The following is a 133849-nucleotide window of genomic DNA, read 5'->3' on the forward strand; positions in this document are numbered from 1 at the left end:
AAGCAGTCAAAGCGGGCCACACAATGAAATTTTAATTAAGTCTGAGCTGCGACTCGCTTTGTGCTGATGCAGCCAAATGAAATGCCACTGATTATGTTTGTATGCCCGCTACCCATTCATTTTAATTGGGGAGGTGTGGCACACCCAAAGGTGAAACCTAAAAAAAATGATTATAATGCAAAACTATAGAAAGATAGAGGTATGTATAATAATTGTGGAGGTATTAATTTATCGAAAGTATATAGTATGTGCACTTTTCGACTGGTTCAACGGATTAATCATAGAACTATTTTATTTGACTTTATGGTTAGTCTATATGAAAATTATTTTAATTTAAGAGGTATTTTCATGTTTACCCGAAAGCAACATCGCGCTTGAATAGCTCGTAAACTGCTGGCACACACACATCTGTATTTGTTTGCGATTTTTCCATATGTATACTATAGTATGCATTTACTTTTCTACTTTTACCCGCCCTTTCCACTTTCTACTTTCCCCCATTTCGCCATGCATCCGTTTGCTGCTTTGTTCTACGTCTGAATGGCTACACAAATACAAAACGTCTGCACATTGTATCTTGTTTAGTATGAAACATAAATGCATTTGTGTAATTACACAACATACACAACTGTATCTAGAGGGCCTTGTTTTGGGATGTCTACTGGCTGCCTGGGCTGGTCTTAGCCCACTGGGAGGTTGGCTAAGAGACGTTGGCCAGGGGGGATGGGGGGAGGGGGAGGCGCGATGCAGGCTCCTCACTAATTGAAGTAAATGTGCTAAAGGCTTGCCGAAGTTATTCGCAATGGGAGCGTGCTTTAGCTAATGATTGTTAATGGATTCATTAGGAATCCCTATTTTTACTTCCAGCCAACTGGGGTAATTTAATATTAAAGGCGTTGCGAAAAGCGGAAGAAAGAAATCCTATTGAAAATGGGAATTAGGTTAGGTGAGCTTAAAGAGCAGGCAGTTTGCGATGAAAAACACTGATATGCAAATGAAAAATTTTACAAAAATTGTTTTGTTTTAAATAAAATATGAAACTATGTATGGAGTGCAATCATGCATTTTTAATTCATCTAATTCGCAGTCAATTACACTTATTTCTGATTCTTGTAATCCCTTCTTGGACTCAATAACGCAATCAGCTCGGTAAGAACTAAGTGCAACAATTGCTTTGCTAATCGAATAGTTAATTATGCCCAGCATGCAACAGGCCAAGTCGAAGGCGCTCCCATTTAGTTTTCATTACGTTAGTTTTGGGGTTGCACGTGATGGGCATGGATAAATGAAGACAAATAACTGGTTCAGAACCGAAACCTTCGTTCCTTCCGATTTGTATGCATAGACTGACCACACAGAACTGTAATACAATGGAAAAATTACTTGCTTACCTCTGGATCGCTGCGTTCGGCTTCCTGCTCCCTATTTAATTAAGCACTTAATTATTTAATGCGCTGATTGCGCAATATTTCAAACGACTCCTTGCTTAGCTCAGCTCAGCCAGAGTCCTTCGATTGTGCGATTATAAGGTGGACCCAAGTAGTGACAGATTAAATTAAGAACACCCAATATGAAAAATACGTATACAGCCTGTGAAAGTTTTCAAGCTGCTGCTGTATAAGGTCCACCCTAGAAAGGAAGCGTGTGTATGCAGGGAATTTGAGTGTGTTGAGGTGTCATAATTATCGCATTGGGTAGCCCAAATTTAATCAGATCACCGCACCATAGGTCAAGTCAAGGTGTGGCCCTGGTTTTCCACTTGATTGCGTTTCTCTAGACTGAAATTAAATGAAGCGGGCAATGAATTACACAGGCCAACATGCAATCAAGAAATGATATGCTTTATAAAACATGTTTCTTTAAGTACAATAAGTAAATCCTATTTCTTGTAGTAGTTGGCTACTTTTTCTATATTTCTATATATTATATCCTATATTACCATTTATTAAATATTTTTTATATTTAGTTAACAACGTTGTTAATGTTGTTAATAATGTTGTCCCTCGTTTTATTGCTTTTTTGTTTAATTACTACTTTGATTTGAAATAATAAAAACGCCATTACACTTGCCTCAAATTCCTATTTGACAACATATGTGCCTGAGTGCTACAGTAAAATTTTAATAAAGTCCACCGATGGTGGCTTGGATTTCATTTCATTTCCATATGCTAACTCTGTCACCGCCTGTCCCTCTAATTAAACTTTATGGAGGAGCCAGCATTTGTTCCTCACCAACGCCTTATTAAGCATTTTCATTATCCTGCACTTGACCAGCTCGGTCTCTTTTAATAATGCTCATTTGCCCCATTTTACTCAATTTGCAGAGCAAAACGAGTAAAATGAAATAGAAAGGGAAATGTATCTGGGGTTGAGTGAGCATAATTAAAGATACTTCATTCGGCACCATCAAGTGCAATGAACTAAGTGGATTAAGTGCATTTAGGAGGGCAAAAATGCAAAAAAAAAACAATAGAATGATGTGCTTATTGTTTTAATCGCATTGATTATTTGTAAATAAATGAATCTGGCCCTGTCCATGCATTCATTATTATGCAATCACCAGTTTTCAATTAATGGCTAAGACAACATGCCCCGCACGCCGAATCCCAATTCCATTAAAACACGAATCAATTTAATAGAGTTCTCACACCCCCTCCCCCCCTTCAAATACCCATTCTCTAGAGATAAAGCAAATATTGGTTCTCAACGCGATGCATGTGTATTCGTTGATACAAAACACAAAAAAAAAAAGGAACACGGCGAAACAAAATCAATCGAAAATGTTTGCTGCACTCAAATTAAAAACACAAACAAACCAATTCCAGGCTAGTGTGTAAGAGTGAATGTAAACAAAGTGGCAAATAAATTTGATTTGTATGCAACAAACGTGAGCAGAGCGAAATAAATACACTGAAAAGAAGAGCTCGAGCAGCACAATTTATGCGTTTCATGCATTTAAAATGGTAAAATATATGGTAAAAAACACATACATACAGTGCTCCCTTTGGCCCTGGCATACATACTCTCAGCCTTGTTGTGCGGCACAAAATTTGCGCTATTAATATTTGCATTCAACTGGCAACAGCCCAAGCAGCCAAGCACCCATTCCAATCGTATGGTGCAACTCCTCCTCCGCCTCTCAGCGCTCCTTGAAACTATCAACACATCTGCCAGCGGCATTGTCAGTTGACAATGGTCCTTTGGGGAGCTGGGGGGGGCAAGCATGCAGGGTGCAGGATGGAGGATGCAGGATTCCGGGGGCCAGTGGCTTGGCAATGGTGCGTATTATGGCTGCAGCTATGCGAGGGTTCCAGGGCAGCCGTACATGGGATTTCTCTATATTTAAAAAGGCTCAAGCGACACTTAACTTCTGCTCAAAGCACGTCCTCCCCAGCATGGGATGTACAGTGGGAAAATTTGCATAAAACGTACTAAAAAAATCTTGTGATTTTACTTTGGCTAGTGTGTTGCAATAATAAATTTTATTTGTTTACGCTTCAACTATAGTATACGAGTAAGATTTTAATAAGACATTTTAAAGGCTCCAAACTTGTACTGTCAGAAAAAAGGTTTTAAAGACATTGCTTGTCTTAAATATTGTGCAGCTTCTATGATAAATTAATTAATAATTTTCGAATAAGCCTGCAAGAAATACAAATTTCACATATATTATTTAACTCTCTGCTTAATTGTCATCTAAATATCCTGTGCATCCTGCATAAATACAATTCACTTGGGAAACTTTCAAGATTTTTATAAATAGCAGCAATTACATTTTAGTAAGAATCAAAAACGATAAGCCAATTTTGGTTAGATTTAAAATTTTCGTGGTTTTACTTAGACGTATCTTTCAAATGAAATTCCTGAGTGATATTTTTCGTGTCGCAAATTTGTGCCACATAGATGCAGTGTTCCAGGCATGGCCTTCGTCGTACCAGTCGAGAATTCCCCGTAGACTACGGATGCCTGAGCCATTTGATCCCAACTACTTGGATGAGCCGGAGGCATTCTCCGTTGGGCGATTCATCTTCAAGATCATTAAGATTAGTGCACTGCTGCTGATTTGGGCATTCTTCACCTACATTCTGGTCCAGAACGCCACCAAGCCGGACAAGAAATCGGTGGTCACGGTGCTGCCCAACGAGACGGTACTCCGCCGACTGTCCGAGCCCCATGATGCGACTAGGATAACGCTGAAGGGTTCCATCGATTTGCGGAAGCATAACAGCAAGACCAAGGATAAGCCCTATGTGGGTGTACGCGTGGAGTGGCGGGATTCGGAATTGAACACCACGTTCTGGCGCTCCGATATGTGGATTATCTATCTGCTCAAGCAGAGTAATGATTTCACGACGGCTGCCAAAACCTTTCAGATCTCGAAGGTTCATAATGCCAAGGCGGTGATTTCACTGGAGGGCCGAAACGAGGAGCCAGTGTCGCTATTGCTGGTGGTATCGGCATATCCCTTGATAACGAAAAATGGTGTCATCTATGCCGCCCTGCTGCTGATCGGTCTGTATATTCTGATCGTCTTTGAGCTCACGGATCGCACATTCGCTGCTCTGATGATGGCCACCACTGGGATAGCGATTCTCACGGCGCTGGGCAGTCGACCGACCCTGGAAACCATTATCTCCTGGATTGATTTCGAGACCCTGCTACTGCTGCTCGGTATGATGATACTGGTGGCCATCATGTCCGAGACGGGTGTATTCGACTGGATGGCTGTGGTGGCATACCGAATATCCAAGGGTAATCCCTGGCCAATGATCCTCTTGCTCTGCTCTATTACCGCCTTCGTATCCTGCATCCTCGATAATGTGACCATGCTGCTTCTGATGGCGCCCATTGCGATCCGTTTATGCGAGGCCATGGCCGTCCAGACACCACTGGTCCTCATGGCTGTGGTGATGTACTCCAATATCGGTGGCACCCTCACTCCGGTGGGTGATCCACCCAATGTGATCATTGCCACCAATACAGAGGTGGTCGCCAAAGGAGTGGATTTCCTCACTTTCACCATTCACATGTTGCCTGGAGTTTTAATGGCAGCAGCGACGGGTTATGGTGTCCTATATCTGACCATGAGGAAATCCCTGTTCAAACTGGATGATCGACAAATTGAGCTGGCAGCTGAGCGGGAGAACAGTAGACGACGATCGAGTGCGGATATTACGGCAAGGGCCGAAGAAATGCGAGGACGACAAAAGGGACGCCAGTTCCTGAAGCCCGTCGACAACTATTTTCAGACCCTGGCCCATTTGGAGGCACATCACCGCATCGAGGACAAGACGCTGCTGATCAAGTGCCTTATCACACTCGTATTTGTGGTCCTATGCTTCCTGTTTCACTCGCTGCCCTTTATGCCCGGTGCCACATTGGGTTGGGTGGCAATCTTAGCCGCCTTCTTGCTCCTCATTATGGCCAAGATGAACGACATCGAGGCGATTCTGGACCAGGTTGAGTGGTCAGCGCTGCTCTTTCTGGCCGCCTTATTCGTGCTCACTGAGGCGGTGGATCAACTGGGCTTCATTCGCTGGTTGTGTGACTGCACCGTCAAGGTGATCATGAGTGTCGATGAGGAACATCAGACGACAGTGGCCATCCTGATAATCATCTGGATGTCCGCCGTCCTGTCGGCCTTCGTTGGCAATGTGCCGGTGACCACGATGTTGCTCAGACTGAACATTGAGTTGCACCGCAACGAGGATATCAGCATTCCCCTAACGCCCCTCGTTTGGGCCTTGTCATACGGCGCCTGTTTTGGTGGCAATGGCACCCTGATCGGGGCATCGGCCAATATTATCGCAGCGGCCATTGCCAACCAGTATGGCTATAGGATCTCCTTTGTGCAGTTCTTCATCTATGGCTTTCCCATGATGCTGGTCACCATTTCCCTGGCAACGGTTTACCTCCTCATCGCGCACTCGCTATTCGCGTGGCACAAGACATAGTTTTCCAGGTTTCAACGCCTATTGTTGGCTATTTTCCAAGTTTCCCCACAGGTGTATTCAATTTCCCTCTGGATGCTATATGGCACATGGCTTATGCAAGAGTGTACAGTGATTCATGACACCCAATAAAGATTACTCTAGTTTTTAAGAAAAACCTAAAACCTAAGTGTATATGGATGGCTGAGTAGTAGTGAAGCATAATATATATTTAACTGAATAAAGAACAAAATCATTATAAAATCTTTAAATACAATTTATATGAATTTAGGAGAATTCTTCCTACTTTGCCCACTGTAATTTTTAATATAGCATACTTTGGTGCGCAACGACCCCGACGACTCGAGCTGCAATGGCAATGCGTAGCTTGGCTAAATTCTTCCGCTTAATCGCGCAATAATAGCTCAAGGGTGTTAAATATGCATAAACAGCGGCAACAACAAAAGGCAACAAAAACAACATTGGCAACAACAACTGCGATTACAACTGACTAGATCTGTGTGCTGCAACAACTGAGCCACATTCGCTGCAGGGTCCTTGTGGCTAAATATAAATCCGACTGGAAGGACTATCGGATTCAGCGCTCGAGAGATTTTAACTATAGCAAAATAATTGCTGGCAATTACATTCGTTTATGAAGTTAATTTAAAGATGCTCTTAGGACACGAAAAACACTCAATCTGGCGTATTTAAACGCATTTCCATGCTGAGCATAACAATTCGAATTTACTTATGACAAGCAACAAATTCTTGGAAGTAACGCAAACGCAAAAAACCTCGAGGGGAAAACCATGGGCAAACCGAAAACAGCAAAACATGCAATACCCCGATAAATCAACTAATTAAATATTCCAATTCGCAGGCAAATTATTTGATTTTTGCAAATTTAAACAACCCCTGTGCCCCCTTTTTTGCATTTTTGCCCTGATTTGATGTCGCAACTTGAATTAACGTCAGTAAATAATAACAGCAGCAGATATATATAAACATATATATTTACCAAAACACGCGACAGCCGGAAAAATGAGTGAAATAATATCAAATGAAATGAAATAAAATAAAACGTAATGTCTGATTGCGTTGGCGTTGCTGGCTTTACGAGGTTTGCTTGCCAATGGCAAACATGAAAGCAGCTTTGCATGCGAGTCGAACGCCAAACAAAAATCGAAACAACAAATTGAATGTAAGCCAAAGCAACAATATGTGGCAACAACAGTGGCACGAGCAATGGCAACGTAACGCTAATTACCTTAATTGCACTGGGCGTGTAGGAACACTTGATGAAGGCGACGAGGACAAAACTTTAACTTGGCCTCTAGCCTGTAGCCACTAACGTTACTTGCTCGGAACTCTGAGCACGGAATAGAGATGAGTCCGTGAGTGGAAGTGATGAATACTCTACCTAAAAAAAATAATACAAAAAATATACTAGTATACTTTTTATCCAACTTTAGTTAGGTTCCCAAGTAATTCAGATATCTTTTGAAATAACTTAAGAAAACATGATCACTTTGCCAACTCTGTTGCGGCCAGAAGAACACTCGTTACCAGGTTACGCGAAAGCGACACGTTGGCATCGCGTGCATACAACGTGTGCTGGGTAGTGCGATATAACGTATACGCCAGGGCGGCCAAATGTGCAGAAATGAAACATTAAATTACATTGGATTCTCGCTGCTCCCGAGCTGGCCTCTTAGCCCCCACTTATTGTGGCTGGCTGGTCGCCCATTGTCTCTCGCTTTTGACCCCTTTCTTTTTTTTTGGGTGCCAGGTGTGGTTTGCACGTAGATGGCGCACGTATGTGAAATTTTAAGCACTCCGCAGGAAACCGAAGGATAGTCAGACATACCGCCGGCGGTTTTGCTCTGAAGTGCGCTTTAATAGCCGGCTGTCTGCAGCTGCCGCAGCTGGGAGGAAATCGGAAAAGCGCAAATGCAACAGCAATGCCGTGGCTGCGGCATTTGAATGTGGCGTGTTGGCAGTCCAGAGTGCTGTTTAATAAAATGGTGGGGAGAACAGAAGTCATGGCACATTGGAGCTGCAACACGAACCGAAAGTGTAATTATGCAGATGTTTGAGGATCGGCCACACAAAATGATTTATGTATGTCTGCTTGGCACAAACGTCAACCCTAATTACATCTGCAGCGAACTGGTTACACCGAAGAATGCATAGAATTAACCTTACCTGCCGCCCCACAAACACACATACACACACATGAAAAGCCTGAGAAAATCGGCTTTCACCTGGACAATCATGAATTAAATCTGTAATCCCAGACATGGGGACACAAAAGTAATTAACTCAGCCTGACTTGTATGCCCAGGGCCATCATCAATTTCCCGACTTGTCACTCTGCGTCGGGAGTTGGTGTTAATTCTCGTCTAATTTGTAATTCACCTGTCCTCCCACACAACCAGAGCGGCAGTTAAAAATCCTTTAGGCCAACATAAAAATGCCATTAAGTCTGCCAGTGATTATCCTTGTTTTGTGGGCGTACCCATTGTTTGTTTGATTGGTGATGAGCATTATTAGGGATTAGTGAAAAGTGCAAGCTAGTGGTATCAAATTATTTCTACACAATCAGGCGCCTAATTCAGGTGACCTTATTTATAATGTATTCTACAATTAAAAGGGATAAATCCGTATAAAAATAGTTCATTAAGGGCAACACTTTGTCTTACTTAGGTATACTTTGATTTGAAAGTGGCAAGAAAACTACATCAGCTTACCACAAAAGCTTTTTCTGTAGTTGGCCCTAATCTCTTGCAATTATGATAAATATTTATCTTGAGTTTCTGCTCTTACCGCAATCCCATCACGATGCCATCTTTAGTACCAGACCCAAATATCCTTTGGTCACGCACTCCAATGGCCGGAGTCCGGACATAGTTTTCCGGACTAATAGGCAGACATTGGGCGATGGGTCAAGAACATATCTCAGCCGAGTTGTCCTTGGTATTATTGTTATTTTGATAGTCCCATTGCATTTTTTACATAGCTCTCTGAGGACGACATACATTGTTTACTGATGGTAATAATGATTACTTATTTCGAGGATTTCCTACTCGCTCCACAGTGTGCTGCCCGGTTTTATTGGCATTGTTAATATTTGCTTTGTTGGCATCCTTGGTTTATTTGCTCAGGATTTGCAAGGATACCACTCCACATCGCAGACACAGGCTCATTTAGTTTTATTGCGCATTTTGGATTGTGGCATTCGGAAAATTTAGCTGGATGCTTTAGTATTTTAAAGATGCTCCCTCAAGCTCCCGTAATATGCTAGCAATTTGATTCGGTTTATTCACTTGAGGTTTGCCAACCGAAAGCGGCAATTAAAATTTTCATCTTTATGCTGAGATTTCTGCCTATTTTCCTGGAAATATTTTATTAGGCCGCAAGCCATTGAAATGGGGCATCACAATGGAAATGTGTGCTAAGTAATAATTATGGTAGTGAAAAATGTATGAACATAATGGTTCTCAAAGGTGAAGAATAATATATACAATATTCTACTTATTTCAAGAACCAGGAAACTTTTGATTAATGAAATGGAGAATATGAAAATGAATGCCAAATAGGCAACCCAGAAACGAAAGTTTCCAAAATGTCAACGGAGGAAATTCATAAATCACAGAGATGTTCATTAATTCGCCGCTTGACAATTGGTCAATGCTCGCGATTTAAAATGCATTAAGGATACGGAAGCACACAGAAAAAATCAGTGAAAATAATACGACACAAAAAAAAACAAAGCTCTCAACGGCACAACAGAAATGATTAATGACAAATTATTTTATGAGGCCAAGGAAAATCATAAGACAGGCAGGTTGAGTACATCGCATTAAATGTATTTAAATTATTATTACACAGCCAAAGTGAATGGATGGGGCAAAGGACCATTTGATGTGCTGCGCAAATAAGAAAAGCAAATAAATCATGAATATTAAGCTGGTCGGCGGGGAACAAAAGTCAATTGGCCAAAGTTCATCTGATGGAAGTGGAAGTTGCTATGCCAGTTGAGAGCTCAACGGCTTAGAAAATGGCAATTTTCATTTCATTTGATTAGACGTCTGTCCCCAAACTCAAACTCAAGCTCCCCGAGGGACAAAAATGTTTATGCAATTGGATTCAATTTTTAGATCCAAGTCCAGGCAATTGAATGGTGCCAGTCAAACACACACACACACACATATTGAAACAAACGCTCCCTTTCAAAGGATAAGTCGATTTGTGTGTGTTTGTGTGGGCTGAAAAACCAACTCTGAGGGCATTTTTGGTTTTCGGTTATTAAATTCTGACCTATCTGTAAAATCCTTTCCTTGCACCAAGCAGAATTTATAGTATTTTTCATATTTCTCTGGCACACTTATTGAATTCAAACATTTTTCTGGTACGTGAGAGAAATAGCTTCGGCATTTGGATATCACATTTTTAATATCTGAACGTGAGTTCCTTGGAGAAGAAATGTGGCCAACCCATTCGATATAAATATTGAAGTTTTTAGGACAAAGTAGTTTTATTGCAGTTAGCTAATTTTCTGAGTGATTTATGATGTTACTGTAATAAAGTTAATACTTATAAGTATCTAACAAATATTTGTATACATTTGTCATAGCATAGATTATATTTAAGAAGACCCTTCTGTGTAATTATTGTGCAAAGCTTACTATGAAATAAATACAATGAAGATAAAAGCAATCACTAAGGCCAGCTTAAATGGTTCTGGAAGTAAGGCCCTCTTGATTCCACCTGTTTGTCAAGTAAATGCAACGAAAATCTTATGGTTAGCATAAAACACACAATCCCCAAGCCGCAAATGAAAGGCACAAAATCCAGGCAATACAGTGGCTCAGTCGAAAGCGGGGAAAAGTGGGGGTAAAATAAGAAACAGACGGAAAATGAAAATGGGGGGAAAATGGGGGGATGGCTGAGTGGAGGCGTCTCAAGCTTCGTAATTTCGTCCAAGTGGGTGAAACAAATGTTGAGATTGCAGGCCCGAAAATTTCGCAAAGAGAAAACCAAGCATACAACTTTCACCCACTTTCTACACACACCCCTTGACCCACAGCGACTTTTTCATATTTCCTGCTTCAGACGAAGTCGAGTGGGGCTTTAAAAACGAGGGAGCTGAGTGGCAAGGAGAAGCAAGCAAATGACAAGCCATAAAAATTGAGTATACGCATTGGTTGCTTAAAGGATCAAAGGATGCGCACACAAACACACAAACACCCAAGTATATATTTGCGTTGGTGTTGTGCGTGGGTGTGCTTGTGTTTGATGGCATTCGATTGGCATTTTCAATGTATGTAAGTGGCTGCGTGCGGGGTGAAAAGTTATTGCATCATAATTTCCCCCACTAAGCATTTATATTGCACATAATTACATCCACACATGCCCACGATGCCGTCTATAAAAGGGATAAAAGATGTAGGATATGACCACGCACACGCAAACAATGCAAATTGAGGGCACTATAAATGTAAAGGACTATCTCCGACAGAATTCTTTACCATGAAAAGGCTGAAATCACTGGAATATCAATGCTCTGCTAATCGGGTGAAGTGCTTCTATATAGTTGCATTTCAAAAGCATAAATCCCTTCTCCAAATTCATACATATTACAAATAACTATATATTATATATTGCAGCCAAACTTGTTTATGTATACACTTGTAAAAATGCCTTTCAATGCCTTAATTGAAAACGTTCAATTGAACATCCATATTTAATACGTTTAAATTAATATTTTGTAGATTCATATTTATATAAACAGTTCAAAAATAAGTCCTCTAATGATTGTTATTTTCCTTTTCTAATATTATTATACCTAAGAAATATAATTTTATTTTAAAAAGTAAGAAAAATATAGCTTCCGAAAAGCAAAAATAAATAATTGATGTAACTAACCAGTCACATAAACCGATTTTGTTGTAGATTACCCAAATATTTCCAGCTCTATTGGGGCAATATGAAGGAAATCGGATTTTTAATGGCGGTGGTTCCCCTCAGAAGGGCATTCAAATGGCATTGCAGACGGAATTCGCCGGGGAATAGGAATGGGTATGGGAATGGAAGGTGTGGCAATAAAAATGCGTGTTAATGTTTATGCCGCCGGCAAGCGAGGACAATTGTCCTGCGGAGCGCCAAGCCGAGCTTATGGCCGAAACCATTATGGACAACTGCAATGGCGATAATAACGCCTCGCTGATACTTCGCACCTGAGACCCAGTGCACCGCACCGCATTGCCTTTCCTTCCACACAGGTGGTTGGCGCCGCGCCCAGAAGTATGCTATTAAACCGGAAAAAACCGCCTCACAGGACCTCCAACGAAATGCTGCCAAAAAAAAAAAATAATAAAGGGAATAATAGCTACATGTGCGAGCGGCAAAGGGGTATTACAATTCGCTGACACAGCGGCCTGCAAATGTAACACAAATTTTGCGGTTTTGCGGCCTTCCCGGGAACAGCAATAATACTACTAGCTTGTAAGCTTGTTAGGTGTGAAATATGCTTTTGGCAGCGACGTTTTTGCTATTTTGTTTTGCTGCATATTAAATAAATAGCATTTTGTATGGAATGGTAAATCGATTGCGGCGAAATGACTGCACGGCATAAATCGTATTTATTGGCTGTGTATTTAAGGTGAACAGTTAAAAGATTATTTATTTTGTATAACATTTTTGATATTTGATTTTCAGTTTTTTTTTATTATTTTTCCCACCATCAATAATCCCTAGCAGTCATTTTATTTTATCCTTGTTGTACATAAATTTCCAAAGAAACTATTTAATAGCCGTTTAATTGTTTAGTTTTCAGCTTAAGGCATTTTCAAAATTTGATTGAGCAATACATTTAAACTCTATTTCCAGCCCCAGGACAAAATTAATTAAACGTTTGAAAAACATTGCAATTATAATAGCTTTAACGAAAATCTTACAACTCAGTCAAATGTAAAATATACTACGATTTCAATAAAAGTATCTGTCTTAGTATTGAAATAATCGTATTAATATATTTCACTGATGTATTTTACAAATTTCACAAAAACAATTAATAGTATTCAAACATGCTGCACTGATGCAGCTTGGAAAAAAATCACCCAAGTGGGGTTAAAATCATTCTTTTTTACAATCCAAAAACTGGTTATGAAAACTCTGAACCACTTTGAAGGGAAATCATCAAACGGATTTTTGAACTACAGTTTATATCGCCTGGCTTTTGGTTGCTTTGCGGCGACAACGAGAGGTGCTGGCATATGATAAATTGCGTCAACTGATAGTTGACAGGGATCGCTCATACGCACCGTTTTCCGGTACCTGTACCTGTAACGCTGCAGAACGTCAAAGTGAATGGTTTTTCCAGCTGCGTTTCGCTGGGCCTGGCTACATTAATTGACACGTGATAATTTAATTAACGTGGCAGCCCACGAGCCTGGCAACTAGAAAGATCCGAAAGCGTGTATATCGAAGATTCGGAGGAAGGATGGAGACCGGCTCCACTAATTGGGTCAGCTTCGGGGCTTGGAAAGGGGAAAAAGTCGGGCCCGGCGTGTGTTCATCCATTGTTTTCCCATCGGCCCAGGGCCATCGTCCTCGTCCCCGATGAACGGAATGGAGTGGAGTGTCTCTTAATTACGGTGTGCGCGTGTTGGCATAGAGGGATTTTCTTGTTAGCCTCTAACGCCAACCAAAGACCCCTCAAATGCCCGTAAAACACCGAGAACCTCCGCCACCACTCTCATTACCCACTTTGCATTGTTCGCCGCAAAGTATGCAACAATAATTGACAACGCGCAAAGCGGAAACAAAACGCAAACTAAACGAAAAGGGAGCTTTGAGGAGAAAGTCCTGGTTATTTGCCTCATTATTCAATGGAAAAATGCTGTTTATGATATTAATTATGATAGGAAACTTGTCCTCTTAGGTTCCTTTTGTTCGGCCATGGCTTTCTATTGAGGTATATTTTGTTAGCTTTGATTTGGCCCTCCGGGAAACGTAATAAAAAATATGGCTATACTATAATACCACAATATTTAATATAAATGTATTTAAATACTTAATAAGTTTATATTTTAAAAATCAAATGCAATTTTATGCCTTCCACGGTTTATTCATATGTGCATCGGTATGTCACTACTATACATATATATTTAATTCATCAATGCCCGCAATTTCATTTACTTTCAGATCCAACAGCCAAAATAAGATGAGCAAATGCGAAATATTTGGCACACTCAATTTACTTAGCAAGGGCATTAAAATTAAACCTGATTTGCCCTTTGAACGGCTCAATTTGGTGATGTTGCAGTTGGCTGCCTTGGTCGGGATTTAATTACAAGGACCAAAGCGGCTCCTGCAGCGCCAATGGCAATATAAATGGCAATGCTGAAAGCGGAGCGCTGGGCCCGCATCTAAGCGCATTAAGTATGCGCCGCGTGCGCCAATTAGATTGAGTCAGCTGCCTGGACTTACGGCCAGTATTGTGTGCACACCTCCTTTGCCATCTCCTTTCACTATTTTTATTTTTATTTTTGTCGTTTCCCATCCAATGCGCTTACAAACCAATTAACCTTTTGCAGTGTAATCGCTTCGGGTTTCATTATTAGCCGGTGCAAAAGGTGCGGATTTGCGAAGCACTTATTTGTCTCATTTTGCAGTGATGACCGCTTTAGACTAGCCCCTACCGTAAGCTGGCCATTAGCAAATCGCTCGAACTGCTACAACTCCTCGGGCATCGTCGGTGACTTACTTGTGGTCAAATCAAAAGCGAATCAATATCCTAGCAATCAATCCAGTTCCAATCAGAGAACTGCAGCAAGCCACCGGCACCCTAAGTGCACCCGGTAAACACCGGGTATTTCAGCACCCGGGTGTTTGTAGACACTCTATTTTCAGCAAAGACAAACACCCGGGTGTTTTGCCACCCGGGTGTCTTTTGCTACTTGCACAAAAACACCCGGGTGTCTGCTGTGCAACAAAGTTTAGGGTGAGTGACGCGCAAGCAACGATCGGCCGCAGGTACTTTTCTGTATGCATACAATTTGTATGGGTGGAAGCGAGACGGTCTCAGAAATGAAGGGTGAAAGGGAACACCCAAGAAAAAGGTCGAGCACATGTTTTTGCGTTTTGATGTCTCTAATATCTTAAGAAAAAACAATCTTATATATTATTAAATAATATTTATACATTATTAACACTATTCTATTTCTATTGTTTTTTCGCTTGTTTTTTTATTATACAATTTTATTTATTATAACATTTTTTTATTATTATTTTAAAATTATACATTTATAAAGTTAAATATGGGAAGCCGATATTAAAAATTTTAACAAAACATATAATATAATATATAAAAAAGAAAAGTCTATTTCGTGTTGTTAAAATTTCTTAAAAAGAATGCAAAAATTGGAGATTTTGGGTATAATATATTTCGTTTTTCAGGAATTATGCTACCACAGGCACTCGAGTGTCTACCAGACACCCGGGTGTTTGGCGAGACACCCGGGTGTTTCCGAGAAATAAATGAGTGTTTTTGCCACTCATCCCTTTTTGGGCACTTGCCTTTTTCTGCCTGTTTGCCTTCTCTACCCTTCGTTATGAGTGGCGAGTGTGATCGGTACCCGCTACCTAGAGTGCCGAATTGATTCGGGTGCGCGCACACCAGGGTGCCTGCAGACACCCGAATATTTTGAGCGGGTGTTTACAAGTACCCGCCGTGACCGGCGTGAGTGGCACCCGATACCCAAATTTGTTGAGTGTGATTAAGGTGGCAAAAAATGCCACCCTTGCAGTTCTCTGGTTCCAATCTCCATTCCCCCAAATAGAAGTGAGCGGTACTGCCAGAGCTCCTTTCAATTTGTATGAGCAATGGGCGTTATGAGACGATAAATGGTGGATAGTCATCAGAGACATTACTATTTTGCCATTTGTTCTTATCTAATTATTCTTTTGAGCCGGAAGTAATACGCTTTATGGAACACATACCTTCTTAAAAATTAATTTGGGATTACGAGTTGCTAAAATAATTTACCTCAAAGAAATCTAAAGCATTGGTCCACGCTTTTGATCCACATTCTGGAATAATTCCTATTCCAACTTTTTCTTTTTTTTTTAAATACACAACGAAGAATTATTATACAGTACGCATGGAATCGTCAATATAATTAATTATCAGAGCAAAGTGGGTGAAACGTAAAAATAACGTATAACTCATTGCATTTATCTTTGGTATTTAAATGAAATGTATGGAACGAAAACAAAATGAATAAAAAATAATTATTGAAGAAAATAAACTGAAAATGACATAACGCTTCTTTTGTGTTTGATTTGTGCAGTGTGGTGAGTGCCCTGACTAGATGAGGTGGGTATATTACCCACCGAGGAGTGTGTATCAACTAAGTGTGGAGGCTTATCGATAGTTCCGACCAAACAAGTATCTACTTCTCATCACTATAATGGTTGTCCTTTCTTGGATGTCAATTTAAATTTATATCTTGATATCGATAACATTGTTGTTCTTTTCAAAGCTTTTCTTCTCCGCAAAGGTTAGTTTATATAAAAATGTAGTTTTAAAGTTTATTAACGCAAAGAAACACAGGTTACAATGAGCTACAGCGATGGAAACGACAGCGATGGAAACGACAGCTTTAGCTCTGCGCTGGACAGCCTCCCGCTAAACATTTGTTTCCCTCTCAGAAAAGAAGAAATTAATAGCCTTGAGAAGCGAATGGATCGAATTGTTTTTATACAGCAGGCGGATACTACATACCACAGAGCACTTAAGGAGATAAAGGATCAGGAGAGCATATCGCTGCTGGTGGAGCCCAGTTTCTACGGACGACATCAGACCACGTCTGTTTTGGTGGTGGCCACGTTTAATGAAACGTACATTTTCGACATCCTAGCCCTTGCCTCGATATTCCCAGAACTGGCCAAGATTTTGGAGGCGGATCAGCCGCGCAAGGTGGTCCACTATAGCCACCGAATCGCCGATCATCTGCTGCATAGGCAACGCATCTCGTTGGGCGGAATCTTTGATACCTTTGTGGCTCTGTGCCTGGAGCGCCACGAAAGATTGCCTTTCTCCTTGTCGGAGGCCATATCTTTCGTGTTCAACCTATCCATGGATGAAATCCTCTGCGAGGAGGTGACTGGAGCCAGTGAATCGCGGCGGAACTTTACTGCTCGTCCACTGACCCACAGTCAAATGAGATACATGGCCAAGATGGTCCAGCTTCAGCACCTAATGCACCATCGCTTGAATTATAGTGACATCTTTTGCGCCGAGGTCCATCGCATATCCCTAGCGTTCAGCCACAGCTACTACGGCTTGCTGTCCTGCGATGTCGCCATTAACATGGCACCCGCCAGTCGCTTCGGTTTCCAACTCATAGATTCCTCCTTCTACAAAAGTGCCGACGAGGAGATAGAGGAGCGCACTATAAGCACGGAATAGTTCGACAGAAATGTCAAGCAATAACATGTGCTGAAATTAGTCGTATGTAGTGCATCTATCCTTTACTATTAGGCCAATTGATTTGCATGATATAATCCCTTATTTGGGGAGAGCACGACGAGTGGTTAACTTCAATTTTAATTATTTATTGTTCTAAAAAGTTTTGTTATCCAAACGAATCTGGAATTTGATATCCAAATACACATGGAAACATATCTTACTATACAGAAATCGAGGATATGTCTATTTAATAATATACAACATTAGGAGACAATAAACGTAGTATTCTCATTTAAATATTAATATGAATATTTGTATACATAAACTCCTTATAATATGAATACATTTAAAACAAGAAAGGCTGCTCAGCCTAAAAGAAAGCTAGCTTTATCGCTACGAAGCAAATGTACCCTAAAAAAACTAAATAACCAAATAATACTTTATGATCAAACAGCGAAACTATAATTTCTTGCTATTATTCTAGATTCGTTGAAAAGTATAAATCAGGTAGAAGGATGCGTTTCCGAAATATACACATATATTCTAGTTGGCAAGTCAATCTCGTTTTAATATGAACCCAATAACCATTATGAATTTCTATGAATCTTTTCACTTAAATGTACAAATTAATTTTATTAAAGTTTGAAAACAAAAATTACCCAATGAATCTTTAAGTGTACCGTTAAAGTAAATCGATAACGAAATAGGCCAGATCCATTAAGATCGATAGCCCGAAATCTGGTCACCTTAAAAGCAGTAACTGATCAGCTGTGCAAAGAAGCTCAAATAATTGTAGTAATAATAAATAATACAAGCTTATATAGAAGATTTGGAGGTTCTTGAACATGGGAAGAAAATGCAGAAAGACAAAGCAAACAAAGCCGCTTTTTCAAAATACTGTCAAACGTGAGCCAGACACTGGAGATTCAAACGAACTAAAGATAAAGAACGCAGAACATATAAATGATCGATTCCCGATTTCCGTAAAAGCGGAAGATACCACAGATTTATCTTATCCCCAGACTGGTTTATATGAGGGTAAGCTGAAAAACAGGAACAAAGAGTTTCAAATTGCTAGCCATCCCATCTTACAGTGGTTATGCTAGAGGCAAATAACCAAGCTAAGGATCAGTTCGCCCTGGAGGATCAGGATGAGAAAGAGCACAATACAGAAATCCAGGAGGAGATAAGCTATCAATTGGCTGGTCCGCCAAAACTGTGCTCAATATGCTGGAAAGCCTTTCCTAGCGAAGGGTTCTCCAAACATACCTGCATGGGCATCAACGCTGCCCAAGAGAAGGATGAGATCAGCTACCACTTGGCAGGCCCACCAAAAATGTGTTCTAAGTGCTTGGAGGCCTTTCCCATCGAAGAGTTTTCATCTCACACTTGCAGGGACATCCAAGCCGATCGATTCTCTTGCAAAATTTGTCCTCGAAAGTTCCGTTACAAGTCGTTGCTTGTCGTACACTTAAAGTAAGCATAGTATAAAATCGAATATAAATATATAAATAGATATAGGAACTATATTAAGGACTAGGTGACTTTACAAAATAGATAAAACTGGCTTGTTACACTTCACAGAAGCCACCTCAGACTGCAAAAGGGCGAAAGCATACCAGAACTGGAGTCAGCGAAACCCACCACCTCCAAGAGCGAGCATAACTTCGAGTTTAGCTACTCACCCACTCCACGGTGGAAGATATCTCGACGAAGAGCTGGAATGCTGAAGCGCAACGAAATGCGTGTGCATCAACAGCGCCTGTGCCTGTATTGCCCCATAGCTTTTTCAAACGAATCCCATCTGGAGAAGCACCTAAAGGATCACCATGCCGAGCGCTTTTATTCAAGCGAATTAATAACCCCAGATTTTGAAACTGATGGCTCAGAACGGATCTGTGTCAAGTTAGAGGACGAAGAAACTATATAAAGCATACATATTAATGTTAATGTATTAACGTACAAGGTTTTATCAAGGGGTATCCACATATCTGTATTTTATATATTAAGTAATCAACGAAATGTTCCACTTCCCTTTTAATTCAAGATGGGGAAATATCTGCTTAAAATGTGATTCCAATTTATTAACACTGCTAAGGAAATTAAATTCTAAATACATTTGGTGTTTATTTGCTTTGTTTAGTTGATAACACATAATATTAAAACTGATTCCCTACATTTTTTTATATACATATGACATTAATTGCGTCGAATTTTTAAGGCAAAACTACACATATCTGTAGGACAATCCCTTTGTGGGGCTTCCAGCGGGTAATGCACCTTTTCCCAATCGAGCTCGGTGGTTCAGTGGTTCCGACTACCTGTTGCAGCGGAACAGCGACAACCACTGCAGATGAATGGTCGCGTAGGAGTGAACTGAAGACGCGGCAGCGCCTGTTGCCAACAAACCAGACGACGCGTCGCCACAGAGCGACATGGAGCTGACCAGAGAGAGGAGGCCGCGGCAGAAAACGCCCGCGCCCGAAAGTATGCTACTGAGATGCTCAGGTGGCTATAGAATCTATAAGATAAATCGTAAGTGCTATCTATTCAGAGTATATGTCGTAATCATAGTATTGTAACTTGTAATTAATACACAATCTATGGACTTTTTCGAAAGGATTAGGAAACGGCTTCTTTGAGATTCTATATTTTACTTTAAAACGATATTTTTTGAGAGCCCAAAACGCCTTATAAATATACAACAAAGGAATAAAATAAAAGAAATGAAAATAAATTGTTTAGTGGTCTAGCCAGTGGAGTGCCTCTACAGATTCCCCTGTGCCTGCTGCAAGCGCATCAGTCGCCGCTGCCTCAGCCAGGGCAGCAGAAGACCACCTGGACGCTGGACGGGAAGTGGAGCGCGTGGGGCAAGGTCCATTGGGGCAGCAAGGGTCACGGCTTCGGGGATGATCTCATTACGTCGGAAACCACGGAAGGCAGGAGTGGGTCTGCGAGGCGCACGCTCCTCAGCCTGGCGATCCTTTCCTCGTTTCTCAGCCGGCACTTCCTCGTTTCGCATATTCAGGCTGAAGACATCTCCTGTGCGTGGATCGGAGGACAGATGACTGACAGTATCCTGGAGCACCCTGGGTATGCGCTCCACCACCTGCAGGGCATCGCGAAGTGGCCGAATCTCTCGCTCCGGTTCTTTGCGCGACTGCTCCTTGGACGCCTTGCTCTTCGGGCTCTTTCGGAACAAGGGACTCTTCTTGTTCTTCCGGGAAAGCTGCTCCTTCTTAAGGGGAGCGGGGCGAGTGAGTCGCGCCGCAGCCTGCTCCAGGAACCATGGTTCCCGACGAGCCGGCTCATCCAACTCAGTCTGACGCTTGAATGCCGATGGCTTGGCCGCTGCACGCTGCTGCTTTTGGGCTCTAGTGCCCAAGGGCGAGGGACGTACCAAGGAACCTGCAAAATCATTGAACCACTCCAGGTGCTCGACGGACCTCTTGTGCCTAATCTGTTCCGTAGCCTTGGATGGCGTTTCCAACGCATTAGCAGTACGTTGAATGACCGACTTGGCGGAGGGCTTATAGATGGTTATGTTTGAGCGACGATTCCGAGGCGGCTGATCCGAAGCGGAGGCGCTCCTGGCCACCAGATCCCGCTTCTGCTCGAACTGCTGGGCGTTGCGCACAAAGCGATTGCTGCTCGGTCCCTGGATGAGTATTTCGAATGGCATATTCAACGTCTTCGCATTCATCTGCATGGTGCGGATGCACTCGGTATCGGAGTGGTCGTCATTACACTCGCATAGGCACTCCTCGCCGCAGTAGAAACCCAAACAGCCGCAATGCTCACACAGCGCCTTGCAATTCTTCTCGAGTTTGGACTCCGTGAGGGGATTCACATTGCGACTAGATTTTGTGGAGGTGGCCACTGTTGACGGCGGTTTGGTCGTCGTGCTGCACACTACACTTGCTTGGAACTGAATAGCCGCCAGTAGAAGTATCACCGTATAGCCACAGAGGCTGCTCTTCCGTATCTTTTCCGTCATCATTGTGGGTGCTCCAGTTCAAACTGTGTGGCCATTTGCGATGCGCAACCGATTTTATAACGCTGACCAGGTGAAATCGTAGATGTTCGTGACTGACAGTTGATTCTAGCTTTCAGTTCGCCGGAATTTATGCTGACTTCGTGTGATCTTGAGACATTTACCAATTGGGTTCCCTAATTTAGTTCTTTGTGTTGCTTTTTTTTGGCACACTTCGGCGTGCGAAGGCCGAATTCCCGCACTTGAACTTGGCCCAGAACACACAAATCTTTGTTTACACCGTTTATTACAAAAGAAACCAAAACAACGATTTGCCACTGAAGTCATTAGCGGCGCTTGCCCTTTCCCTTCTTGCCACCGCCACCACCACCTCCGGATCCGGATGCATTCGACTGTTGCTGCGACTGCTGATGGTACGACTCGCCGGATTTGTTCTGTCGCGTCTTCAGCTGCGGTATCTTGCTGGCGATATGCTGCATGATGGACTCGCGCGTCGGGAAATCACCGTTGTACAAAGTGCCATCAACATTACGCAGCTGGACGCGCACACGACCACGGAACTCGAGCTCGCTGCTGTTCTCGCGAGAGTACTTCTTGTTCTCCATGAGGAACGGCAAGTTGGACACGGACAGCACGTCCCGGATCTCAATGTAGGTGGGATTGTCTACACAGTTCTCCTTGGGCAGCCGACGGCCCTCCTGGCGTGTCCTTTTGCTGTTGATGTATGCGGGATATATGCAAATCCATCTGTGATAACAACAATAAGAGTAACATGTGAGATCGAACTTTGTTTTTGTGGCCTGTGTCTGGTTCCTACCGCTCCATATCGCTGTGCTTCATGCTCGGATTCCAGTTGTTTATCACGGGAGCTGCTGCCGCCATTATTGCAGGGAATTCCTTGTTAGTTTATTGCAATTCGTGTGTAATTTACAAAAAGTGAGCTAGAAAGCTATTTTCCACGCAAGCAACCCAATTGAAATAGGGATGGCAAGTGCAGCACGTCGAGTAATCGATATTAGGCGAGAGAGCCAATACTGCGCATATTTTCTGGCTACTAAGTTACAGGTCAGTTATAGGCGATTTAAATTAAAATGAGATCAATTTAAAAAGTTCATAATTACAACGTGTTAATCTGCCTAAAATAATTTGTTGTATTTATTTAACAATTGGACGAGTTGGGTCAATTTTTAATTTTTGGCTACTTTCCGATTATATTACTTAGCTAGACTGCTCATCTTTTGGAATATCGATGATACCGCAAAACAAAAAGCCCTCCCCACCTTATCGATAGAAGCATCGATTTGCGACCGTCTCTAATATGCAGGCCGCGAAAGAACTTCAATAACAGTCTGTTTTTGGTCTTTCCGTGGTGTAATTGCCTTGAAGTCGTGCGGATAACGCGAAAACCAAGTGGAAGCGACGAGTTGACGAAACGGCGGCCAACAATTCTAGTCACGCGTGTCGCGAAGCCAAGCGGTAAACAAAAAGCACGCCCCACACCGCAGTGCACCCCCCGCCCTCCACCCCCGCGCAATCAAAACAACAAAAGCACACACGCAAGGCCACAGCGGAGCAGCAGCAACAACAACAACAATGGAAGAACTGAACAGCATATTACAGAAGACCAAAGATAAATCAACGCAAAAGGAGCAGGATGAGGTACTTATCCCACGGCTTAATCCTTCCGGACCCCATGATGAACTTTGACATTTGAAAGTGACACCCACCAACTAACCAGCTTTTTTGGCCTTCCTCCTTTTGCTTCTGCTTCTGCTTCTTTTCGTCCCACTTCATTTTCGGCTCTTATTTACATGTGGCCCACGCACGCAAACGCTATCCAGATTCTGCTGCAGCCCTTCACATACATACAACAGATTCCTGGCAAACAATTCCGCTCCGAGTTGGCCTTGGCCTTCAATCACTGGTTGCTCATACCGGGCGAAAAGTTGGCGCAGATCGGAGACATTGTGCAGATGCTGCACAATTCCAGTTTACTGTGAGTATATCAATTATATATAGTATACAGCTGCGGTCAGATTAATAGGCCCTAAGCTGCACGCCAATATATCAGCATGATACTACAGAACAATGCCGTTTTTTGATATAGAAGATTATACGATATATATACTTTCTAGGAAAAACCCAAAATAATGTGCTGACTAACTTGCATTACAATATAAACAAAATACTTTACTAAGAAATCAACATACTCTTGTAGACTCACTAAACACACGTGTCGTTTGGAATCCATATAAAATCTGTGCTAGTTTTATGAACGTATTTAAATACCTGTCGATTTATTGCCAGCCAACTAATCATGCTTGGCGTGCTTTACTTTTTCGTTTTGACCTTTGCCTTCCCTCTTTGTTTCTGCTCTCCATTATCTGGCTTTGTTTACGCTTTGTTTTTGTTTTTTTTGTGCCCCCCAAAACACCCGAACGTTTGACCCCCACCCCGTTTTAACCACTTCTCCTGCATGTTTTATCTCAATTCACACTTGCAGAGTCTGTATTTGTATACATTTGGCTTATTTGCTTTGGTTTAGATGGATTCCAGTTAAATGCCCAATCGAGCGTAAAGTTCTTTGGGCAAGTGATGAAAAGTAGAGACTCCACGCTCCAAAAAAAAAAGTATAGAAATGCTGCCATATGCTCGTTGGAGAAGTTCTTATCATCATCAGCAGTTCGTTTCCATATATAGCGCATATGCTGTATAGAAGTTTGCTTTATCATTTGGACGGTGAATCATCCTCACTCCCCTTTTACCCAATTGGATTTGACCATATGTATATTCTCGCACATTTTGTGGGTTATTTGGCCAGAGCGTTGTGCGCTGGCCTCAAATCAATTTCCAAATTTCATCATGAGCCCGCAGGTTTTTCTGTTTACAATTGAATTTCTTTGCACTCGAATGTGGAATACGAAATGGCATAAATTATTTAGATTTTTCTCCGGGCGACCTCCGTGGGGAAAAAGCGATGAACAAAATGGCTTGGCAACAAAACGTCGCAATTAAACTTTGAACTCAGCCAATTGAAGTGTCTGCCGCTTTTCAATTGAAGACAGTAAACCGACTCGAAGTGTCCAGGGATTTTCGCCTATCTTCAGGCAGCAGCAGTAGCAGCAGCTAAGGAAGTATTCATGTCGCTTTCGAGCTAATCCCGTCTTGCCTCCGGCCACCTGTCGCCGCCATCCATTCACAGGCAAACACTCCGAACTGGCCTTAATTCTGCTTAAAATCCCCAGCATTGTTCCTCGACAGCATTCTCATTGCCAGCAAGTGGCCTGCATGTTCTTGGTGTACTTGGTGTTCTTGGCGTTCCTGGTGTTTTTGCCTTTTTAGTAATGCATTTTCATATTGGCAAAAACCTAGTTCTACAACGACGCCAGCAGTCGCAGCAGTCAGTGGCCATAGTGCCCCGACCCGTCCACCCGTCCGTCTGTTCGTCATTCATGCACTTATGCCCATTGTCAGTTAGTCAGGCCGTCGCCAGTCGACAGGCATTGTCACAACTCTTGCCACGCAGCGGCAGCAGCAGCACGCCCACCCGACCATTTTTCCCATTTTCCCCATTTTCCTCATTTTCCCCAACACCATCCAGCCTCCTTTGCACCCTAGCCCCATTCCATCCTTTCCACATCCCGGCCCCTTTGTGCGTTGTCGCTTCAACGCCCACGCCTTCATGCCATGCCATGCCGTCCAATCCCGCCCCATACCATCCCTACCATCCAAACCATCCAAACCATATTCCCTACCAATGACTTTGCCAGCTTTGGCGGAGCGCAAACATTTTTTAATTACGCAAATGTTGGGCTGCCCAGCTCGTCTTACCCGCCGGGCATCGTAGTTATTGAAGCGATGGCGGCCTTTAAGCGAGGCTTAAATTTACACATCCATTATGAATGGAATGGAACGGAATGGGGGGCGCCACCGTATGTTTATAAATATGCATGTGGCTGGTTGGTGGACACATGGACTGGAGGCTCCCTTCGCTTGATACACGCTTCAATTGTGAAATTCTATTTAAAAACCCATAGTTTTCTATTCAGTACGTGTTCGTGTAGTGCAATTCGGTATTAATAGGTTTACAAAAACATCTGCTGATTAGTAAATTATCGGATATTAATACGAAGAACATATTTCCACTTGCTTGAGCAAATATTTCCACAGCCAAGTTGGTCATTTCGGCAACTAAACTGGTCAGAATTTTTGTTAAAGTTGCTTGTCAAAGTTGCTTGTTAGTTAGATATGTAAATCTGTATCTAGTGAATCTGTAGTATCTGTATTGAAGTAAATGATGTGCTTGAAATTATTTAAAGTTAGAATAGAAGTACATAACTGCCCCTTACACAATTAACTCACGGCTACTATATACATATGTGTTCTTGATACTAACTTACAGCATTGATGATATTGAAGACAATTCGATCCTTCGCAGAGGTGTGCCCGTGGCGCATTCCATTTACGGCGTGGCCAGCACCATAAATGCGGCCAACTACGCACTGTTCCTGGCGCTGGAGAAGGTGCAGCAGCTGGATCACCCGGAGGTACGGACGAAATCGAGGCACCAAACGACATTGTGAAGCTAAAAGTAATTCGCATTTCGCTTGCAGGCCACCAAGGTGTACACCGAACAGTTGCTGGAGCTGCACCGCGGACAGGGCATGGAGATCTATTGGCGCGACAGCTTCACGTGTCCCTCGGAGTCGGATTACAAGCTGATGACTGTGCGCAAGACTGGCGGCCTCTTCATGCTGGCCATTCGCCTGATGCAGCTGTTCAGCACCAACAAGGAGGACTATTCAAAGTTGACGGCTATATTGGGCCTGTACTTTCAGATACGCGACGATTACTGCAATCTGAGTCTGAAAGAGGTGAGTGAATGTGGATGGTGGCAATATGCATAAATCGGTTAATCATTGATGACACTTCTCTGTAGTACACGGAGAACAAGAGCTTCGCCGAGGACTTAACGGAGGGCAAGTTCGGCTTCCCAGTAATCCATGCGGTTCGCACCCAGAAGCAGGATAAACAGGTTTTACGTAAGTCCAACGCTTTGACCTCACCCAAAGGCTTTTCACCCATTAAGCTGGGACTTATTGTGCTATATCCACAGACATATTACGCCAGCGCACGCACGACATTGAGGTCAAGAAGTACTGCATCACCTTGCTGGAAAAGCTGGGCAGCTTTCAGTATACACGCAAGGTTCTGGAGACGCTCGACGCGGAGGCGCGTGCGGAGGTTAGTATTTAAGGACAAGTAAGGGCAACAGAAGTTGCTTGGAAGCCGATTCAGGATTCAATTTATGATGATTTCCCATCACTGGCCGCATGTATCACCAACTAATAAAACTCTCAACCCACACAGGTGGCTCGTCTGGGTAGCAATCCGTACATGGACCGCCTCCTCAACAAGCTGCTGTCGTGGAAGACGAGCGATAGCGCCAGCATCACGCAGTCGAACCAGATCAATCACAACAACGTCTCACGCAGCAGCCCCAACCAGAACACGCTCAATTGCAATTAGCAGCCAAAGAGGCAAAAGAGGGAGCAGTCGTGAATTGCGAACGGCAGTGCCTCTTTTGCCGCCAATCCGAGACAGCAGCAGGCCAGCAGCCAGCCGACGCCTGCGTGCCTCAGTGCGCCCCTGTTGCGTTTCCTGCACAAGCTGAAACTGAAGTTGAAGATATTCTGAGATTTATGTTACCCTTTGCCAACCGAAAAGCCCACAGAGAACCCTTTACTTTCAACCGAAACTAGAGCGATGAGAACGGAAATAGGTGGATAGGATTTGGATTGGAATGAGAAAACGATGGGGATGGATAACAAAACCAACAGCAGCCTTACAGAAAATTGTTAAGCCAAAAGTAAATTGATATAAGCCAAGCTTATCGGTGAGCTAGCAAAGAGCCATAGCACAGCTTTCCAAGAATTTGTTTATTTTTTTACTTATTACGTTTAATTTTAATTTAGTTTTGCTTTAAAGTTACGTAGTTAGTTGCGGGCCTACGATGGCAGTCGGCGGCTCGATTAGTTTCCCAGTTTTAGTTTTGCCCACCAAATGGAGTCACGCAAATCTCGCAGAGCATTACTGAATTATAGGATATGCCATATGCAATTTTTTAGCTCTTGTATTTCTAAGTGTGTTTCGTATTCGTAACTCGATTCTGCAAGCAATTTTCGATTTCTAAGTGTCATTTTATTAAATCTAACTCACTCGGAACTCAATGTGCACTTCCTTTATCGACGTTGTTCCATTTTAATTGTTATACAAATGCAATTCGTATACATATATTAATATAACATTAACGACAAATTGTTCATGCAAAATCAACACAAATGAAAGCAACTATATATTGAAATAATGATATTGATGCACTGCACAGCAGGTTTTTGCACATTGCACCACCTAAAAAATATATACATATATTATATATAAATATATATATTTTTATTGTAGTTATACACTTGAAAAAAACCGAAAAAAAGAAACAAAAATAACGGCAAGAGAAACCGGAAAAATAACAAGAGAAGTAACCAGATTGCTGAAGAGGAAATTGAAAACTATGCGAACATTTTACGGTAGGAACGACAACTAATAACCGAGAATTTACAGTGCACGCCCAGATGCAGCTAAACGCAAACGCACCTAACATTTTGCCCATATACTACTAATGAAAACATTGAAATATATGTATATGTATTTAAATAAATATTTATGCCAAGTTGTCAACTAATGGTTAAGTGTTGGGGATCATTTACAAATATTGTAGTTGCCGAGGAATATTAACTGCTCACCAAAAATTGTATATTCATTTAGAAAAAATAAATTTTTCAAAAACCCTTTTCTTAACCTTTCAAAAATAAGTTTTCTGTTTGAATTTTTGTATTTAAATATAAAACAATTTAACGTAGAATTACGTTACCGTATGCTTGGTATGTACATAAGTTAGTCATCATTTCTTATATATAAGCTTTGTTTTCAGGAGACTAAGAATCCTGCTCAATCATATCCATCAGCTGCAGAAACTCCTGGGAAGCGCCATCAACTTCGTTTTCCGCATCGCCGTACTCCTCATAATCATCGTCGTCCTGAAGAAGAATCAGATTTAAGTATTGGAATAAATGTCAGTAGAAGTTTTGCAACCTACCTCGAAACCAAAGCAGTTTTTGGCACTAATCTTGGAGTTGGCGCTCGGCTCGTGCTTGACCAACACCTCCTCGTCGCCATTAACCAGCTCAACGACCATAACCTCGCCGTCATCCCCTTGCCATTCCACGGTGAAGTCCGAGTTGTCCGGCTCCTCCTTGATATGGAACGTCTTGGTGCCCCGTTGGCTTCGGAGGCGCTGATTGATGATCATCGGTTGCTTTTCGGAGGCGGCAAGCCTTGCCTGTTTGTTGATAATAACAGGTGCGGGCTTAGTTCTCTGCCGGATCGGATCGCTGACTATGGTTTCCACATCTTCAGGCTCTTCACCCTCCGAGTTCTCTGGCTCGATTTCAGCTAGGTCATAGCTCTCTGGGTTGTCTTCCTCTTCGTTGTCCTCCTGGTCCTCATCCACATACTGATCCTTGATCAACGTGATGACAGTGCCATCCTTCTGGAGTCGCACATTTCTGCCCAACTTAAGGCGATGCCGCTTTTCGCGAGCATTTGCCGAATCGTCGTGAATCTCCATGTGTCTCATTAGATTACCCTTGTGGGTAAACTCCCGCGGACAGCTCGGGCACTTGTGCAGTTTCGCGCGCGGCGCTGGTGGCTGATACTCTTCGTTGTGTACGAGATTCATATGGCGACGCAGCAATTGACGCTGCCGGAAGGCCTGTGGGCACTGTTCGCAGTGGAACGGCTTTTCGTCCAGATGGATGAGCATGTGTGAGGCCAGGTGGCGTTGGGTGACCGAAGCGTAGCTGCAGAGCTTGCAGCTGTAGCACTTCTCGCCCTCGTGCGACTTTACGTGCAGCTTGTATTGATAGCGGTCGGGTAGCTGCTGGCCACAGCGCCGGCAAGTGATCGGCACATCAGAGGTGTGCATGTGCTTGATGTGAATGCGCAGGTCAGCCTTCCGCCCGCAAGTCGTCGGACAGAAGTTGCACTGAAAGACGGGCTTGTCGACCACGCTGTGGATGAGCTTGTGGGCCTTCAGGGAGTTGGACTGCGTGAATCGTGACTTGCAGATGTCGCATTGGTACTTCTTCTCGCCCGTGTGGATCACCATGTGTCGCTTCAGCTTGAACATGTCCTGCGAGGCGTAGGTGCAGTGCGGACATTGATATGGTCTCTCGCCCGTATGGCAGGTCATGTGGCGGCGCAGTTTGGTCAGTTCCACGCTGGCGTAGGTGCACTCCGTGCACTTGTGCGGTTTTTCCTTGGTGTGCTTGTAGCGCGTGTGACGGACCAGCTCTCCGCTGGTGGTGAAGGCGCTTTCGCAGAGCTTACACTTGTGCGGCTTCTTGCCCATGTGCGTGTTTACGTGATTTTGCAATCCCACGTTCGATCGGAAGGACCTCTCGCAGATGGAGCATTTGAAGGATGGCTCGACGTCATGACTCCGGGAGTGGCGCGTGATCAAAAACTTCTTGTTCGCCGTATACGGGCAGTGTGGGCATGAGTACTTATGTCCCGAAGCATTTGAGTTCTGGCTGGTAGAAGCTGGCTTCAGCTTCACCTCCTTGTTGCTTAGCACAAAATCTACGTCCTTCTTGTCCGCACTCTCATCCTCTGTCGCATTGTCCTCAAACTCGTACACCTCAGCCTCGTTTGGCGCCAGGGTAGCTGAGACAGCATCTACGGCAGCTTCGTCTACGGCGTAGTCCGACAATTCGGTCACCATTGTACTGATGTCGGGCTCATCTACCAGCTCCTCGAGCTCGCGCTCCAAATCGATCGGTTCGGGCTTCGGTATGACAGGATTCTTTCTCGGCCTGCCCCTGGGTGCCGGTACCTTGACCACTGGTGTCGGCGGGGGTGGCATAGCAGATTGCTTCGTCTTGGCTGCAGCTGCTCGGGCAGGACGAACGCTAATTGCCTTGGAGTCTGGGGCAGGTTTCGAAGTAGCCGCCTTGGGTGTCGATTTGGCTGGGCGCAAATTGATGGCTGAGAAAGAGTCGTATAAGTGATGAAATACACATACAGATATGGCAAAGAGTACTCACATTTATTGGTGGCTGTACTGACAACGGAACGTGTGCCTTTCCCAGGCTTGCCAGTCTGTTTGATCTTCTTTTGGAGCTCTTTTTGTTTCTTGGGCGTAGTCTTGATGTAGCAGTTGCCCTCGTCATCTATGAAGTACTTGTCCTCGTCGTCTTCCTCCTCCGCTTCCTCCAATTCAGCCAACTGCTCCAGGACCTCCGCATCCTCCTCCAGCGGTTTCGATCCGCCCGCCTCCTCATCATTTTCATCCAAGTCGATGGCCTCGGCACTAATGGCCTCCAAAATTGTGTTCACCACCTTCTCATCGCTGTTGCCTTCGATTTCCTTATGGAAATTGTTAAGGAAGGACTGCAGATCCTCAGGGTCCTCGTCCTTTTTTGTCCTCCTAGGCATTCCTATGGGCAAATTGGATTGTTTTAGTGGCGACCCACAGCGGATGACCGGGATCCCGAAGAGGGCGCTTATCGATTTCTCGCAGCGACCAATTGTAATCCCGCTTGATTCAATTTACCTACCGGCACTGAATGACCAACAAATAATAAGTTGAAAAGGACGCCGGTTGTCGTTATTGTTGTTAAATGTACAATTTAATTCGCGTCCACAAGAAACAGCTGCCCATTTCTAATAAAAGATGGCGACATATAGCATCAGTACGGCCAGCTATCGATAGTTCGATTGGTTTCGTATCTTGTCATCTCTATATATACTATCTTGAATTTTTGATAACAGAAAATATCTTAACATCAGCTAAAATAGTTTACTATCAAACATTAATACATTTTATGGCAAATTGAGCAACAACGAAAATGATTTGCCCGACCTCTTGCCTGTTCCCAAAAGCATCAAGTTCCCCAACACAAATACTAATCCTTTTATTTATTGCCCCAGATGACATCATATCAACATATGTATATGAATATATACATGTGCATTTCTCTTTACAATTAAAAAATCCCAGGTAGATTAGTGGATGAATCACATATACTGCTTGTAAACCGGATATTAGACTCGTTGCATTGAGGAAGTACCAATTTCAGCAGTATAAAACAAATCTTTATTCATAAAATATTATCAATATGTCAATTTGTGCTCCAATTTGAGTAAGATATGTCAATGATTATTTGCGTATAAAAATTTGTGCGCATATTTGGTTACATGTCTATAAAACTATCTTTCTTTTTTGTGGTTTAACAACAAGGCAAAATTTATCACAAGCTTTCGCCATTCAAGTCCCAATTCAAACATTTACACGGGACGAATGCTGAAGTAGCCGACACACTTTGGGCACCTTTGAAGTACACCCGGGAACGCATTTGGGTTGAGGGTGAGGAAGTACGCCCTGACGGCATCTATGATATCGGTAGTGTGATCCGCAATCACAGAATATGGCATGTCTCTATAGTTCCATAAAATCTGCCTCAAAATTCGATACAGAACAGACTCCGTTGATATATAGAACTTTAGCACCGAGGTCAGGTTTTCCAGCATGGTGTCCATGAAGGTTTGGGTCAGATTCATAATAAAGTCAAAGACTTCTGGTTCAAGGTTATTTGCCATGCCGTTGATTAGATGCTCAAAGCTTTCAGCATTGATCACGTGCTCAAAGATGATTGTTCCATATTTCTGCATTGCGAAAACAACACCGCTCACCACCACGGAGCTCATCTCTAAGATAAACACGCCGGCGGCATAAGTACTTGGTTCCGGTCGGGGATGGGATGTGGGCAGCGGTCCGATTAGTCGGGAAACCTGGTTAACGCCGTCCAGTTGCAGGCGACCTGACCCCGCATGGCTACCGGGAATGGGCTGACTTACTGTGCCTAGGACATTCGGTCCTTGGTTATGCTGTACACTGGCTCGCAGTTCCGCTCCCGTCGTCTGTACCTCGCCATTTAGCAAAAAGCCGGTGCCCTCGGATGCAAATGAGTATCGCACGCCCTCCTGATTCAAGTTTCTGTTGATCTTATAAAGATCATTAAACTCCTGAGGCGACATTTCGTTTACGTTGCGTATAATGTCCAGCTTCCCGCGAGTGTTGCCATTCATCCGAACGGTCTCCCTGGAAGCCTTGTCAAAGGCTCGTCTAATAGAAGAAAGTTAGTTTTGAAAAACTCTTGTTCAGGACAGAATGTATCTCATTGAACGTTATTCACCTCTGTCTATTAGAAAGATTTCTACGATAGTCGGCAATATTAGCATTGCTTGTCTCATTAATTATGGTAGAAGCCAATTTAAAGTTGTAGACACTGTGCGTGAGCAGCACCAACGATGCGGACAGTTGCAGAACATCCATTCCAGTAATGTCATCACCATCTTTTGCTTTCTGTGGGAAGCAGAGTTCATTAGCTTTGATGTTGCAGCTATGGGGATCTCAATGAGACTTGCCAATATCAGATCCAGCACACCGTTGGCCACTCCAGTGCCCGAAACCACGATCGAGGATATGTTCATGCCATTCACAGTCATTTGGGTGATCTATATCATAATTTTGGGGTAATGTTCAATGCTCTTACGGTGGGGGGCTAACGACTCACCGCTCCCACTTCGCGTCCGGCATTTGTGGCCGTTGTTAAGGCTGTGGTGGCGCCAGCCGCTCCCAATCCAACAGCGCCAGCAATCACGCCCAGCCAATGACCACGCGCCTCACGGTCCGTCACATTGATAGACTGCTCGTGTTGGCTGCGATCGACTAACCTGCTGCCAGAACGCGTTGTGGCGTATCCAGCACTGGCCAAACCTACTCCTCCCGCTATGGCCATCACCGGACCGGATACCGGCAGCGTTAGCAGGGCAGCTATAGGCACGCAGGCAGCAAGAAATCCTCCGACTGCCGAACCAGTATCCAGGTAGCCAAGCACCCTTCTGTTGGTGGTGCCCGCCGGCGTTATGTACTTATCCAGACGTACTTGATCGCTGACCAGGCGGTAAATACCCCTCTCTGGGGCCACCATCACTCCGGCGGGCAACTCGTTGCTTTCCACATACTGTTCCCAGTTTTGGTAGACCCGACCCAACTCATCGATAAATAGATTGCAGCAATTCGAGCTATCGCTGCTGGTGCCACTGCTGTCAGCTGAGGAATCAGAGAGTAATACAAAATGCTTATCTTATGGCATGAATAAAAAAAAAAACATATAGGTGCCAGGATTACTCACTGACGCAGCGACGGGCCCGAAAGACTGGGTGCACACTGAAAGCTCTGCAGTCCTCGGCGCGATTAACGTCCGTTTCGTCAGTTACCACCATTACGTAAATGATCGCCGTTAGCGATTGACGGTTGGTATATTTTCCTGGCAGACAAATGTAGGCAGTTAAGCAAACGAAAAAGTATGCTTTAAAATCAGAAAAACCCAACTCACGTTGCTCCCAAACGGCATCGAAAATGATCTGACGGGCCCGCTCATTATCTGCGTTTAACTTTAACCGGATTTTTTCATTTTCCCGAGTTTCAGTTCCAGTTCGCGGTGGCGGAGAATCACGAATCAGTTCACAGAGTTTTCTCTTCAGCACGTGAGCTTGTTCATGGGACAACCTAAAGGGGAATACGGAAAAACCCAACTCAAACACTTTAGCGAACATAAATTCTATTGCGCAGTACTTACAGATCCCAGATAATCTCTTCGGCGTAACCAAGTGACTCCGCAAAGTTTTGCTGCACTTCCCGTGCGGTGCGGTTAACTTGCGGGTTTGCCGTACTCTCTGCCATATTTATGACTTCACCTTTCCGTTGCCACAGCTGTGCTGCTAATGGAATGTTACCGGGAAATCACCAGCTTTTATGCGCCAACTTCGTTGTCTGCCACACTTATCCCGCGATCTCACTTAAAATACCAAAAAGGCAAGCCAGTAAAAAAGCCCTAAAGCGGTCATACCTTTAATTGGTTAAATAATAGCCCATTACCACTGTCACCATCTTCGCTAATTCTTAATGCTGTTAAAAAGCTAAAACAAAAGTGTAATGAGAAGATATTTTATTTGTATTCATAGCTGGCACACAGAAAAGCTCTCGTTGCTTATGGGTTACTTGAAATATTATAAAAAAAAAACACCCAAAACTATTTAAAAATATATATTTATTACAAATTTGCTGAAAGAAACTTTTATAACTTGTTAACCTAGGGCAAATCGTAATATATCAATAATCAAGTTCAAAAATTAGTATCGCCAGCCTTGGCATCCCTAAACTATGGATGCTGCAACCTACCTATCGATTACCGCGCAATCGAACCGGCTCCGCTCCAGCTACGTCTATCGGTTCCAGCACGAGCCAAACAACCCTACGTGTCAGTCTCATGCGTCGGTGTAAATACAGAGTTTTTTAAGTTCGCGGCTTGCCAATCTCGCGAAATCTTGCAGCAGCAGCAGCAACAGCTTCTGCCCAATTCGACTTCAACGCCCGCCGATCGCCGCGTGTCGATCGTAAATCCACGGGGCGGAGCGATTAAAGCGATAACTCCAACGCGACAGCAACATCAGCTGGAGCCGCCGGAGGAAAAGTGCAAGGGAAAGCGGCAGTGAAAGGAACGTAGCCAAGAGGCAGTGCCAGACAAAACATAAAACACAAAATACAAATTACATATAGTCGCTGCCGGAGATGGCGGGTCAAAAGTTCCAGTATGATGAGAGCGGCGGAACGTTCTACTACTTTGTGTTATCGTTCTTGGCGCTAATATTGATACCGACCACCATTTACTATTGGCCACGTAAAAAGAAAGAAGGTAAGTGCCGCTTCCCAGGCGATTTTAATCGCACTCTCTCCGCTCTTTTTTTTTTTTTTTGCTTTTATTTTAATTTTCCACCTGCAGCTGTGCGCGAGTGCGAGTGTGTGTGAGTGCTAGTAAGACATAGACATACATGTGATTACCCCGCTCTCGTTCTCTCCACCCACTCTCCTCCTGCCATCGAGCTCCGCGGCAAATGGACACGTTCCAATAAGTTATTCTAACAACGTCAGCTCATCGTCTTCGTATGGGTGAAAGCTGCGATTACCGCAAGTCGAGCTCTCTTCATTTCCCAATTGGGACAGCGCACTCTACGCTCCGGAAGCGTTTATGCGTAGCGAAAATCGAGATAACTCCACTATCATCGCGATCGATGGAGTGTTCAAGAGCGAGTTACCTTTGACTTATCGCGATCTTGCTGTTTTTCGTGCACGGGTCAAGCGTGTGCACTTTGCACACACACTCGCTGACCAATCGGGTACTCTCTTGAGATTTTCCTCTCGCGGGATTTTCATTTCTGTAACGCTGGCATTCCCGGTAAAAATACGAAAATGTAATATGCATACACCTCATCTAATTTTAAGAGTACTTTTAAAGTCACTCACTGTGTCTAAAGAAAAATGGTACTGCTTAAAATATAATTCTATTTAATTGAAATTTAAAGTCAATTATTTGATATTCCTATAGTAGCTAACCTCTAAAGATTATCGTATTATTGTAATATTATCAAATAACCTTTATAACACCTGTACTGACCCAATTTTCGTATACGCATGTACTTGTAGATAACAGCAAGCTCAAAGAGGAATGTCAGTGCGCCGACTGCCAGAAAAAGAAGACCATCTTGGCCAATGCTGAGCCGTACAGGGCTCTGACGTCATGGACCATCAAGCTGACCATTGTGCTCGGCTGGGCCCTGTTGCTCTTTCTCACGTACCGCGTCTCACAGTTCGACTACGAGATGGCCAGCTTCGATCCGTTCGAGATCCTGAATGTGCCGCCAACGTCATCGCAGGCCGAGATCAAGAAGGCCTACTATCGGCTGTCCAAGGTGCTGCATCCCGACAAGGAGACGGGTGACGAGAAGTCCTTCATGATGCTGAGCAAAGCGTACCAGGCGCTCACCGACGATGTGGCCAAGGAGAACTACGAGAAGTACGGTAATCCGGATGGACCGGGTGCCATGTCCTTTGGCATCGCCCTGCCCTCGTGGATTGTGGAGAAGGAGAACAGCGTTTGGGTTTTGGGACTGTACGGCCTGGTCTTCATGGTGGCCATGCCCTCGGCGGTGGGTGTTTGGTGGTACCGATCCATCCGCTTCAGTGGCGACAAGGTGCTGCTGGATACCACTCAGATGTACTTCTACTTTATCCACAAGACACCGCACATGCTGCTTAAGCGGGCACTTATGGTGCTGGCGGCCAGTTTGGAGTTTGACAAGCGCCACAACTCGCAAGTCCAGGAGCGCCAGTCGGACAACGACGAGGTGCCGGCGGTGAGTGCATTTTCTGGGCATTTCCCTACTTTGTGCGGTTACAAATGACACTCCCTTTTCCTATACAGCTCATTCGACAGCTGCCCAACCTGAATGAGAAGTGCAAGGAGCATCCGCTGTGCCGCATGTACTCCATCAAGGCCCGCGCCATCCTGCATGCCCATCTCAGTCGCATGCCCCTCAATCCGGAAACCCTGGAGCGTGATCGCCAGTTTGTGGTGAAGAAGTGTCCGTATTTGGTACAAGAAATGGTCTCCTGCGTCCACCAGCTGGTCATGATGGCCTATGCTCGACGTGTGCCCCGACTGCCCAGCATCGAAACGATTGAAAACTGCATGAAGATGTCACCGATGATTATCCAAGGCCTGTGGGAGTTCAAATCGCCACTGCTGCAGTTGCCCCACCTCACCGAGGACCATCTGTACTTCATGAACAAGAAGAGGCACGTCAAGAACCTGCAGCAATTCGCCCAACTCAAGCCGGAAGAGAGCCGTCAGCTGCTAAAAAACCTATCGGACTTTGAGTACGAGAACACGATGAAAGTGCTGGGCAAGATGCCGCTGATTGACTTCTCCATTCGTTGCGAGGTCATCGACGATGAGAACACCAATGTGGTAACCGCCGGGGCCATAGTTACGGTCACGGTTACGCTGGAGCGCAAGGACATGAAGACGCTCTTCGGGGACACAAAGGCACCTGAGAAGCAGGGCATCAAGGATGAGGCCAACGAAGAGGCTGCCGGTGATGAGGATGAGGCTGCTGCCGCTGCGCCGGTTAAGAAGGCTTCCGCCTGGGCAAAGCCACGTAAAGGTGGAAAGGGAAAGGGTGGTAAGAAACCAGCCCAGAACCAGAAAAACCAGAAGAAGGTGCCGGCAAAGGCTGCGACCACAGCTACGAACACGACATCCGAGGATCAAGCGGCGGCGGGTAATTCCGATGCCGAATCAGAGGCCGGAAATGCGGAAGGCAGCGATGTGGAATCAGCTGCTGGCAGTGGCAGCGAGGATGAGGAGAAGGGCAAGAACAACTCCTCGCTGGACGACGACGATGACGAGGAGTGGGAGCGACTGCAAGCTAAGCTTAACAAGAGGGAGCGACTCGAGGGCAAGTCTCGGCTGTCGCACACCGTCCACTGCCCCTACTTCCCCGAGGAGAAGCAGGAGTACTGGTGGACCTACATATGCGATCGCAAGTCCCGCACCCTGCTGACGGCGCCCTATCACGTGACCAATCTGGTTGAGAAGGAGGAGATCCAGCTAAAGTTCACTGCGCCGCGCTGGCCAGGCGTCTACACGTTCACCGTTTGCCTGAGATCGGGTGAGTTTCTGTTACAGATCCGGTTGAATTAGGCCAGCATTGAATTGTTACCTCTGTTTCAGACTCCTATTTGGGCATGGACCAGCAGCAGGAGCTTAAACTGGATGTGCAGAAGGCGCCCGCACCACCGACAGATCATCCTCAGTGGGATCTGAGCGAATCGGAGCCGGAGCACACCGACCAGCAGGAGAACCTCAGCGACTACACCACAGATACGTCCGATGAGGAGGACAGCGACTAGATCTAGATGGAAAGAGCGACGGACGGCTGGACGTCCCGAATCCGAAGAACCCCCAATCAACCTCAACCTCCACTCTTTTTTTGTGGGAGGGAAGAGAAGCCTCTTTGTTTTCCTTTTAGTAAATGAGTTTCGCGTGGCGGCGGATGCACACCAATGCGACCCTTCCTTCGCATTTTTACTAGTTTTGTAATGGAAAAGACCCCGAACTAGTGCGTAAATAACTATAACTTCATTTTACCGTGTACTGTACTAAACATAATTATAATGTACTGTATATTTAATTATTTGGATACAAGAACTAAAAGTGAGACACGTAAATACAAAAGTCTATTGATATTACTAATCTTTTGTTGTGTTATAAACTGAAAAAAAAAACCCACGGGCTTGTTACGGCTTTCACTAATTTTGATGCTGAATCAACTTAAATTTACTGAACAATTGCTGAATTTTTAGTTAAACATTTTATTCATTTAAAAAAAAAGCATCACAATTACTTTAATTTAAACCATTCAAGTTATCCATAATTTTTTCTATAGTAAATGATATTAACATCGCTTAATCTTTAACGATTTTTAAGTTGACTGTTTTATTTTTGGTAAACATTAAGCAAATTTAATTGTTTGTAGCTTTTAGAAGTTTAATATATTTCGGAGCAACAGTAAATTCATTTTGTAATAAAGTAAAAACTTTTGTATCAATGCTACAGCATCGAATATTTAAGCAAAAACAGGTGAGAATTGCAACAAGCCCGAATAGTTTGTAAAAATCATAATATAAATTAAATCAAAGCTGGCGCTGCCTCTGCCAGCGTTAGCGTCGACGCCTACTGCGCAGCCGCTGCCCGCTCGCTGTCCAATAAGAGATCCGATTGGGAATCTGAAGTCTTCTTAGCTGCTGCTGGTGCTGCTGTTGTCGTTGGTAACTTCTTTCGTTTGTGTTATTGTAGACAGGAGCGAAAGGGTTAGAAATTGTAAATAAAAGTCAGAAAATGGCCTAAACTAGGGTTCATTACCCGTCACCAGATTCGTTATTAGTGGGTTCTTGTTTCTATTTACAAAACAGTTTCTTTAATTATTTGGCTAAATGTGCGAGTGCGAGTGTGTGTGTGTGAGTTTGTGCATTGGTATTGGTGATGCGGATGTCAGTGGGTTTCTGTTGTCGTTTAATCGATTTTGGTAGCGTTTGCTTATTCGTCTTCTTCGCTTTCTTCGTCGGAGGAATTCTCCTCAGCCGGTTTGCCTTCTTCATTTTCGGGCGTGGGTTCTGCCTCCGCTTCTGCTGCGGGTTTTTCCTTCTCGGTGGTTTCTTTTGCCTCCTCTTCGGTTTCATCTACAGATTGTTCTGCTGCACTTACTTCCTCGGGCTTTTCTTGGGTCTGATTTTCCTCTGATTTTGCTTCCTCTTCGTCTTTGGTACTGGCAACCTCAGATACTTCAGTACTTTCAACTTCATCGGACTCTTTGGTGTTGTCTGTTTCCTCCACTTTATCATCAACATCCACCGATTGTTCAGGCTTCTCACCTTCGGTACTCTCAACCTCTGACTTTGGAGCACTATCCGCCTCCGCGGGCTTTTCTGTTACACTTTCCTCAGATTTTTCCTGAACCTCCTCTGATTTATCATCCTCGTTGGCTTTGGTGCTCTCAGTTTCCTCAGCTTTTTCATCGCCGTCGTCCTTGGTACTTTCTGCATCTGATTTTTCAGCGGCATCGACATCCTCGGACTTTTCTTCATTGGTGGCCTCTGCCTCTAACTTTTCATCAGTATCAACATCCTCCGATGTTTCTGTGCTCTCATTTCCCTCTATGTTATCTTTAACATCCTCGGACTTTGCACCCTTATTATCTTTATCATCCTCGGACTTTTCATCCTCATCATCTGCAACATCCTCGGACTTTTTATCCTCATCATCTGCAACATCCTCGGATTTTACATCCTTATCATCTTTGGTACCCTCAACCTCTGATTCTTCCTTGGTATCCGCTTCCTCGGATTCTTCCTGCTTCTCACCTTCAGCTTCTTTACGGGGTAGAAATGTTGATTAGAGTCTAGGGAGAAACTTCCTACTTTACCTGCAGTTTCCTCCTCCTTTTTCTTATCCCCAGATTCTTCGGTTTCAGTCTTTTTGTGGGTGGTGGGATTAGGCGTGCGAATGTTTGTGGTTTGTTGATGGGTGGTTTTTGTATATTTTTTGGGAGGAGGAAAGTGGAAGTTGTATTTACATGAACTGATCTCTACAATCGCTGGGCTACTACGGTGCAAGATCATGCCTTTGTTAGCTCCTACAAGCTCTAAAACTCTAGAGTTATGGTTGGGCCATGCAGGATCTATCGAACTATTACCTTTTGCTCGGTACTATCTTGAGCGTCTTCAGCCTCGCCCTTTGAATTCTCCTTGTCCTCGCCGTCAACGTCTTCATTCTTTGGAGAATTACTCAATTGTTAGCAATGCTTTTACATTACGAAACTGTTTCGATAAAACCGGTCTTTAGCGCAACAACAGTGCTCAAGAATATTTTAGTACATCATCTTTCTGCGCTAACTAAAGACCAGCTTTGTAGAACCTCTTTATAGATATTTCGTAGTAGAAACGGCGTTGAGTAAGTTTAGTTGTCACATTCTCTTTGTTAAACTAGCCTTTGAGTTAATGATGTGGTGTTAGAGTTTAAGTGTGTTGCATAGTGTTAGAAAAACAAGCTTGCGGTTGGTTATAGTTCTTTAGTTAATACAAATATATTTCCTTTTATTACAGGGGCAGCGCTTTTTTATGTTTTAGCATTAACATAACGGCTGCACAATAAGTTTCAGCTCACTACACTAATCCAACTTAGGCTTAAGTGCTGGCGTGTATTCCGAGTCCTTACAGGTGTGTATAAATGGTACATACAAGTTGTTGGATGTAAGTTAATGAATATAAATATTTTGATTAAAATTGTCTTTTCTCCGGGGGCTAGCACAATCGAACGCCCTCGCTTAAATACGCTCATGAACTTAGCTTAAGAACCGCAGTCGTCATGGGAAGATATCCGATTTCTAGCTCTATAAAGTTGGGGGAATAGCTACCGATGAGGTCTAAAAAGTCTTTAAAAAACTAAGCCACTTGGGTTTAGTAAGATTATACAAATCTAAGATATCTCGTAGTTTAAAAAGTTAGGTTGTAAATTTCCTATAATTTCAAAGGGGTTTCAAGTTGATTGCACTTAATATTATGCAACAATCTTTATAACTACCCAAGACTCCCCGAACCCTATAGACATAGAAATCGCAGACGGGGGCTATAAATATGGATATAGAAAGTTGGTAGTGTCGGTGCTGTTAGGTAACATGGGGGGTTATATCTGCTGTTAACTGTGGGGCTTTAGTTTCAAGACGTTGCTGTTGTTAATTCTATTGCTCTGCTGCAGATGATCGCTGGCTGCGTTTGTTGCGTCGTAACAGTTAACGGAAAATACGTGAAAATAGCTCAAGTTCAAACCTCGGCCTTCTCCGCAGCCTCCTCCTCCTCCTTGACACCGCCATCGCCGGCCTCTGGTTTCTTCTCCTCCGCATCCGCAGCCGCCTCCGCTTCTGCCTCCTCCTTCTTGGCATCGCCGTTCTCCTGCTTCAGTTCGATTTGGGCGGTACTAACCGCCGTGGTGTCGGCGGGGGCCAGTTTGAGGAACACCTCCAGGGTGTCGATCTCGTTGGCCATGTCGAAGGCGTCGTAGTCGCCGCAGTACTCTTCGTCGTTGAAGAGCTGCGGAGGAAGCGGATGACGGGGCTCTGGGTCGCTGACCGTGCCGCCGTTGCTCGTCGATTTGTTCTGCATCAGCTCCTTCTCGGATTCCTTGCCGGGCTCCGTGATGTCCACCGTGTCGTACTTGATGTTCTTGCTGTCCAGAATCATCAGAACTCGCTGCTGGCGCTTCTTCACCTGGAAAAAAGATTTGGAGTGTCAGTGAGTGCACTTATTTGTACGAGTTGCTTTAAAGAAATTATATTAAAAATAAATTATCTCAACGATTTGTTCAGTGTAACTACCTTTAACAACACTGTTAATTACAGCGATGACAAATCGCTAATGAAATGTTACCGGCAAGCCCAAACGCACACAAGCACACGCAAAGCCAACTCCCCGGCAATATAAACATACGTACAAACAACGCGAGTACCTCACGATATGATAAAGCTAATTAAAATGGTTTGTTGCACCCCATCAGTTATCTTACGATAAGAATATGTATGTGTTTTCCTACGATTTTTTAAAGTGTACATAGGCAGGACAAAAACAAATTGTGAACCGTACAATGACCGTTATGTTTTTGTTCTTATTGGGAGAGGAATAACTTTGCCAATTGAACAAAGGCACCGAAAGAGAGAGGGGTAAGTGAATCACCATCACGCATGCACACACAGACACACGCACACACGCACCCACGCAACTGCGATCAATGGAAATCCCTCTCTTCCATGAACAATTTACAGTTCACAGTGGAATGAGCTTATATGGGCAATGAAATGTATGTTTGTTCTGCTTCTTGCCACCACTAACACTCGCACACAAGCACACTCACGAAAATACCCACTTGTTTTTCTTTGACTGTACAGACGTACAAACTTACATACCACACACTATATCATCATCATTGTCCAACGCACATACATACAAACACGAAACGCAGCAGAAGAAATAGAATTTGCAATGCGTTCGTCACCACTTTGGTTTTGTTCTTTTCCTTTTTATCTGTTTGCTGCTAATAACAGGGCCAAACATTCCAATAACATGACACTATTTCGGTCTTAAGCCCACCACGCCCACAAACTCACCTCCTTATTGCCGGACATGCCGCTGACGTAGACTTTCAATACCATTTTCGCAGATAACTGTGTCCTCGCACCGCAAATGAAATAATAATTTGCGACTAAAATCCGCTGGTTACTTTCACGGCGATTAAAAATATTTTTAGATCTTTTCTTTTCCTGCTTTCTTCCGTCCTGCGCCCCTACGTAATGTTTTTCCACTGGTGACGAAGGCACACGCACTGGGCAAGGTCGATGGTTTTATTGGTTGTAAAAACGGCGAAGACGCGGACACAAAATTGCCTGACAACGCTTATAAAAGTGCAAAAATATTTGATATCAGGAGTGGAAAATATTTCCTACTTTGTCGTTGAACCGAATGGTGTGACCGCGGTTTGATGGCTATAGAAAACCTTCCGGCTTATCAAATATACTAAATTTCCTTCTTTAAAATACTTTTACTGAAACGATTTAAAAAAATTATTTTTTTTATTAATACAGCTATAAGTTAATAATGCTCCCATGTAATATTCCAATTTTTTTAACATTTTAGAATGTATCAGCGACAGCTTTAAAATAAATTATATAAAATATTATTATGGAAGCTTTTTAAAGCACAGGTCCATCCAACATGTAGAACATCTAAGAGCATTTTTGATCCATTAAATAAGGCATACGAAATTAGTAGACTTTCATAAGTTACATAAAAGATAAAAGAACAGGTTTCTTTGTGTAAAAGAATAAATACACTTAAAATAAAATGTTTAAAAATAATTTGTTTTGGTAATTTTAAGTTTATTTTTGGTATATTATCGTACAACCGGATTGTATTTTTTGGTATATACTCATTAGCAGGGTGGCCAATCGTAACGGTCGCAGTGCGGTCACTCTGTTCACGTCCCGTCACGCAAGCATCGTCGTCCATTTTTGCCAAGAAGCGAGACGAAAATTTGTAAATTATAGCAAGCGAGTCGTAGAGGACGAACACCTATTGACAGTGCATTTCAGTGGCCTTTGGAATACTGCTCAAATAACCAGCAAGCAATAACATTACTAATATCTACCCAAAAACCTAAACTAAAAACTTAAATCGAAGTTGGAACGTAAATGTACGTGCGTATGTGCCAGCGGAGTAGTGGCACAATAAAAAAGTAAATAAAGCGCGTGTGAAGTGGTGCAGAAAGCGAATACACAGTCGGACGGCAAAACCGAGAAACGTATTAACGTAAGTGCGATGGTTGGAAAAGCTAATTCATTTTTTGTTCCACTGAAAAGCTGATAATGATATGCGATTCGACCATTTTTAAAATTTCATGAAATCAACATTCCAACTCACAACGGTGTGCGTGTGCGTGTCTCTGTGTGTGCAGGCGAGAGTGAGACAACTAGTGTGATCGCTTTGGCTGCTGCCGTTTCGGTTGCGTTTTTTTTTTAAACTAATCTCTGGCATTTGTCAAGTAAAAGAGTAAAACGTAAAACTCAAAAGCGCTTTAAACATGGCTCTAAAAATGTATTAATTGTGGGCAGAAACAGCAGTAGCAGACACATACACACGTGTTGCGGTTTATCGAGAGGGCAGTGTGCGTGTGTTAGTGCTGAAAACAGCTGGTACAGCTGCCGCTGCAGCGAAGAAGAAGAGGAGAAAGAAATGGGGAGAGAAAGAAGAACACGCTTATTATCCTGCGTAGTTTTCTTTTATCGGTGGTTGTTCTGCTATTAGGTTACAGTTTACACTTTTCTCTGTTTTCTTATTTTCCCTCTGCATTGCTATGCATTTTGTCGTTGTCGTTGTCGTGGTGGTTTTTTTTTGTATTGTCGGCCGTCCTTTAATTGCGCTGCGCTTCGTTTCATTGCTTTCCTTTGCTGTTCCTCCTTCTCTTCGGAGTTTCTGGATTCGTATTCCGATTCGGTTTCGCCCTTTTCCTGTGGCAACACCAGCTGCTAGCAGGGCATCGGTGCTGTCGGTGATATCCGGAAAAAGCTAGAACCCCCAATGAGGACAATTTCATTTTTAAAAGAAGTTTTTAAAAAGGTTTTGTCATTCCGTTTTAGAATTAGCCATGACACTATACGAATATAAAAATATGAATAATTGCTTACCAATTTGATTGAAAAATATAATTTAGACGTGTCGAATGTAAAATTGAGGGCAATAAACCAATTTTTTTTTGTTGACTTGACTTTGTTCACCTCTCTTTTGCCATGAAACGGCAGTCATCGAAGTCATTAAACTTTGGCTAACTTGGCATCTATAAGTTTTTACTGGCTTTTTACATATATTTTCTATGGATTTCATGGAAAAATAATTATACCCATTTGAAATCATTTTATTTTTGGCATGAGTAACTGTACTTTTTTATTCAATAATTAACTTGAAAAAAATGAGGAACAGCTTATAATTTCCAAAGTCCAACCTAGACAAAAGGCGGTGTATTTATAGCTTTAAAGCATCTGCTAGTTATCTTAACCCTTTGAATTATTTCCAAAATCAGGCCCCATAAGCGATAACATAAGAGAGCGTTCCATTGTTGCCCACTATGCAGATCTGGCGAGAAAAAGACCAAATCGTCAGCACTGGCGGCCATAAATCGCTGCACCATTTTCTTTTATCGGCTGCGTGTGCGTGAGTGCACGCCTGTGAATCCTGTTTTTTCCTTGAAACCAGTTTGTTGCCGTCTTTTCTCTGCCAGCAAGGTGTTCACTTCACCTTACTCATTCATTGTTTGTTTGGCCATTGCAGCCGACGCTTGATCATCCATCTGCAGCATCCATCATCCGGAATCGAGGCAATAATCAGCAGCTAGCGACAATCAAGCAAGCCATCTATTCATCAGAAGAGCACCGAGAAGTAGAACCTCAATCATAGCGATGGCCTGTGCAACCCTGAAACGCGCCCTAGACTGGGAGTCGATGAACCAGCGTCCTCCTAAGCGCCGGCGCTGCAATCCCTTTGGCCAGGCCGGGAACAACGCCGGTCCAGCGTCGCCGTCCCGTGACCGCGATGGTCCCAGCACCTCGGCTGGTCTGCCTCACACGCCCAGCAACCGATTCGCCAAGGACAACACCGAACCCAGTCCGTTCAGCGAGGCTTCGCTGGCCAAAATGTCTCCAGGTGAGTTAACAAGGTTGATGCTGGCAAGGGACGTCGGATCCCCCGCTAGTGGACATTACCTAAATGCACCTTTCTCCTTTCCGTATTACAGACAAAATGGCCGAGAGCTTGTGCAACGAGATCAAGAGACTGCACAAGCGCAAACAGCTGCCGATCACCTCGGCGGCTTTGGAGCGCATGCAGGATTCGGAGTCCAGCGGATCGGAGATGGGTCCGGAGAGTCCGCGTCGCCCGGACAGCCCACAGAACCTGATGCGCCACGGCGAGAAGGCCCTGTTCACGTTCAAGCAGGTGCAGCTCATTTGCGAGAGCATGATCAAGGAGCGCGAGAATCAGCTGAGGGAGCGCTACGAGTCCGTGCTGACCACCAAGCTGGCCGAACAGTATGATGCCTTCGTCAAGTTCACATATGATCAGATACAGCGTCGCTACGAGGCAGCGCCTAGCTGTGAGTTGAAACTAAGATACTTTATGGTTAAAATGCTAATTACCTTATCTTTACAGACCTGTCGTAAAGCTGTGTAGGCAGCTGGAGCCTCAGAAAAAAGAAATTAATAATTGCACTACGATCTTATGTGACGGTAGATCTACCGCGACAACAACAGCCCTCATAAACTAAAACAAACAACAAATAAGGAAACTAAAGCAAACGCAAAACAAACCAACAAAAAACCTAAAAAGCAAAAAACAGAAAAACAAACAAAAAAAAAAAACAAACTACAACATACATCGTGTTTAATATATTTTGAAATACACGCGAAGAAAGCAGTTATAGTTTATGCCTAGATTTACATATATATTGTATCGGTTAGCAGCAAAGGGATGAATTATTTAACAGCAAGCAGAAACCACAAAAGAATGAAACCAACAAAACTTGTTAAATTTATGTTTTTCACATAACGAAAATTCTAAATAAAATGACAAATATCTAATATGAAGAACTATAAGCACACCGCCACTGCAGACTTATATGGTGCATCCGTAGAGAACGATTCAATGAAACCTCAAACGTAGCTTCGTACATACATAACTGACCGACAGAATTGGCAAATATAATGTTAGGTACACATGTAGCATATAAGGTATGATGTAAAACGTATCAAACTACATATATTGTTTTTTGAAATAGTAATTTATGAGCGGAAGGCCACGAGCGAAGCAACAAAGATAACTCACAACTCATGAAGAACACTTTTCATAGTTTATTTTTGCATATTAGTTGTACACTAAGGCGAGAAACGAACGCTTGACTTTGCCTATTTTCTCGAGTATCGTTTGTTAATTGTTTCTTCCTTTGATGCGAATTATTGCAAAGTAATGTAAACACACAAAACAACTGAAATGTTTCGATTTGCTTTACACCATATGAAAATGAATACTGAAAAAAAAGGAGAACACAAACGTATAAAAGTTATTCATTAAGTCAAATTGAACGCTTTCTTATAATATACGCTTGACAGAAGATGTTTCATGTTCATTACAATTATTTTTTCACACCTTGAAGAATATATACAAGAATATATGATATATATATATTTTTCAATTACCGCAATCATACATACTTTATATTAGTAATTTAAACTTAAAATTAGTAAAGAAATGCCATTTTTATATTAAAACAAACAAAAATAAAATGATGAATTGTAGAAGCCCGCTGGTCTTTTCTTTTTAAAGCTTTTTATTCTGTTTGTAAAGCGAACTTTTAATTTCATCCGTTTGTAACCCACAATATTATTTATACCAACCCTTACTTTCCTAATAAAACTCAATTGGTTCAGGTTGTTCCAAATCCAGCTAATGGTAAATGATTAACAAGATTTTTTAATATAATTTACAAATCTAGCAAAACTTGGGCTTCTTTAAGGTGGGGAAAAGACTGAGCACAAATTAATTTTGTGCAAAACTTTCCATTTATGAATAAAATTAAATACTTCTTTACAGTGGTTTCTCCAGACTCTGAGAATATTCATTTTGATTTATTGATGTTTGTGCGTTCAACAGAAACTTTCCAAACTTAACACTAGTTAACTAAAAATACGCTTGATTCACATGCTTACAATTACATAATAATGCATTAAAAAGTCTTCAATAATAAATACAATTAGTTCAAAACTCAATTGAACGGAATGAGGAGGGTTATCTTATCATCATTATCAATTAAAAGCCGACGTGGAGCGTCTCCCGGCTACAAAAAAAACTTCGATATTCAAATTCCACAAGTAAACTAAGGAAAGACTCGACTCGACTCAGGGGGGATCTGACCCGGAAGGCACTACAAATGGTAGAATGCAGTCAATAATACAGGGGAGCTGTGAAAGGAAGGGGATCGATGGAAATTTCGAAATAAAAATATCAGTCGGTATGGTTGATTTCGGCATGTTTGCTTTTCGAAGAGCGACATCGATATACGAATGTGGAAGAGCGAATGACTGTGAGAATCAGAGATGCTTCTTTTCCTTCACCGGCGAATCCTTGGCGCTTTCCTGCCCCGCAGCAAACGTCGTTCGGGAGAAGGGGTCCACACTCGCATCCCTGAAGGTCTTCTTCTGGGTCTGCAAACCCTTTGCCGGCGCCGATGTTGCCGCTGTGGGTGTGGCCGCCGTGGCATGAGAGCTATTCAAATTCGTTTGACTCCCCTGACGACCCAATCCTCCGATCATGGACTGGTTAGGACTAAAGAAAGCGGCTGATGCTGTACCATTGCGCAAGCACTGATCAGATTCGCCCCCAAAAATGTGTGCCGATGAGTTGCCGGACAGCGGGGCATCCAGCCAGCAGCGCTTCACGGATATGGCCAATTGGTCCTTGGCCTTGAACATCTGTTCAATCATCCCATCGATAAGGGAGCCAAGTGAATCATATTCATTGGGCACCATTCCATCGACACTGCTCTCGAAGTAGCTAAACATGGGAAACCAAACACGCGTCCTTTTGGAGTCGCTTTGCATGAGAGCCTGTGAAACGAAGGAAATATTAGATAATAATTCAATATTTTAAGGAGAAATCCTTGAATGCTCACCCGGTTATTTGCTAGAGTATGATAATACAGAAACAGACGGGAGGTGATATAGAAGGCCACAAACACATCGATGGAGTAGTGCTCGTGGGCGGCCAGGATGAAGAATATGCCAAACATGTTGAGCAGCCAGGTCAGCGTGTGCAGGAAGTACAGATTTCGCGGCGTGTCTGAGAGATCAAAATAAGTCAGAGAATGCAAATTGCCAACAATAATAATAACTCACATTCTGTGATAAAGAAGTTGAGCAGGGTCAAGGCCACCGTGTGACCACTAAACATATAATCGCCGCAGGTCCTCACTCCCTGAATGGACATGCCCAGGCCGCTCCAGATGCGATAGGCCCGCGACATGCGGATGATTAAGGCGCCCACCATGTCCACATTGGGATCATCGATGGCAAAGTCCTTCTGGCTGCACTGCAGATGCGTTCCGGGCACGCTCAGCGATGTGATCAGCATGGTGACGCATCGCAGCAGGAAAACCGTGCCCGCCAGAGCGAAGAATCGCCTCAGAAGGACCAATCTGTACTTGTGGAAGATCAGCACGACCACCCAAATGGTGAACAGTAGCGAGCCGGTTATTTCGCACATATTGAAGGCCCACGGAATGTGCGGCACGTTGTCCAGGAAGATGTCCGGCAGCGGTGGATAGCGCTTCATATCCGGCACCCGCTCATGGACAATAACCATTGTTAACGAAGTTATCCAGGTGACAACGAACGAGTAGCCTGTTGATGGAGCAAAAAACTTGGTTACCATGCGGATTCAGACTGTGACTAACCTAGCTCTGCGCGTGGAAAAAATAATCATGGCATCGGCAATTTAGTCTGGAAACTCTAGGCTAGAACAAATTAAATCTTGAAAGTGTTGCATATACACTTTCTATATATTTCATTTCTAAAAAAATGTATATTATAAAGTTGAATCACAATGATGACTAAACACGATTTTCATCTTTGTATAACAATTTAGTGTATAATGCGCAAACCTTTTAACAAAGGAAAGAAACCTTTTCAGTTTATTATTGTTGGTAATGTAATTGACCCCATTCCGAAAGCGATAAAAGTGTAATATTTACTACCCAAAGAATTATCTTTCAGCAGCTTTATCTGCCAAAATATAGACTTATCTATTGAAGTGGCCATGACAAAAGAGAATAAACGCAGTTTGTAATGATGATAAAAACGCATTATCGAAATAAAAAGCCTCTGATAACAAATTAGCCTAGATAAGGCCATTGTTTTGTTTGGACTTTGTTCGCTTAAATATTCTATATATTCTTAAACGGAACATCAGTTTACAGACCTTTGAGTAACGCATATTAAAAAGCTAAACCTTATCAAAAACTAAATCAGTTTAACAATAATACGAATCAATATGCGCTTGGCTACAGTGTCTATGTTTTCTTTTGCCGCTAAGCTGTTGAAATTTCCACGTAAAGTAAGTCTGTCGTTTGAAGGGTATCATAAACAAATCGAAATTTGAAATTTAAGGCACGCAAAGTTACACAAAAGGCTCACAAAACCCGAGCGCAGAAATAATAAAACCAGTAAGTCAGAATGAGAGGCATATGAGTACACAAATAAATGCGAGCGGCGTCTCCACAAATAACCTCCAATGCTCGAAATAAATAATAATAGTAATGCGTCACTAGTGGTCAGAAACTATTTAATAATAGTTGCGAGTGACGTGTTTAGAACTCACAGCAAATGAACCCATGAACTCGAAGGTAAACTCGTTTACTTTTGTAGGATGGGCATAGTACAGCGAGTATAAGTGGGAATTCATGACGTATGGTCTGATTAAACATTTATAGCATGCGTGACATTGAACCTATTATTGTTGGCTTATCACTTAAGTCGTGATTATATTGGCTGATGAACTCCAGAAATATGTGTGCTAATAAAGCAACGTTTGTCACAAGGGAAGAGCCTATTTCTGGTTGTAGGAAAAGTTGCTGATTAATGCTGGCAAACATGACAAGAACTAATTGCAAGATATTTAAAAAGATCAAAGTGTATGTTTCTTCTTAGCTGGTTCGTTTGGATTACGAGCAAGAATATCAGAATGCTTATATAGTATATTTAAAGAGTGCCCAATACATTTCGCCAGTAAACTGAATCTGCGTAATTTATATGTCATAAGCACCATATGCATAAGCTTGCAATCTACGTATATGTATATATGTATACACAATAGTCATTCCCATGGGGAAACCTCTTACTTCTCGGTTATCGCAAGGAAAGTTTATGCCTGAATCGCGCTATAGAGAAAAGCTCTCGAGAATTGGCACACGACCGATAAGCCCGTAGAAGCAATCAATGGACAATTGACCTTCGTAATTGAAGGGGGGCAGGTTGTCGTCGGTGGGAACCGTGGACCACTCACCTAAGCTCATGGCGGTCTTGAAGTATTCCGGCGCCACATAGCGTCCGCCCATGCGCAAATAGGTATCGCAGTCGGACACATAGCTGGGGCACTCGACCTGCGGACAGGGGCACGTGGATGAGGAAGGTGGACCGCAGCCGGTGCCGGCCAGTGGCATGTAGACCGAGTTTCCGCCATGGCTCTCGATGCCCAGCATTACGGATTCCGCAGAGCTGTTCTTCACCAGCAGCTGTAGCTTGAGCACAGCCAGCCAGAATTTCTTGAGCTCCCCGAAGGTGAGTTTGTAGCCCAGTTTGTAGCGCATATCCCGTACATCTTCCTCGGTGAGCGAGAGCAGCACCTCCCCGTCGATGGCCTCCTGGCGCAGGCAGTCGAGCAGTGTTCTCGAAAAGTGCTCGGTGTAGGTGGCCCAACTGGTCACATTCTCGATCGACCAGTGGGCCACCAGCAGGGGATCCACGGGCTCCGGATCTGGCGATCCATTGGTCAGGTGCTTATCTGTACGGGTCACCTCATCCATTGTGACCAGTCCGCCGCCCTCGGAACGTGGCTGAGTCACCGGATCGCCAATTTCACCGTCGCACATCGCGCTTTCTTTTTTTCCGTTCGGTGTTCTTCTGGCTGTTTTCTTATGCGTTCAAATTTTGCGATTTATCCAATCCAAAACAATTGTGCGGCCGAACTCAGACGGAGTGCAACATTATTTCACTGCTGGCTGCTGCTGCGGCGCATAATTAACACCTCACTTATTGCGCGTCCAACGTTTGTTGATGTAAAAGCACATTTAATTTTTGGTTTGGTTACTTGTAAAATTCAGACTACTCAGTTGTTCCGTTCAGAGAGCGAGCGAGAGAGCAGAGCGAGTGAGCGACTATGCTGCGGGCGGGAGCGAGATAACAACGGCGAACAGCTGTTTGCGGCTATCGATAGTTGTTGGGCACGCCATCGTTATCGTTGGACAGTTACTGACACATTTTCTGCGTGTTCACAATGAAAATTTTTAGAGTTTCGTTCTGGAAAAAGTCACGAGGATTAAATGTCCTATCATTGGTGTTGCACCGTTTAATATTACTTAACAATTGAACCCTCTGAGGTGTTAGACGAGTAAAAATAATTCACAAATTTACGTTTGATTGAAGTAAATCCCTTTCGATACACACGCATCCGATACGAAGAAGTGGAAGAGTGGAAACGGCCTGCAAAGCAAAGATATCGAGGCGACAGCTTCGTTAGCATTTTGCGAGCGGCAAAGTGAATTAATTGTCCTCGTGCGAATGTCTAGACAGCAGTAATCCTTGAATAATATGAAGAAAGCCAAGCCGCTGCTGCACGACCATCTGATAACGATCCGAGTAAAGAAGGTACGTCCAAATCCCTAGTTCATCCCCACACACTTTCCCCCTTGCCAGCTGCCCGATAGCCGGTAAATTCCCATGTAAAGCAGGAACAAAAAAAAACACAAAAACCCTTCGCAGGGCGGCGAATTTGGGCAAGGGAAAACAAGGTTAGGTCCGCAGGCTACCCGCATCGTGTGCTAATTGCGCTCTACTTTCGATTCCAGTACCTCGAGGAGCACATCGGGGAAACCTACCTGGATGTGAAGCAGATGACCAGGGAGTTGATGCAAAAGTACCCGGAATATTCGCGTCGCAAATTCGGACCCTTCAGACAGCTGGTGCACCAAGGTAAACATTGGACTAAGGCGTATGTGTTTTATTAGCTATACACATGACAAACAATATTTATCTTGCAGCGTTCTCGATCATATCGGAAAGCTACAACTTGGACAAGGTAAGCAGTTCCGAGGAAGATTGCGTTAGCGAGGAATTCGAGGCGCCACCCACCAATAGTGTGATGAACAATATGATGAACAGCCTGTATAGTCAACCAAGAAAGCCGCTGGCGCCCAAGCCGATCAGCGAGCCGATCGATATATCCAGTGGTGATGACAACGACGATGACTCGAATACAAACACAACCAACGGAGATGGTGCTGCAGCTGCATCTGCATCTGCTGCTCCTCCAGCAGTTCAGGCCAACGCCTTAAAACGCCTGATGGAGGATGTGCCGGAGATCGCAGTGGCTCCAAAGAAAAGTGGGTTACGAATGCATGAGGCTGTGACTTAGTTTAATAACCTTCTCTATTAGCAGTTAAACCGAATACTATTCACATCCCCCAGACGGAGTCCGTGCCAAAACGTGAGTTATTTGAATAGCTTTAGAAAAATCTATTAAATCGTTTGTTTTAGTGCATGCAGGTGTGGGGCATCGGGCTAAGAATCATTTAGAGGACGCCGGTGCGCGTTCCAAAGACCACCGCAATGCACCTGGCTTATATCAGCAGTTGCACCAAAACCAAAATCGGGACCGCCCGAGAAAGTACAAAAAGGAGTTGGAGGTGCAGCATACCACGGAAAGTTTCCGGGACATTGGCGGTATGGATAGCACCCTGAAGGAGTTATGCGAGATGCTGATCCACATTAAGTCGCCGGAGTTCTACTTCCAATTGGGACTACTGCCTTCGAGGGGTTTATTGCTGCATGGGCCGCCCGGCTGTGGCAAAACCTTTCTTGCTCGTGCCATTAGCGGGGTCTGTACTATAAAATAAAATGAAATCGTTGTCATATATTAACTATCTCTGCTCTTCAACACAGCAACTAAAAATGCCACTGCTGGAAATACCGGCCACGGAGCTAATTGGTGGCATCTCTGGTGAGTCGGAAGAGCGGATTCGCGAGGTCTTTGAACAGGCCATAGGCTACTCCCCTTGTGTGCTTTTCATCGATGAGATCGACGCCATCGGAGGGAATCGTCAGTGGGCGTCCAAGGATATGGAACGTCGCATTGTGTCGCAGCTGATTAGCAGTTTGGACAACCTTAAGGCCAACGAGTTTGGTCAATCAGTTGTCGTCATAGCTGCCACCACGCGTCCCGATGTCCTGGACCCTGGACTACGTCGCATCGGTCGCTTCGATCACGAAATTGCCATACACATCCCGTCGCGTAAGGAGCGGCGTGAAATCTTGCGCATCCAGTGCGAAGGTTTGTCCATCGATCCAAAGCTTAACTATGATAAGATTGCCGAGCTTACACCGGGATATGTCGGTGCTGATCTGATGGCTCTCGTCAGCCGAGCTGCTTCTGTGGCCGTGAAACGTAGGTCGATGAAGAAGTTCCGTGAACTGCACGCTGCCAGTGAGAAGAACATGACAACGGTCACTTTGGATGACGACGAACCCAGCGAGGAGGCAGGTGAAAAGGCTGAACAAACAACTGTTGCTGACTCAAAAGATAAGGAAACTGCAACAGATGCAGAGGCAGAGCCAAAGGCAGATGGTGACAAGGAAACCTCTGATAAGGAGAAATCAGAAGGCGATTCACCCAAAACGGAAACCTCAGAAAAAGTGACCAACGGCAAATCACCTAAGAAATCGCAGAAGAAATCACCGGAGAAGCCAACGGATGCGGCCATGGAAGTAGATGAAGTCGCTACCGAAGAGCCCAAAAAAGCCGTTGAGCAGAAAGTGGACTCCTCCTCCAATGAAGAATACTACGAACCCACGCTGGCCGAGCTGACCAATTTTCTAGACAACCCGCCTGAGGAGTTCGCAGACCCAAACTTCTGCCTGACTCTCATCGATTTCGTAGATGCCATTAAGGTGATGCAGCCTTCCGCCAAGCGCGAGGGCTTTGTTACAGTGCCGGACACCACTTGGGATGACATTGGTGCCCTAGAAAAAATTCGCGAGGAGCTTAAGCTGGCTGTTTTGGCTCCGGTCAAGTATCCGGAGATGCTCGAACGTCTTGGGCTGACTGCTCCGTCAGGCGTTCTGCTGTGTGGTCCACCAGGTTGCGGCAAAACGCTTTTAGCCAAGGCTATTGCCAATGAGGCTGGCATCAATTTTATATCGGTGAAGGGGCCCGAGCTTATGAACATGGTAAGATAATTTAAATGATGTACATTTCTGGCTTTGCCAATCATTTGTGTATTTGTTTAGTATGTTGGCGAAAGCGAACGCGCTGTGCGTGCCTGCTTCCAACGTGCCCGTAACTCTGCACCTTGCGTCATCTTCTTCGACGAGTTCGACTCCTTGTGCCCCAAGCGATCGGATGGTGGCGATGGTAATAATTCGGGAACTCGTATAGTTAATCAACTGCTGACCGAAATGGATGGCGTCGAGGAGCGCAAGGGTGTATACATATTGGCAGCCACCAACAGACCAGATATCATTGATCCGGCCATCCTGCGACCGGGTCGCCTGGACACCATTTTGTACGTTGGTTTCCCCGAGCAGAGCGAACGTACTGAGATTTTGAAGGCCACAACCAAGGTAAGATTTAGATTATTCCCTTTATTCAATTATTTACATTTGAATACCTTTTCTATTACATCGCAGAACGGAAAGCGTCCAGTTCTGGCCGATGATGTAGATCTTGATGAAATTGCTGCCCAAACTGAGGGTTATACTGGCGCTGACCTGGCGGGACTGGTTAAGCAGGCCTCCATGTTCTCCCTGCGCCAATCTCTAAACAATGGCGACACAAACCTTGACGATCTGTGCGTACGCAGCCAGCATTTCAAGGAAGCTTTACAGCAGCTTCGCCCCTCAGTTAACGAACAGGTAAAAATGCCTCAATATCTTGTTATTTAAAATTGCTTATCGTGTATCTACTTTCTTGACAGGACCGCAAAATATACGATAAACTGCGCCTGAAATACGCTGCACCTAGGGTACCCACCATGGATGATAAGTAACCCCATCAACATTGTTTGTTGTTTTAGCCTATAAGCATCCTCGCGAATCAAATAAACTTAGAATTGCGAAATTAACGAAAAGTTTTCGTAATGTTTCCCAGAAAAAAATTGTGAACCTACCATGTAAAATGCGTAGAAGAGAAGGATTTCAACATAATTTGGCTTATTGTTTGTATTAATTTACAAAATAAATTGGAAAACCTTATTTTAAAGATTTAAATTTGAAGACCAAGCTTATAGTAAACCTTACGTTATATGTAAAAAAAGGACCGTTTATTTGGGTTCATCGCAGTTAAGTTTGACTTACACTTGTAATCTAAAATTTAATTTAATTTATGTTTACGTTACCACTAATCACAAAACCAAATTTTAAGCTCATCGGACAACCAGCGGCGTTTGTGAGGAAATAGTGGGTTTGCCACGGCTGGTCAGAATGGCGCCATCTCCACCACCTTGTCCATCACGACTGAGTCCAGATCGTTTTATCGGTGGATAACGCGGCTCCATTTGACGCGGAAAGAGTCCCGGAGGCAGGACTTGAATGCCCTCGGGCAGGTCCTGCGATTCACGGGTCTTGAAACTCCTTTGCAGCTGTACGATGTCCTCGTGCTGCGTGCGAACCGTGCGCTTTGATCGCTTCTTCTTTGACGTGGTTTTGGCACAATCGCCACCAGCCGCTGTGGCTTCTTCCGTGGACGTTGACGTTTTCTCGATTGCCACGCCCTCATTACTGGTTTCGTAACGAGGCGGTCGTGGTGTTGGCATAGGTGGATCATTTTCACGGGCAATCTGATTTCGCAGGTCATAGGAGCGCTTGCACATCTCACGAATCCCATACCAGCTCTCGTGTCCAATTTGACTGATCATCTCCACTGGCGGCTGGAAGCCAAGCTCTCGTGATGGCAACTCCATCACCAGAGCCATCGGCACCTTCAGCACCCCGTATACATAATCCACAACGGACCCGGCAATGGTTCGCTTGGTCAGACAGCTGATGCTTCCCGTTCGGTACTCCCGGCCATTGTAGGACTTGATCGCACTCTTGCCGGAATTCGCAAGGGAGCTCAGTTCGCGCCAGTAAAGCGGATTGTCACGGCAGTAGCCCCACGGATACATGATACTTTGCCCATACGAGTGCAGGGACAAAAAGAACAGGAGGTTCGAACTCATCCTGTCGAGAATGCTCCGCATGGCCCGCGTCTCCGGCTCGGAAAACGGACTTTCACCCTTGTATGTGTTGCGGTTGATCTTGCTGGGTCCGCTGTTCCAGAAGATGTCGTAATTTCGATTGCAATCAGTGCCCACAAATTTGGTGGACTTGTGTGGCCGTCGGTTCTTGCGCCACTTGGGATTCTAGGGAGTTGGTTGCATCGTTTACAATCTCATGTTGGTAATTATTATAACGAAAATCCTTTCTTACCTTGGTGCGGGAGTACTCGTAGCCATCGGGATTGACCAGCGGAACGATTATAAAGCGAAGCTTTCGGAGCACCTCGATGTTCCTGGTGTATCGCTCCGTCAGCTGGTAGATGCAATTGAGGGCCGTGGATATGCTGATCCATTCGCGGGCATGTGTGCCCGCCTCTATGAAGACGGTTTTCCGGCAGTGCTCACCCAGGTGGATCACCGGAACGGTGAATCGTCCATTGGGTGCGTTGTCGAAGAGCCGCGGTGCGTGTTCCCGCATCTGCGGCGACAGCTCCACGTTCTCCGAGTTCATCCAGTTGATCTCCAGTGCGCGAATCTCCCGCTTCTCGTGCGTGTGGCCCAGGATGTGGACGTGCACGAAGTGGGGATACCGCTGGGCCAGGTACTCCAGATACTGATTGATCTGCTTGTACTCCAGGTAGGTGTGCAGGATGTCCGGTCGTGGGATAACCAGTCTGCGTAGCGCCGTAGTGGCAGCATCCCGACTGCGATCCTTGGCCGTCTGATTTTTACGTTTGGGTATGGCGGCCATCGTTGGAGAATACGAAACAATTTTTACAGAGCAACAAACAAAAAGATTTATCACTTGAGATTTTAAGTATTTTGCCCTTCGTTCGGCTGAGGCACAAATGAAAACTGAGACTGAGAAACTCGCCAGTGACATCCAAGTGGAATCCCCAGGCCTGCTGGGTGGCAATCTCACCTGGCACTTGATGTTCAGGTGCAGCCGCTCGACCACGAGCAGAGCCAGCCGTGCGCCCTGCTTGGGCTTGTCCTCCATTGTGCGGGCCTGGAGCAGCGGACGCTTGGGTTTTGTACTCCTGAATGGCAAAATTCGTACTCCCGCAGAAGGTCCAACTCCCATTGAGTTGCTCCTGTTGATGCACTGCCAGAAACTCGAAACAAATCCATGGTTGGCTAGATCTTAAGTTTTAACAACCTTTTTAAGCTATTAAATTGTTTGCGATTAAATAACAAATTACTTGCGTTTAACTAGTATCAGTACATTTGTGTATTTAACTTTAATCAGTTCATGGGGAATGAATTAAACTATTATATTTGGCTTTTACCCAATTAGTTTTTTCTTTGAGTGCGCAGTTCGCAGTGGGTAAATGGGACAGCGACAACGTTTAATAAGTTGGGCACGGTAGCATGTAATGCGGAATTGGATTTGGATTCCGGTTCGGAATCCCTCAGCCTGGCTGCAGCTGCCACAAAACGCAAATATGCTAAATGTCAGACAGGAGGACGGGGTGACTTGACTGGTGGATAGGAGCAGGAGCACGGGCGGCGGGAAAAAGGAGCAGCGGCGTGGGCGTAGAAAAGCGCAGGAGGCGCTCGCTAATGCAAATAAACAGGGACTCCAGGAGCTGGCGTGCAGCCTGGGAAACGAGCCAGGATTTGGAGGAGGAGCCGTTGCTGTCCTTCTCCGGTTAAGCGTTTTGCAACGAAGTTCATTTGTGGATCTGGGCTTCCTGAGTACACTGAGCTGCACGGAAAAGATTATGTATATAAATTAAATTAAATATTACCCTAATATAAGTATTTTTATACATTTTAACCAAAATTTTGGTTTAGCGTTGATGGAGTATTTAAAATATTTTATTAAAATACTTTTTAAAGTAGTTACCTATCTTTATAGTACAGGAATAATATTTATCTCGCTAAATGAGTTAGTGAGTTCAGAGCAAGTAAAGTTCCAGTTCATATCTTCCCACTTTTTCCACAACTTGTTGCCGAGTGTAATATGTTTCCCATGTCCTGGCAAATGTCATGTCAACGCAAAAGTCAAAAGTGCGCGGCAGGTCGGCGGTGTAGTAGAACCACCCGCAAAAATTCATGGAGTTTGGAGCCGAGTCCTCAACGGAATCCATATAAATTGGTATAAATATGTATGGCATATAGCGGGAGCAACGCAACCAGTTGATTTATACAGGAAGCATGTTCGTGTTGATTTTCATTTAACGGTCTTTTAGTCAACTTCCTGACACAGTGCCTGCCATATATTTACGTCCAGCTATGTCTACATAATACGTCGTAATTCCCTTTCCGGTTGAATACCCTTTCACTGCCAAACTATCGTGTATAAATTATTCGTTGATGTTTTGGAACTTAGTTAATTGAACATTTGTGTAATTAAAATACCGATCTATACATATTTTTAGTATATTTCCTATTCTTTCTTTTTAAATTTTATATAAAATGATTCTTTTCTGGATATTTCCTATTCTTTCTTTTTAAATTTTATATAAAATGATACTTTTCTGGTGCAAATAGGTAACTCTTTAACGTTAATTTAAAATCGGTTTAAAGTCCTAAAAATAGATATGCATATTGGGAGATAAACCCAAGTCTGTATATTCTTAAGTCGCCCTTTTATAAGCTGTTTGCAAATCATTTCTTCCTTTTTTTTCAGTGTAAACTATGCATAAACACGCAAGGGCTAAAACCAAATGGGTGAATGAAGCAAGTGAAGCCTTTCCCAGTCAGTAAGTCAGTCGGTTGTTGGTCGTCCTCCTTCGGGGGTAAAAGTTAAAGGGGAAAGCCTTTTCAAGTATGCATTATGTCATTAGCATGTTGGCCAATATAAAGGACCAAACTTTGTTGAATTCGGGCCCTTTTTTTTGCTCCCAGCCTGACGGCTGTCTCCTGTCTTTTGTTCGAGTTGCGATGACGAAACGTAATGTAGCATAAAACTGTTTGTGAATTAACGAAATTCCAAACAATTATGCCCAAACGAATGCGGATTTGCTGGCAAAGTTGTGTTGCCTGGACCTGCCCCAATAAGCTGGATTTTTGTCATGTGGCAGGGCAATTTAAGTTTGTGCAATTTGGCATAGTTTGTGGGGCAATATGCTGATTACTTTGATTGCTAAGCGAGTACAAGATGATTACCCACTCCCCTGGCCAATAAACACTCTATTAAATAAGCATAAACACTGAAAAATTAACTTATTTACTTTCAAGAATACATTTGTTTAAACTAGGTGTTAAAATGTTTTTTTGATATCTGTGCAATCACTTGAATTGAAATCTGCGCGTCTTTCAGTTCCGTTCCCATGGAAAGATTGAAGATTTCATGTTCATGGTTAAGGCCGAAACGCATCAATTGTCATCAGTGGGTTTTCAGATGCAAATAATTCGGTCGAAAACGCGACAAAACAATGGCCAATGCCTTGAGTCGAACAATACCGAAAGCCAAATAGATCTCTCCTTATACGAACGCATAAACATGTACATATATAAGCCTTTAAGCTAATGCGATCGTCGCGTGGAGATTGTGAATTAATTTGCCGGGGAAGTTGAATGCCCTTTGGGCTGCTGTGAAGATGTGGCGGTGCCGGGACCTGGCTAATAAATAAACTAAAATCTAAAATGATTTAGAACCCGACTAGAGAGCGCTGGCATTAAGCCAAGTGGTGCCATTAAGCCACAGAAGTCGCACAAATTTCAATTTCAAATGTAAATTATTTCATCCAAACAAGTTGTGTGTCTTGGATCGGTTTAGCACCGGAAATATGCGAGTGGCGGTTCGATTGTTCATCTGTCGTGTCTCCCTATCGAAAAACTGCAGGCGGAAGTGCCTGAAGCTATAGCCAAGTGTTATAATTACACACAAAAGCGGTCCGAAACGAATGGAGCTGAAAGCAAATATAAATATCAGACGATGAGTTGGACGTTGAGTGACCTGGCTTCTGGCGGCGATCACAATGATGATGATCTCTTCTCGAATTAATGAACTCAATAAATGCGTATTTAGATGCCAATTGGTAACTGTAATGAACTGAACCCATCACACATCACCCATCACCCATCGTCTATTGCTTCCGGCTGTTTTGGGCCCAGTAACCTTGTCCGTATTTGGCCAAAAAACATTCGAAAGTTCAGTGCTCCAAAGTATGGACCATCTACAACACGAGCACATCTTGAACTTTCAATTCAGACCGCAACAGAACACTCATCATCATGACATTAGGAAGCGAGTTTGTATATAAAAACCAGAAAATTAACTATCAGCGGCTTCAGAATCGATTCACGAATCGCCATATGCGGATGCAAAAGCCACAAAATAAGCCAGAACAAATTGTTAGTGCGGCCAAAAGTGATCAAAAGTGATTTCGAGACAAACAAGTTTTCGATCTAAATAAAGAAAAAAAATACAACTAATTCCCAATCAATTAAAGAAAAGAAAAAGTACAGATTAAAGGGAATCGAAACGGTGAATAAATTATGCAAAAATATCAAAAAAGTTCTTAGCCGAAAGTCGAAATATTTATAATGGCCAAGACGCGTGCCCAAAATCTTGTCTCGTGACGCGTTTGCCGCTTTATTTCGGAACTCTATATAAACTGGTCGCAAAGCCCGACCTTGACACTCACTTTTCTAAACAATCGACTCTCGGAACCGAGATCATTTTTTGGTCTCTGCCTTTTTTTTGGCCAAGATCTCGTCTTCTTTCTCGGCCGCTTTACAAACCGCCCGTCAGTCTTTCGCCGGACCGGAGATGGAACGCACGGATCGCGTCCGCTGAACAGTGTTTAATACTATAATATTTTCCCAAAGCTAATCACTTCAACTAAGAGCTCTCGAAAGATTGAAAACTCAAAACTCTTGCCTAATCGCCGCCAGCGTGCAGCGTGCAAACAATAAAACAAACAAATAGCCAAACAAAAGTGCAAAATAAGAAAAAACAAATACGTGTGCCAGTCCATGCAACTGCATATTTTAATACATAATTAGCCGCAGATCGTGGAAGCATCTCGGTGCAAGTGTACAGCATATACTATTGTATATATACAATATCCATATACATGGCAAAAATGTGGCAGGGAATCGTGTGCAGCTTGACTTTATGCCTCGTCGGATTGGCGGGTTTCGGCCTCGCCAACAATCTCGCCGGCTACGAAGGGTAATCATCAGCGGCTACTCGCATTAATTATAAGTTACAACGTTACCGAAAGGTAGCACAAAAAAAATGAAATACGTAATACATATCAATCAAGCGGCTCTTCTGTGGGGCAAGTCATTAATTGAAATTACTTTTTGTTTTCGGTTAGTTGTCGAGTGTCTCTAGCTGATAAACGGGTTTTCGCATCTCTTCGATGATGAGGGCTATTTCAGCAGGTTGTGCTAACGAGGACGACCCCGCCTCTCGTCCTGAATCAGTCCAAAGGCTCCAATGAACACAATTGTGTACATTATCACGCCATCCAGCATATTGAAATCGTTCTGTTTGGATCGATAAGAAAGATACGGAATGGCCACAATGGCTGCCAGCCAAAAATAGCGATAGTAGTGAAAGAACCAATCGACGATGTCCTGTAGAAATTGCAGCATTTTGCCGCTCCTTATGGGTTTGGTTTTTGAATAGTATTATTGGATGTGATTTGCTTGGATAACTAGGCTAGCACCTGGATGGGATTTTGTTAATACAATATCTAAGGGTACTAAAACTTACTTACACATGGCTTAGGAGCATTAAACACTTTTAGATTTTAAGAGAATAGGGAAAAACTAAAATGTTTTTCATCGGGATACAGCATTTTGTCAAGTAAAAATTAATCTGGGGAAATTTCCAATATAAAATAATTTTTTTCAAAGTTTACTAAATTTGTCTTACTTCTTATTTTGAGATAGTCAGCTGACTTATTAAATATTTCTAATATTTTTGGTTTTTTGTTTATATTACAAACGTTTTTAAACGGTCTTTTTCGTCGTTCAATAAAAAGTTGAGGTATTTTGGCCACTACTGCACTTTGTTAAACAGCTTAAAATATGCAAACACCATAAAGCCTCATCTAATCATACGATAAACAAAAGCGGCATGTTTTTAAAATATTTTTTTCCTATTATTAGCCGACTCCATGGCCGTTGGCCGTGATTAGAAGTCATCATAATGAGCAGGGCTAAACGTTTTGTCGTTTGGTCAGTGACCAACAGTTGGACATTCAGCAATTCCGTTGATAATTGCCATACATTTGTAATTGGCAAGCGATCGCAGTGCAAACTGTTTGCCAAACATGCCACGCCTCCTGTCATTGGACCATGTGGCGTATGAGTGATGAGGGCTTTGCGGTCGCAGTGCTTCCGACTGGAAGTCCGTATCTAAGTAAAAGACTAACTTCCGATTAGTACTGACCGAATGTTTTGTTTCCTAACCATTGTCAAGTTCAAAGACATTAAGATATGCATGCAGAGTGATATAAATTTTCACAAGGTCGCGTTGCGTTGGACAATAGGCTTTGATTTGGTCAAATAGGCGTTGGGAAAATTTCAAAAAAATATATCGTTACTTTTAAAGATGAAAAATAACCCCCGCTGGCTATTTCATCTTGGCCAACAGTACGGGGCGTCTCATTAAATTATCAACGAATGCCGTTGGCCGGCTCACGTGATTAGCTTTTGTGTGGCATATAATACAATATAATAGCGTATCATAATGCCCCCCTGCCACCCACGAAATCGCATAATGCAAACGAGATAAATATGCAGGGGGACCTAAGACTTGTTGCCTCACTATTTCGTGTATTTTCAAAAATTTGTGTGTGTGGAATTTCGAGAGATGATAAATTGGCCACCGATTCGTGCGAGGTGGCAAAGAGCCAACAAACAGCGGCAAGCAGTCGCTTTGCATAAATTTATGAATCAACAACTCATTTTGACGCCAGGCGAGGGCGAGCCATAAATTAATTTGTTGTCCAATTAGTTTGAGACATGTGGAGCAATCATCGGGATTTCCCGCCGCTAGATTATGATTATCTGGCTGGGTATCAGTTAATTAGAAATCACCAAAACGGCATATCACACTTTTAGTTTGCTGAAATAAAATTGGAAAAAAGTTCCAACATGTTTTGCTGTTAAATTAATTAAACGCCTGTCAACTGAATGTTAATATTTATTTGTCCAAACATCGCGTATCTCTCTACAATGAATTAATTAACACGTATCTACCAAAACAATAAATAGCCCAACCTTGACATACTCGCTAGGGATTATGGCTTTAAAATTGCTTGCAAGATTAACTTGTTAAATTTCGGCTTATTTAAAGACCATTTCAATATGAAAAACTATTAAACCTATAACTTCTGTTTTAATTGTAATATTTTGATAAAAAAAAGGCACAGCATTTAAGTTAATTTTAAAATCCCTATTTCAGTTATACAAAATACACGGTGCAGCATGGAGACGAGGATGCGTTCAAGTACATGGTTGACCTGCAGACCAACGACGCCGAGCTGGACTTTTGGCTGCTGACCAGAAACTCCTCCGTACTGACAGTGAGTCCCAGGCGGAAGACCCAGTTCGAGGCTCGTCTGTCCAGTTTGGGAGTCAGCTACGAGATGCAGCCGCTCATGGAACTGATGGCGGCCCTTCAGGCGAACAGTTCCTTTGCGGAGGATAACTACGATGGGGAGTACGAGGAGTGCCAGCAGGAGGAGTGCGAGGAGGCGGAGCGACCACGTCGAAGGAGTCGTCGTCAGGCCCGCGGCTTCTTCTCGCACTATCCACGGTATCACGAGGTCCTCAGCTTCATGAGCGGCCTGGCCTCGAGATATCCGCAGTACTGTCGCTATGAATCCTTGGGTCGTTCCAACGAGGGTCGGCACATAGCTGCACTCTCGATTTCACTGAATAGTAAGGTACGTCCTCGTCGAGTGGCCTATATTCAGGCAGCCACCCACGGACGAGAGTGGATCACCACCCAGACCGTTCTCTACTTGGCCTACGAGCTGCTGAGCAATCTGCGCGCCTTCACAAGGGTCCTGCAGGATGTGGAGATTTTCCTGGTGCCTCTGGTCAATCCCGATGGCTATGAATACACTCACACGACGGTAAGTGCGGGGTATATGTGTTTCAATGCTTACTGCATTAAGTGAGGCATATTTACTACAGCATATATTCAATATAAGTAAGATACATTTGTCATGTCAGCAAGACAACATTTAAGTATTTTTTCGCGCAAGAAAACCTTTCCATTTGTATAATAACGAAATATCAAAGATTCAAACATGTGTTTAGCAAGTCTTGCTCATTTATCTTGTAGTACATATACGCTTTAAATATCCATTGAAAGGCAGGGGGAAAAGACATTAATTATTTGAGAGAAAAGTGTCATTTGAAAAGTGTTTAGATGTCGCGGGCTTTAAAATACATTTTGAAATATATCTTCAATGTTCTTGCCTGCTCATAAGCTGCTAGTCTAAATGATCAAAAAATACATATTTCACATAAAATTCAATAGCTCTTTAGTTTATTATATATTTAGTATGAGAAATATATTAACCAAATCCATTGCAGGATCGTTTCTGGCGCAAGAACCGCCATCGTTACGCCGGTCATTCCTGCTCCGGCGTGGACATCAATCGTAACTTTGGCAACCACTGGAACTACCAGGGAGCCAGTCAGAATGTAAGTCCCGTGCTGACCCCGACATTGACCTTCGCCATTGATAGCCACGTGATATCTGTAACCCCGGAACCCTTTCCATTTCCATTTCCATTCCCAAATACCAACAGCTCTGCTCGGAGGTGTACTCGGGCACGGCACCCAACTCGGAGCCGGAGACGTCGGCGGTGGTGCGGTATCTGGAATTCAATCGAAACCGTGTGAAACTCAGCCTGGATGTTCACTCATTTGGCAAATTCATTTTTTATCCCTACGGCTATGCGAAGTGAGTATGAGTATGCGAATGAGTATGGGTATGAGTGTGAGTGTGAGCGGAAAGTGCAGTCTCCCTGATTTCCATGTTGCATGTCCGAAAATCCTCGCCAGTGGCAGTGGCTGTGGCTGAAGGCTCGGCCAGCGGGTGGCCCCGAAAGAAATTCAATTTACTTTTCAATTATTTGCTAAAAGCAATTAAACGCGAATATTTCTGCCAATGCAACCATTTAATTCATTTTCGTTGCACTGTTCGTTTAATATTCAAGATTAAGCTGCATGACCCGCAATCTAATAATTTCTTAAAAATTTGTGATATATAAATAATATTGTAAATAACTATATATATTTATAATATATATTTAATGAGTGGTATTTAAAATTTCTTAAAATATTTCTGGTGTTAACTGCTGTTAGTTACAATGGTTAGAATATACAAAAGATAGCTTGAATTATTTGTTCAATGTTTTTCATTCTACATTCTGATGCACCTACAGTTGAGTTTTCAATATGCATATACCTAATAACGAATATTTCCCTCTGTGTAGAAACACCGTGCCACCCACGGTGGGAACACTGCGCTCGGTGGCTCTGAGGGCCGCCAACCAGATCGGCAGGTACCGTGGAACGCGCTACACAACCGGCACCTCCGCCTCCATTTTGTACGAGGCATCCGGCAGCTTGGACGACTACGCCTACGGCAATCTGGGAATCCCGCTGTCCTACACGCTCGAGCTGCCCGGTGACGAGTTCCACGTGCCCGCCCACGACATCATCCACGTCTGCAAGGAGACGTTCGCCGGCTTCGTCGAGTTCATCCGGCATGTTAGCCTCTACTAGGAGGTACCACTGTATTTGCTAAGCCTTTGGGCAATTGAATTTATTGTTTGTTAAAACTAACATGATAAGTGACCTCGTTGTTAAGCATTAAAGAGATGAATAGTGAATAAATATATCCATACAAATATTTCATTATTACCTTTATTCTTTAGGTTATATGATATGGGAAGATATGGGAATATATTTGCTGATTTTATATGCAATTGCCGAATGAATTGCAGATTGCTGTTAATTCAAATTAGTGCAGCCAAAAAATGAAAAGAAAATTAATTAAATATATGAAACTGAACAACTGAAAAACAATACTCCATTTTTTTCCCTATATACTTATATTTCACTACTAATAAAATACAGAATTCTTTTTACTATTCTATTTATATTTATGCAGCTTTCAATTATACTTTAAATTTATATTTACGCAGCTTCCAATTTTACTTAAAATTTATATTTGTGCAGCTTCCAATTTTACTTAACATTTTAAGTTTTAATGAACTGGAACTAGAGGTTTTTCTCAAGCCCTGATTATTAAAAGGGGGAACTACTTAGTTGGTCTATATATCATAAAAGCGATCCGCCTTTTTGGTATCGTAAGCTGGCGGCAGCGTCTCCAATAAAGTGATAAAAACGGGTAATGCGATTAGCCCTCACGCCAGTGTTTTAGCCCAGTCAATATCGGACTTTCGGGCAATAATGGCTTGGCCACTCTTGGGTTTGCTAACTCTACTGCTATGGCAGCCCATGGTGCTGTTCGCTTGGCAGGATTACAAGGACTACAAGCTGTACGAGCTGAAGCTCGAAGGAGCTGAGGAGCAGAGTCTTGTGAGGAAGTGGTCAAAGGAGAATCCCCTATGGGACTTTTACGAGCCAAGTCGAAATGAAAGCGTACTAAAAGTGATGATACCGCCTGAAGAAGCTGGTGGGTTTATTGAAACTTTAGGAAACTATCATATGGAGTACAAGGTTTTGATAGAGGACTTGGCACCATTGGTGCATGCCCAACGAGCTGAGAATCTTGAGAAGAAGTTGCTCATCCAATGGCCACACATTGATGTGCTATCAGCGTTCTATACCCATTCGGAAATTAATGATTATCTGGATAGTTTACCCGAAAGATTTCCCAAACGAGTCCAGGTGAAGCAATTCGGCTGGAGTTACGAGAGACGGCCGCTCAAAGTTTTAACTATTACAAATGGAGATGGCAGGCGGAATAAGCCAGTGATCCTAATTGATGGCACGGTGCATGCCCGGGAATGGATATCACCGTCGATGGCCCTTTATATCATCCAGCAGCTATTGGACAACTATGTGGATAACCAGGAGCTCCTACAGGACTACGACTGGGTGATCATGCCGGTGGTCAATGCGGATGGATATGAGTACACCCACACGGATTCTCGTTACTGGCGTAAGACCCGTCGACCCACTAGCAATCCGGATTGCATTGGCACGGATATCAATCGCAACTTCGGCTACGAATGGGGCCACGATGAGGGCTCTTCTTCAGATCCGTGCGAGGATATTTACCGTGGAGAGCGACCATTCGACCAACCCGAGTCGCAGGTCCTGCGAGATGTGATGCTCCATTACAGGGGACGACTCAACTTTTACCTCTCACTGCACTCCTATGGCAACTACTTTCTCCTGCCATGGGGTTATACCAGGTAGGTATGCTAAGATAGCGATAAACCAATTTTAGTAAACATTAATTGATTCCAGCGACTTTCCTGATACCTACCAGGACATGATGTCTGTTGCGGATGCCGGGGCCAAGGCGATCATCTACTCAACGAATGGAATATACAGCTATGGAAGCACCTACTACGTGCTATATCCGACATCTGGCGATACGGCGGACTTTGCGCTGGGAGTGGTGAATGCCACCGTTTCCATGACCATGGATCTGCCGGCTGCAGGCTTCCTGGGATTCGATCCCTGGGTTTCCCACATCGAGCGATTGGTCACGGAAAGTTGGGTGGGAGTGCGGGCCATGGCCGCGGAGGTGATAAGACGCTATCCGGCGTAATCTGGCTGTAAATAAACAGACATTAACTTTGATTCGCTCTGATTTGCGGGTTACTCGTACGGCAGTGGTTGGTTATTTATGGATCCATTTGTCGATTAGATATGTGGCCGGGTGACTTTGTCTAGCTATTTAAGTGGCACGGCACATCCACGCGGTTGCTTAGTTCGTGCCAAGATGAAGTACTCTCTGGGTTTGCTAGTGCTCTTTGTGGGCGCCACTCTTGTGGCTGCCGATCAGGATTACGAGGGGTAAGTATTGCCATAGGAGCTATCACTGACCCATCAAGGAACTACTCAGAGGATTACTCAGACTTTCCCTATGGGTTTGCATATAAAACATGTTATTCACTTTCAGTTACCGCATTTATGAGGTGATTCCCTCGAGTGCCGACCAGGCGCACCAGCTGCATCAACTCAGCCTGCAAGGATACGATTTCATCAGCGAATCTCGCCTGTTGGGGCATCCATCGCGTGTGATTGTGAGTCCCGGTCAGTTGGAACATTTCCAGCGTTTGGTTGAGGGAGAGAACATGGCACATAATCTGGTGAACTCCAACCTGGGCGCTTCCATTGCCGAGGAGTTTGCCCAGCGGCAGATGCAGCGCCTGTTGGCGCCCATCACGGGAAAGGGTCGCTTGAGCACGGAGCGATACTACACCCACGAGGAGATCATCAACTATATCGATGACCTGGCCCAGCGTTTTCCCAGCCGAGTCTTCGTTAAGACCGTTGGCTGGTCCTATGAGAAGCGAGTCCTGAAAACCATCACCATCACCAATGGCGATGGCAAGGCTAACAAGAAACTGATCTTCATGGATGGTGGTTTCCATGCAAGGGAATGGATTTCGCCAGCAGCCGTTCTCTACGTCATCGATCGATTGGTGGAACAGTTCGAGGAGAACGCCCATCTGCTGAAGGACTACGACTGGGTCATCCTGCCCCTGGTCAATGCCGATGGCTATGAGCACTCCCAGACCGGAACTCTGGCTCGCATGTGGCGCAAAACCCGCCAGCCGTACACGTACGGTGGTCAGATCTGCTACGGAGCTGATCCCAACCGCAATTTTGACTTCCACTGGAACGAGGAGGGTGCCTCCTCGAACCCATGTGCCGACACCTATGCTGGCCCAACGGCCTTCTCCGAACCGGAGACGATTACCGTACGGGATCTGATGCACTCACTGGCCGATCGGGGCATTATGTACCTCACCATCCACTCCTACGGCAACTATCTGCTGTATCCTTGGGGATGGACTTCGTAAGTCATGACTATTACATTTTAAATGATTTACTCTGACTTATTACTTACATCTCACAGCGATCTGCCGGAGAATTGGGAGGATCTGGATGCGGTAGCCCGCACTGGAGCTGAGGCTATTCAGAACGCCACTGGTACGGTGTACACCTATGGATCCTCCACCAATGTCCTGTATATTGCTGCCGGAGCCAGCGATGATTATGGCTACTATGCCGGTTTCAATGTGTCCATCACCATGGAGTTGACCGGTGCCGGCAGCATTGGATTCAATCCTCCAGTCACCCGCATCGATGAGTTCGTCACCGAAACCTGGATTGGCATTCGTGCCATGGCCGAGAAAGTGATCGAGATGTACTAAAACATGTGTTAAGTTTTCAATAAATTACCATTTATATATAGTGCTTATATAGATGTATAATTTACAGTAATATTTTCAGAATATTTTTCAATGAAAATCGAATTCGCCTCACTTTACCTAACAAGATTTTGGTTGATAGCGTAATTGGGAACCAAATAGATAATGGATCGCTATTTTCATTGCTAGCAATCTTTATTTCCAATCGATTTCTCTTGGAATCTTTACTACCATTCATAACGCAGCTCGATTTACTGATAACGAGTTGAGAATGTAGTCCATGGCAGTTTCTTCGATAGCTTGAAATTGGTATTGCACAGATAGGGATCGACTGTGAAAGATGTCGGTTTGCTGGGTTTTGCTGGCACTAAGCTGCCTAAGCTTCTCTGCTGGACTGCAAAAAGCCAATAAATACGAAGGGTATGATATTAAATTAAATTTATAATATCAATCGAAATTGAAACAAACGTTTTCTTTAGTTATAAAATCTATGAGGTCTCCAGTAAAGCGCGTTCGGTGTCCTTCAGAGAAACTCTTAACGAATTGGTCAAGAATGCGTCATATTATGAGGTGTTCTCGGGTTTTAATGGTGGTAATCCAGCCAAGATTATGGTGCATCCTCACGAACAGGTGAACTTTGTGCAGCTGATGGACGACAATAATGTGGACTATGATATTATCAACCGGAATGTGGGTCTCACTCTAAGTCGCCAATTCGAAACGAACCGTATGTTGCGCCAGTGGTTTCCCTACAATGGAAGATTGGGCACTGAGAGATACTACTCCCACGAGGAGATCAACCAGTTCATCGAGGATTTGGCTGTGAAATATCCGCGTCGGGTTTTCCTGAAAACCGTTGGCCGAAGTTACGAAAATCGCTGGTTGAAGACCATCACGATCACCAATGGCGATGCCAGGCGCAAAAAGAATGTGATCCTTGTGGATGGTGGCTTCCATGCTCGCGAATGGATTTCACCGGCGGCTGCGATTTATCTGATCAATCAGCTGGTGGAAAATCTCGAGGATAATGCCGATCTACTGCAGGACTTCGATTGGGTGATCCTGCCCGTGGTCAATCCCGATGGCTATGAGTACACACAGCTATCGGCGGATACTCGCATGTGGCGCAAAACCAGGCAACCCAGCAGTTCGAACTGCATTGGCACCGATCCCAATCGAAACTTTGATTTCCACTGGAACGAGGAGGGTGCCTCGGACGATCCCTGTGATGACACCTTCGCTGGTGCAAGGGCTTTCTCGGAACCGGAGGCTCTGGTGGTTGGGGATCTCATCCATAGCTATGCGGACCGTGGACAGATGTATTTGACTTTGCATTCCTATGGTTCACTTATTCTGTATCCATGGGGTTGGACTGCGTAAGTACATATCTGTAGAGCCTATTTAATTTTTGTAATGTTTATTTATAATATGAAATTTTAACATGTTCCAGAGCTGTTCCCGATACAGAAGAGGACCTCAAGGAGGTAGCTGAGGCAGGTAAAAGTGCTATTTTGGAGTCCACTGGCACTGTCTATACGGTTGGACCCTCTACCACAACCATCAATTATGCGGCATCCGGAGCTAGCGATGATTATGCCTTCAATGCTGGCTTCCCGATTTCCTTCACCATGGAACTGCCATTCGGTGGCACTGGATTTGATCCTCCGGCATCGGATATAGATCGCATAGTCAAGGAGACCTTCGTGGGCATTGCGGCCATGGCGCGGAGAGTAATACAAAAGTATCCTCTGGCATAATCAAACTGTTGTCAAACTGTTTCGATGATTCAGTTCATTGATTGCCTGACCATTATAAACTAAACAAGGAGAACTTAAGTTTAATAGCATGTTTGTGGTATCTAAACGATAAACACTCCGGTATTTTGGCAAATAAACATGGAATGAATGGACATGTTATTAAATGTGTGTGGAACCTAATACTTCTTTTTTTTTAAGCGAATTATGATTCATTTTGACAAACAGTACAAAAATTTGTATGATTTTTTAATGATAAAATATCAAGGGTTTTTTTTTTAGCGCGCTCAAAGCGTTTTGTGATAAGTGTAGCATAACTGAACTTTATCAACTTTTCAGTAACACTCATATGTTTTCGAATCGCATTCGCAAAGAGAATTTGTTCTCATTTAAATCACTCAAAAGATATTTTGCATTGAGTTCCCTGTGGAATAAGTATAATGTTGGTGCTTCCAATGAGTCGGTTTCGAAACTATATAAATATAATCAACACAAATATTTGTATGATTTTTTTATGATGAAATATAAGTAATATAATATAAGAAATATAAGTGTAGCATAACTGAACCTTATCAACTTTTCAGTAACACTCATATGTTTTCGAATCGCATTTTAGGAAAGAGAATTTGTTCTCATTTAGATCACTCAAAAGATATTTTGCATTGAGTTCCCTGTGGAATAAGTATAATGTTAATGCTTCCAATGAGTCGGTTTCGAAACTATATAAATATAGTAAAATAAGCTCAAAAACAGTCAGTCGAGATTTACTGTTAGCAAATTTGGGTGCAGAGTTCCAAAATGCAGAAGTCCGTGAAATTATTGAATGTATTCATTTTTCTAATAATTGTATACGAGTCGAACGCGAAATCATATGGCTGCAATTACGTGGACCCGGTGGATATTTCGTATTTAAAAGCTGTAGATGACTATTTTGACCAAGTTCCTGTCAATCGTACAGTGAATGAATGTAGGGAGTTCACAAACGCATGTGCGTGTAAAGGGTTGAACTGCGTTCATGTTTGTTGTTCCAGAAAGGAATTTCTCCCCACTGGCGTGTGCCCCATAGATATAATGAAAAAGTCGCATTTAGAAAAGGATGCCATCCTAAATACATTCGAAACTTCAAGAGAATACCCAAAATGCAATGGGCATACATCGGTTAAGGTTTGTATTTGATTTGCCATATTTTATCATTATATCATTTTACTTATTATTCTAGAATGAACCCATTGCAATCCAAGTATACAGACGTGTCGAACCGGGATGGAACATAAACATCTATAAGTATACGCCAATCTGTTGTAAAATGAGGCCAGCGGTGCTCGTACGTAAGTAAATAAATTGGTTATTAATGCTCGTATTAGTTTAATAACCCTTTTTTTTAAGTTGGTGTGATATCTGTTATATGCTATCTACTAACCATTGCCGCCTTTCTGTACTTTGAACAACTTCGGAATACGGACGGAAAGTGCTTTTTGAGTTGCTTAATCTGCATGTGTATTAAATGCCTTTTCTGGTTGCTGGACGATCACTGTTTGTTGAACAAATATATCGCTGTTAAAGGTAAGTTATTCAGAATTTCCTATTACATAGTAAAATGTAATTGGTTTGCTGGACCATGTTAACCATATATAGCCAAGTACAATAGTTATCTTTTAATTTACAGGTTATATAACCTACTTCTTCTGGATAGCTTCGTTTCTTTGGTTCCTTGTCCTCAATTATAGTTTGCGGAAATTTTGTATTGCACAAGATCAAAAACATCCCCAGTCTTGGTTTCGGTTCAGGCATTTTTGTTTTTTTGTCTGGGTCACTGCATCCATTTTGACCGTACTGATGTATTTCGTAAACTATTTCTGGGAGGGCAACGCAAAATACATGTTTTCGTATTTCATTAAATTGGATGCTGTGGACTGGCCCTACACAGTTGCATTCTACTATGCAGGGATGCTGATTCTAAGTCTTATCAACATGGTCTGGAGTATCCAGGTCGCAAGAAGTTTTTTAAAAACGGATGTCTTTAAGGAGGATTTCATATCAAGGTATGGCATTATTATTATCACAATTTAACATATATATATTTTATTTCTATTAAAGACTTTTATTTTGGCTGCGATTACCTACGAAATTGGGAGTTCTTTGGAATCTGGATTTGATTCTCTGTGTAATGCAGACCTATAGAGTTTTTCCACACTTTCTGTGGGTAGCCGACTATTTTCATGCTGCCATTGGAATACCATTTTTTTTGCTATTTGTCGTTAGACAAAGCCTTGAATGGCTCAGAAAAGGGTAAGTCCAGAGATTGGGTAATATTTGAAATAACTTGATATTTCTCTAAATAGAAAACCAGTTGAAGGAAAACCGCTGACTGTGGACACTTTCGGAGGTGAAACATCTTTCTAAACAAATGAAAATGATGAATCTATTTTTAACATATACATATATACATACATTTTAAATTGGAATGATGAATCCAATGCCTAATTTGTTTTGACTCATGATTTGAAATATAAATAAATATTTTAAGTTCCTACTTATTCAGCCCAACGGAAATGAGACACAAGGCAGTTTATGTCCGAGTAACCGTGATAATCAAGACCGCCACTTCAGATCCGTTCCACTTGATGAACTCAAGTGGCAGACCGCGATAAGTCCATAGTATCCCGAGTGGAGTGCCCCGCCCAATTAAAAGAGTGTGTCAATGGCGCTGCTCGACTGATATGGCCACCCACCCGATGGGACACCCGTCGATTTTGCCATGCATGGCAATGCCAAGAACGGGAATAGAATACCCAATTAGTGAGAAGACTACGCGATTAGGAAATATCATTTGGCATTTATTGTACTCGCCTAGTACTTCTCGGCCACCTTCTCGGCCATGGCCTTGATGCCCACCCAGGTCTCGGAAACGAAGCCCTCGATCTGGCTGGTGCTGGGATTGAAACCAGTGCCGCCAGCCGGCAGTTCCATGGTGATGGACACCGGGAAGTTGGCCACTCCGAAGGCATAGTCGTCACTGCCGCCGGCAGCAGCGTACAGAACATTGGTGGAGCTGCCCACGGTGTACTTCGTTCCGGTGGCACTCTTGATGGCATCCGCTCCAGCCTGGGCCACCTCATCGTTGTCGCGCCAGCTGCTGGGCAGAGCACTGCAATAGGATTTGAATGTTTTAGCACTGAAGATCTGGAAACGAGTATTGGGTAAAGATACTTACGAGGTCCAACCCCAAGGATACAGCAGGTAGTTGCCATAGGAGTGGAGGGTCAGGTAGAACTTGCCGCGTCCGGTCAGACTGAGCAGGAGATCGCGAATCAACTGGGTCTCCGGCTCGGAGAAGGCCGTCTCACCCTTGAAGGTATCGGAGCAGGAGTAGCTGGAGGCGCCCACCTCTCCCCAGTGGAAATCGAAGTTGCGATTGGCATCGGTTCCATAGCAGGCACTGCTGATTGGCTTCCTCGTCTTGCGCCACAAACGGGTGGTGGTGTGAGAGAATTCATAGCCATCGGGATTCACCACCGGCAGGATGACCCAATCGAAGTTCTTCAGCAGATCCGAGTTGGCAGCAAAGTTCTCCGTCAGCTGATGGATCACATACAGAGCGCCAGCATGGGCGATCCATTCGCGAGCGTGGATTCCAGCATCCAGGAAGATAACATTCTTGCCGGTCTTGCCATCGCCATTGGTGATAGTTATGGTCTTGATGTCACGGTTCTCGTACGACTTGCCGGCCACCTGAACGGAGACACGGCTGGGATAGGCGGCGGCCAACTCATCCAAGTAGGCATTGATCTCGGCATGGCGATGGAACGCCTTGAAGCTAACGCTGCGTCCAGCGGATCGCAGGTTCATCAATCTCTGGCTCTGGTTCTCCTCCTGCTCCTTGCGCAGCGACTCTCCGAAATTCTCGTTGACCACCAAGTAGTTGACGTTGTACTTCTCCAGCAGGTGCTCGAAACCCTCCTGATCCTCCGGCTTCACCATCACGCGACTGGCGGCGTCCAGCGAGCGGGGCAGATCAAAGAAGTCGTACGCCTCATTTCCGGACAAGCGCAGCAGGAACTGCTTCTCAAAGGCGTTGCGAGCATTGACGTCGTAGATCTTGTAGCTATAAATAAAGATTTGAATAATAGTTTAAAATTGATTTCAGCTTGTTTCAGCACTTTTCTTTAAAAAGCAGCTGGCATCTCTGTTTTAATTGATTCAAGCTGACTAAAAGCCTTTATGCCAGTAACTGACGAATGGCCAAGTGGCCGTGGAATCACTCCTACTCCTCCGGCGGATCACTCACCCATCGTAGTTGTCCAGCGCCAAGGCAACGCCGGCCAGTAGGAGTACTGCAGCAAATAGTTTCAACATTTTTCAGACCGCTCCGTTCCGTTTGGGCCCAGGGCTTCTAATGTGGCTCCCACCTACGTATTCTGGCTTATATAGCCAACAGCCAGCTCAGCGTTCATTCACAGCCCACCAACCACTTCGTCTTGTTATCAGTGAAGAACTCTATCAGAACAGAGCAGTTATCAGCGGGCAGATGATGGGCGATGTTCGATTTCATTTGATTTGATTTGTTGTTGTGTCTTCGCCGAGCGATGGGGCAATTCTAAAAAAAAATCTCTCAAAATTTATAGTCATTGACAAGAGGATGACAGGCTGAATCGTAGTAAAAGTTTTTCACTTGACTAACTCATGACTCGGGAATTGAACAATCTGCTGTGTGATGTTAATAGTTGAAAAATTTAGTGAGTCAGTGATTAAAACGCATTTCAAGTAAACAATTTTGATTGCAAATATAATTAAATAATCGCATATCTAAATATTTGTGTAATATAGTTGATTGTAAAGCATTAACTATTGTTTAAAATATTAATTAATTATCTATAATTTAATATAATTTTATAAAATCATTTTAAATATTATTTTTAAAGATCTCTAAAACAAAGCATTTTCTATTTTGTCATCTCAGTTTTGAAGGTACCAATAACTCTCCTTCATACAATTTAGATTAAAATACAAATAACTTAACAAAGTGTGGACATTTTGTATTTGTCATTCTCCAAAGATATCTTCCACTTTTAGACGGTTTTGACGCTACTCGTAAATTTGGTCTTCTGACTTTACGCAATCAACATTTGATTTATATGGCCTTAGACTCCGTCAATTCTTGGAGTGCGCCAGTCGCAGTCTCTATCGCACAATTTGGTTTTTGAATTTGCAGGCAAAACGTGGCTTTATCAGTTTGTTCTGTGCACTGCACCAAGAAAAAAGTTGTTCAGTTTAAAACAATGAAAGTCTGTATAGTGTTTGCAAAAAACAAAAAGCCTCGCACGCAAAAAAAAGGGAGAAACAAAAATTTCAAAAACAGACTAACTAAAAACTCGGCTGCCGCGCACACAAAATATATTTGAAAATTTATTGCATTTCATGAGTTTTTCCATATTTGTCTGCATTTGTAGGCAGAGTTTTGGTCACAAAACTTTCGGCCGCTGTTTTGAAAATGGAAAAAAAAACCAACGAGGAAGTTGCTTACTTAAAACTGACAATGAGCGCATGGAAATGACAAAAAACACTGCGGAAACTGTTGGCTCGTAATTTTGAATGCCCCATTGGAAGCGACAGCCAAAACCCCTCCCTCTAAACCACATTCTGAATATCTGGTGTATATCGTCGAATTACTTGGGTATCTTTGAATACTTTCACTTATGATGGCTAGTCCTTAAAACTTTAAAACTAAGCACCTGTTAAAGGTAATCTTTTTTTAAAATGATAATGATTTCTAAATACACACTGCATGCACATCATAATAACAATAAAAAGCACCTTCATTAGTACATAATATTTAAAAAATATTTAAAAATGAATAAAAGCACCCAAAGCGAAAAGAGAAGGGCATCAAGTAGTCGCCCTGTTGACAGCAATTCCTGTTGGCATTTTGTACTTTTTGTGGACTGTATGTGACTGCCCGTAAAAATGCTGTGCGTGTGAGTGTGTGATTGCTCGGCTGTATTTGTTTTCCTTTGTGCTTACTTTTTTGTTTTTGAATAAAATTTTAACTAAAGTCTTCCAGCTGGCTTTTTTCAGTTGGACAAAGCGGCATTGTTTGTCATGCAGCCCATTTAAAGAGAAATTATGCCAAATAATTTACTATTTGGCCGAGGGATTGATGGTAATCAGAGCATTAAAGCCAATAATTGAAATAGATGGTCGAGAAGTGTGGAATTTTTGGCAAGCAAATGGCTTGCAAGTAGTTTGGGAATTAAATCCTCTGTCATTTGCCATTAAAAACTTTGGCTCAGTGGATCTTTAATTTTCATTTTGCATAAATTACGATGACTAAGTCTGGCATGAACTTGCGGCTTTTATTGCTCTATTAAGAGGAGTGGGGTGATTTTTGGGGGGAGTGTCGGAAAAGCGTTGAGTGTCAAAAACTTGGCCACAAAAGGGTGAGGGAGCCAAGCCATTGCGAGAAGATTGGGGGTGGATTTTAATTAAAATTCATCTTCACATTTAATCAAATCATGGCAACCCTTTGGCTGGATGCCACCACTACATCCACCTCCACATCCACAGCCACCTCCGCCTGCCACTGACATCGACACTGGCTTCTAATTAAGTGCGAAAAATCGTTAAATGTAAAATCAAATCGTGCAAAAAGTAATTGGAAGAAGAACTTGCTGGGCGGCAGCTTAGACTGAGTAAATTGTTGGCATTGTTCTGCGTTTGGATTAAGGCCACATCAATGGGTTGGGTTGGGAGCTGGGCTTGGGGTTGGCGTTGGTGTTGGGGTTAAGTGGGTGGCGCAGGTGTCAAATATTTACAATCCATTATGTACTCGTTGCCAGTCGCAAGTCGCCAGTCGTTGTGTTGGCCAATTTTCTTAATTGCCAGCCAGCCGGAAATCCAAATTGAATGCGATTTCCACTTAAATTTAGAACTGGCAAACTGGCCCCGAAGCTGTGCTTTGTTCGAGTGTACTCGCAAAATTTAATCGCTCGTATAAAAGAGCGATTCGCCTTTCAATTGCCAGTTACTTGCCCGTTCGATCTGACTCAAGATGAAACGCCTTTTGGCTCTGCTCTGCCTGATCTTGCTGCTGCCCCTTATCATGGCGGAAAATCCACCCATCAATTTTCCGGCGGGGAATCGAGAAAAAGCGCCAAAGGTGGCGCCACAAAACGCTGCGAGGGTGGGATCACGAACACTGGAAAGTCTGAAGGGCCTTGGATAAATGGTCAAGGAATCAGGGGATTATTAATAATGTGCCACGAATTTCAAACTGTTACTTCAAATAAAGTTTAGATTTATGACAAGCCTTTTACTCAGTTATAGACTTATAAATAAAATCTAGTTTTATAACCAAATTAAACCTAAATGGCTGTTTAAGCATTTACAACTCTATCGTTAAATCGTACTGTTTAATTTTGTATGAATTTCCCAGTTGCGTGATTTAAACTGCTAAACAAACCATTCAAGCTTTGTTAAATAGATGTAGTGCAAATGTTAGACTGCCACCTCGAGTGTTATCGAGGAGTTTGTTTTGCATATGACATAGATTGCAGCTCCTGGCAGTTTACACACCTCCATGAATATTCCAAGGGGTTTCTGGAGCTTATGCATATTTACAATGCCACTGGCACCGCTGGTCCTACGACAACCGGGAAGAAGTTGCGGAATGAATAATCGCATTCGAACCGAACGAATCGGACCGGATTGCATCGCTTGGCATCGAGCGTTGACAGTCGGGGCGATATTAATTGCCTCATTTTCGTGTTACTGCTCTTCATACTTTTTTTTTAACCCGGCTTACGGCGAATTCACTTTCTCAACTGCCCGGAGAGCCAGATTCTCCGAGTTGGTGGCACCAAACGCAATTAGCTCTCTTAAGCTCATTTGAAGGGGCCAATTTTATTTGGCAAATGTTGCCTTAATTAAGCCAAAGCACTTCGGGTAAACCGAACGAAAGCAGACTCCGTAAAATCATTACAAAACAGGTACGAATGTTTGAAAGACTTGCGACTTCACTCGTTACTTGGATTTAAATGTAAGTAAAATCTATTTTAAACATTTACTTAAAACTTAAATAAAAACGAGGAATAAAAAAATTAATCTTTATAATAAAAATGTTACATTTGGAATAATTTGCATGTACGAGGAAGGGGATTAATTTAAGTCCTTAAGCCAGATGAAGAATATGTCTGTTTGGCAGCTACATATATACTCTACAGGTACCGCGTACAAAACAGCAGAAAGTAAAGTAATGAAACACAAAATAAAAACCGAAATGAAAACAACCAGCGGGTGGGAAAAAAGGGACAAGAAAAACCAGAACGAGAACAACCAAATGCCAAACAAACGGCACACGTAGTTCTTTTCTGTCCCTCTGTTTTCCCCTCGGTTCCTTTGTCACACATCCACCTGCAACAAAGCCAAGTAAGTCGTATTAAATTTAATTGGATTTGAGTGTTTACCAGCGTCCCAAGCCGACGGCAAAGCCACAGGCAGCGGGAGCAGCGGCTAAACCTGCTGGCAAAAATGCGTTCCACTTTTGCTTTTTTGTATTTGTGCATTCAAAAAAAATTCTGTGTATACACAAATTTTTGAAAGATATATAATAGCAAATTCCTTGCTTATATCTTAAAAAATTCCTAGAGTGTAATCATTATTCTCCAAAATATTTAAGTAATTTATTGAGCTTAGAAAAACTATTGCCGAGTTCCCTGAAAAATAAAAATATCAAAACATTTTCAACCGTGTCTTGTGAATTAATCTACGAATAAAGGATATAATTAAATATTTCATTAGTTTCCTATTTCATTGAATTTACATCATTTTTCTAGCGTTTATTTATTAAAAATCTACAATTAAGTTTACTTATATTATATATCTTTAGTTGTTATTGTTGTCTTATAATATTATACAAATTGTTACAAATGTTTTCCCTTGTGTACTTCTGCGTGTGCTGGCTTTATCCTTCACATATACACCTGTGAGTGTGTGTGGGAAGACTGCTGAGTGGCTGCAAAAATTTCATACATTTCGCAGGTAGCATGCGGCTTAAGCCGGATTTTATAGACATACAGCCGTTCTGGGGGAAACACACACACACACATGCACACGGAGAAAGTGCAATAAAAAACTACAAATATTGCGTATACGCCCAGCAGCCACAGCAGCACGTGGCTGTTGCCAGAGCAACGCTTTCATTTGCAGAGAGCAAAAGACCAATTAGCGGCGTACATGTGTATACATATATGTGCAACTCACACGCACACACCTGCAGTTGTGTGGGTGTCATCTGCTCAGCTGCATAGCATACTTTTCGGTGGCCGGAGACAGAAGAAGGTTGTAGCTAACCGCCCAAAAGTGCCACGCCTTCACTATTGAAATATGATCCGATATTTTTTCGTGTTATTATTTTTCTATCCAATTTTTATCGGTATATCAGACTAAAAAAATTGTTTCAATTTTGTTTAACTAAATTACTATTTGTTTCAAATTTCTATCGATATTCGAGGAAATTAATGAACCGCGACTATAGCAGTCTTTCTTGTTTAAAGCTATTTCCATGTGTTTTAGTACATTCCATTTACTGAATTTCTAGATTGAAAGGGTTAAATTTAATTACGGCATGCAGCTAATTCGCAAACATACTCGCTAGCTGGCTTTAAGAGCAGACCCGCCGTTCGTTGGCTTAAATGTTAGCATGCAAATATGATAAATCACCGCCATTATTGGGCCATCAATCAAAATTATGCGTCCCTTGTAGTCGCTGCTCCTCCCAATTTGCCCTTTCTCCTCGGCACTCGTTGTGTGTTTGTGTGTGCCAAGTGTCTAATTGAATAACGAAGCGTGCAAATTGAGCCACCACCACCCTGCCACGCCCCATGTTCTGTCTGGGAGGCGGAAAAATCCAAGGGGAATGATTCCAGGAGCCCGGCGGCAGTTAACAACACATCCGTAGAGATTTATAGAGACAGATAGAGACAGACAGCAGAGAGGCGGAGAGGGCGACACTTTCAATGTCTGCGGCTTGTCCCGCCGGCGGACTCACAGCTGGTTCTCCTCCTTCTCGGCGGGCGGCGGGCCAGGAACTTGCTTGCCAGCTCGCCTCAATCCCGGATAGCTCACACATTAACATAGTTTTTTAGCATCAGGTATGCAAATGCCGCCGGAGGTTTGCCAGGTTGCACCCAGTCCCATCCTTTATCCAGACAGACAGGCCGCAACTGAGAATTTTGTGCACTGCGCGTAAAAAGAGCTTTATTTGGATCTAGTCATAAAATTATTGGACTGTGATCGTTTTCTGATAGGTACACACTTCAGGATCACTTTGGATTTTGCCTAAAAATAGGTTTGGGTTTAACTGAAATTGGAATTGATTGGAATCCGCAGTGTTTTTTAGTGCATAATCCAAAGGTGATATCGCTGTTACATGTTACTTGTTGGTTTTTAATCCCCTTGCATTTGATTGTATGCAGTTGTAGCAAAAAGTAATTTACTTCGGCAAGCGTATTTTTCCCTTCTTCTTTTACTTTTTTTTGTAGCACTTGTTTAATTTGCAGCATGTCAAAAAAGTAACTATACAAGTACACCAGGGTTTGCTTCTTTGTATGCATATAATTATTGCACTTCTCGCACGTTCCGGAAAAGTACGAAGCCACTATATATATGTACATATGTATATGTACCATAGGATGTAACCTCCATTCTGTTTGCTTTGCATCTCGCAAATGGCACATTTTCCGCTTTTCCCACTGCCTTTCATTATGCTCGGCTTCTTCCCGCTTTGTTTTGCTGTAAGTATTTTTTAATGATACATAAACTAAAAAGATACACACGCTGATACTCGCCGGTTGTGCTGGCAACTCGTCTAAATTATTTACACATCCGTTTTGCATTTTCCGAGTTTGTTTGCGCCACGCATGGCCTGCACTCGAAGCATTTCCACTTTGCATTTCCCCCACTTTTTCCCCTATTTTGTGTATTTTTTGCCCCGCTTTTGGTCGCATTGTTGCCTCATTTGCAGCTCAACACTTTCTGTGTCATCCTGGTGGTTGTCTGCGGTGGGTGGTGTCTTTGGTGGTGGGTTAATGGGTGGTTCTGCCCCAGGCACTAACCTTCTTTCCGCAGTCAGATAATTAATGCGTTTCTCAGCTGTGGTTTTTCCACATCGAGTGGACTCCCTGCTACTAGTTGGCCCTTGATGAGGTCCAGATGTAACAATTAAAAAACAAAGGTTCATAGTATTTAAAAAACGTTGTAAAATGTAAATAATAATAAATATATTTGAAAACTTAATATAATACAAAATCTTCAAAGATCCTTAATAAGCAACAATAGCTAAGTATTTGTATAGTTTTTAATCCTTAAAGTAGTGATATCGTTTGAATTTCTTAATCTGCTACTTCCTCAATTAAGCAAGGTAAGTTCCGCCCCATGCAGAGTTTGCAACAAGATTTTGCGCATTTGATTGCAGCTTTTTCTTTCGACGCGTGCTTGACTAATTAAAACCGCAACCAAGAGCCCACACTTCATGGCCAAAAGCCGGAATTCAAACCAAATTCGCTGCGAAACTGGAATGGAGGGTAGGGAGGGTACTTGGTCAAGAAGAAAACTTGCAGAACACTTCTGGGATAACAAATTGTTTTCGCTGTCGTATTTCAACTGTTTTGGCTTTTAATCCTGTTCCTGTTTTTCCTGGCTAATGTTGTTTCTGTTACTCCAGCGGTTTGTTGCAGATAAAAATGCCAGGCAATCGCTACGTTAGGCGCACAAAACTAACTAACGGCCACACCAACTCCAACCCAGAGCTCAGACAATGGCTTTAATTTAACTGTCGGAAGTGAGGAACAATGCAAAATACGAGTTGAACTTACAAGCAATTTGCCTTATGCACGGCGCCCAGGAAAATGCAGGGAAACGCCCATTTCTCACTCAAACTGAAGGCGATTTGTAGTATAGAAATACAGGTATGATCATTTGGCATAACAAAAATATTTGAAATTATTACGACAATTAAATGCCAAGCATCAATCATAAGTGTATTCAATAAAAGAATGCTTTATTCATAATTGAAATTAAAATATAATAAATATATCATAAAAAACTATTTAGTTTGAAACATATAAAAACCGATCTTTAACTAGATAGTCATAATAGAAATTGATATAATAAATATAATATAAAAATCTTTTTAGTTTGAAAATCATATATAAAAAACCGACCTTAAACTAGATAAAGCCCTTGACTATAGTTCCTTAGGTGCAGTATCCACTGTACGTGTATGCATTCGGCGCACATAAATCTAAGCCAACAAAAACTTGGCCAAATCGCAGCTCCGTTGCACGCACATACAAAAAAATGGGGGGCGGCATGGGGCTTAGAAGTTAGCGTTGGCGGATCAGAAGGAGCCATATCTGCAGTTGTGCTGAGTTGCTTGTTGGCATTGGGTTTTCTTTTTTTATTTCGCCATTCGAGTTTGCCTTTGGTATGTTCATTATTTTTATCTCTTTCGCAATGAATGCAAAACTACCAAACGAAACAAAAACAGAAACAAAACGGCAAACTGAGGAGGCAAAAGCACGGACTACGGACTACAAAGTCCGGACTTTGGAGTCCGGAGTCCGGAGCAAGGATCAGGCACGCAAATATGCAAAACAGTTGGAGGATTCATGGCGTTCAAAATCTAGGCGTAAAGTGTGAATAACGCGTGGAAAATGTGAATGAGCCGAAGGCGCTTTTCACTCGCAGCCCAAAAGAAAATGCCGGCGAGTGTGGGTAATGCAATCAGCGGAATTGTAATTTGGCCCAAAAGTGGGCAAGTTCCAGCAGCGCAATTTGCGGTTTTTCCACGCCGAAGACAAAGGAGGAAGTGTAGCCATTGAAATAAAGGGAATCATCCTGAACGTAAACAACTTCCGCTGGAAAATGGAAATTCCACGCGGATCGGTGCGTTCTTTTAAGATTGCACTAAAAATAAAGTTATCAAATTGAACTTTTAAACATACAATAATGAATTTTTAAAAGCATTTCCGAAAAATGGTAATATATTTATTGATTGAATATATCTATAACTAAAAAGGTTCTAGGATCGAGGGCATACTTTTAAATTTACACATAGTTTAAAGGGTTTTTGCACGTAAAACTCTGAAAAGACTTTTATTTTTGATTATATTGTGTGATGAATATTTGTTTGAATATATAGTACCACTACTAGACCGTTTTGCATCATAACAAAGATATGTCATGTTAAATGCGCTGCAAAATTGCATTAACTACGCACGCTTGTCACTTTCTGATAAGGGAATTAAATTTTGCGGTTTTACGCTGGCGGCAGCACACAAACCAAGCCGAAGCCCTTTCGGTGCAGGTCCTTTCCCGCCAATCCCCAGGACTTCCCGTCTGGCATTGGCCGTGTTTATGGCCAGCATGTCAGCGGAGCTGTCAACACTGAAAGCGAGACATGGCCATAACCAACGCAGTCATCATCATCATCCCTTCCGTAGCTTGGATTCAATTTACTCGGCTTGGCTGGATAGAACAAAAAAAATATTGCGACATACTTGGAGAATAAGGTTCTTAAGGATTTGGAATTGGATTTCATCCTAGAATCGTAAGATATATAAAAGAAGGTCAAGGGTTACCTAATATAGATTAGTACTTAATTTGTGTATGACTTTAAAGCAGAAAGTTCCAAACGGCACTAAGTAAATGAATCTGGAATAAACAGATCTATCTATTTTAAATTTCTATAGTTGTGGTAGTCCCTCTGCCAACAGAAAACGCATTGAGGCCATCGGATGGCACTTACTATACAAGGCAATTGTAGCAGAAGTTCCATTTCTGGTTTCCCGTCCGAGCGGATTTACATAGAAAGGCAATTGCGCAAGTTGGTCGACGGATAGTGAGTGGATAATTACCGCAGAACTGGCGCTATAGGAAAACCGCATCGTTCTGAAATAAGTGGGCCATAAAGTGAACTTTTTTCCACACGCCGTGCCGGGAAAAGTTCTCCTTGTGCTGAATTAATGTCCATATGGCACGCACAAATGTCAAAGAAAAAGTAGTGAGGGAAATATAAAAAAATTAGTGATATACACAATGAGAATCTATACTTGAGGCATTTAAAAATGGGCGTTGCTGCACTGCGCCACAGTTTAATGAGGTTTTGATTAATTCGATTTGATTAATTGCCCCGTGGCTCATAAATCATTAAATTTAGCATGCGGCATATTATTGGCTCCAAGTACACGCACACACACACATCAAGGATATCAAAGATATCAAGGATTTCCCCTGAGCCTGACCCGAAGAAATCCGCTCGGTGGGACACCGCTTGACAAATGGCATTTTGTTGCCTTGGCATGCCGCTGAGCTTGGGCTAAATATTTTCGTAATTACATTTCCACGTCGAGTAATTAATTTTGTCTCCTGCCTTGGCTGGCTTCCCCCCACATTTTCCCACCCGGATTTCCCGATTTTCCCCCGCTGCTCATGCTGTTGACATTTGCCATTATGGGTTGCATACTTTTGTGTGCTTTTTGCTTTCTTCGAGTGTCACAGAGCCTTTCTTCGGGATTAAGAGCAGACCCCGCCCTATTATTACTATTATTATTATGTTTCATTATTTTATGGGCCATCTTGTCACACTTTTCATGCCATTTTCCTGACTTAAATCTGTTTTATTGCCATGTTCACGTTTGGTCCTTTGGGGACCGCACACGTAGACGGGGTCACATAAAAACTTTTGCTGGCTACTTAAGCCGTTGCCAAGCCGAAATTGTGGCCTAAATTATGCAACAAGGTGGCCATAAAAACGGACAACCATCAGGGGCACGTCAAACGGGGCGTATGTGTAATTAAGCTCGAAACAGTGGATCAGCATTATAGTCAAACGAGAAGGGGTAAGAAAATAGCGAAAGGGGGTTTATAATAAAATTAAAACTTACCACAGAAATTTTATTTAACCTAAGAAAAACTAAAAAATATATTAAGCATAAGTAGAAAAGCTTATATTTGGATTGAAAAGGACAGGCTTGAATAAATAGCCAATAATTAGTCAGCATGAAAGAGCAAAACATCAGGGGATTACATTTAAACCATTTTACTTTCCCTGCACATCATGGACATCCGACTCCTTTAAACTCCCTTTCGTTCACCTCATATGCGACAACATAATTTGGTGTTAATGTACTTGCAACTCAGATCCTGTTCTGGCCAGCTGAAGCTGACAACTTTGCCCTAATACAGGTGCAACGCACACAGACACACAGACTGGCAGACATTTTTAAGGTCCAGGCGACACATAATTAACCCAATTAGAATGCGTGTGTGTGTGCGTCAGCGCTAAGCTAAATTTATGTGAATTTTTAATTATGCTCGGACAGCAAGAGGTGTCGTTGGCCGTCCACAGGCAACCGCAAACCAAACACCAACTAGCAAACAACAAGCGGCAGGAGCCACATCATCCAGGCAAAAGCTGGAAAGAGCAGGAAAAAGCAGGACAAACGACCTGAACCCAACGTTGGTTAAATGAAAAACGTAGTAAACTGTGCGCAAAACACCTGAGGATTCACCATGGCGACCGACAATGAGTGGCCAAGTGGCGTCTGCTGTTCCAGCTCCTGAATGAGGCTCCTCAATCCTCCTGCTCCTGCGGCAGGATCTCATTGCTGTTGTTTTTGTAGTCGAGCAGCTTTGCCATTTCCGGGCGTGCCTTTTGTTTGCCACGTTTACCTTTTGGCCCTTTGTTGTTGCCGCTGCACAGCGCAAAATGTATTGTCTACAAATTATACAAATTTGTATAAATTTTTTGACAATCAGAGCCAGTTTAAATGCTTTATGGTATTGAAAATTGTTTAATGATATCTAAAGGTATTGTTGCATATGTTTGTTACACATTCAAATTTTTTCCAGTGCATGCCAACTGCTACTGGAGCTGCTGTTGGCTGCACTGCATCGTGCCGGGTGACTGTTTGTGTGCAGCAACCGCAACTAGAAAGCACACGCCTGCCATCCGAATCCCTTGCTCCTTGGAAAAATCCTCCCCAAAAGTCAGGGACTGGCAAAAGTTTTAAGCAAATGTTGCCAAAGTGTTTAACATTTTGTACGGTGTCAGTCGCTTCCTGTTTGTGCGAGAGTGTGTGTATGTGTGTGTGTGTGTCTGCGTGCCAAGGCACCACAGGGACTTTGGCCCAAGGACCAAGGACCAAAAGTCGGACCAGAAACAGGACTCGGAACAGGCAAATGAACTCTCCACCTGGAGTCTTGGGGCAACCAGCAAACTGGTTAAGCGTGTGGATAAATGTAAATTAAACTGAGCCTAGAACGGGGACACAAAACTCAGAGGAGCTGGCGTCCCGGAGGTGGAAACAGATTGCAGGATTGGCAGGCTACGGACAGAAAAGGAGTTAGGTTAATTTCCAGTCTGATTTGTAGCAAATTGAGCATGCCATACTCGTAGTTTGCCCATGAAAGTAGAATGTCTACTACAATAATAGTTCGAAATCAAGACAATACATTTTATTCTTTAATAACTAAGTACTACATTTGTACAATACTTTTTATTATTATTTTTAGCCTGTATGCTTGTATGCATCTGTATGCATCTCTTGTGTTTTATGCAAGGATTTTAGGCAGAAAATTCGAGGCAACCCTCGGGGCAAATAAATTTGGTAGTGTGAGCCTGAATAATTGACAACTTCCGTTCAATCTTGTCGCCGCTCCGGCGTCAAGTCTTTGGGCATATTTCTGGTCATCCGGGTGCTGGATTTTGATTACCAGGTTATGGAATTTCATTAAAAAGTTGCCGGAACCGGAAGGTGGGAAGGTGGAGTTCGGCTTTAAGCTGGATTCTTGGAGCTTGCGTGCGGTGGGCGAATGAATAGCAGACTAGTCCAAATAAAATTTTATGAGGACAAAAGCCAGAGCATTAATTTCTATCAGGAAAGTCAAAAAGGTTGAGTCTCTGCTGCCCGGCAAAAGGAGACAAAGGCCACGCCATGAAAGAGGTGTGGGTTGCACTCCTCTCATGCTGTTTCCTCTCCGTTTTGGTGCTTTTCTTTTTTGGGTTCCTTTGGTTTTTTTGGTTCAAGGATAATCATCCGGCATCGCGTGCTGTTGAAATTTAAGGAGTGTATGTGATTTTTATCATGCAAACAGCCGGAAAAAGCCGGACCTCCTACCTCCCACCAACCGACATCCACAACCCCTGGCAACCCCTGTCGCGACCCTCACTCAAAGAAACGTGCTAAATGAGTAAGGTAAATGAAATTACCTGACCGAACACACCTCAAAAACAGCGATGAGGTGGCTGTCCAGCCGAGTGTCCAGCTGTGTCCTGGATGTCCTGGGTGTTCAGGGTGTCCTGCGTGCGTGTGCCCAACAGCGGAAATTACAAATTTGTCCGCCGCTAATGGATTTCCATTCCGAATTGCTTTTGCCTCTTCTGCTGGCGCTTTAAGGCTGCAAGTTAAATAATTGCAGAAGTTGCATATATTTTTGGTTAAGTCCTCGCCGCCGCGAATGCAGCAGCTTCTGTTGCTGCCACCCGAAATTAGCTGCACAATTTATGCGAATTGTGGCGCAACATTTTTGGGCGAAAATTAAATTTTTGCCTGCTGTTGTCAACGCGGCGCGTCGTCATCGTCCTTGCCACAAAACGCTAACGACTACAAAATTGCAAGAAAATTACCCGTTAATGTCCAACATTTATGTCTGCCTCCCAAGACGCTCAACGAGGTGGAGGCGCCTGCTCTCTTCGGCTCTTAGCTATTTTGGCCTGACTTGGCCTCCTCCATTTGGTCTAGTCTACACTGAAAAACTTATAAGAGTATGGAATTTATTAGGACAAACCTTTTATACATAACGTTAAAAGTAAATATTTTAACAATCATCCCAATTTTGATTTTAGAAAAAGGTTCAAGATCTGTAACTTAATACAAAACCTTATGAATTGAAAATTCTCTTTCATTTTCATTGACCATCTAGTATTGTGAGTTCTTTGGCACAATGGCATATAATAACAATTCATATATTCAGATAAGAAATTACTTTATTAAAACTATTTTAGTTGGAAGGTCATAGGTAAGCACCAAACTGATCTCCTGAAAGTTTTTGCTATCTGCAGCAGGAGCAGTTGGCTCTTGGCGGCTTTCAAGTCATGGCCGCGTAATCGTGGCGGAATTTTGGGGCGCAAATGCTTCGCGGGCGGAGAGAGAGAACAAAAATAAAATAACTGGCAAAACTATTATGGCCCTTGTGCTTATTACTCGCTGACATGCAAACACTTGCGCTCTCACTCGCGCCTGCAGGTCCTTATTTTTGCCAGCAGTTAGAGTGCTATCATGTCCTGGTGGGTGGATTGGCGGAGGTGGGTGGATGGGTGGTTGGGTGGCTGGGTGGCTGGGTGGCTGAGTGCCCCAAGGACAAGGACAATGTAGGAAATGTAGCGAAAACTTGGCAACTTCAACGCCAACTCACGTGTTGAGGGGCGGCAAACTTTAAGCAGAGCTGCATTAAATATTCAACGTATTTTGGCATTTAATTTGCAGCACACAATAAATAATAACATGACACATAGCAGCCACCCATTTATAAGCACAAATCGAAGAATATCAGCAGTAACAGTTGCTGTTGCAACACGGCACGAAATAAAAGTAAATAAAATTGCTTTTCAACAAAACTTCCGCTCGCCGAACCTGACACACATGTCGAAGAGTCATTAATAATGAAGGTGGAAGACGTCGTTACTCGAGGGTTGGAGTTCAGCCCTACCTATACGTAATATATACAGTGTGTATATGTGTATGTCCATACATGCCAGAATCAAGTGGTCCAAAAGAGCACAATGAATGGCGACGGGCCAAAAGTCAAGCCCGGTATGTCAAACCAAAATTTATGCACCCACACGCCATCGAGGAATGCGGGACAGCCAAAAGTGTTTTGTAGTTGGCTTCGGCAACCCCCTGCGGTGCAAATAGTACCTTCTTCTCGCTCCGGATCGAAGTGGGTGAAATTTGTGGTGCTGCCTGCCACTAATTTCAATATCATCAAAAATTAATTCCACTAATTCGATTAGAGGAATTTCGTCCTCACGGAGCAGCAGTCGTCCTGGGGAATTAATTCTTATGGAACTTTTTCGTGCTTTTGCCCAAGGAATTATTTCACTTCCATGAGGTGGCAATGGCGTGTTGGGCTAGCCTGGGATCTGGTAATATATGAGGCTTGGATAATTGTAATCGGCACATTCAAGCAGTATTCTTGCCAATTTTATATGAGAAAAATGCATAAAGTTAAGAAAAAGTCTAAGCAAATAAGCATATTTAATATAAATTTCAATTGTGTTCTTTCGGTCAATAAATCAAAATGCATTTGCTTTGATTTACTTTTAAGTAAATATGCTCAAGCAATTAACTTTTATTTCATCAATGCAAACGTTTTAATTGAGTTTTCTATTTGAGTTGAGTTCTGTGCTTGCACACTCAACTGTGTACAAAAGTGTACACAATCATGTTGAAGAAAATCCAATTGTTCTTATAATATGTACATATATGTACATGTAACCAAAGTGAAGCCACAATCTCATGAATTCCTTAATCGCATTTTTTAAGCTGCGCATTTAATTAGGTCTCAAAATAAACTCGTTTCGAGATGGGGAGAGCCCCAAAAATGGCACATTACGCACCACATTTGATAAGCATTTTCAACGCAAATGAAATCTTCAAACAAAGAGTGGCGTGTCCTTGGGGTTTTCCACGGTTCTGCCTGCTTTTTATTTTTATGCAAGTATTTTTTATTTAATTTCGCTTTATGGCCTCTGCCGCACCCTATTTCATTCGCTCAGTTCGCATTGTGCAAATAAGAAAATGCTCATGTGTGAAAAGGAAAAACCGAGGTAAGGGGTGGTATTTTTCTTCATTTTTTGAAGAGGGTGCAGGGGAGGGGAATCCAAACGTTTCCAGGATGAAGCGCCAAAAGTCACGAAGTGGGCGCCGGAGGGGGCGTGGCATGGCATGGCTTGCCTTACACTAATTGTCTTTGCTGTGCGTGCGTGCGGGGTGGCAGAAAGTCTGGGGTTTGCATATATTTTACGGTTGTTTAGCTACACGTATCCCGCATACGGCAGTTGGCTTTTATAGCCGTCATTTCCGCCGGATCTCGGCGAACAATCCGCATTGCCCCTCAGCCGCAGAATTTACTTAAACCATTTGACGGCTAAATGAAATGCAAATTATGTTTTGCCCACCCACTTTTCCCTCTCCTAAGCACCTGCCCAAATATTCAAGACTCGTATATCGATGCATTATTCTCTTAATGATCAAAAATAAACTTTTAATAAGACTCGTGATTTGCACTTCCGTTTGCGTTGACTCAACACGAAAGCGTTCACTTACACATCAGTCTAATTTTGGATGGATATGTGATTTATGAAATGTAATTAAAACAAATAAGGCTGAACTTTGTAAATATATATTATATGGGTCATATTCAATAAGTAATTTATAAGAATCTACGCATTCTTAAGTTCCCTTAGAAGTACAACTTGCTAAAGCAATATGGCTATGACACGCACTGTCCCTATGTGGGACATGCCAATCAAAAGTCTCCAACTGTGAGTTGCACTGCAGGACTCGTCCTGTATGAATGAAGGATTCGAACTCGGAGTCATTGTCATTTCTCCGTTGGCTGGCTTGTCATTCCCACTTCCATGCCATTCTTTAACCGACTCCGGCGAATTCCCAATGCCAATTAAATGCGGCTTTCACATTGTCATCCGGCCAAGACTTTCCATATGACAATGCCACCGGCAAACCGTAATGAGCTGCTCCGCCAGCAAGGACACCCACCCCCCTGAGTGCCGTCCCAGCAGGCGGCCGGTCGTCGGTCGTTGGTCGCATGTCCTGCCAAAGTAAATTAATTGCTGGATACAGCTCCTTGATCCTGCTCGGGACCTGCTCCCGTTTTGCTACACGTGCAACTTATGTGCAAATTAACATCATCATCAACAAGGACTGCTCGCTGGCTCGTGTCCTCCGCCTTCGCAAAACACTTGCACTCGTCCTGCGTAGATTAATCGGACTGATTAACCACACGCAGCTAGCCAGCAGGAATACTTTGGGGGTTTCTGCCACCGGAACGAGAACAGGAATAGGAATAGGAAAAGGCACAGGACGTGGAACAGGACGAGGAACAGTGCCCTCTGACCCCTTCTCGTTTGTCCTGCCTATTCATTATGCAATTATTTCGAATGACTTTCGTATGTGATATTTCCTTTGGCTTTCGTGCCGTCAGGGAAATGCATTCATCAAGGCAAACGGGAATCCATTTAGGCCAAATGGGGTTAATGCTTAGCCAGCTGAGATGGATGGGTGGCGGGATTAATATATTAGACAAGGAGAAATAAAAGGGATCTTAAATGTGACTAAATAAAACAAAAAATACTATTGAGTTAAACTTTATTTCTTAAGAAGAAGATTTAAAGTTCCATATAGGCGAATAAATTTATTATTGATATAAACCTTTTCTTCTTGTGAAACATGGCCAATTAGAAACCAATAAAAATTCAGCGCACTAGCTTCTTCAAAAAGATTTAGCATCCACTTAGTCATTCGGAAATAATGATTATAGCACCGTTGAAGAGCCCATATATCACCGCCAAGTATAATTTACAGCCATAACAATTAAGTCTTAAAAATGGTTCGCATATTTCAGCGCACGACATGAAATACAGTTGGGCCAATTTACAGGCACATTTCCAAGGGGAATGAAACTACAAACACACCGCACTTTCCAAAATTCCGGTGAGAATTTCTGGCCCACGGATTGGGCAAAAAGTCACGGCCCACGAAATCCCTTTGGGCCAAATATACGGCCAATGGTCGAGGATTTCCTTCGATCATATTTAATTGAGGCAAATAAAAGACAGATTTATTGTACGTGCCCGATTGGATTGTGCCTGAAAAGGTCCATTAATAATCTTCTGTAGGAGCGAAGTCCATTGAACTTAATTGGTCAAATCTTACTTTAATTTACCTGATAACAATCTGTTAATAATCGATAATGCAATTTCCTTACTTAAGGAAGTTTAATATAATTATTACTAGCTGATCAACTATGAGCAACAAAATTAAGCCAGCAAAAAAAAATAAATAAAAATAAAACAACGAAATTAATTCTTGGGAATAAGCATACAAAATATTGGAAATGGAGACTTGGACATAAATACAGTGCGTTTCGTACTTTTAAGGAATTTTACAAGCAATGAAATAGTAATAAAAAATACTTAGTATGACAGTGAAGTTTTTAAGAGGTCATCTGATAATACAAACCCTTTTAATCCCTTTAAAATCTTAAACAAAATTTTAATTTTCCAAAAAGATCTTTAAAAAATGTTCATCCAAGAAAATACCTACTCACTACGCAGTGTCTGAAGATATTTTGGCATAGTCAGTCACTTCTTTGCTGCTCGCCTGTTTGGCAATGAACCAAAAATACGTTTTGGCCAGCAGACACTACAATAAAGCGAAAAACAACACCTGATTTGTACAGGTGCGAAAAGTCTGTGATCACTCGGATGTGAGGCGAACTCTGCGATCGCGTCATCTCATCGAGTGCCCTTTGGTGGCGCCTGCTGTGGACTCTCAAGATTTTCCCCCAAAATGAGAGGAAGACGATCTTATTTACGTCTTGGCCCATTTGATGTTCTACGAAATGGATATATTCGGAGCGGGTAAAAGCAGTTTTTGCTTAGATTGCTCCCCTTTGGCTTTTAATTATTTGTCTGGTGTTCGCTGTGTCCGCTTGTTTACTTGCTTAGCAGTTCCTTTTGTTGACTTTTGATTATGCGATTTTAATTGGTACATAGTACACTAAAATTGTGATATTTAAAACTTTAATTTTGCAAATATAACGCATTAAATATTTTAATATTATTATTTAGTTTCTGAAAGAGATAATGAGCAGAGATTTGTCGAACTCGGAATTCTATTCGATTTCCTGACGTTTACTTTTGTTGTTTTGCCAGTTTCGCTTTGGGTTTTCCCAATGTCCAAATTTTCTTTCGTTGTGAGTATAATAAAAATCGAAATAAAAATCAGAAGCGGACGCCTTTTGTTTTTGCAACATGTAATTGGCCAGGGACGGTAATATAAAAATAATTTCTTCTCGATTTTATGAAAAGAGGAACATTGAATATAAATTTTGATTCAATTAGAGAATACGCATGAAATCATTTTTAATTGAGTCACATTATTTGGATTATTATTTAATGAGAAGAAATATATTTCTTTATATTTATCATGATATAAAAGTGTGTCAAATAAAAATGTATAATATGCATAATTTAGTTGATGTGCATATTTTAATATATAAATATATATCTTTACAAAGAATTTTATTGGATTTTTAGCAGCAGAAACTGGGTAATTTTGGAATAATAGTGATTGGTGTAGATACTCAATTATGTTCATATATTAAATTATATTAACTAATAGTTCGAATTATTTTAATATTAAATATTTTCCTAGCAGAATATGTTAGATTTTTATTTTTAATTTAACTTTCTTTTCATTTTAACTTCTTTTTATTTTCAACTTATTCGCAATTACAAATATTAGCTTGATTGAGATTGTTCAACGCACGCACCGTTTGGCCACGCCCACAGTGTGTCAAACACGCTAATTTACTGTTACATTATTTATACTCACACACACACACATATAGATACCCCCCTTGCAAACATTGGCACACAATCAGTAACATACAAACCATGGCTATGTAGAAGCGATAAAACTGAAAGGTTGTCACTTTGGCAGCGTTAGGCGGTCGCTCGTGTTGGTTGGGATAGGCAATGGTGTTGGTAATTGGGTAGTAAGGGACGGCCCAGGGGGCGGTGGTGCGGGAGGAGGCAAAGAAAAACAACGAAGAATACGGCAAATGGGACAACAGGGCGCATGAGCGATGCGTGTTGGCAACATTTGAGGCTACTGCAACATGTTGACAAGGTGGATTGTGAGTTGAGCAAGGTATGATTTCAAAAGTAACTAATTGCCGTTTTTGATAAGTAATTTTAGAAGGATTTAAGGTTTTCTTATTGCAAACATTTCCAAATATATGTTGCTGGATTTATACATTTTTCGTATATTAACCTCATTATTTGGGTCTTCTGAAAACATACAAAGAATAAACTGAATGAGAAAATCATTAACGAACTTAGAAAGCTATAAAATTAGTATTTAGAGGCCTTTAATTTAAGTGATTTCAAATCTGAGAAACTAAATCTTGTTTTAAAAGCGCATATTTTTAGATCTAAAATTCGAGTTATAATTTTAAAATTTAGCACATAAGTTTCAAAACTTTAAAACGAGTTATTATGTTACAATAACAATATGATTGCAATAAAAATAAGTGAATATGATAAATTACCTGCTTTAGGAGCTAACTTAATGCCAATTAATCTGCATAACTCTATCAGATATTAATTTCTAAAACATTAATGGCTTCAAGGAGCCACTCCAAATGCGATCCACAAAATTTCCCGCCAATTGCAGGCCAAGCCGAAGTATCTACAAACAAACGTCGGCACACACACTCACACGCACACACACCGACACACTCTCTAACAACAACCCCGAAAAGCCACAAAGCAAACAGAGGGGGTGGGTGTAGTGGGTGGGGATTTTTTATGGAGCAGGGGGCACACATCCATTCGTCTGAAGTTTTGGGTCGTAAGGCGTAAAATCTGCAAAGCTCAACACTGAGACCAAAAGCCGGTTTCCCATAACCCCCAAACCCCGCACCCCGCCCATGCAACCAATATACCCTCCTGCCCACTGTTATTTACATTTTGTTTTGCCGGCTTTTCCACACGAAGCCAAAATCCGACAGATAGCCGAACCGAAACCAAACGAAACGAGCGGAAAATCCGAAAGATATACGAGCCTTTTGCCAGCGATTCGGGGCTGGCTTTATTTCGATTCCCATCCACCGATTCAGTTGGCAACGGCCCGCACTGTGAAACGGTCATCTGTACGCTGTTCAGTTCGCCAAATTTTCAGTTCAAATTGAAGTCAAGAGATCTCTCTATGTCAATGTGTTTTTAAATATTTTCCTCCTAAATATTTGGAATCTTGGGTGCCGCGTGTGTTATTTTGAGTTATCGCGATTGCGGCTAAGTGCAATTAGTGCCACAAATTTAGTGCAATGAATTGGGAAAATTATTTCTCTGGCCAGGCGCATCATTAGCAAATGAATTTACCACAAAGATATTATTAGTGAGTGAGCTATCGTGTGTGTACGATTTTAAATGGTGTACAAGTTCCAGTTGCGCTAAGGTAATTTCTACCGAATATCTAGTCCCCTAACGTCAGAACCTAAGCATATGTCACACAAAAAAATAAAACAAAAAACAAGAGAAATAACAAAATGTCGCGCATGTTAATTAAGACGAGAGGCATAAAAAAGAACTGCCGAATGGTAGTGGGGCCAATGCCAATCCATCCATCACTCAATTGCCAGTTCAGCAACGGATTTTCCTTTCCTTTTTTTTTGTTTGGCGTTCTTCCCCCATAAAACTCTGTTTTTCTATTATTTTTGTAGGCCGCCCGAAAGCCAAATGTGCATTGATTTTAATTTGAAAAGCAGGAGAGAGTCGAGTGCACATGTGTTTCATTATTTTTTTACTCTTCCGCCAGGCGATAAATAATCAGCTGGCTGCGAGTGCGATAAATATTTATGCATGCGACTCACTTGTCTAAACAGATGCCGCAGACAATCTCAAACGAAGCGATCCTCGCCCAGCACTTAATAAAATCTTTGAAAAATCAGAAAATCTCAAAATCAGTAAATCAGACTGTATCGGACTTTCAATCTGGGACACATCAACTCCGTTGCTGTTTTCTGCCCGTTTACGGAAATGTTTGTTTATCTTGATGCAATTTGTGCGGCCACGCCTCTCAATTAAATCGGAGCCCGAAAAAGTTATTCCTTTGGGATTATGGGATGGGATCCTTTGTTTTGATGTTATCAGCTGAGACTCTGCCGTTGCTTCTGCTGTTGCATGTTGGCTAACAAAATAATTGACAAAACAAATCATTTACGTGGCAAAAGTTTGTCATCCCTCCTCCCGAATTTCTGCACCCCCTTAACCCCAGTCGCTTAAATTGCACACGGCGGCCAGACACGCAACATGTTTGATGACAAAAAAACAAACAAAGCGAAGGAAAACAGAAAAACAGAAAAACGAAAATTGTGCAACATTCGGGGGCACTGAGAATTTCGCGCTGAAATATAAATAACAGCATAATAACTAGACAGACCGGCCGAGTGGAGATACAAATGAGCGGAATAGGTTTGAAAATGGGATTGCGATGGTGCTGGGAACAATAAATTAATTGGGTAGATGTTTGGCTCAATCAAATTAAGTTTGGTCCTAGTCCCAAACATATTTTTAAAAAAATTTAAAAATTAAGAAAGAAAATGTCTAAATGAAAATGTTACATATAACTGATTTGAAGTGTTTCAATCTGTTTTCAGTCATTATAACAACTTATTTAGCTAGTTGAGTTATTCAAGTGCAATTGAAATATGGAAAGGAAAATGTTACATAAATAAAACTGATCTGAAGTGTTGCAATCTGTATTCAGTCATAATAAGAACTTATTCAGCTAGTTGAGTTTGTCAAATGCTATTGAAATATGGAAAGGATTATTACAAAAATATTATATTAAGCAAACACAGTGAGTGAGACCATCCCATTAAGAGAGACCAACAAAAGCAAAAACCCAAAATCGGTAATCAAACCAAATGCAAACGCAAACCGCAGGTTAAATCATATTATGGCCCGTCAGACCGCAAAAAGGCCCGAATCCTGCGGGAAACGGATTTGGGGTTTCCGGGGTTAATGTTTGGCTGTTGTTGTGGCTCACAGTCGATTGCCTGATTTACGGGCACGCCCGCATACGAAATGCTCATTGCAATAGTCAACATGTTAACATGTTGTTAAACACACGGCGATAAATCGGGGAAGGGGGCTACCATTTTTACGGCCCGTTTTTGGGCTAGAAATCCACAAAATCGCCACATTTATGGCTATTAGATTTTCTGTTATTGCGGCACCAAACTGAATAGTGCCTTGATATGGAGGGGTTCCTGTCTGCCAGGAAAATGACGCCTGCTGCTATTCGCTTTATTATAAACGAATTACTCCCAATAGAATGTCACACAGTATGCAATGGTTTTATGGCTAATTCTATGGCTGTACGCAGCATAATAAATAGACAGAAATAGTAAGATACAATGCGTTGTCCTTGGCGCTTTGCAGGCGACGATAGTTCAAACAAATTGTTGGCCATATATTTTATGGCTCCGATGGATTCTCATTCAAGTACACGCTGAGTTTATGTTCCGGTGATGGGCTTGTGAAAAACTTTATAGCATTTTAATTGCATAGACTTTCGATTGCCTAACAGCTCGGTCACATGTGTACAATTCCTTAGACTTATTCATCTCGATCGTGTTTATTTATCTGCGCCTAATTTATGCAAGTAGTTTAGCTTATCTACCATTTCCACGTACTTGCTCCATCGGAATTGTATTAATATGATAAAAATTTCAACAACTTCGTCGTCGTCACCTAGGTTCAAGTATTCGAAAGACTTGCGTAAAGGTGAATAATATAAACAAAAAACGTTCCAATTTTATGGTACAGCATTTGTTATACCTAAGAAACTAGTTTTCTAGGTGATATACCTATATATACCCTCTAGAATTGTAACCTTTGAAAAATGATTTAATATGGATTTTTTTAGTGCATAGTTCACCTGTTAATTTTTGGCAGCTGACGCATCCAAAGCCGCAGCCGTATTAACTTTTCATCTAAACAGCCAAAAACCACAAAACTATTTAACGCTTTCTGCAGTCAAAATGAAAATCAGTGTTTATTGTGGGGTTTCGCTGCGAAATTCCGAGCATATTAAAGCCATCTGCCCGATGGCGATGGCGATGCAACTGCAACTGCAATTCGCAGGTGTTGAGATGCCTCCTAATTTATGAGCTGTGCATAGTGGGTTAATGTAACAGCAAATGGCCCATTGCGGCTTGAGTTAAACAAGATGGCCCATCCCCATCACCATCCCCATCGCCCAACCCAACCACTGCCACAAGGTCACCTGACTCAATGTGCAATGGAGTGGGTGGCGCATTCCGGTGGGTTGGATTTACATGCTCCATTTGACAGAAACGCGGAAGCGGGCTTAAAGAAAAAGAGTTCAATTAGGGAGCTTAGGGAACACGAACATGGGAACGAGAAACCACGGGGAATCCGAAATCGGTCGATAATTTCATTGCTCCGGCTTCCCACTTGATTAGCATTCCTTTGTGGCACAGATGTCTCGGGTTATTTATCTTAAATGACTGGAAAAAAAAGAAACGTTTCCATTTCACGTTTCTTGTAAAACGTTTAACGATTTAGATCGTTTCATTTCAGGCGGTTTAACATAAAAAACGTATTGCAATGTTGCACTTAAATTTGTACAAGCTTATAATTGATATTATCAGCAGTAAAACAATTCAAGAATTCCAAATTTTGCATTTGCTAAGTTTTTATTAATTATATTGCTTTTAGATTTAACTTTTTAGATTTCCTAATGCCTAAAGATATATGAAAGCTAGGATACTTTTGTCGTGTTTGTTAATTTATTCTATCGTGCTTAGTACTAATAAAAGCTTGCCAACTGCAAACTTTTAGCTATAAAAACTTTAAATTAGCGTGCAAATATAACGAGCTCGTAATTTAATATATATATTCAATAAATTAGAATGAATAAATATGCATATTAGGCTTGCTTCAACTATGCAGCTTTGTGAATTGAATGAGCTTGTAATAAACCATCGAAATATTACGCATACGCCAGGGACGCATAAATAAGTAAGCGAAACGAAATATTTTCCGATCTGATTGATGCCTTCCTACCGGAAAATCGTTTTGGCCAATGGCGTGAAATTCACTTTCGTTCGCTGTTGGCTTTTGTTGTTTTGGCCCCTTTTGATTTTGATTTTGATGCCATGCACATTTGCAGGCTTTTGTTTTGGGGTTTACGTGTTTGAATTCATGTGCCACGGGATTTTATTGATTCCAGGCTTGATTCACTGCCAAGAAACAAAGACAGGCAGTTGTTAAGTGGGCGAAAGCCAAGGCGAAACACAGCGAAATAATTAGCTAGTCAGCTCGTAATGTTGGGCCATAAATCCAGAGTCTGGCATTTCGTGTCAAGGCTCATCGGCAAATCGATTGATAAATTAATCAGAATTAGTCCTTGAAAAGCTATACTAAATATTTATAGGATTCCTATAAGCTGCGCCCTGGGATAATCGACAGTAAGTGCTTCGTTGGGAATTTTTCAATTTCAATTGTAATTTTAAATGTCCACCCATGGGTGTAAAGTAGAATGGGCCACCTTTAAAGATATATATATAAACCTTATATAGATATATAAATCTAGTATATCTGTATCCTCCGCCCAAGAACGAAGCCACTTAAGCCAACTGTGAATGTAGCTGACAAATGAAGACTGACATTTACCAAACAATTGAGCTTCAGATGGAAAAAAGAAAATAAGGAGAGCTGACAAAACAGAAATACAGAAAAACCAAATTATTCCGCTTACAACTTGTCGCGACTGTTGAGTTTTTGAAAGCAACTTGTTGTAATAAAGCTTCAGATTTCCGCGCTCTCACTTATTTTTTCTGTGACTTTTTCGGTGACTCTGTGCTGAACGTGAAAGATTTAAAATAAAACCACTTAGTCGCTGAGCTCCATTTGCAACAATTGTTTGAGCCTCGCGAGCCATGATAAAGTGTCCTCAGAGACATCAGTTACCAAAGAGGGCGAGGATTTCCCCCGAATTTGCGTCAAATGCATGAAATTTCGGGGAAAGAAGCATTTCTGAATACATTTAACACTTGGTGGTTTTGGGGTGACAAATGTATATATATTAGTGTTTTATTAAGACTAATTTGATTAACTCATTTTGTGATTAAACTGACAGCAGAAAGTGGTTCTTCTATGGTGTACCTAAGTGTCCGAAGTTGAACTATAAACTACTCAACCCTTTAAGTAAATTTCCGGCCAAAGTAATTTGGTTACATCATACCATGTTAATAATTGCATTAGTAAATCTTAGAAACCCCTCGCTACTAGTTTCCTCTTTCCATAAATTCCCAAAGTTTCCGTCATTACTTAAGCCCTTCAAGCAAGTTTCCCAAAGTCCAAAGTCCGAAGTGGGATGCGTAAATCCTTCGATGGAATTCAGCCGTGCCGGAATAAAATTTATAAGAATTCCGCTGGCCAGTCGAGCGTATCCGCTTCAATTTAAACAATTAATGTCAATCTGCGCCGAGGGTGAATAATTTTTCTCTGCTCTAGATACGTTCTTGGTGCGGGAAATATATACATATATTAAAAAGTAAGTTCATTTGATTTCATTAGATTCGATCCCACAGAGAATTCTATCCATCTATTTACCCCAAAAATCATTATACGCGAATGTAAATACTATGAACACCATGACGGTGTGTGTTTTGTTTACATATATATTTTTAAAAAGCCAAACACACAAATGGGAAGAAGGGTGTGGGGAAAATCTTTGAACTGTGCAGCAGAGGGAGGTGGTCAAAAATAGAGTGTAGCGCAAAATTCAGATACTTTTGAGCACCATCTACTACCTGGGGCGCAACTAAGTGACACCTATTTTGGGATGCTGGCCTGTGTTTTAGTTGTGTCTTGTGTTCATTATTAACTGAAAGCTGACAGTTGGACATGTAATTGTGTTTAATTGAAAACGAAAAGCCTCACATAGAATCATACTCAAATTCAGTATGCACACCTGAAATCTCACACACGTACAGTTGGTCGATTTGAATGTCAGACTGGCAAGTTTTCAGGCTTTCAGCTTTTCAGCATTTCAGCATCGCTCGTTGTCTGGCGGAAATTTCAACGTGTTCGGGATGTCAACATTTCCCTTACACTTACCCACCCGATCATCATTTTCCAACCATGCAAATGTAGAAAATGCAACAAGTTGCCAGCCAGCCAACAAAATGGCGGAAACGTGTTGCTGTCGGCGTCGACTGGAAAATCAAAGCTCCCCCGCTGCTGCTGCTGCATCCATGAATTATGGAATGCATATTTAAACGCAACTTTAAACTTTTTTATTGCCCCGAGAAGGAGGAGGCATCCTAATTGTGCGAAACTTTCGCACACGCTTCATGTCCTGGCAGCCGGTCTACTTCCACATCCACATCCACGTACACGTCCCACGTCGCTGTTCATTGACTTTGGCAGCGTACAAGGATGCAGGACACACAGTGTGACTTTGTTTTTAATACACTCGACTCGCCACGACTCCAGCTGCATCGATCGACGGGACAAACAAGGCCCGTCGCCTGTCTGGTCCTGCCGCAGTTCGTTACTCCGCAGGACGACAGTCCTGGCCCATCTTGTACACAATCAAAAATATTGAGATACTCCATTTTTAATTTCAGCTATAGGAACTATTTTCCTACGGCTAAATTGTGTACATTCCAGAATTATGAGTATCTAACATTACTTAACAGCTTATAGTTTATCACCGTAAACATTTTCTTTAAAAATGGTTTTTCTTTTATTATCAATAAAAAAAACATTAAAACATTTAAACATTATCTTTAAAGTTTAATGTATGTATAAAATTATTCTAACTAGTAAAGGTACAAGTTTTGAAATTTTGTTGACTGCATCCTCTTCCGGCACGCTGTTGTCCTGTGACTCCTTGCTTTTTTGTTAGCCACTGTCGATGCTTTACGTTGCCATGCAGGCCATGACAAAGATTATCAATAACAAGTCCGAGGAAGGTACCCACATGCGTAATCCTTGCAACGGATATTGGTTACGCCACTAGATGGCTTCGCTTTATCACCACAAGCCCATCGAATGTCCTGCGTGTCCTGCCTGTTGGCCATCCATATCAATTGAGTGCTCCAGCTATTGTTTGTTCACAGCAAGTATCGCGTGGGGTTCCGCTTCAAAAGTCAGGACCTTAATGTGAAATTATGTTGCCTAAATACAATAAAGTTTTGTAAAGCAATATCTATTAACTAAGGTAAAGGTGAAAACTATTGTTTTTTATTATTATTTATTTAAATGTATAGAAGTCGTTTCCAGTTTGAGTAAAATCGATTTGTCCTATATTCCTCTGTTTTTCCATGAGCAGCCAAAACCAATATCAGCATCAGCGCACAAATGAAATTTTTTCTAGTTGGCCGTTTGGAAAACTCAACATTTCCGCCCATTCGCCGCCGTCCGCAACTCGTATTCGCATCATAATTTGCAATGTGTTTTCTGGCAGGAAGTTGCCGCTGAAAATATGCTGAGAAAATGGCTGGGTGGCCTTGCCAATAGAGAGGGGGTGGGTGATAAGGTGAGCTTGTCATATCCTGTTGCCAGAGGTTCAGGTGCAAGCAGCATTCCCCACACCGGAAGTGTGAAATATTTTGACCTGCCCAGCGCCAAGCTCACCTGAGTTTACCTTCATCTTATGTGGCATGGAATTTTTGCGCTGGAGCGTATTTTATTGGCATTTCGTACGAAATTTGTGGCCAACAAGGAATTCTTTTGGAAATTTTCATATTAAATTTTTCGGCTTTCCCGTACGGCCACGATTTCCCTGGAAATCTCTCAATTAAGCTGAAAATCGCCATGAAAAATAGCCGTCGATTTCACGTTGCTCGTCGTGCGTATAATTGATTTAGCCAAATTGTTAACCGCCTGAAAGCGGACAAATTGCGCGAGCCTCTTTTGCCAAACCTGGCCCGAAAATCAGGACCAAATGGAGCTGTAAGTCCGCCGGGGAAGCTTTTAATTTCACGCATGCAGTGCATAAATTTAGCATTTAGCATTTTCCATTTGCATTTACATTTGGCATGGGGCATGATTATGCGACACTTGTCAATGGTTTTGCATCGCACAGCAGTTGTCCACTTTGCGGTATTGGCCATTTTGCAGGGGGGTAATCAAGGCGTAATCCCATCCCGTTCACATTCTAAAATTCGGACCGTGATTGGGGATTGAAAATTAAAGGGAATTCAAGGGAAAAGCAAGCTAATTTTATTAAATGCCTTTTATTTATGAGACCATTGGAATTCTGCTTCTGTTTATAGGTGAGCAAGCCATTTCGCATTGGGAAAAGCACAATCATTTACATTTTAAAAGAATTTTAGAAAAATTACTATGCATATTTGGTAGACTTTTGTGTATGAAATGTTTTCCGAGACGTAATAGATATCAAAGTGAATTGAAGGTGGGCAAATATTCAAAATAAATGAAACAAGCATGAAGCACAAGTTAAGCTATACAATTAAAGCTGTTGTTTGTATGACTTGCATGCGAGAGAACACAAATTTATGAAACTAATTGAAAATTATTTATGATTTTGTATTGTTCTGAAACAAAGTATCCGCATGCAATGTAGTAGGGCAATTGTATCTGCACATGCCGAACATTCCACGCCTGTCAACGCTTCTTCACTCAGCGGCTTCTTCGGCGTCGCATTCTAGAGCCAAAAGTGCAAATTCTAGAGGTGCTGCAGTTCTAGATGCTAGCCAAATGTTGCTGCTAATTAAATTGACTTCGTTGGTCTCTCGATCCTTTACGGCCTCTCTGTTTTGATTGCTGGCTGGCTTTGCTGGCTGGCCGCGGTGTTTGTTCAAAATGTGGGTCAATTATGCGATTCGTCGCGTCACAGACAAAAAGCATGATGGGTGTGGATGTGGGGGGGTTTCAAAAACCATCCATCAGAGGCCATTGAAATGTGCGGGAGGTTGGGCACAATTCGCACAGCAGGTTGTCTTATGTAATTATTTGTCAAATTCACACTGAGCAGCGGCGGTGTGGGGCCACATCCCGACATCCGCTAACGAGCCACATACACACGGCAAAACCATCAAAACCACCCACCCAAATCACCCGAATCACCCAAACCTGCCCCTCATCATAACCGCGGGCAATCAATCAACAGCTGGCTCACTATGACAATCGAAGTGTACTGCAGAAATAGATGGAATTGATCGAAAACATAAATAAATATGATGTAGCCATTGTGGCCATTGTGTATATGGGTACATATATGATTGGACTGGAACTGGCAAATTGCTTAGTCAACCGGTCCGGGGATCAGAACTTCCGGCGTGTCCGGCAATCGGAAATAATTATCTAAAATTAGTGACAAATGCGGGTGCAGATAAGATTAAAGTTGCTGGGCGTTTGGAATTTGCCGCAGTCGCCGAAAAGTATGCAGCAGTTCAGGAGTTCAAGCCCCATTGCATTACCATCAATAACAACATTTGAATATGCCCCCACATTACTGCCATAGAAGACATAAATCTGGAATGCACTCTGGTCCCAACATAATTCACTGTTTAGCTTTATACACACGTTTATTTCGGTTGATTAATATTACACTCTTTATTGGTAAATTATGTGTTAATATAAATAAAGTGTTTTTTTTTTTATTTACCGCTCTCTTTCGTTAAAAACAAATTGGCAAAGTATATGCATTTATTTAACATAAATATCAGTATATAAATTAACATCAAAGTAGTGGCTAATTGTGCATTTAGTATACATTAAATCAAGTCAAATGCCAAATGCAAATGCATTGAGCGGGAAGACCATTGATCAGACACACACATTCACTCGTAACTCTAAAAACTACTATATGTATAAATGAAAGTTTCTTTTTTTTGTCGGCTTCCCACATTCCCCGATTCCCGATTGTTCAGATATTGGCCATAGGCGGGGCCTTTCCTGCGGTTTTTCTCTGGCCTCCCAGATAACAGCTATCTGGTTCTTGTTATAGTGACTGTGTTTCGGGCGCTAAAGGCTTTAAATCGTCTAGATTTATTTACAATTAATTTTATTTGATTTGTCATACGTTTCTCAGGCCGAGTTTCTTTCGCAAAAACACAAGAAAGATATAGTGTGTGCTGTTTATCATGATGCACTTGCTTTTTAAGGCATTTTATGAACTTCAACTAGTTTATATTTAACTGCAGCTGGTGTTTTCTGCGTTTATTAGTATAGTTAAACTTCTAAAGTCGTACTTTTAATATTTTTGAAATGTCAATTCTTGTAAGTCATGAGCTGTGCTTTAATCTAAATACTAGAAAAGGTTAGTCATTAAAAATGCTACGCAACAATAACTCAGAACAGAAAAATTTAGACATGTAATCCAAAGCAATATAGAAATTGTGGTGGCAGTAGGAAAAATCCATTAAAATATTTGATTAAATTTAAGCAATATTGCATTCACAAAGTTTTATAAGTTCATCCACGTTTATTTCACCGTGTACGCACAGTATCATACTTATATGCTTATGTCTATATCTTTCTATCCGTGAGCTGCCCCCCAGAGACCCCTGCCCCACCACGCCCCCCGCCCATCCCATGTAGCCCCTTGCTGTCGATAGCTGTTGTTGTTGTTGTTGTTGTTGTGGCTGCTGCTCCCCCACATAAAGCTGACAATAAAAAAACAAAAATACGCTCACTCATTCACACACTCATGCCGTCACACTCGCAACCCGGAGACGCACTCACACTCGCACTCACATCACACTCACACTGGCACTCGCACTCACACTATCTGCTGTAACTGCAGACCCAACAAAGCGAATATGAATATTTTGCACAGAATTTTGCGCTTTGTTCTCTTCTCATTTTTTCCCTTTTTTTTAGAGTTTTTCGCTTTTTTTTTTGATTTGCGTGGGTTCAAAGTTCTTAGAGCAGAGCGCACTTGTGTCGCTTGGGACCGCGAACCACAGGACATAGCACGGATCGTATGGCCTCGTCGAAGACCGTCTTCAGACCCTTTTGGGTCAGGGCGGAGCACTCCAGATACTTGACCGCTGCGATTTCCTTGGCCATCGCCAGTCCTTGGGGATAGGTGATCGGTGTGAGCTTCTTGTCCTTCAGCTTTTCGATGGTCTGCTTGTCGTCGCGCAGATCCAGCTTGGTGCCGACCAGGATAATGGGCACACTGGGGCAGTGATGACGCACCTCCGGAAACCACTTGGCACGCACATTCTCAAACGATGCCGGATTCACCAGCGAGAAACAGATGAGGAACACATCCGTCTGCGGATAGGAGAGCGGCCTCAAGCGATCGTAGTCCTCCTGACCAGCGGTATCCCAGAGGCCCAGATTGATGGGCTTGGCATCCACCATCACGTTGGCCGAGTAGTTGTCGAACACGGTGGGTATGTACTCGCCCGGGAAGGCGTTGGTCGTGTAGCTGATGAGCAGGCAGGTCTTACCCACCGCTCCGTCGCCCACAACCACACACTTGATGGCCTGCATGTTGATGAATGATCGATGAATTCAGCACAGCTCGTTGATTTGTTTGTGCTTGTTGCAGAGGGTTTTTCAGTTGATCAGCTGGTTTCGTGCTCGATTTGCAGTGGCTCAAGAACTGGTTTTCTTTGTGGCAGCTATAGTTTTAATGACTTTGGGGTTATCATTTAATTCGGTAGGTCAGTCCGTTCTTGAATGTTTTAGATGGTTTTTGTACTCGGCAGTTTTTGGTATCTTTTCGTAATTACTTAGTTCGACAGACGAATTTTAGTCATAGCTCAGCTTGTTTTTTCTAATTGTATAGCTTTCGGTTTTCGCGTTGGCGTTTTGCTTTTGTTGTTTTTCTTTTTTGGCGATTATACAATAATTTGCTCACGCACTAATACAAATGCTGCCCACACACACACACACACACACCCACTTAAGCGCGTACAGAGAGAGAGATGCGAATTTGAAGTGGAGTTTGATGTATCGCGAAAGTTGTTCAATCAATATTCTTAATTGAAAGCAGAACCGTGACGGCGTTCTTCCTGTTCGTTCGGTATATTATTTATGAATTAATTGGACCCGCATATGTGGGGATTTGCTGTGGCAGGAACGGAGAAAACACGCCCAAACGCTGTGAAATCTTCGCGGCGATTGAAGAAATTTTCTGCCTCCGCTGGCAGTTGTTGTACTTGTTTTTTCACTGTAGTTCTCGCTCTCTCAACTTGTTTGTACGGCTGTCTCGCTCGCACGCGTGCGCCAGTCGCTTAAGCGAAGCGCTTTGCGCATACGCTCTCCGACACAAAGAGCAAGAGAGCGAGAGACAGTGCGGTCCCGAAAAATTAGGCAGAGTGAGTCATTACCTCGGTGACGTTAGTCGTGGCAATCCATTAAGAGCAGAGGGAGACGGAGATAGCGAGGTAGAAAGAGAGAGAGCTAGTGAGTATCTTTGCTTGACCTTGCTTTGGTCTTTTTTGTAGAGTTTTCTATATTTGTTCGACGATTTTCCACGAATTTCCCTACCATTGCTTGTTGTTTTGAGCCAATTTCCACGCGTCTCGAGACTATCAGAGATGCGCGGTACCTAACACAGGTACACATCGCCTCTAGCTTATCTTGGTACAATTGCAGTGCCACACCAAGAATGAACTCGATAAAATGAACGTTGATATCGCGATATAAATATTAATTGAACAATATTTTTATTGGTGAATCAATTATGTGATCGAAATATGTGTCACTGCTTTTTGATGAAAATACCTAAAACTAAGTGTACATGCTATAAAATGTGGCATATATGTAAAGAGGAACTGGAAGGTAATTTAGTTACTACTAGATTTTTTGTATACATTTAAACTGAATACTTACCTTTGAATTGGATCATCTTATCAAATTTAGGACTGTAACGGCCCTTTGTCCATCTAATTTTTAAACGAATTAATAAATTTTTCATGACTAACTACCGAACGCAGCGATATTTGCTGCCGTTGACTGTTTTAATGGACCACAAAATTGCGTGTGTCGGCAAAAACCAAAGCCCAAGGAATAACAAACAAATAACATTGGCAAACAGTGCAAAATATCGACAGTAAAAACCGAACAGCAAAAACAGAACCCAAACTGAATTCAACCAAATCCACCGAATCCGCCGCATCCGCATTCAGCGAAAAGTGATAGCCGAAATATTTCGTGTTTGTGTTTTGGCTTCCGCCCATTTCGCCCCATTTTCAGCAACCAGCCCACATGCCACGCCCATTTTCGCATTGATTTTCAAATGGAAATGTTTAAAGTGCCGCCGGCAAATATTTTCGCATTTAAGTTAATTTCTCGCACTGCTGATGGTGCTGCTGTAATTGGATAATTAAATAGGCGCCACAAAATTTGCTCTCCAGCAATCCGAGCAGCGGGCATGAATATGAATTTCAATAATATGCATTTTCAAAAAGTTTTTAATGGAATTTATTGTAAAAAATCCGCAACAATTAAATCGCCAATGAAGTCCGCTCAAGTGGAATAAATGTTTCTGTTTCTGTTTTTGTTTGTGTTAGTGCGTGGGTGAGTCATTCGATTTCGTATTCGATTTCAAGTGGGTGGGTTGGCGTTGTTGCAAGGTTATCAGAGGGTCACGGGGAAGTGGGGGAGTTAAAACATTTTTCGAATTAATTTTCAAATTACAGCGTAATTTAATAGATTAACCAATCGAAAGCTTTTGGCTAAAACAATGGTGTTAAAATAAGTTGAAAAGCGATAAGCGCAGCAAATAATGCAGTTATCGAATTACCTTTTAGCCAAGTTATTTACTTAAACCATAATATTTTGCCAACCAAAAACCCAAATGATCCATAAACCTGGCAATAAAACGCATTTGATTGAAGTGTACCTATATTTTCCATTCCTGTCATATCAGTGGTGAAATGGGGTTATCTGGGTGAAATAGAGGCGGTTCTCTTCCAGTGAAATTGGGGAGTATAGGTGGTTGCCCTACACCTGGTACTACCAATCCCTGGACTTCGCTTCCTGCCAACTGTACCCATCTTCTGCTGCCGCTTCCTGCTGTGCAACTTGGCATTCCCTCGATGGATCCTCCGATTTCTGGACCGATCATCATCACAGTGCGTCGGGCGCACAGTGGTTTGCTTGGCCGACAGGACATTAACGGTTAGCCTTAACGCCGAGGCACTGGATTGTCCGAAACGTGCCATCAGATACGGCATTTCCTTGAACAAGGACCTCTCCTGGGCACTGAGTGAGTGCCACGCGTTACGGGCTTCTTGCACCAGCGTCATAGCTGGTATATTCCTATCATCGCACGCTAGACGGTATTCTCGCAGAAAGTTGTACGGGGCACAGTGGCTGATGAACACTGGCAATGTGGAGCCAGTGCAATAGTCGTAGGCCATCGCAATGCCAGGAATGGAGACGAATTTTGGGTCGACAGGAGCGAGAAGTTCAGTATACTCGGTAATTTTGCTGTACGAGAGTAGACTATATGCTGAACGTGCATGGTGAGTTGCACCGCAGGGCTATCTGTTTAGTTATTTTTATGAAATGCTCAACTCTTTAACACGCCATATATACAATTTTATACAAAATAATGAAACTAGAAATGTTTTTTGTTATGGCCTGGTTTGTGGGATTTCACTTTTGGTTGCGACTCCAGACGTGTTCACATCTACGAATCAGTGTAATAACTGAGGATTTCGATACACAAGCGCTGCTGGCACATTCGAATTCAAATTTCTGGATACTTGGATCTGAAAAAATGTAGTTTCAACTTGGTTGGGTATTCGAAAAGCCAACAAATCTTTCATTACCAAAATGTAAGCTTATAGAGTGCGTTTTGGTCTTACGATTGGTGATATAAAGTAAAAACTTTCAATTGAAACGCAGCGATGAACCGCTTTGCATTAATCAAGTAATCGTTTGCATATTCAGGACTTTATCCGCATATCCTTATTACGACGTGTCCATTGCGGAGTGGAAAACTGTGCAAATAATTAAAGCCAAAGAGCGATACGTACGACAGCGAGTGCAACAATTATTTGATTACTGTCGCCGGGACTGCCAGTTCCCTGTTCAGTTCCCTTTGCCACGTAATTGGCGGAGTGATATATGCATACAATATATATACATTTATATGAATATATATCCCACCCCCCCGGTAATCGATCCAGGAATTTCATAGGAACAGCTTGCAGGCCATTATGCAGCGAGTTATTCATAATTGTTGTTGCTGCCCAAGTGGCAGGAAAATGCATAACAAACTGAAAAATATTCAAGCCATTTTTATTGCCACACCAGACGAACCGCACACCAGATATATATACCCATACATATACATATATATATACATATATATATGCACATATAGGGACTGGCGATAATGAATGAATGTGCGCTAAAGAACCGCAGTCTGAACCGAAAAGAGCGAAATAAAGCAAATAGTGGAGCTTCAACTGCAAACAGTGGATACAATAACAATAAGTTTTTCACATTTTAACGCTTGGGCGAGGAAAACTCCACATATAATATCCCCAAATCGCATTAAATTGTTACATTATAAACAATCCAAATTATATAACAAAAATGCTCGTTTAAATTTTGCAGCAAACTTTTAGGAGGCAGTTGTATTATATTATATACTTCACGAATAAGTATCAGAATTAAGATTACATTTTGCAGAATATTAACAATAATTTAGTTATTAGATATGTTTTTATTAATATTCATGAAATACATTACAACTAATCGTTCATGTTCAGAAGTTATTTTGGTTGCTTTGTTTCCAGAATACTTCATTTGTTTTAATACGCTTTATTTGTCTGTTTATTTTATCTGTTTATGCTTTATTACGACATCTATCCTTTTTCTGAAATGGATCAATTTAGGCATTCACTTTCTATAGACAAAGCAGTTAACATTTGGGATACTCACAGAATCCCACACCGGATATCCTCTTTATCCACTTTATGTGATCGCTGACCCGTATGTGAACCGATGGATATCCACTGCTGCAGTTGGTGGGCATTAGATATATAATACCAATGAAGGTGGGATTATCGCCCATCGTGACCACCGCACCGCCCACGTCGCCCTCACAAACTGCTTTATAGCCCTCTCCAGAGGTGCACATCTCAAACGGACTCAATTGTTCATAGTATTTAATGCATTCGGTGTTGGAAATGACCGGCACTTCTATGCAATGCATCCATTCGGGCAGCTTACCTTTTCGTTTTGAGGTTCCATAGCCACAGACCATGGTCATGTTTCCGGTGAATCGATTGTGTCTTGTTCCAAAAGCTGGAACGCGAACCCGGTTCATTCGACGGTCAAACTTTTGGTAGGGACACTTAACGAGGGCAATGACGCGCTGCTTATCTTTGTGAAAGTGGAAGTTTTCCCTGTAGACCCTTATGATATCAAAGCCCCTATACGATCTTCTAGATGCGAGGTGGACCTCAATGTATTTATATCTCAGAACATGCTTGACTGTGAGGATCCATTGATTCGAAATAAGGGTGCCGGCTCCGTAGAACAGTGGTGAACTTTGGGTTTCGAAGTACACGATTCCAACTAGGTATATAATTGTAAAGGTCTTGGCCCTATAGCCCCCGGTTATCCTGGGACTCAATTCGTTTTTTTCACCGACCGAAACAGTTAGTGATAATACCAGCAATGCCACAACAAGCTTCATCGCCAAACAGTAAGAATTTGTTACTTTCCCATAGCTTTCAATAATGCATATTCGTGGTGTGTCGAATTCATTTTGTTATTCTTGTTACTCGTAGTGTAACAGGGTATACTACATTCGTTGAAAAGTGTGTAACAGGTAGAAGGAAGCCTTTCCGACCTTACAAAGTATATATATATATATATATATTCTTGATCACTTGACGAGTCTATCTGGTCATGTCTGTCTATCTGTCGTCTTTCTGTCCGTTCGGCCGCTTGTCCGTATGACTGTCCGTCCGTCCGTCTGACTGTCTGTTCTGTTCTGTGATCTCGGGAACTAAAAAAGCTAGAAAGTCGAAACTAGACATGCAAGTTCTAGTGACACTTACGCTCTGCAAGTTTGTTTCAGAACGTTGCCACGCCCACTGTAACATCCACCAATCACCAAACACTGCCGCGTGCATATTTTTAAAAAATGATTTTAGATTTTTTTTTCATTTCTTATATGTTTGGACAATTTCTATCGATGTCAAAAAAATTTTAAAATTTCTCTCTTGCACTGTAACTATTTGAGTAAGGGGTATCTGATAGTCGATTAACTCGTCTGTTTTTTTTAATAGGCTGCATAATTATGGCATCTCTCCGATTTCTGAAATAAATCATATTAGGAATTTACGCTCTTTTGAGTCAAAGTAATTTACATTTGGGGTGATTTCCGAATCCTACACCGGATTTATACTTTATCCACTTTATGTGATCGCTGACACGGATGTGTACCGATGGATATCCAATGCTGCAGTTGCTGGGCCTGAGCCATATAATACCAATGAAGGTGGGATTATCGCCCATCGTGACCACTGCACCGCCCATGTCGCCCTCACAAACTCCTTTGAAGCCCTCTCCGGAGGTGCACATCTCATACGGTTTCAATGGCGTATAGTATTTTTCGCACTCTTCGTTGGAAATGACCGGCACTTCTATGCAACGCATCCAGTCGGGCAGCCTAACATGTCGTTTTTCAGTTCCCCAGCCACAGACCATGGTCATGTTTCCGAGGAATCGGTTGTGTCTTGTTCCATAGGCTGGAACGCGAACCCGGCTCACTCGACGGTCAAACGTTTGGTAGGGACACTTAACCAGGGCAATAATGCGCGTTTTGTCATAGTGAAAGAAGAAGTTTTCCCTGTAGATCCTATAAATGTCATAGCCCCAAAATGCTCTTCTTGATCCGAAATGGGCCTCAATGTACTTGAACACCAGAACATCCTTGACTGTGAGTATCCATTGATTCGAAATTATGGTGCCGGCTCCGAATTTGAGTGAGGATAGTGGACTTTTGGCGTATACGATTCCAACGAGGTAAAGGATTGTATAGGCCTTCGCCCGATAACCACCGCTGATCCTGGGGCTTAATTTGTTTTTTTCACCGACCGAAACAGTTAGTGATAATACCAGCAATACCACAACAAGCTTCATCGTCAAACAGTAACAATGTGTTACTTTATTAGCAGAGTTTTGAAATATATTTGTGGTGTGTCTAATCCATTTTCTAACTTAATTTTAGTTTCTACTTTTTTTCCATTTCATTTTTATAATATTATATATAATAATGCACAATACTCATTAGCTAAAAATATTTGTAGGTATACATTTTTTGAAGTAAAATAATACCTGTTGGTAATTATTGTTATTTATTTTGTTATGATCAACACGTATATTGGTATCTCACAGTTTTAAAGCGTGAATTCCTTGGCTTTTTGAATTGTTTAAATACTTTTCCGATTTCCCCGCGGCACTTCATCCATTGCAAATTTAATTTATTTAATGAGCATCGCAATAAAACGCATTTACTGTCAAGTGATAAAATGGTATTGCAGCTACGAAGCCCGATGTTTTCTTTTTTCCCCCATCCCCCAACCCCGCCCCTCGGCATATTTTTCATTTATATGTGGTCCACATGTCAGTAGCATTTTCCACCCATTTCCACAGCCTGTTGACAGCAGCGGCAATTATTAACTTTTGTGCGGCTGCTGCCATGGCGCCGTGTGTTTGTTATTAATTTCTTGTTATTTATGCAAATAGTTGGCACTTAATACGCCTGTAAATATATTTAAATATTTGTATCCGTTTTTTTGTGTTTCTTTTTTGCTCACTCTTTTGTAAATTGTTTTGTGCATTACGATAAATTAACAGCAAACAAAAAGCAACAATGCTCGGCTAGTGACACGTTCTCCGCTTATCGACAATTCTGAGTACTTTTCCGGAATTTTTAAATATTCAAAATATTCAGCATGTACAAAGTATGAATTTCATGCCATGGATGTCCCAAAAGTTGGACTCCTTCCACGCTGGTCTAGTCCGAGTTCCATAAACTCGGCTGAGTTATCGCCACCAGACGTGAAGTCATCTCTGGGCACAAGTCGATGCACTGAGAGAAATGGCAAACTTCATACCGTTTTAAATATTTTGCTGATACTTGCTGATATTTTGCTAATACGAAATGTCATATAGAAATGATCCAATATTAACTTTATTATTTAGTTTGTTTGATTTAAATTAAATGGACGAGCCATATTCTTCAAGTCAGGTTTAAATATTCTTAAATTATTAAATAAATCAAAGTTATTAAATCATAATAATTTCCTATTTCGGAATGCCTAAAGTGTCACAAATGTGCCATTTACTTTTAGGTTTAGAAACAACCATCCTTTTAATATTAATGGAGAATAGTTTTGTTCAGTGCACGCATGTGGATTCTATGCTTTTCGGAAAGGATTCTGTGTGGCCCGACCGGGGTCACGTCTGCGGGTCCTTGTTGGCCTGGTCTGCCATGTCCTGGCCCGACTTCGTCCTGTTTGACTGCTTATGAATAAAGTTGTTTGCTGGCTTGTCAATGCACACATGGCATCACCATCCTCATCACCATCATCATCATTCCTCCAACATTTCGGTCCCCCTTTCAATTGGGGTTATTTGTCGCTCTATCTGCTTCAGATCGGTGGGTGTGTGAGTGCCCCTTTGTTGACTTTTCGGCTTTCAATGGGCCACGGCGTCTATTCATTTTTTGTGCTGCGCTATTGGGGTTGCCATCAACACCACACCCCCCACCCTGCCACCACCCCCTTGGCCCCAAGCAATTTGAAATGAAAAGTTGTCTGCCATATAAACATATGTAGAGATGGAAAAAGAAAACGCAAGATGATACGATACGAGTAGTAGGCAGTAAATAGCAACAGGCGTGCTGACGAAATGTGTCCTTTGACATTTGATCGCTCGCCACCGATAATCCTGACAGCATCGCATCGTTTGGCTCTTCAACAACTCCGGCAGCTTAATGGCTTTCTGCATTATTTATGGCACGTCGAGGCCCCATCAAAACGCTTTAACACCAAACTGCTGGTTAAAAAGTATCGGGGAGCGGAATGCGAAATACTCAACTAGGCAGGCAGCGAAATGTAGTCCACAGAGTCGTTGACTTTAAGCCGTAGACAATGCGGGGCATTAGGCATCCCGAGCCTGGCCGGATGCAGCAAAAGTAATTAAGCACTTTTTGGCAGGGTCCATTCACTAAGGTGAGAAGGTTGAAATACATCCTAATTGTTTTATCGTTCAAGCCTGACGCTCCCTCAATGTTTTTAGTTCCTCAAGAATTTTATAACTATTTTTAAAGGCACATCAAGGTAATGGTTGCACACTTTCTGCTTATTCCAGGCTAATTTAAATGCCTTAGTGATTTTTAGAGTGCTGTAAGTGGAATGCATTTCAATTTTAACATTTCAAGCAGAGCATTAAATATGCGACTTTTCCGGAGTGCAACTCCTGTTTGTGTGCCTCTACCACACTCAATTACAAAGTTCAGCTCACATGTGGCTCAGCTCAGCTCCACGTTGGCATCCTGAAGTTTATCCGGCGACGACTTTTACTAACTCACTTGCCACGAAGCGTCTTAATTTACTTTTGCGCTCGGGCGTCTGGAAAATAAAAGTGCACACGGTGGCAGCCTTTGTCCTGCGCCTAAAACGACTGGCAGGACTCGCAGAGGGGCAGGGAAAGGGTGTGGAAAGTGGGGATTGCGGCAATTTCCTGCACATTTTCTAGCGGTTGAACTTGGGCTGCTGACTTGCTCCGTAGTGCAGTTAATTATAATTAAGCCAAGTTAACTAACCACTTGCAGCACTTGAGAATCTCCATTGCCACACTCACTAGTCCACAGGCTTAAGCACAGACACCTTTAATATGTCAGCTTGCCTTATTGTTGTCTTAATTAAAGTTGCGTTCATTAATATGCCGACAGGGACGAAAAGTAGGCCACCAAAACTGTTGCATATTCAAACGTTTATTCAATGTGACTTCAGCAGGAGTGTTTGCTACTATTGTTGTAGGATTTGCACCATGACGAACAGCAGACTTCGAGGAAGCTGTTATGTCATGCACTGTGGAAAATCCTAACTTTTTAGGCTTAATTATTTAAGGCAAATGTGAATAATAATATGCTGTTGCTGTGAGTAGCATGATCATGTAATATAATCAAATACTCATCAAATTCTTATCAATTCTATCGTCTGGAATTCAAATGAAAAGGGAGTTTTCAAACTTATCAACTTGGCACATCTGAGGGTTTTGTTTGCGGTGCATTCGCCATCGGCGTTATTCCTTCATTTGCAAGGACAATGCGACACAAAAATAGGAGCCGTTGAATGAGTGAATGAATGCCTGAATGGGTGAGTGAATGGATGAAAACCAGACAGAAGACTGGCAGGCAGGAATGCCATTATAATAAATAAAGAGTCTTTCACTCATAACTGGCGCACAATGCAGCCAAAGCCATGAATATCCCAACTCCACGCTACTCCTTTTCTCGTTCCTCCGTTTGATTTATGCCAAACAATGCGAAAACGCTTTTAATAAAACTGATGGGAAAAGCCGTAGATACCGATCAATGAATATTTACCAACCTAAGTAATGCAGTTTTATGTCTAAACAACTAACGGAGTTGCGAATGTTGTATTCTAAACTGGACTAGGTACTAAATGGTATATTTCATTTCTACGGCTAGTAAGAACTTAATAAAAAGCGACACCATTAATTACACTAATGCATTTTAATTTATTGAAAGTAATTAAACTTTATAGTTGATACTACTTCATGCATAGATACTACTGTTCTGTTTTTTCCATTTCAATAATCTAGTCTCCTTCTTTTATTAGATTCAAGTTTCAGCGCCAAAAGCTTTCACAATTAACACCAACTGGCACACCCATAAATCCGCAATAAATTCTTTGGGTTGGGGATTGCATAAAAATCACATTAACAATTTGCTAGTACACGAGTATTTTATTTTTATGGCTGCATGTTTTATTTTTATTTCATGCACGTCTTTTGTACATTTTAATGCCCTTCAGCACCCACACTACCACACGCACACTATGCAAAGGAGCCACACACGCACACATTCAGCACACATGTTGCCACAATGGGTGTGATGTGGATGAGGGTGTGGGTGTGGGTGAGTGGGAGTGAATGGGGTGGGGTGTCAGACAAGGACGCACTGCACTGTTGGCATCGAAAGCGCAATAAAAACGCTTAATTTTTCACTTTTTCCTTGTTGTTGCCGCTTCGGCACCTCTTCTCCATTTTGTATTCTTTTGCCTCCTTTTTTTCCAAGGAAGGATAATGGGTGTGTAAATGGGTGTGAGTCCCTGTATGAAATGGCTTTGAATGTTATTTAATTTAATAACAAGCTGAAAACATGTTTCCAGTGAAGGCAAAAGGACATCAGTAGAAGAGGATATTTAGAAGAAACATAAAGAAGTAGCAGGGTGTGCACAGCTGCTCCAATAAATAATAAAATAATTCCAAAGAATCCAAAGCATATTTATTTATTTATTTATATAAAAGAAAGTTCGAAAGCATATTAAAGTATTAACCGATGAAAAAGTATTTTTAAATGAAAAAGCTTTTGCAATTTAATTGCCTTGCATTAAGTTAAAAATTCCCCAAAATCAACAGGACAACGTGAAAAACCGATACCCATATAAATAAATGAAACAAAAACACGGCCATTGATACTTTTTAAGCCCATCGGCAAACAAAAGCGAATGTGATTTTTATTTATTGTTCACGGAATTTTTCTCTTATTTTCCAGATTTTCCAACGATACCGAACAATCTGCGGCCGCTCACAGATTTGGATTCGTTAAAAGTGAAAAATCTGCCGGGCGAGTTTGGGGGGAAAACAATCCGACTGCAAATGCAATAAGCCGTCAACAAAAGCCCCGTCTTAGCCACAGACAAAAAAGGAACAACAACTAGGGGGACAACAGCGGGGTTTTCGCCAGGATTGCGTTCTTGTTATTTGAACACAGGTGCGCCGCGGCTGCGCCCGTGCCCGTGTCCTTGGCAGGATCTGTGACGTTGCCAGTAGCCACCATGAAGCTGTCCAAGCTGTCCAACCAGACCAACTCGCAGGATCCGCAGGCGGTCAACTCGCGCATCTTTGTCGGCAATCTGAATACCTTCCAGTGCTCCAAAACGGACGTGGAGCGCATGTTTCAGATCTATGGCCGCCTCGCGGGTAAGTCCTTGTCATCCAACAACCAGCTTCCTTCCCTCTTACACTGAATTTCCCAAAAACATCCTGCAGGCATATCCATGCATAAGGGCTATGCCTTTGTGCAGTTCACCAATCCATTCGATGCTCGGAATGCCTGCCACGGCGAGGATGGCAAGACGGTCCTCAGCCAGACATTAGGTAAGGATATGTGTCTTGCTAAATGTCCTGGAGGCAGCTCGTTTTCTGATTATTTTATTTCAGCATTTGACAAGCAAATAAAATATTTAAATCAAGAAATATTGTTGAAGATTTTGAATTGTTCTTTGCTTTGCTTATTAATCAAACTGCATGTTAAAAAGTTATGGTGGATTATAACTGTATAACCTTTGGTAATTCAGCCTTCTCACTTTCATTACCTGAATAACGGGTATATGTTAGTCTAGACATGTTACCTTTGCTTACCTTTAAAGCGCATGGAAGTTGTCTTAAATCTGTGCAACTGCTGCGTCCCACAAAATCGCCGCTAACGAAGGCTGCTGCTTTGCATAGACATTTTAGACCTTAACCCTCGTTCTCGTCCGCGGCTGGGCCAAGTTGCATGTTCGCGGGATATCGCCAGTTATGTGGCTCTGAAAGGAGTTTGGGGCATTCGTCAGGTTAATGGCCGCCGGCAGCGGAAGCGTTGCACTGAAATCGAACAAACGCGCGAAAAAAGCCACAAAGGGGGCGATGGGGCAACAGAAGAAGGTGCGGATGGGTTGCCTTGTCCTGGCTTATGGCTTACACACATACACACACATTGTAGGCAATGGTAATGAAGGAACCGCCGACGATCCTGGCCTGGCATGTGTAGTGGCCATATCTCCAGGCACCCTCCGCACTAATGTCTGAGTATTTCGACGGGCGGAAGTCGCTGCCGGCCGCAAAAACTTAAAGTGCGGCCGACATAAATCTTGGCACGATACTTTTAATGAAATTTCAATGTTGTGCCAGACAGTCGACTCACTGTCTTTTGTATCTGCCGTTTTCCCTGACTATTCGACTATCTGACAGTCTAGTCGTTCGGCGTTTAATGAAATAATTCAACGCCAGTTGCAGCTGCCATGTTGACGGTTCTGTGAATCTCTTTTCTGCTTTCTTTTTTTACTCTTTTTTTGCTTTCACTTCTCCAGTGCGTGTCTCGTGTGGAGAACAAGTTAATGCACTTAGTGCTCTGTGTCGGCTGATGATGCTTCTGCTGCTGCTTCTGGCGGCAACGCGGCGGATGCTTCATATTCATACGCCCCGTGCGCCGCGCAAACAAAGTGAAATTGCCAGACTCTCATGGAAAATACTCTCCCGCTTATGCAAATGCAGAACGCTAAATGCGAAAATGTGGAATGCTAATTCCACTGATTAGGAAAAGAAGAACCGACAACGAAGTGCCCGGCATAATATTTCATTGCTACGCGCCATTGACTTTCAAGCGCTGCAAAACGCGGCCAGGCCAACTAAAGCGATTTACACTGGGATGGCTAGCAGCGGGGATGGTTGGCTGGAAGTTGTGCAAATCCTTCTTACGCTTTTATCCTTAATCTTAATTATAGCCTGCCAGCCCAACAGTCGGACAGTGAGGCAGTAAAATGAAAAACACAAATAACAAAAAAGCCAAGAAGGAAATAGAGCAGCTGAAAAAAGAAGAAGGTCTCAAAGCATTCACGCCCGCTTTTCTTGCAGTATTTTCTTTTTTTTTGTCTTTTTGTAAGCCAAACCCACCAATTTGTAGATAGCTCTTGGTTCCTCTGAATTTTAGCCCAGCTCCTCGTTTCCAAAGGATTGGAGGCGCAGCCGTCGCACTTCAAACTTTGTCATGAATTATGATGAACGAGCGTGGGCTGCGAAATCCTGGCTCTTTCCGAAAAGCTATCCGTATCCACCCTTTTCATAAAAAAATCAGATGCGGTTAGGGCTTGTAAAGCTATTCGAATACACTTAGGGAATTGAAAAGAATAACTAAAGTACTTAAACAGAGTTAAATATGAAATACGATGTAAGAACACCAAAGAAATATAATATTATACAAACTGTGTAAAAAAAGCTTTCTAATTCCGGAAATGCAGATTGGCATTTATATTTTGAAGAGCATCTCTTCTTCGACTACATATAGTATTTTGTCCTTGCTTCAGTGCTTTTTTGCATAAACAATAACTGACAATGTACTTTCTGGCTTTGGCGCACTTTTATTAAGATTAATGATTGGGGTGCAGCCAGATTGAATTAACCGAGAACTGCAGTTGGTCAATGAAAAAGCATGCGCATAGAAAGAAAAAAACAAAGCATTTTTAATCACTCACATTTTGTCTATTCATTTGCATAATGAAAGGAGTGGGAATGTAAAGGACCGCCTTTGTGTTGCCAAACAATGACTTCAAAGAACACCGAATTTTTGTGTACTTATATATACTTTTGGTATATAATACAGATTGCCTTTTGTCATTAAGCATACCCCATTTCAAATTCCCATTTCCAGATGTCAACATGGTGGCCGAACCGAAAGCGCATCAGATCGGAAGGAAAAGGCAGAATGTGAGCAAGACCGGAAACGATTGGTGAGTTACCAAGGATACCAATGGGGCTCTAGCCTCATTTCAATTTAATCTAAAAGTTAATTTTGCTCAATTTAACGCCGCCATGTGGCATTCACTTGCACTCTATTTACATATCATTTAACGGGTGGCTTTTTTTTCGGGTGTCCGCCACCCAACAAATAAATAAATAAGTAAGAAACCATTCATCAGGCGATGGGGTCGCCCTTTGTTTCAACTCCCCGTCCGGCATAAAATATTTGGCTGTCAACGGCTAGCCGGGCTTTTTGCGCCCCAACCGGAACCAGGACACTTCAGGCCAAGTTCTCGTCTCCATTTCTCTCTCCTCACTTTCCTTTCCTTACTGTGTGAGGGTCAGTTTGGTGTGCCATGTAGCCATACATACGTATACTCGTATGTGTGGGTATCCTGTGGATCCTGTGAGTGACAGTTGCAATGTATGCCATAATGTCCTGGCGCTGACATGTGCACTTGTTTGTCTTTGTCGTGGCGCGGCCTTAATGATGACTGAGCGACATTCACAATTTATTTGGGCCTTGTGCCCCAGACCTTCCAGCACTCGTGTGGAAATATTTAATTTCAGCTTAATGACGCCGAAACGAAATGCCAAATGCGTTGGCGCTTTCGCTTTAAAAAGGACATCGATGTGAACGGCCATGGGAGAGTAAACGGGTACGGGAAACCCAACCAACTGACATCGACTTGATTGTAATTAAAACGCAAACATGTCGAGGCCCCCTTTCCGTTCTATCGAAAAAGCATAGCTATGTCCAGGTGCTCTTGCTTGTGTTTGTCATTAAACGGCTGCTCACCTGGTTTCCCCCTTGTGACCGCACACAAACTGACCGAAAAAGCCACAATTGTTGCACTCCACCGAACCACCCACCCACCCACAACCAATGCCCCCACTCATTTGACCACAATTGGTTGGCTTCGTTAGGTATGAAGGGGTGTGGAGGGGATGGGGGGCATTTTCGTCCTGGCTCGGCATTTGTATCAATCACTGGCAACATGACCCAACGGGAGACCCCGGCACACAAACACACAAGCACAATTGCCAAATGACAATTCAAACGGCGGCAATGGCAGCCTAAACAAATATTGACGGACTGATGGGTTGAGGAAGTGACTGACATTGAGAATGGGCAACAGTTGGCAGGTTGTTCATTTGCAGTTAATGAGGGGCAATTCACATTTATGGTTGGGTTTGATAAGATAAGAAAGTTCTATTTAAGATAACTATTATGAATAGGAATTACAATACACCATGTAATTAAAATGCCTTACAATTCTTACAAATAAGAATTAAGAGTATTTATGAATTAAGAGTATATCAGCAGGGTATTGAAAATTCGTCGCTTTCACCAACGCAGAACTATCCTGTTCCCTACACATTTCTGAATAGCACACTTTTTTGGGGTTGACGCTGCTGACACTTCAATTAGCGGACAAATATTTGTTGAGCAGATTACGACGTCTAAGCGGACACTAGTATACTTAACGCACTGATAAAAAAATAAGTGAGCTAAAACCAGACATCAACACAAATATTTTGTTAAAGAATTACTTGTATATAAGCCAAAATAGTTTAGTATATATAGTTATATAACCAATTAGTAGTTGTTTTTTAAACATACTTGTTCTTTTCTCTCCGTGCAGGGACTACTTCTACGACAGCTACTGCTCCTCGGCTCTGCTGCGCGGCGGCGGGGGTGCGGGCGGGGGCGGTTCGAACGGAGTGCGGGCCAAGAAGCGGAAGCGTCTGATGACCAACGGCGGCGGTCTGGCGGTGGCCGTGCAACAGCAACAACAGCAGCAGCACGGCCAGCATCATCACAGTGCGGCCGCGGTGGCCGCTGCTGCGGCAGCCGCCGTCCATCAGCATCAGCAACAGCAGCAGGTGCAGCAGCAGCAGCAGCAACACCATCATCAGCAGCAGCAACAGCACCAGCAGCAGGTTGCCGCCGTTGCGATGGCGGCCATGGCCAATTTGTTGCCGCAGCAGCAGTTGCTGCTGCATCAGCAGAATCTGCTCTCGAATGCGGCAGTGGCCACAACGGTAGCGGCGGCACCGGGTTCCATTCACTGGTCGCAATACAAACAGGAGCAGCAGCACCACCCACATGCCCACCACCCGCACCATGCCCAGCAGCCGTACGGATTCCAGCTGAAGAGCAGCGTGGCTGTCCAGGCGACGACATCGCCGCAAAATGCAAAGTCTGCAATAATTGCTAATCAAACGGCGCTCGGCGAGCCATATCCGGTTGGAGCCGCTGCCTTCGCCGCCCATCAGCATCAGCAGCAGCCGCATCAGCAACAGCAACATCAGCAACCGTTGCTGCAACCCTTGACTCTGGCATTGTCCCCACAGCAACCGCAGCCCCATCAGGCGGCAACGCCACTACAATTGCACGGCCAATTGATGCAGCAACATCAACAGCAGCAGCAGCAGCAGCAACAGCAGCAACTACAGCAGCAGCAACATGCTCAGGAGCAATTAAGTTTGCATCAGCAATGGGGACCATTCAAAGTCTACAGTGAGTATTGACTCCAGTTTGCTCAGAAGGCTGCTGGCCCATTGAGGGATAAAGCCGGAAAAGCATATTTTAATTATTATCTGTGGTGTTATCTTGGCAGTTACCAAAAGAGCAGTCAGCTTTTATAAGTTAGTAAAATAGCGGTTAGGTTTTCTCCTTATACCTGACTGCAAAGATGAGAGTAGGCAGCTTCAAGATATTTTATGGTAAATTAGAGACAGTCATGGGATTTTATATATATTTTTTAAATATATCCCCTTGATGATTTGCGTCTAGTTGTCCTGGCTTAACGGGTCAAAAATGCTGACGCCTACGACAGACTCTCTGAAAAAGAGAAATGAGTCACATTGCCATTCTCTGGGCCATTGCAAGCGTATTCAGTGTCGTTCAGGGTCAACAGCAGGTTATGCCGATGCCAGTGGTGGAAACCCCTACACCGCAGCCTCTGACTGCTGATTACGTGAAGGGAATACTCAGCCTGAAGAGCAGTCTGCTGGCCAACAAGCCGGCCTTGGGTTACGGCCCCAGTCAGCAGGTGAATAGCGCCGTGCCCGTATCCGCAACCGGAATCAGGCCAGGAATGCGGTATACACCGCAGTTGGACGTACAGCAGCCACCAAGTCAGCCGTTGCAGGAGATTAAGGTTGAGCACGTTGCCAGTTTGAGGCCATCCGCGATAGCTCAAAGCAACCTTCTTCACTCCCAGATGCCGCCGGTCAAGCTGAATCGATATAGCCAGGAGTTCCCCGCCTTTCACCTGTTCCAGCCGCCATTCGTGCCACTGCCGAAGAAGCAGGAGCGACAGGAGTCACAGGATCCGCCGCCAACTGCCGAGCAGCTCGAGTTGCTGCAACAGTTGTCCGAGTTCTTTGGCCAGCGACAGCAGTTGCAACAACAGGTGCGACCGCAGGTGGCAACGAACTGCGCTCAAGTGGATCAAGATGAGGGAAAAGGAGAGTGCGAAATACAATCGAACACTGAGAGCTGTGACTCCACCAAGGAGCCCAATAAAAATGAAGAGGAGGATTCCATATCCGTTGATGTGAAGAACGAAGAGCGGGAAACTACTACCACCACTGCGAAACCAATTGTGCCTCCAAAAACAAAACCCACTAAGCCTGCAAACGTCAAGTCCACCACCCAAAAACATTTGACAACGCGTGCTACCAAAAGCACTACCAGAAAGCTGCCCTGTTGCACCAAGCCCATGAATCAAGGCGTTGCATCTGCTCCAAATGTCATCAGCTTTTCACTGAACGTACAAAATGAGAATGCCGAGCAGTCGAAGGCCTTGCAACAGCAACCTCGAAGTGGCAGACACGCCATTCAGCCTGACTTGCGCATAAATGCCATTACGAACCTACTGAGATATCGCAGAAAAAGGGCGCAGGGTGCAGCTCCATATCCCAAACCCTTTTCTTCACAAAAGGATCAAGGATTGCAGTTACAGAGCCGATCGAAGCGAAAAAGAGATAAGATGCTGGACAAAAATCAACTGCTTCAGGCTGAGCTAAAGATCTGGCCGATTGGCATAAAGTCGAATTTTGTAGAACGATTACACTGATTTCGCAATAGTAATATATTTTTTAAGCCACAGAAAACGTTTAATGCAATGGTTTAAATAAAGAAATTAAAGAACTTAAACTGTTAGTCTTATAGAAATATTTTTAAAATATTATTTTTAAGCAGCTAGCATAGTACATTCTTAAAGTTCCTTAAAATTTAAGCTACAAGGATAAAACCGACTACTTTTTCACAGTTTTTCACTTACGGTCAACATGCTTTTAAGACCTATCCCTTTGCATATTTACAGGCAATCCGGATACATTAATCTGCGGCAATTGCCGGGAATCCTTTGGCGAGCTGTCTGAGTTATTGGACCACAAGAAAAGTTATTGCAAGCTGAGGTTCACATGCAAGTGCCAGGATGTTGCCTTTGCGGCAAGTGCAAGTAAGTGGGCGAAACGGGCCTCTTTGACTGGGGGTACTGGGGGCGTGGCAGCCTGTCTGTCTGTTGGCAATTAATTTATGATTGTTAAACACTTTTTGCCCTTGCCCCGGCCAAAAGTGTTTGTCTAAGTCGTACTGGCTGGCACTGGCTGTGTTTGCCAGTCAGCAACATCTGTTGGCCGGGCAGCAGGATGTCTGTGGGTTCATGTCCTGCGGCTGCTAGCAAATGCATTTAAAATTGAGTTATTTATGCGCCAGAGCCTCCGATGTCTGTCCTTCTGCAAATTCCAACTTAAATAACTAATTAATTCTCGCATGTTTCGCATCCCCTGCCCCAACAGAGACTCCGCCGACGAGCGCCAAATTGCTGTGCGCCGTTTGCAAGGATGCGTTCGTCAATCCTTGGGATTTGATGGTCCACGCACAGGCCGCCCACATGGTTAACATTTACGAGCTGGGCGATGATGAGGGCAGCAGCAGCAGCAACACCACCACCGCCAGCAGCAACAATGTTGCAAATGCAGCCGTGGAGAATGGACATGCCATCGCCGATGAGGCTGCCACAAAGCAGCAGATGCCACAGATGCCAGCAGATGCAGCAGATGCCTCATCAACACTTAACAAGGAGCCCAATAACAATAATAAAATTAGCAACAACAACATCAACAGTGAGGCAGCCATCAATGGCCACATGTCGCCCTCGGGAACGGCCATCATTATGGCATCGGGATCATCGACTGAGAATGGAATGCCCAGCGACATGGACGCCAACTGTCTGGACATCAAGTTCAGCCTCAGCGCCAGTCCCAAGGAGGCGGGTGACATGATTACGGCGACAACAGACAGTGGTTCTCATGTGCCAACGATTCCATTACAGGATCAGCACAGGGATGATCTCTCCCTGGATGGACGCATGTCGAGCAGCTCCCAGCAGACCCATCACTCCGACGAGCTGAACGTCAAGTTGCTGAACGGCTCCGTCTCCTCGAGGGGCAGTTCGCCCGGATTGGAGGCGGATGAGCCGCCGGCCACCAGGGCTTGTATTGTCCGCACCTTGAGCATTGTGAGTATGGATGATCCTTGACCCCCATCAATTAAGGCTAAACGAAGAAGTCATCTTTCACTGATTAGTTACTAGCTGTATCTTTCATCTAATAAATGAATATATCTTTGATTTTAATTCCAGGAAACTGCCGGTTCACCCACAGCGCCAACTGCCAATACTTTGGGGCTGTTGTCCAACAGTTTAGGCCTGGCTCTCGCACCGCAATAGGTCAAGGGTCAACAGCTTCTGGAAAGGCTTCAGAAGACGCCCTTTGGAGCGGTGTTTCTTGTGCTATCGTAGTGCGATACAAGTGCAATTTCTTCAGTATTTTTTAACAGACTAACCTTGGAGGGAAGCTAATAAGCCGGAATGGAAAAGAAGAACGAATAACGTAAATTACAGCAAACATATCATTTTTAATTAGCCATAGATATGAAATATGAGCAGCTATAGTATATAAAGTGTACTGCGTACTGTGTACTATATCAATTACAGCCATGTGTACGTTTATATGTAATGTATTTGTATTCGTAATTGTAACTGTAATTGTAATTGTAATTGTAATTGTAATGGTAATTGTAACTGCAAAACGCCTTTGTGTTTGTGTTGTTTGCATGTCCTTTGGGTTTATCGTTTCAAACGGAAGAGTATTTATTTGGGTTTCAAAACTGCATAAGTGAACGTATAGGTAAAATTATGGAAAGCTTAAAATGTCATCGCCTGTCGGCGGTGCAAGTTGAATGGTAATCGAGCTTTGTATATATGGATATATGGAATAATACGGATACAAATTACGGTATTATAAGATCATTGTTATTAACCGGACAATCGTCTGGTGCCGGCTTTAACCGATGCTTATACTTTGGATATAATTTAAGGATTAACCTAATCCTAGTTGGTACCAAATTAGCCCACGCAAATTGTATATCAAAAGTAGCATAGTGACAACAGGTGTTTCAAAAACAAATTCGGAGTAACTTGCTATACATTATCTAGAACCATAATCAAATATGCGTCATATTAATAGCGACTATATTCTGTAATAACTATATCAAAAGTAGTGGCTATGTAAATAGGTTAATCAACGTATTATGTACTTACCAAACCAATTTGTAAACAGTAACAACATTCAATTCAATGTCCTCCAGCTAAAGCATATAAACCAACAAACGAAATGTATTATGCTAAATGAGAATACCAAAAATATATATATACAAATATATAGTTTATTGAGACTTTCAATTGTTTTGGTGGGCCAGTTGTAGCTAAATTAAAGTGATTTCCCCAGTTGAATGTTGGGGGCGACGCATCAGAAATTCTATTTCGCAGCTCATTAAAATAAATGATGGCCAGACTTTGCCAGACAGCAGCGAGAAGTGTGTAAATGTTTACGGCTGGCAAAAGGAACAGGTAACAGGTAACTGGTAACAACGGCAAGTGCAAGGACAATGCCAACATTGTTGAAGGCACAGCGTCACAATAATGAAAAGTCCCCAACAAAGGCAGCAGCCCCATTTGCCCTTTTCTGGCGCCAGTTTTCCAGGACCTACGAAAAATTTAGACACAATGCCCCCAAATGCAGTTCACTTTATTAGAATGCGCAACCAAAATGGTCGCATCGTGTTGCGCCGTGTTGCCTGTCGTCCTGGCTGCCCCCTTGCCTCTTTGTTGCGTCCTTGCCGCTGGCCACTGCATTTCCTAGCTGTGCTCTCATTGAAGGGTGGTTACATTTTGATACACATTTGATCAATTTTTAAAAGAATAAATATATACTATATATTATTCATTAAAATATTGATGGACTAAAGTAGCATTTTTAAATAATTAGAATATTTAACTTATGTGTTTCATTACCAATAAATTCTCTAGGTAAAGTCTTTATTTACTCAGCTTAAGGTCAAGGATCAGACAATCTTGCAAACAAGTAATAGTCATTGAAGAACTTTTTTTTATGTAGATAGAGCATTTGCTAGTCGCTTTTTGTTATTACCCAGTACTACCTTTGTTCAGCCATGTTTAACCTGAGGATTTGGGCCGACATTGTCGGCGTCTGCAGCCGTTTGGCGTTTTGTTTCGAGGTCGAGTTAAGCGCCTGCAGTCAAGTGGCGTCGAGCGGTGGCCGGGATTTAAAATGCATAAGCCCGCGTGGCCGGAAAGTAGCCGTTTTCAATTTGGCCCTGGCCATGCGGACCTGCACCTGTCGCGGTGGCCAGCTGCAGATGAGGATGTGGCCCTGGTGAACCGGGGGCTTGGTGAGCTTCAAGTGCGCACTGGCTAATTAGAATGCCTCGCCTAGTGCAGGTACTCAAAGGTAACATTTAGCCGGGCATTGGGTCACAGTTGACAATTACGTTAGCTGCAGGTGGGTGGGGGGAAGTTTTCCAGTTTCTGGGCTTCCTCAACCGTTTCCCCCACCCCCCCTTTGGGGATTCCGGTGCTCCAGAGCGAGCTTGCAAATTACGCCAGCTTAGCGACATGAAGTAATTGAAACGCCACCGAAAACGCCACCTTCCACCTCACGCCGAAAAATTCGTGGAAAAGTATGCGTGCCGCGTTCGCGATCCGCCGGGACTGACCACCGGTTCCATCCCAGGAAACCCTAGGCAGCCGCACCCAGCACCGGGAACGGTGGGTATATAAAAGCCGGAGTCTTGCGTGCGCACCGCTGACTTAGTCAACGCATCTCCAGCACGCCGGACCGGATGTCGACGGAGAGCACACAACCGCATACGCCCAGCCATGAGGTGGCAGTGCGTCCGCCGCCCAGTGCCGCCAACCAGTGGAAACGCGCTGCACTGATGGCCCGGATGGCACCGGCATTCCGGGAAACCGTATCCGATGACAGCGAGGACGAGGTGGACACCAAGAAGCAGATCAAATACGGCAGCGGCTTCCAGGCGGCCAAGGCCATCATACACGAGTACTGCGACTACACGACCATCCATGGCATCCGGTATCTGGGCGAGAAGAAGCGACCGCTGCTGGAGCGACTGTTCTGGATCAGTGTCCTCGTGCTATCGGTCTTCACCTGCGTCAAGCTGACCCTTAATATCTGGGACAAGTGGAACAACAATCCGGTGATTGTCAGTTTTGCCGAGAAATCCACTCCCGTCTGGCAAATCCCGTTTCCCGCTGTCACAGTTTGTCCGGAGACAAAAACGCGGCGTGATATATTCAATTTCACCGATTCGTATCACCAAGTGCGTGATTTTCAGAGCAATGTCAGCGGCATAGTGGACCTCACCAATAAGCAGTAAGTAATGGCGCTTTTCACACCTAAAAAGAAGTGTACATCAGGGTAAATTTGTAAACAGAAAGGGATTATATGGCGCTGTGTCGCAGGTTTGCGAGCCACATTTGCATGACGTAACACTGGGTAATAAAACGCGGAGGGGCATGGAAATCATAGACGCCCTGACTGAAGTATCGCCCCACTTCGATGACACCTATCTGAACTGCAAGTGGCGCAACTCTCCGGTTAAATGCAGTGACATTTTCCACAAATTTGTGACGGAGGACGGCGTTTGCTACAGTTTCAATTCACTCAGTCCAGCGGAGATTTTCCGGGCGGAAGGGTGAGCTTGGACTTCAAGTTTGTGAGAAATCCAAATTCTTCTGATACACAAGTTCTGTTGCAGTATCATACCCGACTTTATCTTCCGCGAGGAGAACCGACTGTCCATGGACTGGAATGTGGAGGATGGTTATAGCGCCGGTGCGGATACTTCGCCTTATCCAAATCGAGTTTTGGGCCCAGGAGCCAGAGCTGGCTTATATCTATTCATGGGTGGTGCGGAGATCGATTTCGATGACATGTGTCGTGGGCCAGTTCAGGGCTTCAAGGTAAAGTCTATTTGGTGTGCTATTTAAAGATAATCCATTTAAGAGAGTCCTCTTAGATTTTGTTGCACACACCTGGCGATGTGGCCCAAGTGTCCAAGCAGTACTTCCGTATACCATTCGACCAGGAGGTGCTTATATCCATTCGTCCCAAGATCATTACCACTTCGGATGGTCTGAAGCACTACGAACCCAATCGGCGGCAGTGCTATTTCCAGAAAGAAAGGGAATTGCGTTACTTTAATATCTACTCGCAGAGTAATTGTGAACTGGAGTGCCTGGCCAACTTCACGTTGACCAAATGTGGCTGCGTCAAGTTCTCCATGCCACGTAAGTTTTATGCCTGGATTGTCCATTGGGATTTATTTAACTGGTTTTGTTTCAGGTAATGTAAATATGCCTGTTTGCGGTGACGCCAGCCTGAAGTGCTATAACCAGGCCGAGGATGAGCTGCTGCTCAGGGAATTCACACAGGGCTTGGTTAACGCTGGGGAAAATACACGGGGAGAAACCGAGTGCAACTGCCTGCCATCGTGCACTTCCATTGCCTACGAGGCTGAGATCTCCCAGGCTGATTTTGATTACAAGACAGTTATCAATACGGATACTCCAGAGGGCAAGGAGGAGCAGGAGAAGAGACAAGGGTAAGGCTCGAAGTAGAGAAATCCTCTTAAAACGTATTTATTCATCATGACATTATTAATTAAGTCATAAAAGCATGAAATTCTATATTTATTATCAAAAATGTTTTCTTTTTCTTCTGAAACAATACCTTTTGACAGCATGAAGATGTCCCGCGTGTCCATCTTTTTCAAGGAGGCCCAGTTCCTGACCTCTCGCCGCTCAGAGCTGTACGGTACCACCGACTTTCTTGCCAATTGTGGTGGCTTACTGGGCCTCTTCATGGGCGTGTCCATGCTGAGCATCGTGGAACTGATCTATTTCTGCACCGTGCGCCTCATCTCGAACCTGAGGATGCGCCGCAAAACCCGCAAGGAACTGCTGAAGGCGGTCAACAAGGACGCCTAATCGCAGGACCTGCTGCACAGCCTACAAATAATCCAGAATCAAGTGAAACCAGCTGAACTGGAAGCCAAAGTTGAGCTG

General features: G+C 42.8%; 26 protein-coding genes and 1 long non-coding RNA gene across 34 annotated transcripts in view; 15 read left to right on the plus strand and 12 right to left on the minus strand.

Annotated features, from left to right (window-relative positions):
• Window positions 1–3827: 3827 nt before the first annotated feature.
• Window positions 3828–6098, plus strand: LOC122617099 (P protein). Its single transcript, XM_043792802.1, has one exon. It carries the CDS (start codon window positions 3855–3857, stop codon window positions 5952–5954), a length of 2100 nt encoding a protein of 699 aa, XP_043648737.1. The 5' UTR covers window positions 3828–3854; the 3' UTR covers window positions 5955–6098.
• Window positions 6099–16383: 10285 nt separating this feature from the next.
• Window positions 16384–18037, plus strand: LOC122616328 (protein Exd1 homolog). Its single transcript, XM_043791742.1, has 2 exons — window positions 16384–16498; window positions 16552–18037. The coding sequence occupies exon 2, from the start codon at window positions 16558–16560 to the stop codon at window positions 17407–17409; it is 852 nt and encodes a 283-aa protein (XP_043647677.1). The 5' UTR covers window positions 16384–16498; window positions 16552–16557; the 3' UTR covers window positions 17410–18037.
• Window positions 18038–18148: 111 nt separating this feature from the next.
• Window positions 18149–19578, plus strand: LOC122616327 (zinc finger protein 888-like). Its single transcript, XM_043791741.1, has 3 exons — window positions 18149–18447; window positions 18504–18885; window positions 18994–19578. Exons 1-3 carry the CDS (start codon window positions 18255–18257, stop codon window positions 19337–19339), a joined length of 921 nt encoding a protein of 306 aa, XP_043647676.1. The 5' UTR covers window positions 18149–18254; the 3' UTR covers window positions 19340–19578.
• Window positions 19579–20015: 437 nt separating this feature from the next.
• On the minus strand, window positions 20016–21493 carry LOC122616325. Its single transcript, XM_043791737.1, has one exon. The coding sequence runs from the start codon at window positions 21407–21409 to the stop codon at window positions 20177–20179; it is 1233 nt and encodes a 410-aa protein (XP_043647672.1). The 5' UTR covers window positions 21410–21493; the 3' UTR covers window positions 20016–20176.
• A 179-nt stretch (window positions 21494–21672) lies between these two features.
• On the minus strand, window positions 21673–22402 carry LOC122616329 (signal recognition particle 19 kDa protein). The gene is made up of 2 exons (XM_043791743.1): window positions 22221–22402; window positions 21673–22150 (listed from the first exon to the last, which is right to left on the minus strand). Exons 1-2 carry the CDS (start codon window positions 22283–22285, stop codon window positions 21730–21732), a joined length of 486 nt encoding a protein of 161 aa, XP_043647678.1. The 5' UTR covers window positions 22286–22402; the 3' UTR covers window positions 21673–21729.
• A 302-nt stretch (window positions 22403–22704) lies between these two features.
• LOC122616326 (geranylgeranyl pyrophosphate synthase) lies at window positions 22705–28142 on the plus strand. Of its 3 annotated transcripts, XR_006325908.1 has the most exons (8): window positions 22706–23062; window positions 23245–23399; window positions 25806–25950; window positions 26017–26277; window positions 26343–26445; window positions 26520–26647; window positions 26774–27272; window positions 27866–28142. XR_006325908.1 is itself a non-coding variant. In XM_043791740.1 (7 exons), the coding sequence occupies exons 1-7, from the start codon at window positions 22997–22999 to the stop codon at window positions 26930–26932; spliced, it is 981 nt and encodes a 326-aa protein (XP_043647675.1). In that variant the 5' UTR covers window positions 22705–22996; the 3' UTR covers window positions 26933–28142. The 3 variants fall into 3 exon arrangements, 2 of the variants coding, with proteins under 2 accessions (XP_043647675.1, XP_043647673.1); XM_043791740.1 differs by having other exon boundaries at window positions 22705–23062; window positions 25842–25950; window positions 26774–28142; XM_043791738.1 differs by having other exon boundaries at window positions 26774–28142.
• Window positions 28143–28360: 218 nt separating this feature from the next.
• LOC122616651 lies at window positions 28361–43521 on the minus strand. The gene is made up of 16 exons (XM_043792186.1): window positions 43142–43521; window positions 41811–42248; window positions 40679–40756; window positions 40409–40457; window positions 39525–40355; window positions 37288–37669; window positions 36443–36619; window positions 33922–34094; window positions 33718–33852; window positions 33097–33635; window positions 32966–33037; window positions 32716–32885; window positions 31864–32645; window positions 30565–30957; window positions 28557–30505; window positions 28361–28497 (listed from the first exon to the last, which is right to left on the minus strand). The coding sequence occupies exons 1-16, from the start codon at window positions 43184–43186 to the stop codon at window positions 28396–28398; spliced, it is 6315 nt and encodes a 2104-aa protein (XP_043648121.1). The 5' UTR covers window positions 43187–43521; the 3' UTR covers window positions 28361–28395.
• Window positions 31598–34371, minus strand: LOC122616324. 2 transcript variants are annotated; one of them, XM_043791736.1, is made up of 7 exons: window positions 34165–34370; window positions 33922–34094; window positions 33718–33852; window positions 33097–33635; window positions 32948–33037; window positions 32716–32885; window positions 31602–32645 (listed from the first exon to the last, which is right to left on the minus strand). In XM_043791736.1, the coding sequence occupies exons 1-7, from the start codon at window positions 34266–34268 to the stop codon at window positions 31808–31810; spliced, it is 2049 nt and encodes a 682-aa protein (XP_043647671.1). In that variant the 5' UTR covers window positions 34269–34370; the 3' UTR covers window positions 31602–31807. The 2 variants fall into 2 exon arrangements, with proteins under 2 accessions (XP_043647670.1, XP_043647671.1); XM_043791735.1 differs by having other exon boundaries at window positions 31598–32645; window positions 33718–34094; window positions 34165–34371.
• On the plus strand, window positions 34816–38675 carry LOC122616322 (translocation protein SEC63 homolog). The gene is made up of 4 exons (XM_043791734.1): window positions 34816–35280; window positions 36069–36778; window positions 36847–38095; window positions 38158–38675. The coding sequence occupies exons 1-4, from the start codon at window positions 35157–35159 to the stop codon at window positions 38334–38336; spliced, it is 2262 nt and encodes a 753-aa protein (XP_043647669.1). The 5' UTR covers window positions 34816–35156; the 3' UTR covers window positions 38337–38675.
• A 470-nt stretch (window positions 43522–43991) lies between the features above and the next one.
• LOC122618499 (akirin) lies at window positions 43992–47158 on the plus strand. The gene is made up of 4 exons (XM_043794978.1): window positions 43992–44339; window positions 45855–46226; window positions 46318–46674; window positions 46731–47158. Exons 2-4 carry the CDS (start codon window positions 45983–45985, stop codon window positions 46739–46741), a joined length of 612 nt encoding a protein of 203 aa, XP_043650913.1. The 5' UTR covers window positions 43992–44339; window positions 45855–45982; the 3' UTR covers window positions 46742–47158.
• Window positions 47159–48586: 1428 nt separating this feature from the next.
• On the minus strand, window positions 48587–52489 carry LOC122618498 (sphingomyelin synthase-related 1). The gene is made up of 4 exons (XM_043794977.1): window positions 51633–52489; window positions 49469–49972; window positions 49246–49412; window positions 48587–49180 (listed from the first exon to the last, which is right to left on the minus strand). The coding sequence occupies exons 1-4, from the start codon at window positions 52216–52218 to the stop codon at window positions 48665–48667; spliced, it is 1773 nt and encodes a 590-aa protein (XP_043650912.1). The 5' UTR covers window positions 52219–52489; the 3' UTR covers window positions 48587–48664.
• Window positions 52490–52827: 338 nt separating this feature from the next.
• Window positions 52828–56608, plus strand: LOC122618497 (nuclear valosin-containing protein-like). 4 transcript variants are annotated; one of them, XM_043794971.1, is made up of 9 exons: window positions 52828–52993; window positions 53194–53317; window positions 53386–53727; window positions 53781–53831; window positions 53882–54222; window positions 54287–55570; window positions 55631–55963; window positions 56030–56254; window positions 56317–56608. In XM_043794971.1, the coding sequence occupies exons 1-9, from the start codon at window positions 52937–52939 to the stop codon at window positions 56386–56388; spliced, it is 2829 nt and encodes a 942-aa protein (XP_043650906.1). In that variant the 5' UTR covers window positions 52828–52936; the 3' UTR covers window positions 56389–56608. The 4 variants fall into 4 exon arrangements, with proteins under 4 accessions (XP_043650906.1, XP_043650910.1, XP_043650907.1 ...); XM_043794975.1 differs by having other exon boundaries at window positions 53891–54222; XM_043794972.1 differs by having other exon boundaries at window positions 53784–53831.
• Window positions 56609–56639: 31 nt separating this feature from the next.
• On the minus strand, window positions 56640–58454 carry LOC122616902 (carboxypeptidase B). The gene is made up of 2 exons (XM_043792490.1): window positions 57809–58454; window positions 56640–57741 (listed from the first exon to the last, which is right to left on the minus strand). The coding sequence occupies exons 1-2, from the start codon at window positions 58346–58348 to the stop codon at window positions 56764–56766; spliced, it is 1518 nt and encodes a 505-aa protein (XP_043648425.1). The 5' UTR covers window positions 58349–58454; the 3' UTR covers window positions 56640–56763.
• Window positions 58455–62575: 4121 nt separating this feature from the next.
• LOC122617369 lies at window positions 62576–63403 on the minus strand. The gene is made up of 3 exons (XR_006325947.1): window positions 63279–63403; window positions 62772–63227; window positions 62576–62716 (listed from the first exon to the last, which is right to left on the minus strand). It is a non-coding gene; the product is annotated as an uncharacterized LOC122617369 (long non-coding RNA).
• LOC122617368 (carboxypeptidase B) lies at window positions 62628–67314 on the plus strand. Its single transcript, XM_043793213.1, has 5 exons — window positions 62628–62725; window positions 64973–65648; window positions 66115–66225; window positions 66333–66487; window positions 67023–67314. Exons 1-5 carry the CDS (start codon window positions 62628–62630, stop codon window positions 67312–67314), a joined length of 1332 nt encoding a protein of 443 aa, XP_043649148.1.
• A 673-nt stretch (window positions 67315–67987) lies between these two features.
• LOC122617583 (carboxypeptidase B) lies at window positions 67988–69337 on the plus strand. The gene is made up of 2 exons (XM_043793499.1): window positions 67988–68975; window positions 69031–69337. The coding sequence occupies exons 1-2, from the start codon at window positions 68005–68007 to the stop codon at window positions 69335–69337; spliced, it is 1278 nt and encodes a 425-aa protein (XP_043649434.1). The 5' UTR covers window positions 67988–68004.
• A 154-nt stretch (window positions 69338–69491) lies between these two features.
• LOC122617123 (carboxypeptidase B) lies at window positions 69492–71022 on the plus strand. The gene is made up of 3 exons (XM_043792830.1): window positions 69492–69585; window positions 69692–70594; window positions 70655–71022. The coding sequence occupies exons 1-3, from the start codon at window positions 69512–69514 to the stop codon at window positions 70950–70952; spliced, it is 1275 nt and encodes a 424-aa protein (XP_043648765.1). The 5' UTR covers window positions 69492–69511; the 3' UTR covers window positions 70953–71022.
• Window positions 71023–71275: 253 nt separating this feature from the next.
• LOC122617205 (carboxypeptidase B) lies at window positions 71276–72852 on the plus strand. Its single transcript, XM_043792951.1, has 3 exons — window positions 71276–71369; window positions 71429–72325; window positions 72400–72852. The coding sequence occupies exons 1-3, from the start codon at window positions 71290–71292 to the stop codon at window positions 72704–72706; spliced, it is 1284 nt and encodes a 427-aa protein (XP_043648886.1). The 5' UTR covers window positions 71276–71289; the 3' UTR covers window positions 72707–72852.
• Window positions 72853–75519: 2667 nt separating this feature from the next.
• Window positions 75520–77208, minus strand: LOC122616192 (carboxypeptidase B). The gene is made up of 3 exons (XM_043791549.1): window positions 76992–77208; window positions 75918–76808; window positions 75520–75851 (listed from the first exon to the last, which is right to left on the minus strand). The coding sequence occupies exons 1-3, from the start codon at window positions 77057–77059 to the stop codon at window positions 75554–75556; spliced, it is 1257 nt and encodes a 418-aa protein (XP_043647484.1). The 5' UTR covers window positions 77060–77208; the 3' UTR covers window positions 75520–75553.
• Window positions 77209–79745: 2537 nt separating this feature from the next.
• LOC122618052 lies at window positions 79746–80003 on the plus strand. The gene has a single exon (XM_043794182.1). It carries the CDS (start codon window positions 79752–79754, stop codon window positions 79923–79925), a length of 174 nt encoding a protein of 57 aa, XP_043650117.1. The 5' UTR covers window positions 79746–79751; the 3' UTR covers window positions 79926–80003.
• Window positions 80004–97718: 17715 nt separating this feature from the next.
• LOC122618650 (transcription factor kayak) lies at window positions 97719–130064 on the plus strand. The gene is made up of 8 exons (XM_043795233.1): window positions 97719–98028; window positions 120379–120806; window positions 120876–120983; window positions 123295–123373; window positions 125030–125907; window positions 127721–127858; window positions 128199–128920; window positions 129044–130064. The coding sequence occupies exons 2-8, from the start codon at window positions 120662–120664 to the stop codon at window positions 129128–129130; spliced, it is 2157 nt and encodes a 718-aa protein (XP_043651168.1). The 5' UTR covers window positions 97719–98028; window positions 120379–120661; the 3' UTR covers window positions 129131–130064.
• On the minus strand, window positions 107146–109703 carry LOC122618654 (ras-related protein Rac2). The gene has a single exon (XM_043795238.1). It carries the CDS (start codon window positions 109080–109082, stop codon window positions 108504–108506), a length of 579 nt encoding a protein of 192 aa, XP_043651173.1. The 5' UTR covers window positions 109083–109703; the 3' UTR covers window positions 107146–108503.
• On the minus strand, window positions 111431–112258 carry LOC122618656. The gene has a single exon (XM_043795239.1). The coding sequence runs from the start codon at window positions 111959–111961 to the stop codon at window positions 111482–111484; it is 480 nt and encodes a 159-aa protein (XP_043651174.1). The 5' UTR covers window positions 111962–112258; the 3' UTR covers window positions 111431–111481.
• LOC122618653 (serine protease 1) lies at window positions 113258–114255 on the minus strand. Its single transcript, XM_043795237.1, has 2 exons — window positions 113496–114255; window positions 113258–113430 (listed from the first exon to the last, which is right to left on the minus strand). Coding segments are annotated over exons 1-2 (762 nt in total). The 3' UTR covers window positions 113258–113428.
• LOC122618652 (serine protease 1) lies at window positions 114697–115715 on the minus strand. The gene is made up of 2 exons (XM_043795236.1): window positions 114935–115715; window positions 114697–114882 (listed from the first exon to the last, which is right to left on the minus strand). Coding segments are annotated over exons 1-2 (777 nt in total). The 5' UTR covers window positions 115710–115715; the 3' UTR covers window positions 114697–114880.
• On the plus strand, window positions 126192–127551 carry LOC122618651. Of its 2 annotated transcripts, XM_043795235.1 has the most exons (2): window positions 126192–126550; window positions 126614–127551. In XM_043795235.1, the coding sequence occupies exons 1-2, from the start codon at window positions 126245–126247 to the stop codon at window positions 127469–127471; spliced, it is 1164 nt and encodes a 387-aa protein (XP_043651170.1). In that variant the 5' UTR covers window positions 126192–126244; the 3' UTR covers window positions 127472–127551. The 2 variants fall into 2 exon arrangements, with proteins under 2 accessions (XP_043651170.1, XP_043651169.1); XM_043795234.1 differs by having other exon boundaries at window positions 126192–127551.
• Window positions 130065–131586: 1522 nt separating the features above from the next.
• Window positions 131587–133849, plus strand: part of LOC122617407 (pickpocket protein 28) — a 2371-nt gene continuing 108 nt past the window's right edge. The window contains exons 1-6 of the mRNA XM_043793258.1: window positions 131587–132155; window positions 132217–132477; window positions 132541–132745; window positions 132802–133072; window positions 133128–133386; window positions 133525–133849. The exon at window positions 133525–133849 is cut by the window's right edge and continues 108 nt beyond it. Of these exons, the coding sequence (XP_043649193.1) occupies window positions 131605–132155; window positions 132217–132477; window positions 132541–132745; window positions 132802–133072; window positions 133128–133386; window positions 133525–133771 (1794 nt within the window). The 5' untranslated portion in view covers window positions 131587–131604 and the 3' untranslated portion in view covers window positions 133772–133849. The remainder of the gene's footprint in view (window positions 132156–132216; window positions 132478–132540; window positions 132746–132801; window positions 133073–133127; window positions 133387–133524) is intronic.

Source organism: Drosophila teissieri, chromosome 3L (assembly GCF_016746235.2).
Source record: "Drosophila teissieri strain GT53w chromosome 3L, Prin_Dtei_1.1, whole genome shotgun sequence".
In the NCBI taxonomy this organism is placed as follows: Eukaryota; Metazoa; Arthropoda; class Insecta; order Diptera; family Drosophilidae; genus Drosophila; species Drosophila teissieri.

Bases quoted from the DNA above. Each gene is read 5' to 3' on its own strand.
- LOC122616327 (XM_043791741.1), top strand. From the start codon at position 18,255: ATGGGAAGAAAATGCAGAAAGACAAAGCAAACAAAGCCGCTTTTTCAA. The intron at 18,448-18,503 runs GTAAGCTGAAAA...CCCATCTTACAG, and splicing joins CCAGACTGGTTTATATGAGG to TGGTTATGCTAGAGGCAAAT. The intron at 18,886-18,993 runs GTAAGCATAGTA...TACACTTCACAG, and splicing joins TTGCTTGTCGTACACTTAAA to AAGCCACCTCAGACTGCAAA.
- LOC122616329 (XM_043791743.1), bottom strand. From the start codon at position 22,285: ATGGCGGCAGCAGCTCCCGTGATAAACAACTGGAATCCGAGCATGAAG. The intron at 22,151-22,220 runs GTAGGAACCAGA...TTGTTATCACAG, and splicing joins AAGCACAGCGATATGGAGCG to ATGGATTTGCATATATCCCG.
- LOC122616328 (XM_043791742.1), top strand. From the start codon at position 16,558: ATGAGCTACAGCGATGGAAACGACAGCGATGGAAACGACAGCTTTAGC.
- LOC122617099 (XM_043792802.1), top strand. From the start codon at position 3,855: ATGAAATTCCTGAGTGATATTTTTCGTGTCGCAAATTTGTGCCACATA.
- LOC122618497 (XM_043794971.1), top strand. From the start codon at position 52,937: ATGAAGAAAGCCAAGCCGCTGCTGCACGACCATCTGATAACGATCCGA. The intron at 52,994-53,193 runs GTACGTCCAAAT...TTTCGATTCCAG, and splicing joins TAACGATCCGAGTAAAGAAG to TACCTCGAGGAGCACATCGG. The intron at 56,255-56,316 runs GTAAAAATGCCT...CTTTCTTGACAG, and splicing joins GCCCCTCAGTTAACGAACAG to GACCGCAAAATATACGATAA.
- LOC122618654 (XM_043795238.1), bottom strand. From the start codon at position 109,082: ATGCAGGCCATCAAGTGTGTGGTTGTGGGCGACGGAGCGGTGGGTAAG.
- LOC122617368 (XM_043793213.1), top strand. From the start codon at position 62,628: ATGGCAAAAATGTGGCAGGGAATCGTGTGCAGCTTGACTTTATGCCTC. The intron at 66,226-66,332 runs GTAAGTCCCGTG...AAATACCAACAG, and splicing joins ACCAGGGAGCCAGTCAGAAT to CTCTGCTCGGAGGTGTACTC. The intron at 66,488-67,022 runs GTGAGTATGAGT...CCCTCTGTGTAG, and splicing joins TATCCCTACGGCTATGCGAA to AAACACCGTGCCACCCACGG.
- LOC122616325 (XM_043791737.1), bottom strand. From the start codon at position 21,409: ATGATGACGGAAAAGATACGGAAGAGCAGCCTCTGTGGCTATACGGTG.
- LOC122618656 (XM_043795239.1), bottom strand. From the start codon at position 111,961: ATGGCCTACGACTATTGCACTGGCTCCACATTGCCAGTGTTCATCAGC.
- LOC122618651 (XM_043795234.1), top strand. From the start codon at position 126,245: ATGAGTCACATTGCCATTCTCTGGGCCATTGCAAGCGTATTCAGTGTC.
- LOC122618650 (XM_043795233.1), top strand. From the start codon at position 120,662: ATGAAGCTGTCCAAGCTGTCCAACCAGACCAACTCGCAGGATCCGCAG. The intron at 120,984-123,294 runs GTAAGGATATGT...TCCCATTTCCAG, and splicing joins GGTCCTCAGCCAGACATTAG to ATGTCAACATGGTGGCCGAA. The intron at 128,921-129,043 runs GTGAGTATGGAT...TTTTAATTCCAG, and splicing joins TTGTCCGCACCTTGAGCATT to GAAACTGCCGGTTCACCCAC.
- LOC122616902 (XM_043792490.1), bottom strand. From the start codon at position 58,348: ATGGCCGCCATACCCAAACGTAAAAATCAGACGGCCAAGGATCGCAGT. The intron at 57,742-57,808 runs GTAAGAAAGGAT...CCAACTCCCTAG, and splicing joins ACGAGTACTCCCGCACCAAG to AATCCCAAGTGGCGCAAGAA.
- LOC122616651 (XM_043792186.1), bottom strand. From the start codon at position 43,186: ATGGTATTGAAAGTCTACGTCAGCGGCATGTCCGGCAATAAGGAG. The intron at 33,853-33,921 runs GTGAGTTGGGTT...TTTGTCTGCCAG, and splicing joins CGATGCCGTTTGGGAGCAAC to GAAAATATACCAACCGTCAA. The intron at 33,038-33,096 runs GTGAGTCGTTAG...ATTATGATATAG, and splicing joins CCGGACGCGAAGTGGGAGCG to ATCACCCAAATGACTGTGAA.
- LOC122616192 (XM_043791549.1), bottom strand. From the start codon at position 77,059: ATGTTGAAACTATTTGCTGCAGTACTCCTACTGGCCGGCGTTGCCTTG. The intron at 76,809-76,991 runs GTGAGTGATCCG...CTTTATTTATAG, and splicing joins GCGCTGGACAACTACGATGG to CTACAAGATCTACGACGTCA. The intron at 75,852-75,917 runs GTAAGTATCTTT...ATCCTATTGCAG, and splicing joins TATCCTTGGGGTTGGACCTC to TGCTCTGCCCAGCAGCTGGC.
- LOC122618052 (XM_043794182.1), top strand. From the start codon at position 79,752: ATGAAACGCCTTTTGGCTCTGCTCTGCCTGATCTTGCTGCTGCCCCTT.
- LOC122617583 (XM_043793499.1), top strand. From the start codon at position 68,005: ATGGCTTGGCCACTCTTGGGTTTGCTAACTCTACTGCTATGGCAGCCC. The intron at 68,976-69,030 runs GTAGGTATGCTA...AATTGATTCCAG, and splicing joins CTGCCATGGGGTTATACCAG to CGACTTTCCTGATACCTACC.
- LOC122616322 (XM_043791734.1), top strand. From the start codon at position 35,157: ATGGCGGGTCAAAAGTTCCAGTATGATGAGAGCGGCGGAACGTTCTAC. The intron at 35,281-36,068 runs GTAAGTGCCGCT...ATGTACTTGTAG, and splicing joins GCCACGTAAAAAGAAAGAAG to ATAACAGCAAGCTCAAAGAG. The intron at 38,096-38,157 runs GTGAGTTTCTGT...CCTCTGTTTCAG, and splicing joins CACCGTTTGCCTGAGATCGG to ACTCCTATTTGGGCATGGAC.
- LOC122617205 (XM_043792951.1), top strand. From the start codon at position 71,290: ATGTCGGTTTGCTGGGTTTTGCTGGCACTAAGCTGCCTAAGCTTCTCT. The intron at 71,370-71,428 runs GTATGATATTAA...CGTTTTCTTTAG, and splicing joins AAAGCCAATAAATACGAAGG to TTATAAAATCTATGAGGTCT. The intron at 72,326-72,399 runs GTAAGTACATAT...AACATGTTCCAG, and splicing joins TATCCATGGGGTTGGACTGC to AGCTGTTCCCGATACAGAAG.
- LOC122618499 (XM_043794978.1), top strand. From the start codon at position 45,983: ATGGCCTGTGCAACCCTGAAACGCGCCCTAGACTGGGAGTCGATGAAC. The intron at 46,227-46,317 runs GTGAGTTAACAA...TCCGTATTACAG, and splicing joins GCTGGCCAAAATGTCTCCAG to ACAAAATGGCCGAGAGCTTG.
- LOC122618498 (XM_043794977.1), bottom strand. From the start codon at position 52,218: ATGTGCGACGGTGAAATTGGCGATCCGGTGACTCAGCCACGTTCCGAG. The intron at 49,973-51,632 runs GTGAGTGGTCCA...CTCCATCAACAG, and splicing joins CAAGACCGCCATGAGCTTAG to GCTACTCGTTCGTTGTCACC. The intron at 49,413-49,468 runs GTGAGTTATTAT...TTGATCTCTCAG, and splicing joins CAACTTCTTTATCACAGAAT to ACACGCCGCGAAATCTGTAC.
- LOC122617123 (XM_043792830.1), top strand. From the start codon at position 69,512: ATGAAGTACTCTCTGGGTTTGCTAGTGCTCTTTGTGGGCGCCACTCTT. The intron at 69,586-69,691 runs GTAAGTATTGCC...ATTCACTTTCAG, and splicing joins GCCGATCAGGATTACGAGGG to TTACCGCATTTATGAGGTGA. The intron at 70,595-70,654 runs GTAAGTCATGAC...TACATCTCACAG, and splicing joins TATCCTTGGGGATGGACTTC to CGATCTGCCGGAGAATTGGG.
- LOC122616326 (XM_043791738.1), top strand. From the start codon at position 22,997: ATGGAAGAACTGAACAGCATATTACAGAAGACCAAAGATAAATCAACG. The intron at 23,400-25,805 runs GTGAGTATATCA...ACTAACTTACAG, and splicing joins CTGCACAATTCCAGTTTACT to CATTGATGATATTGAAGACA. The intron at 26,648-26,773 runs GTTAGTATTTAA...CAACCCACACAG, and splicing joins ACGCGGAGGCGCGTGCGGAG to GTGGCTCGTCTGGGTAGCAA.
- LOC122618652 (XM_043795236.1), bottom strand. From the start codon at position 115,709: ATGAAGCTTGTTGTGGTATTGCTGGTATTATCACTAACTGTTTCGGTC.
- LOC122618653 (XM_043795237.1), bottom strand. From the start codon at position 114,255: ATGAAGCTTGTTGTGGCATTGCTGGTATTATCACTAACTGTTTCGGTC.
- LOC122616324 (XM_043791735.1), bottom strand. From the start codon at position 34,268: ATGGCAGAGAGTACGGCAAACCCGCAAGTTAACCGCACCGCACGGGAA. The intron at 34,095-34,164 runs GTAAGTACTGCG...ATTCCCCTTTAG, and splicing joins GAAGAGATTATCTGGGATCT to GTTGTCCCATGAACAAGCTC. The intron at 32,646-32,715 runs GTGAATAACGTT...TTCTTCTATTAG, and splicing joins AATCTTTCTAATAGACAGAG to ACGAGCCTTTGACAAGGCTT.